This window comes from Channa argus, chromosome 7 (genome assembly GCF_033026475.1).
Source record: "Channa argus isolate prfri chromosome 7, Channa argus male v1.0, whole genome shotgun sequence".
NCBI lineage: Eukaryota > Metazoa > Chordata > Actinopteri > Anabantiformes > Channidae > Channa > Channa argus.
This window is the reverse complement of record NC_090203.1, coordinates 24,379,029-24,491,582: the sequence shown is the minus strand read 5'-3', so window position 1 is coordinate 24,491,582 and position 112,554 is coordinate 24,379,029. Positions and strand designations below refer to the sequence as shown.

General features: G+C 39.5%; 3 protein-coding genes across 11 annotated transcripts; 1 reads left to right on the top strand and 2 right to left on the bottom strand.

The window, feature by feature from the left end:
• Positions 1 to 49,395: 49,395 nt before the first annotated feature.
• cyb5r4 (cytochrome b5 reductase 4) lies at positions 49,396 to 61,979 on the top strand. Its single transcript, XM_067511433.1, has 15 exons — positions 49,396 to 49,866; positions 50,133 to 50,286; positions 51,508 to 51,608; positions 51,914 to 51,998; positions 54,238 to 54,316; positions 54,430 to 54,487; positions 56,921 to 57,014; positions 58,082 to 58,114; positions 58,211 to 58,333; positions 58,518 to 58,658; positions 59,112 to 59,258; positions 59,733 to 59,883; positions 60,173 to 60,259; positions 60,406 to 60,567; positions 61,208 to 61,979. The coding sequence occupies exons 1-15, from the start codon at positions 49,783 to 49,785 to the stop codon at positions 61,260 to 61,262; spliced, it is 1,554 nt and encodes a 517-aa protein (XP_067367534.1). The 5' UTR covers positions 49,396 to 49,782; the 3' UTR covers positions 61,263 to 61,979.
• Positions 61,980 to 68,470: 6,491 nt separating this feature from the next.
• Positions 68,471 to 90,638, bottom strand: cep162 (centrosomal protein 162). 9 transcript variants are annotated; one of them, XM_067511118.1, is made up of 31 exons: positions 90,501 to 90,638; positions 89,420 to 89,521; positions 89,069 to 89,204; positions 88,153 to 88,209; positions 86,887 to 87,171; positions 86,154 to 86,300; positions 85,046 to 85,214; positions 84,778 to 84,851; positions 84,627 to 84,688; positions 84,399 to 84,429; positions 84,191 to 84,265; positions 83,200 to 83,406; positions 82,680 to 82,761; positions 82,155 to 82,407; positions 81,384 to 81,609; positions 81,065 to 81,216; positions 80,475 to 80,609; positions 79,282 to 79,413; positions 77,780 to 77,892; positions 77,582 to 77,681; positions 77,378 to 77,504; positions 77,122 to 77,285; positions 76,917 to 77,021; positions 76,593 to 76,832; positions 75,798 to 76,007; positions 75,341 to 75,632; positions 74,107 to 74,239; positions 73,876 to 74,017; positions 73,683 to 73,781; positions 72,452 to 72,586; positions 68,471 to 68,792 (listed from the first exon to the last, which is right to left on the bottom strand). In XM_067511118.1, the coding sequence occupies exons 2-31, from the start codon at positions 89,477 to 89,479 to the stop codon at positions 68,766 to 68,768; spliced, it is 4,170 nt and encodes a 1,389-aa protein (XP_067367219.1). In that variant the 5' UTR covers positions 89,480 to 89,521; positions 90,501 to 90,638; the 3' UTR covers positions 68,471 to 68,765. The 9 variants fall into 9 exon arrangements, with proteins under 9 accessions (XP_067367219.1, XP_067367220.1, XP_067367215.1 ...); XM_067511119.1 differs by having other exon boundaries at positions 68,471 to 68,789; XM_067511114.1 differs by lacking the exon at positions 68,471 to 68,792 and adding an exon at positions 70,535 to 71,153.
• Positions 90,639 to 107,470: 16,832 nt separating this feature from the next.
• On the bottom strand, positions 107,471 to 108,418 carry si:ch211-198c19.1 (uncharacterized protein LOC100151013 homolog). The gene is made up of 2 exons (XM_067510689.1): positions 108,262 to 108,418; positions 107,471 to 108,166 (listed from the first exon to the last, which is right to left on the bottom strand). The coding sequence occupies exon 2, from the start codon at positions 108,135 to 108,137 to the stop codon at positions 107,589 to 107,591; it is 549 nt and encodes a 182-aa protein (XP_067366790.1). The 5' UTR covers positions 108,138 to 108,166; positions 108,262 to 108,418; the 3' UTR covers positions 107,471 to 107,588.
• Positions 108,419 to 112,554: the final 4,136 nt, after the last annotated feature.

The following is a 112,554-nucleotide window of genomic DNA, read 5'->3' as shown; positions in this document are numbered from 1 at the left end:
CTATGAAGGTCCTTCGATTAGGGCACTAAGAGATACTCCCGTAGTGGGAGACGGTCCTTGTTGGGATTGTTGGGTTGCTGTGCTGTTGACATTCAAACATTCTTTGTGTCTGTAGGTACCTGGAGCTCAGCTGTGGAAAGATCAGCATGTCTGTGCTATTGATCCCTGAAAGGCAGACAACAGACTTCAGTGTTAGTTTTGAGGATTATCTCGAATTCCGGTTCCACACTGTCCCATTTGAGATGTGTGTCCATATGCTCAAATGTCACAAAATGTCACTGCAATCTGCTGAGAAAAAAAGGTTAAACACAAATGTGCTGCAGGGTTGACTAAATGCAATACCTCCGAGGATGCAGAACTCAGCACAGGGAATAGAAGAGAAAATATGAACATTTTATTGTCGTTCCAGTAGAAGCACATGGGTCAGTCGAACAACAACAAAAGCACAAGGCTTCAATAAAAGGATGATTGTGATGAAATGAATGATGCAAATAAAGAAATCTCATTGTCTCTGGCTTTGAGGGCCCCCACAGCCTTTTTTCATCCATTAGCTGTTTGCTTTATCCCGTTAGGGGTCAACGGGTGACTGGAGTCGATTCCAGCTGATTCCAGCTGACACCGGACAGATCAATCTGTCGCACGGCCACATGTAGAGACGGACAACCACTCACACCTCCGGGCAATTGAACCTGAAATCCAAGCCTGACATTAGAAGTATGTTCCAACCCGTGACCTTCAGTAGTAGCGTCGACGCAGGACTTCTTACCACTCTTCCATCGTGCCGCCCTCCTGCTACCTTTAGTTTGCATTTTACCCCCAACTTTGTGTTTTTTGTTGAGCAGCGAATTATTTACAGTACAGATGGATGATAACTGGAGTTTAGCCATGTTGCTCTGTGGCTTCTGTCACAGTTTGGATTTATTCTGGTGCTTTTTGTAAAAAACACGTTCGTTGTATGCTGCATGAAGCACCATGCATTTTATTTGAACCTTTCTGATCATTTTCAAGGGTCCCGTGGGATCTTAATGCTACTGCGGCAGCTGTAGCTCCGTTGGTAAAGCCGTCATCCACGGACCACATGGTCAGTGGAACATGTCAAAGTGTCCTTTGGCAAGGCACTGAACCCCAAGTTGAATGGCAACCACTGCTCTGTGTGTGACGGTGTGTGTGTGTGTGTGTGTGAGAGAGAGAATGAGGACATACACCGTAAAGCGCTTTGGAGCAGGCATTTACTGACTGGATCCGAGTCTCACTGATGTAGAATCGAGGAAACTCGGAGCGAGCTGACCACAGCAGAGGGGTCACCAATGCTCAAAGACTAACACTGGAAAAAAAAACTTATTTCCAGCTGATTCAGATTCTCTCTTCTCAGCTGTGACTTTGTCCAATTTTTCTCTCCTTTTGTCTCTCAGTGTAAAACAGCACACACAATTTCTACTATAGCTGACATTCATAGTCTGCTTTCATGCCTGTTTTGCTCTGAAGTCCCGTGTTTTGTCCCGTGTGCATGTGTGAGATCCCTGGAATCGTCACTCCGACTGTATTTATACTAAACCCAAGGTGTGTGAATTTGGTTCCTAACTTAGTTGTTGGCGAATATTCTACAGATTGAAACGTGTGTTGATTTATTTTAGATTCAGATACTGAGATTTCGCTGCAGAGCAAGAATGATCTAAATCGCTCTAATAAAAAAATAATGCCTTTCTACTTCTGAGCTAAAAAAATCTGGGAATTTCAAAACATCTCTCAGAAGGAGAGTTGCTCTCTGATCAACTATTAAAGCTTTCCGAACCCGTGTCCCTGTTATTTTAATCAATTAGTGGATTATTAGGTCCTCAGACAGTGTCTTCTGCTTTTTTCTGTTTTTCTCATTAAGTCATCATGAAGTAAGAAGAGACGGTCGATCCATCTTACTCACACACACACACCCCCAACACACTAGCAGAGACATTGAGGAGCAGTGCTTTGTCCCACACTTGGACATACCTCAGTGAAGTGGTTTGGGGGTGGGGTGAGGGGCTCTAATGCTCTTTTTTACAGTCCCATTAATCCCTCTGCCCACAATTTCATGCACAGCTTGGGCCTCGGTGTTATTTTCACAACCTTTCACCGCTAATTCCTGTGAATCCTGAAACAGAACACCTTCCCTTCTCCTCCCTGCTGCACGTGGGTCTCGGCTTTCTCCAGGCAAAGACAGCTTTATCTCTGATTCCCCCATCAAAGCTGGACTAACAGGCACAAAGAAGGACTAGCAGACCATCCTCGGCTGTGGGGCTGAGTCTGCCCCCACTGATTCAGCAGCCAGCAGATCCCGAGTGAGTGTTGATACTGGAGGAGACACATGGCCGACTCAAAAACGACACTGGTGATCAAACATACTCTGCATAAAGCAGCATGATTGCTAAGCTACTGGATTTTCCCACAAGTGTACAAATAAATTAAACATTAATGTTTGATACACTTATTAATTATAAATATCTGACACATAGACATGACAGCTGCATCTTACCTATTCTGATAAATAATCATTTAAGAGCAAATACTATTGATATTAATAAAACTAAACTAAAACTTAAAATACTGTCCCTCAAATGCGTTATTTAGCGTATGACCAACATGCAGAGAGAAAGATGTGTTAATGGATTTGGCAGGTCTGCCTTGGATCATGGCCCAATGGTTAACGGCTAGTAGTGATGGGCAAAAAATCGATATTTCGATCTTGACAGCCAATTTTTAAAAATCGATTGTTTTCTGTTTATTTATTCATATTTTCTCTGCAGTCACATCCGAAAGTTTTCTGCTTCTCCTTCTAAATCAATTTGTATATTATTTGTGACACACCGCATAGGAACTACTTTTCCTTCCGCCGATCCGCCCCATGATCCACAATCTTCAACCAAACGTCTTTGACACGCGCTCGGCCGGCCGGCGGCTCCGCCTCCAAACACAGGCAGCATCATTTTTATTCACGGACTATTTCGCTACGAACGTTCTGTTTCAAGAGAATTGTAGAAATAGGCAAAGTGTGTCTAATCCATAATTGGTTTTAAACAAAGGGAAGGAAATACAGATGGGTATCTAAGATATATATTCAGATGAGGGCAAGTCATGGATATCAAGTGACATAACCTGATAAAGAAAGTGTCATGCTGTTGTCATATGTAAATGGGTTTTATTTGAAATAATGGAAATGTTAAAAATGCCAATAGGTTGAACAATGATTTTGCTGTCGTTTTAATGTTTTTAATTATTTCCCTGTAAGGGCTCACGTGATTGTGTTTCCTCGTGATCAGATGACAGAATTAACATCACACTCTGGTATCGGTATCAAAATGATATCGCGATACTAGCCAAGGTATTACTTGGTATCGGATCGAATCTGAAATCACTGCCATCGCCCATCACTAATAGCTAGTAAAGAAGATGTGGGGCGGGTGGTTACTAGTGCAAAAGTACAATGTATTTTAAACTGTGTTAAACTTAATGCTGCTGTTAACACATTGTGTGGTGCAGAGGTGAATATATGGCAAAGGGGAAAAAAGTAGTTGAGTGCTGCTGCCTTAGAGCCAGAAGGTCCTGGTTTGAATGATGGGGCAGCGTTTGCATGTTCTCCCCGTGCTCGTGTGGGGTTCCTGTGGGTTCACTGGTTTCCTCCCACGGTCCGAAGACATGCTGATGAGTTACTCTAATAGCACGTTTCCACCATGTGGCACTGGTATAACTCAGCTCTACCAGGGGCTTTGTTTTTAAACTGCAAAGTGCCACTTGGTTTTCATACAGATGCTGCACAAAGCCACAGTGACCTCAACAGGAATATCACAAGAATGCTGTTCTTGACTTGGTGTCTTATGGTTTGTCACAGCAAGGAGACTTTTTTTTTTTTTTTTTTTATGTATTTTTAGGAAGAGGCTGAAGGCAGCAAGATCAGACTGCTTAAAAAAAATCTGCCAAGTTTTGAAAGCCCTTCATTGGAGTTTGGTTCAGATGATGCGATGAAAATAGACGATTGGAAACTGCAGTGTGTTCACATTACCTTTCGATATCGCCTCAGCTCACTTGGAGCCTTTAAAAAACGGCAAATTACTAAAATGGTTTCGAGCCATTTAATGCTTTTCAATTAGGCGAAGGTTGTTGATGGTACCTGCAGCTTTTTAGGTTTTTTTAAAAAAATGTAAAATCTGTCTGAAAAGTAAAGAGGAAAGAAAACGCTATTACTAATGGTTCCCGTCCGCTCAGCAGATCAATGAGTTCAGACGTCTGAGAAAATAAAAACAAAATAATACGCAGCCCGTTGTATTTCCCAGTTATTTCGAAATCAATCGGAATGTAAAACAAAACACACACGTTGATTCTAAGACAAAATTTGCATTAGTTGAATGTGAAGCTTTATTTTACAGCAAAAAGCATCTGGTGATTATTTTATGCACCGTTTCATTTGAGAGATGAATGGCGTGTGTGTGTGTGTGTGTGCGTGCGTGTGTGTGCGCGCGCCCACTTGTTTGACAGTGAACTACAGTGCAGGCTCTCGACCATCTGTCTGCTGCTGGGACCACCACGTCACAGTGTGTAACAAGCAGTGCAGCTCCAACAAGTTGTGTGTTTAAGGAGATAATGAGGAACAAAGGAGAAGCCTCCTTGCTTCGTGTCACACTCTGACCCCTACTTGCACCCACCCCACGCTCTCAGCTTCTTCCCTGCTCTGTCTGCCCCGTGCACCACTATCAAAAACCTCCAGAAAAGCCTTGTACCCCTTCTATGGCCACATGGCCCACCATCAAAACACCACTATTCACCAAGCGGCAGATTGCCAGTGAAGGAGGCCACATACACCCCGACCTTAATGTCCCAACTACAACTGGCCCTTTCTACCTCCTCTGTCATCCTTCTTTAACATACAAATTGGCTGTTTTGTGCAGCTGAATTGGAGATTAATTGCACATACCATTTGGTGGGTGCTCGTTCAAAAAGAGCGTGGCCTTTTCTTTCCGCGGTGTCTCGGTGATTGAGGTTAGTGATTAGGCGCTGGAGATTACTCCACACGCCTTTCTTTGTGAGGCTGTGGAGAGGCTGGCTGGATTACACTTTAACGTCCTCTGAAGCAGGTGGTTCTCATGGGGACGACCCAAGCAACCACTCACAGTTTCAGAAAGTAGCTCACGCCATCACTTTGGTCCAAGCTGAAATACTGTGGACCTTAATACCACACAGACCACAATTACATTTAATGCAGATATTCATGTTCCCCAGAGGATTTGCACTTCACCCTTAATTTAATTTCTGTACACATAATTACATAGAACATTGTCTGTATAAAATATCCCTACTTTTCCTAAATAAAATTGATTGCGAGCAATTGATTTTTTTTCCTTGATGGATTGAAGAGTCTTCTCGTTAATCGTGTCATACCTCAGACTTTAAGCTCTTTTCCTCTGCCTGGTTCGACTCAACTCCGCTATTTCTTTTTTTTTTGCTTTTCCATCAGGCACAAGTTGTGGATAGTTTGGTATCACCTCTATAGAGTGCGCTGAGACGATGCCAAAAAAATGATGTAAAAACACTGCATCCTCTAAAATATATATTTTTTAAACACTCTTGATTTGGTCTAACAGTGTTTGGTCCTGTTGCTTTCAGCCCTTTTGAAACGTTTATCCCCTTACTGTGACAAACAGCCACATACTGAATCAAGAACAGCTTTCCTCAAATATTCTCCAGTGTTCGTGTGCATCTGCAGGGGAAAAACAAGTACCTGGTGCCACATGCAAACCGAGCCAAGCTGATTCCATGCGACGGAAAAACACAATTTGTGGACTATTACTTATATGGTGGAAACTATAACCGCAGTCAGAAAAGTAGTTTGGTGGTTGAAATAGCCATCAGTGACTTCTGATAAATTAAAATGCAACACAAAAACAATACCATTCTCAGGTTTCTCCTATCATGTCAATGTGTCTGTCCTGTATATTACTTCTGAATCCCTTTTTCACCAGTCACATCATCACATCGGGTAAAAGTCTAGTACTTTGCTTTTGGACCCAATACTGGAAATTGCGATGACATTCTCATAAGCCCAAGTTATACTTTGTGTACAGTGCTATTTAATACACTTTAACACGACGGGATGTTGGTTAACACCCGAGTCTGCGTCTGCAATCACCCCCTACTCACTCATTCCCTGCTCCCTATAGAATGTACATTAAGCAGTTCACTCCATAGTGTGCAGTTAGTGATGACGCAACATGACAAGTTACTAACAGCTGTTTAGGCCGCATGGCTGTAAAAACAGGGAGCACTGCATTGTGGGATTGTTAGGAGAAACTAGTGCACATGCACTGTGGGATACTTTGATGTTTAAATCTATCCAACATATAGAGCACACACACTACTGCATATAGTGAGTAGGGGATGATTTCATACACAGCCTGAGGTGATGACCATGCCTGTTCACAAATATAGGCCATTAAACGTAATGGCTGTTGGAGCTGTTGAAAACCCCCATTTACCATTTGCTACTTTTGTATTAATTTTAGTTGTAATGATAGCAAAACATTTACTGTAGTAGCATTAAAAGTCACATGTTAGTCCCGCTACTCGGTTTTACATTTTATATGCTGTTAAATCCCAGGGTTTCTTGTTCGGGCTGAAATCTTGGAAGGCTAGTTTCTTTAAAAAGGCAAATAGCTTGGTAGTAAGTCAATTAAGGTTTTTAGCAGAGCCTTACCAGATGTTAGGCCAGCTGTTTGTCCTGCACTAACACAATACGGCGCGTAAAGAAACAGAGGCTGGAGGGTGTTAAGAGGGAGTAACAGAAATGAACTGAGATGGAAAGCAGAGGATGCTGAGAAACATCAGAAGCTAAACTGTACAAGAACCATCAACGAACATCTAGTAGATGCTGGAGTGATTGTTCATACCATCCTGTAATCCCCCAAGAATGAGTGTCTGCATGATGTCTGCTGAGCTCTGCAGGCCCCTAGTCACCAGCTCGCTACTTATTTAGTGTCACAAAATAATCACACCCTGAAGCGATCAAACATGTAGTTTAATTTCCGGCTATTCTACATTATTTTGCGTTCAACTTTGATAAAATGTTGAAGATATTACAGGAAGTGACTGAGGCATGGTGGCATTTTTCTCAAGCTTTGCATCACTTTTAGCATCACTGGGAGGAGGCAGAGGTGAGAAGGAAATGGCTAATAAATACCAGGTGTGTCAGCAAATACATCAGTGGCTCATGATGTCACAGGCCGACACGACTTTCTCTGATTGTGCAACTTTATGGTGCACATTGATCCCACAGCAGAGTTGCATTCAAATCTCTGAATGTGATGGCAATGGGGTCTGATTGAGATCAGTGCTGAAAGTCTGCAAAAACAATCAGTGAGCGCTGGATGTGTTATTGGCTAAATTGTATGTTCGTTGTTTATTTTCTACTCTTCAAATAAGGAAAAGATTAAGATTTAAGATTAAGACTTAAGCTGATTAGTGAACTTCAGACATGCTGGTAAATGGATTTAGTTACCTTTCTATTGCACAAGGCTGACTGCTGGCTGTAGCTTTCCATAAAGATGCTGTACAGTGTGTTTCCCAAAATACCACACCAAGCTGGGACCACCACCCCGTCACTGACATGAACATGTGGGCTCAGAGCTAAGACAGGTGACATGTACACACACATTTTGTGTTTGAAGTTTAGTTGAAACACAAAGATTCTAAATGATTTGACCCTAAAGTAGGTCCAGAAACAGACACAGAACTTAGATAAAAGACAAAAAAATAGAAAAAAGTAAACTGTCACGGCCTCCAGTTTTACTTCCGCCTCTTTTGTTTTCAAATGATCACTTCCTGTCCTACCTTTCTGCAGTGACCCAGTTTTACCGTCATTATCCGTTTGTTTTCACCTGGGTCTCCTCTCTCTATTTAAGCAGATTCTCTCCCCCATTGCCAGATTGTCTAGCTGTGTGTCGACTCTCCTTATTGTGTTTTGACCTGACTCTGTGTATCGAACCCTGGTTTGGACCTTGTTTGCCTCTGCCTCTATCTAAGTATTGTACTCCTGCTTCTCTGGTTATCTGCCCTGGCTCAGTTTCCGGGCTCTGCCTTCATCTCTGATACCTCTACTCTGTTTCTCGGTCTCTGGTTGGCTGGATTCGGACTCTGTTTTTGGGTATTGGATTGTGAACTGGATCTCCGCGTGTTGCACTGGGGTGTTAGTTCTCCCTCCGTTCCCTCTCCTCGGGTCGACAGCTTTCTTCCGTCCCCTCTCTACCGGACCATGTGGTGGATGCAAACTACTTCCTTCTCCTTCCACCTCCCTTCAGCTGGAGCCTACTGCAGTACATTCTGAGGAAACCATCTGCCATCTTGTAATCATCTAAACTGCTTCTAACTGACCTCTCCTGTCTTCCCAAATCCCGGTTGAGCGTCTTCCCACCCCCCCACCTGATGATCACCTACACCCCTTGCACTTCTTTTTTCAATAAACTCTTTAAAACCTATCTAGATCTCTGGTCATTTAACTGGGTCGTTCTATTTAGTTTGATGTGGGTATAAGCACACCGTCATAGTAAAGTAAATATTGGCAACACTCACTAAACCTTTCCCTGAATAAAACACAGCAGTGAAATACAGTTTAAAATTTAACCATTAGCCCACTGTGATGGGCTGTTCCCAGAAACCACCACTCAACACAATCATTACTAGATGTGTGAGTGGTCAGTTAAGCATTTTTGTGAACAGGAACTGTTAATGGGTTTTAAAATGCAGTTTGAATGCGGGTCTCGGTAATTACAGTTCACACACTGTGTCAAACATTGTTGTCAACACTTAGTCTGAGCTCATCAGACTAAATTAAATGGCATATGTTTTAAGAAGGCGTTAAAACACTCGATTGGAGAGGGGAAACAAAGCCGGGTGAATTAGATGACTGGATAAAACAGTGCGGTGGTTTGTGCCCACACTCCCTGCAAAAACCCAGCTTCCTGTGGCATTTTTATGAGTTTTTATTTTCAGGTCGTTCATCTGTCTGTTACATTCTTCTGAGGGAATATCTCCGTATCATCTTGAGGGAATATCCTCGAATTTGGCACAAGCATCCACTTGGACTCGAGCATAAATTAATTAGATTTTAGTGGTCAAAGGTCAAGGTCAGCGTGACCCCATGTCTGTCCTAATCTTGTCAAGGCAATATTTCAGGAATGCCTGGAGGGGTTTTCAATACATCTGGTAGAAACGTCCACTTGGATGACATTGCACTGATTAAAATAGACAGACCCGCATGTAACAGGAAGGTCCGCAGGCACATTAAAAGCAGCCTGTAATCTGAAGAAGGCGTAGTTTGCACTTGAGTCTAGGGCTTGTAAGATTTTGTTATCAGCATTACTGCTGCTCGATTTGTTCCTGAGTATATGGTCCAAATGGCCCAGCTTTGGCCATAGTGACATGACCTGCAGGGCTCTGCGGCTGTACTTTGGTTGTGAGGTTTCAGGCTGTGACACTAACTACATGCAGGGATTATGTGCATGCAGTGAACTCGTGTGTTGGCTAAAGCATTGAACTGAAGCTACTGTGTATTGGTAACATTTTATATCCGATAGAAGCAGGTTCAAATGCTATGAAGCTCAATCCATAGTGTCATAAATTCAGTGACAAATGCACCTGCAAGGAGTCCAAGGAGTAACCATATCCCCCAGCTTCCATCAGCCCGGCCAAGCAGAGCTGCTCCATCTCCAGTCAAAGCCAGAGACAGTTTATGGTTTACTATTATAAAGGGTCACATCTTCTATCGTTCCTGTACCAAAATGGAGAAGGGTGAATCCAAAATAATATTGCAGGGGCACACAGACTTGATAGTGGTGCAGAGTAAATCTTCCCACAGCCCTTTTGGCGGTGGCTCTGTGCTTAACTCAGAGTGGACATTGAAGTTGTTGAAACTAGCTCTAGTCAGCTGTTCTGATGCCACATCTCAGGGAAAGTATTGTTATTTATTGCTGGATTATATCGTTGGAGACATCGTTGGCTTGCACTTGGAGTTTAGTAGCAACATACCACAAGGTAGAAGGTGTATTTTACAGTGTTGGCATTTAGAAAATAACGATTCGTGTAGATAAAGCAAAAAGCCTACTACTGATCCAACTATTGAAACTTGAATACCTTCATCAGCCTTCTGGAAACGTGATTCAAAACCGCCAGCAGCAAAAGTTCGGGATTTTAGCGCCTGAAGCAAAAGCTGAATTAGGGTTCAGTGACACCAGGGGCACAAAAGCAAGGGAGCATAGGTCAAAGTTGCTCTCACCTGGGGACTTTGATATTTACCTTTCTGATGCCATGACATAAAAGCTTCAACCATGTAACTTTTATTAAGAAATATAACAAGCAAACTTCCACAGCTACTGGTGGGAAGACTTTTTTCAAAAGTTCATCTCGTTCTTTTGCCGTCTCTTCTGCCAGAAGAAAGATTTAAACTATGTCACAAAAAACAAAATATGGGCCTAATAATCTGTTACAGCAACTAGCTAATTCGTTGGGGAAATAACAGGTTATGTGGTCTGTTTTATGGCAGTTAACATGCCTGTCTTGGCAGATTTATGTGTGTTCTGACATCAGGGAATTTCACCTGCATAAACATTGTCTCTGACTGCTACTAACAAGACCTGCAGCAGCTCCCTGAGAACAGCCTCTCTGTGACCTGCACACACACACACACACACACACACACACACACACACACACACACACACACACAGAGGTTGGAGGAAAACCTCTTACCTTGGAGATTGTTGGGTTTTTTTTTTTTGAGGTGAAAGTCAAAATAGTTCAGTAGAAGGTGAATCAACCTACACTCAGCTCACAGAGGAAATGTTGCATGTTAATAGAGCACAGAATCAGGTAAAACAGATGTTTCTCATTCAGACACTGCCGTTTTGAACGTCTGCCCTGTTTCATCGAGCTAAAACTACAGCTGCTTCATTCTTCGCTTGTAAAGTATCTGTTCTGGTTTTAGGCCGAGTGCATTTTGTAGCTGGTAGTTACTGTCCAGGTTTGTTTGATATGATTTACAATTTAGCAAACAGTTTTTTTTGTTTTGTTTTTTTGTTTTTTTTTGCAATTGCTAATGCGCAGATTGCACCACATTCACAACAGCAATCAATGTGACCTAAACTGGTGCTGGTTGAGTTTGTGTGGGAATTCATGAAACGAATTGTCAATGATATGAAAAGTGATACACAAAGTTGTGTAATTACACCAGATTATTACAATTTAACTATTTCAACTGCTGAACTTGATTTTGAAACATACAACACATACTGTAAGAAGTATTTCTGGACATTTCATACATTAAATCAAACAAACAAAAAACTAGCGCGCATGTTATGCCGACCGATACATACTGATTGTGTGACATGCTTGTAACACATGAGCATCAAACATGGCTGATATGATTTTGGGGTTGACAAAGGGGGCGTAGTTGCAAGCTTGAGCCAGGTGAGACTGTTAAATTGGTGGACAGTGTAATGTTCTGTCATTCTCTTCCATCCACAGAAGAAGAAGCTCTTATATTCAGCTGAGTGTCTTGCTCAAGGACACACAACCCAGCCTGATGTCCTGTCCATTGAGCCACCAGGCCAAATTCTTCGAACGTCACTCTTCTTTACACCCCAACTGGAATCGGGGCTCGTTTAAGTCATCAAAACTTTATACACTACCGCAGAAACAGGACAGAGTTGAGAATCATTATTGTATTTCTATAGCTATGACAAGTATCTATAACAATAGTGCATAACTTTGATATTATTGAACTTTGAATTTTGCACCACAACCTGTGTTGCTTTTCTTTTTCAAATGGATTTATTGGTTAATCAAAACATACTCCAGTTTCCAGATGAATTGTGCAACCACAACCCGAATTAGCTGGTGGCATGGTGATATGACATCATCTCAGTTTACTGGCAACACCCATTTTCCCGAAAAACCCTAAGTGATGTCACTTTGGCTGTTGAGACATCAAAGCACACAAAGCATAGCAGGAGATTGTTTAGCACTGAAGCAGGTCACTAAAACACTTTTCTGTTTGGAACATTCATGTGTCAACCCATTTTCTGTAGATACCGAGGACTGAGAATTCTGTTATGACCATTTTATTATGTTGCCATACAGACACAAAACAATTACAGACAAAATTCTTCTGTGTGAACACAATGAATTTAACGGGGACAGTGAACACCTCTTGGACAAGAAGTCGGAAAAGACAAGTCTTCTCAGAAAGTTTTCACTGGTAAACAGGCAAACATATGCCATAAGACAAGAAAATGCCATCCTGAACCTCGAGGTCCATGAATTCAAGGACAAGCTTGCAAATTTTGAAGATTTTCAGCAAAAATATCAAGACTTAAAAGCAGACAGAGAGGAGGGTAGGAATTTAAAGAAACTGCTCGAGAAGCAAGTGCACGGTCTGTGCAAAAAACTCCAGATGCAAACAGCCTTGGAGGAAAAGTTTATGTCTGTCCAAGAGGAGAAAGAACAACTGATCCAATGCAACCAGGAGCTCCAGCAAGAAATTGAGGACATTCTCTTGAAAGTGAAAGATTCAACTGAATTGGAGGTAAAATACAAGAGAATTAAATCTGAAACAACATCCCTGATCAAGCAAAAGCATGTGTTGGAAAAGAGGGTTAAAGATCTCATACAGAAAGTTTCAAAGGTCTATCAGCTGGAAGAGAAATGCAGAGTGGAGGAGTACAAGAATGCAGCCCTGGATCAAGACTGCTGCAATCTCCAACAGCAGATTAAAGATCTGACAGAGCAACTGAAAGATGAAGAAAAGACAAGGACTCGATACAGTATTCTGAGGAACTACAAAAACTACAAGATAAACCACAGCAAGAAACTCAAAAACCAAGTCCAGGAACTGAAACAACGGTTTGAAAAGTTAAGACCACAGCTTGAGAAAAACTTTGAAATCAAGGTTGAGACAGAGCCGATTCACAAAACCAGGAGCCCCCTCACACAAGCACATAGGGAGCTTCAGGATAAGATCAGTCAACAAAGCTCTTTGCTCAGTGAGCACGAGACAGTGAAATCAGCTAAGCAGAACACTGACAGTGATAATTCTGTTCTCCCCCAAAAAAGTCTGGACCTCTGCAAAAAGCTGCAGGACTCTGACACAGCAGAGGAGTGTGAAGAGGACGAGGAAAGGCTTGTCCTTGAAGAGCAGATTCAGTCCCTGTCCCTGAAATTGAACGGGAAGGTGAGGGCTGATAAGACCAATGCCCAGGAAGACAAGAAAGAGGTTGTGAGCCTAGATGACATCCTGCAACTGCACATCGAGGACTTGAAAAAGGAGCTGGCTGATCCACTGGTACCTCTGCTTGGCCCGGAAGGATTCTGCACTGAGCCAAATGAATTGCTGGTCGTGATCCACAGGTGTCAGAACACCCGTACGTCACAGCCAGGGAGCGCGCCCGTCTACCCCTTTCCAGCACAGCATCAACACTCCCAGGTGGATGTCGTGGCTGATCGTGTATTTAGGGGTTTTTACACTGGGAGCTCCGGTTTTCCCCTTTGTTAATAAATGAAACCCAATAAAAAAAACCATCTGTGCCTTTGAGTGAAATGACTTCATGGCTCACCGTGACATTGTGTATACACATGCAAACTAGTGCCGAAGGTTAATTTGAACAACTTGTCAATTATTAAATGAACTCATCTAGTGACACCATTAGGTTAAAACCAATATGTCCAATAATTATTTGTCAATGCTAACCTGCATGCTAACAGTTGGTATTGTTGAATTTTAGCGTGTTGTTGACTCCAGGGGTGGGACATAACCCTTAGAGTTTATGTGTCAATTTTACTTTGAATATTAGTGAAAAGTGTCTTGTAGTTTAATTATTATACAAAGTACATAACAGAAACATATTGATTTACCTTAATATATTATTAGAGGTTAGTCCCCTGGAAGCTGTTTCTGTTTTGTCTGTCAGGTGACCCCGCATGGGATGAACCGCTGTGACGGTGTGACATGAAAATGAAATGTGAGTACGAGCATAGCCCTCCCTGAGAATACTTCCATCACTTGCTTTATGGGCTCATGCTCCTCCATGCTGCAGAAAGCGACCGTTGGCTGGATGCTTGCAGGGGTCCTTGAGGTGTTAAAAAGGTCACGGTGCGGAGCTGGCCCCTGACACGGGACAGGGGGTCGCCTGTCTGCATGACTGGGACGGTAGAGGGGTTAGGAGCCAGAAGTCATTTGAACTGACACACACACACATGCAAGTGTGCGCTCACCTGTTTTCATTTTAAAATAACAAACGTATCTACGTACGTGTGCGTGAATATGTGCTAACACTGGACAAGCAAGCAGCTGCCGTGGTAAAGAAATATTTGAAGCTCTTACAGCGAATAAAGAAATGAAGGCAAATCTCTCTCACACTCTGTTCGTGTTTAGTCGTTTCCACCAGGCGGAGATGACAGACAGCTGTGTGCGTGGGGACTGAAAGCATGTTCCTTTTTCTGGGTGACCAACTTGACAAATTCTTGGCGGCGGAGAGAGACATTACTGTCATTGACGCCCCACTTATCTACCACTGACAAAATATCTGAACGGGCCTCCGTGGCGTCGTCTGCCCTCCAGCAATCAACAACAGCTCTCACTCTCATTACGGCCTCAGCCCCCTGTCACTGTCACTTCCTGCTGTACAGTATTTGCCCCTGTTACCCCGACTCTCCAGTACAGGTATCCTGCTTTCCTGGCCTCCTTGTTTTATGCTGTATTGTTCACTGACTACATGTATAAGCATCTATCCATCTATCTATAGAGAGCTGGATAAATATATATAGAGATTTATATATATAGAGAGAGAGAGGGAGAGAGGATGCATTATCAGCAGTAATTAATGCAAAAATCCTCAGAATTCAGTGTGACCTGACAATTTAGTCCAACTTTTATGCAAATTGGACTTACTGTCCCTCAACGTCTCAAATGACAAACATGGCATTTACATGCACTTAAGTAACCAGGCTCGAGAAATCGGCTTTCTCAAGTAATCAGAGAACAGTGTTTATGTGCCCTTAAAGGACGTCCCTGCTAATTTTTTTGCTTCTTGATTGAGTAGGACATGTAAACGAATGCCATGAAGGTTCCCTCTGTTTTTCCCATGTTAGAATATCTGTCTACTTATTGCCTCCAGATGGCATCACTTAGAGGAACCTTTAGTTCAGATTTTGTTTTCTCGTTTGCTCACACTTTGGAGTTTGTTATCGGGGTCAACCTGCTTTTCCAGAGCTCCACCAGAAGATATGTGAACTGGGGTGACTGTGGCTCAGGAGGTTGTTCAGTCCACCCACCCCATGGGTCGTGTGTTCAATCCCTGGATCCTCAGGCCACATGTTGAAGTTTATAAAGTGTCCGAAGTGTCGTGGCAAGACACTGAACCCAACTTAGTTGCTCCTGTTGACAAGAAGCTGCGTAGCAGCTCCCTCCGTCAGGACTGAATCTGCTCCGTGATGTCCTGGTGAGCCTCACTACCTCCCCTCCATTAAGCCCTGGTTACCTGTCTCTCCCTGCCAGATTGTCTTCCTGTTTCTATGTGAAAGATACTGTTTTTCTCTTACTCCTGATTCCAGAGTTACCTGCTGCCTTGTTGATTGTCCGGGTGTTGCTGCCTGGCTTCTGTGTCTCCCCGGCGGAGTTTCTGTTCCCCCTGCTTCGCCCGCCTGCAAACCTTTTTAAGTAAGTAATTTTGTTGTTTATTGTTCCCATGGACTGAGTGAACGTGGAACTCGTTATTAGAAGAGGATCACTGGCAGCACTGAGGATTACTGCATTCTTCTCTTTTCGTTCTCTTTTCTCCTGATTACGTCAGCCGCCCTCAGTTCTCCTTTTCTCCGCATCCCCTCACCTGTGCTGGCTCCTCTCCTCCGCGGTGCGTGGACTTGGACAATTGTGGGGCATCACTCAGCACCTGCCCATCGTAGGAACCTCCAATATCCTAATAGAACATACTGAGTTTTTGCCGTAGATCATTCTGTCTGTCTACCTGTTCCACTACTATTTCTCACTCACAATAAACTGTTTGCCTTCCAACTACTTTTGTCCTGCGCACTTTGGGTCCAATAAATCTGTTACTTGATACCCTCATCTGTGTTATTGTGAGTGCGAATGGGTGAATGAGAAGCTGTGTAAAGTGCTTTGGGTATCAGGTAAGTGCAGACCATTTAGTATTCAACTCCATTGGTGCACATTGGTGAATTAACCTGATTTCACCTCTGACTTATTTCGGAAGCCTGGGGAAACGATTTTGACAGTAAACACTACTTTCTGACTATTTTTTAACAGTGTGTGTGTGTGTGTGTGTGTGTGTGTGTGTGTGTGTGTGTTGCAGCATACTTATACCTGGATCTGAGGTGTACTTTCCTGTTCCCATGACAAACTGTACTGTAAGTGTTCATTCTAACGAGAACAAGTTGCCTTTGGTTTTGAATAAATTATAAAATCAAATAAAATTAATTAAAACATGACCGAATGGGTAGAGCATCAGGTTGGGATGCTGGAATTGAAGCCCACCACACCAGGTGTGGCCCCGCCCAGCCATCAAGCTGCCTTGGTGCCAGTCCCCAGCCGGGATAAAATGGGAGGGTTGAAGCAGGAAAGGTAAAAACCAAATCAACACTACCTCCGTCGGTGACCCCAGAAGGAACAAGCCAAAAGTCTACGATCTATTGCATATTAAATACACAACTAGCTATTAAAATGTTCATTTATCAGAAATCCAAATTTCTGCTATTTCTGATTATCAAAGAACATTTACTAGCTGAATGTGCGTTGTTATTGTACTAGGTCAATGTAGAGGCACAAAGACTTCATTCTAAACCTTACAGATTCCTTAAAACAAATAAATCTATTCCGGTGACAGAAACAGTGACTGAATGTAAGAATTCTTTACTGCGGTGCAACAGGCCTAGTGGCTAAACCAATTTTTTAACCACAGACATTTAAGACTGTAGATCTCAGAGGAACACATCTTAGGCCCTCCAAATTCACAAAACACATGTAGACTGGATGGGGATACTCCACAACCCCTCCAGTAGTCAAGGTAAAGTCCAGAGTTCTACAGTTCAACGACCATGGTGGAATCCACATTGGTCCTCCTGGATATGAGGTTTAACAAACAGTTGAAGCCTCCTCTCCAGTAGCCTGGCATAGGCTTTTCCCTAGGGTCCCTTTTTTTAAATATGGGAACGACCACCCCATTTTGCCAGTTGATGGGCAGCGTAACTATCCTCCATATGACGCAGAACAGGCATGTCAGCCAAGATAGCCCAACAAATTCACACCTGGTGCTGTCACCAAGGACCTCTACCTCAAAGACCTCCACTTACGACCTTCAGCTTCTTCTGGGAGACCCGGTCTCCTCTGAGAAACTCCTGTATTTTGTGACCCATTCACCACCCTAATATGCCTCTTAACAAAGGCTGATGACTCCAATGCTATATGAGGGTTCATTACAGTAGCTTCTTGTTTTTCTTTACCTTTCGGCTGTTCACTTTCAGGAGTCGCCACAGCGAATCGTGTGTCTCCATCTAACCCTGTCCTCTGCATCCTCTTCACTCACACCAACTAACTTCATGTCCTCTCTCACTACATCCATAAATCTCCTCTTTGTTTTTCCTCTAGACCTCCTGCCTGGCAGCTCCAACCTCAGCATCCTTCTACCGATATATACACAGTTTCTCCTCTGAACATGTTAAAACCACCTCAATCTGGCCTCTCTGACTTTATCTCCAACACATCTAACATGAGCTGTCCCTCTGATGTCCTCATTCCTGATCCTGTCCATCCTCGTCCCTCCCAAAGAGAACCTCAACATCTTAAGCTCTGCTACCTCCAGCTCTGCCTCCTGTCTTTTCTTCAGTGCCACTGTCTCTAAGCCGACCAACATCAGCATCTGTTGGACTCTTTCTAGGCACGAAACCATATTGCTGCTCACAAATGTTCACCTCTGCCCTTAGCCGAGCTTCCACTACTCTTTCCCACAACTTCATTGTTTGGCTCATCAGCTTTATTCCTCTGTAGTTGCCACAGCTCTGCACATCTCCCTTCTTCTTAAAAATGGGCACCTTTCCTCTTTCCCAATGACACACAGAGTACTCTCCTACCTGCCTCCCTGATCACATTAGCTGTAATTGTCCAATCATCTGGAAGCACCTCCTGAACACCTAGAGCCCGTCTCCACTCCTTCCTGAAACTCAATACAGCGGAAATTCATCTTTTGGTCTTAGGTGGCCAGTACAAATAAATTACTCTGACAGATTTTACACGAGGAAGGTCAAATAAGACTGCATTATTTCAGGTATGTCATGTCCATTTGTAACACTTTTAGTTTTCATTCATAAATTAAAAAGTCTGTGGTCTTTTTTTGGCATTAGTTTTTTGTGTTGGTTTTAAAGTTATTCGTTTTTGTTATTTTGCATATTTTTCGTGTCTTTTAACTGACTTTTTTCAACCAAAAAATATGAACAATTCCTTCAGAGCGTCACTTCGTGGAGCCCAATGCCCTTTCCCAGTAGGCCCGCTCAGTAAATGGCTTAATACTAAAGTGTTCCAACATATCAAATTTCTTTTTCACCAACTTATCTGAACATGCAACAACAACATTGGTAAAGTTTTTTGCCTGGCAACTTAGTAATTGATAATAAATATGAAGTACTTCATTCATTCCAAAAATATATTCACAACTGCAACATAATCCATCCTGAGATTATATTCCCTCCTAAAATCACCAGTTGACTTTAGGAATGTTATTTTTAGGAGACATGATTAGTACATGGGGCGACTGTGGCGCAGGAAGGTAGAGCGGTTGTCCACCAATCTCACAGTTGTTGGTTCAATCCCCGGCTCCTCTGGTCACATGTCAAAGTGTCCTTGAGCAAGACACTGAACCCCAACTTAGTTGCTCCCGGCGAGTGTTGGCCAGCTGCATAGCAGCTCCCCCATCGGTGTATGAGTGTGTGTGTGATTGTGAGTGTGAATGGGTAAATAAGAAGCAGTGTAAAGCGCTTTGAGTGCCAATAGGTAGAAAAGCGCTATATAAGTGCAGACCATTTACCATTACCATTTACATCTGCCATCTACTTAGTAAATTAATAAACTAATATTGCTCATTCAAACAGAATGTAGGAATATGCTTTGAATGACTTCCTTATAGAAGCAACAAGATTAAGTTGCAGAAATACAGACCAAGAGCCGGACTCTCGAGTTGTCACCAGAAACTTGGCCAGTAAAGTGTTGTCCAATAGGGTGTGTACCACTACACCATGTAGTAAACCAAGCTGTGTTGATTCAGGCACCCATGTAGCTGTTTAGATGTGAAGTATAAAGCCTGTGGATATTAAAATCACAGACCTCATTAAACCTAGTTATTTATGTTCGTCTAACCCCCTCTACACACACAGCAATCCGGCCGTTCAGATCAAGTCTCCCTGGCGGTGCTGTGGTCGTGAATTGTCGTCTAAATAACAGCAGCTGTGGGAGCCTGTCCAGTTGCGCTGACTGATATCTTGGCTAAGGATGTTCTCGGATCACAATAAAACTGTCAGAGACATTTTATCATCTGCATTCTGCACTCAGGACATTTCCACACATCTTAAATTTCCCTGAGATGAGAAGCAAGATGGACAAGTTCTTTTTGCCCACTTCCATACCTTGCACCCACTCACGCATTTCGTTTTATCTATTATTGCCAAGAACTCTAGTCTTAAATAAAGTTCTGTCTAAAATGTTTTCTCTTGTTCTGTAGGTTATTCAGGTAAAAAGGTAAAATCATAAGGAACCTCTGTACCAAACTCCTCAAGGATGTGAATTCTTGTGAAGTTCAGCCCATTGGGAACCAGGTGATGATGTTGTTATTAACACCATAAAACCTCAACAAAGCACGTGACTTGAACATGATGAGATGATTCTGCACGTTCCTTCACAGTTTACATCAAACCAAACATCGAGTACCAGTGGATATTGTGCAAAACCCTGGATTGTATTCGATGACCGAATGCTAGACAACTTTTTAAAATCTCTTTAATAAAGTTGATTGATTTAAAAGAAAAGTAAAAACTAAGATAAAAGGACACAAGTTACCTTTAAGTTCGTTTTGCAGCACTCCTACTAAATGTCCTCATAAACTAAATTTTGCTGTAATATAAACTTAAATCAACAAGTCCTCCAATGTTTTTTTTTCTGGACTTTCTTAAAAACAGAGAAGTCATTCCTCTCTCTGGAAAGCGTCATGTAAACAGGAAAGCTGGTTTCTGAAATTGGGGTAGGGGATTAGGCAAAAACTGGTTTCCCCAGGTGGATTTCTGTTGGAGAATGCAGAATTCTTTGCCGCGTATAACACAACTTGCACTGTAGAAGTTAAAATAGGATACTTGTCCCTACAGATATTGAAAATGAAGACAGTTCCTGCTGTGGATCAGCTGCATGTGTCTCCCGTTGTTTTCCTTTCTCTCTCCCTGTGCTTTCCCTCCGCTGTGACGCAAACACAGAAAATGTTACATTTCCAGTAACCAGGTTTCATAAGAACATGTAATTGCAGTCATCTTTTCCTATTCTTGCCTAATCTTGGATTTCATAACCTCAACAGTTCTGCCAAAAACATGGTCTCTCACCTTTTTACCATGGAGGACACAGCGTCCACAATTTTTAAAATGACTTAGAAAATTTGACTCGTCAGACCAACAGCTTTCCACCTCACCACCACTTCAGCAGTGTTTCTGCATCCTGTTTATACAGTATGCCGTTAATTCTTAGTCGTAGTGTGTTAACTTACATTTGTGGATGCAGAGACAGAGGTTTTCCTGAGGCCTTGCTTTTAGACCCTGCTTTTAGTGTTGCCATCAATCAGAAATGTCAGTATTACCTAAATAGCAAACAGATCGTTATGAAATTTAGTCAGCAAACACATTCCAAAGGGTTTTATATTGGCCTGAACCTCGAGGTTTCACATTTTAATTAAATGATTTTAATACTCTATGTAAAGTAGAAATCAACTATCACTATGTAATTTGTGAACCTTTGGTACTACAGTATACAATGAATAGTGCACTACTCAGGCTGGCTAGGCTGCCTTTGGATTGTCTTTCATTCTGTTGCTGTCTCACCCTGTTGCCACGATGGGAAATCACCTCTCGTGACATGATAGCTGGGACATTGATAAAGTGAGGGGGATCCAACTCATGCACAGCAGTGCTGTGTAAATACCCTTAATGTAGATGTTCCCCCGGTCTGCAGGCCAGCATGGTGTGGCTGTTGCTACTTAAATGACAGCTCCATGCAGTCTGTAGCCATCCTGGGTGGGCAAGGCTTAACATGATAATCTCCACGACAGGCTCAGCCCTTTGTTCCTCTTCAAAGGATCAGTGAAAGGGAAATATCCACCTCAGGTTTTACAGCCTGAGTTATCCTCTCAGACAGAACAGACAAGTCCCTTTACGATAGTCGTCTGTGTCTGTAGTTCAGTAAGGACATTCAATAGACAGTGTTTCGGGGTATTTTTCTTCCCGTCTGCCTTTGATGTCCTTGCATGACTCAAATGGTTATGTGGCTCCATTTGCGTGAGAGCAAAACTCACATGCACACACATGCATGTGTGAGGGAAACTTTCACCCTTTGCCCCTGTTTGAGCACAGCACATTGGAGGTCAGATGGACCAAGGCCTTGACAATACAAGTAGACAAACATGGACCTATCCTTTTAACCTTTGACCTGACCCCTAACCCCTATGCCGACCACTGACACCAAGCAAAAAAATAAAAAAATAAATAAAAGGCAGGGGGGCCAGGAGGATTTATGGTTGGAAACTAATGAGAATTAAGGACGTTCAACTTTGCGCAGACAAATTGCAATTACTTGGAAATGAAAATACATTTTTATGTAATATACTTATTTGAAAATAAAAAACAAATATTGAATAATACAGTGCAACAAGAGCTAAATATCTCTGCTTATATTCATGACTCATATGTTGTCTAAAAATATCAGATGGGCTGTAAATACAAAATAATTGTAATTGGACACACTAAACCTTTGGCCCCTGTATTGTCACACATCAGCTAATATTGTCACCTCTCCCTCATTCAGCTGCCGGGTGTATGTTGTACATATGTTATATACATCGACATACATATCGTGTGAACACAATCCCCCTGGCCCTGCTGGCAGAGGCAGGCCTACATGTCAGCCTGACACGCAAATGGATGCTGAAACAACGAGAACATGGATTAAGCAAAAATCCTACATGGGATTCCATTATGTTCCTGTGGTCGTGATAGAGACCAGGCAGGTGTGCTGTTACAATGAGCTCTTTCAAATGTGGCAGGGAGAGCAGGTATGTGTGCAAATATGGTGTGTGTGTGTGTGTGTGTGTGTGTGTACGAGTGACTAAGATATATGAAGTAACACTTCATGACTGAAAGCAGTTTTATGTGGACTTATCCAAAAGTTTTGTGTAGTAATACAATTTATGTTTAAACTGATGCCAGGTGTTTTTTAAAAGTCTTCACCTCTGCTCTCTTTAAAGCTCCCCCTGCTGGCCTTGGCACAGAAGAACTGGCCACGGTATTTAATTTCAGCTACAGCAATAATATCCTTGACTCAGTTGCCCTAGACAAAGCTCAAAAACCATAAATCAAAGTCCAGCTGTGTGTTTTTTTTTCTTTTAACTCAGTACACGAGTACACGAGTGAGTAGAAAAATGACGGGGAAAACGTCTGACTGAAGGATGTCTAGTTCATTATGAGTAATGTGTGAAAGTAGACAGAGGAAAATATCAAAACACCTAATCTAGAGTCACATGTGCTAGTTAATTATTGACCACACTTAAAGATCTAATTCCAGCCCAAGATTCCTGACAAATTTTAGTCAGGATGCACCATAGCATAGAGTCAGCTTTCCTGAGGGCTAACGCTGATTTGTCACTGTGCGATCACCAGTGGAGTACCACAAGGCTCCACATGGGGCCCTGTATAATTTTCTTTGTATATGCCTCCTTTGACATTAGTGTTTAGAAAATAGAGCTTTTATCACAGTTATGCAGATGACACCCAGTTGTACCTCTGACTGAAACCTCGGGATTAATTCTGCATCCTTTTAAAAATTTATACACAACGTAAACTTATTCTTCCTGGCCCTACAGCTCACTCTTTAACCTTATTTAATTTAATTAATATTTAATTAATGTACCTCCCAGGCAAGAAATGTGGTGTAATCAAAACAAAAGAAAAAATGTGATTTACGAAAACAACTGTCGTCCACCCATTAGCTCTTAATAAGCCTTAGGGTGTTGGGAGGTGTGGCGTTGCCAATTATTGCCAAATAAACATTGCTTGGACATAATACAATGGAGTGTATTTTAATAGTATTACGGCATAGGCTTTTAGAAAAAAGTATTGGACAGTTATTTATAATAATTGTACTGCTGGACCCTGTATAAGGACCATAGTAGTAATGTCAGATACAAATACTGGTCTTTTAAACTCTATTATTATTCCTATCTGTCAAAGATTTGAAAATCACTGTTAATTTATTTCCGTTTGAACAATTATTCTGCAACAACATTACCACAGTTGGTAAGTATTTAAAAAATCTAATCAACTAATAAATTATATTACTATTATTATGGATTAAACACTTGTCAAAATGGACAAAATCTGCTCAAATGTCATCAGCTGTGCCATTTTTGTTCCATAGAAAGTCTCTTGGTAACTTTGTCTCTTCGTTTTCACTAATTAACATCATTTTTGTTTGCTATAATATTTACGTTTGATAGTTTATCATATGTAAGTCTGGATGGGCTCTGGCATTTATGTCATCAGAAGTAGATGAGGACATTGTAGAGCATTGCTTTTGCCCTTCAATTTGAATAAAGAATTCAAAGTGGTATTTTAATCACCTCTGAACTTTGCCCATTGGTTGTTACTGGTCTGACTTTGTGGCTCATTTCTAATTGTGCTACTGTCAATGCTTTTCTTTTGCCACCAACAGCTGAGAAATATATTTAGTCTTTTAATAAATTATTCGGTTCAATTTTTTTTCTTCCGCTGCTGTTGTATTGTACATGGAAGGATTACCAAGTACTCCCATAAGGCACAAGACCAGGGGCTCCAGAGGCCAGTGTGCCCATCCAAAACCACAGACATCAGATGACCAAAAACATACAAAATGACAGAAAACAGATACAATACTTCCAAATGTTGAAATGGCATAATAATAATAAAACGTCTGGGCCCATTTTCCCATAATCCATCCATGTCACTTTAGCTGTAATTTAAAAACATTAAGGCCAAAGGACAATAATACTGTGGGAATTTGATCTACTGTTAATATAATATTTTGATTACAGCAGCCCTCAAAAAGTTTGCATAAACATTACTAGGTGGCAAACAAATAAAAAAATAATAAAATGACTTGAGAAAACCGAATAATTTCCCTAGTACAATGAAAAGACCGACAGGAGAAAGAAAACAGGCCTAAGTTGTGATCACAAAATTTAGACTTCATATATTGGGGTCGGGTCCTTATTAGCTCCATCAAAAGATGTGTTATCTAAAGTGTATACAATACATATCTTGTCTGAACGTAATGTACCTATGAAAACTCTGAAACCCATAAAAGCAAACCCAATCATAAATCACAGCCAGACGAGTGGAGGCCACACAAATGAAGTGATGAGTGCAGCTACCTGTGGAGGGAAAGACACAGGAAAGAGAAAGATTTTTAGAAGGTTGCATATTAGTTTGTTGTTGCACCGGGAGGGGAAGGGGGATTCCTTATGCTTTGACCTCCGGCTCTGCTACATCTTTATTTCATGGCTGTCGAAGTGAATGCCAATGTGGTGCAAGGAATTCTGCCTCCGCGTCTGATTAATGGTACTCAGCTGCTGTCAGCCGCCAGCTGGCCTTCAGATGGGCCTCACAGGGAGGCATCTAGACAAACGGATAGAAGGTGGCTCACAAAAGTTGCTAAAAACATGTATTCATTAGCAACTTTTTTCTTTTTTTTTTTTTTTCCACATTTCTTTTCTATAACCAAATTTGTGAGCCACCTTCTCCTAGCAGCAATCTCCTAAATATAATTCCTATGCGACTACGCTGCACCTGCAAATAGGTTATTGTAGAGAACTTAATCAGAATAAAGTGTTATCAGTCCCCGGACCTTCTTGTGATTTTTTATTTAATGCGGCTTAAAATGGCTTTACTAAAAAAAAGTATAATGTGTGTTGTGATATTTTTATGATGTTTTAAATTGAAAGGTTGGGCAGAATTTAGAGGCGAGTTGTTAAATGAAATGTTGCAATCACGTTATGAATTCCCGAAGAGGATATTTTACATTTATTAACAGAAACAGCTTTCCAATGAGGTGGTCAGTGGTTCGATCCCCGGTCGAAAAACTCACCATTATATGTCGAAGTGTCTCTGGTCCCAATAGAAATTGGGGATGGTTGCGTCAGGAAGGGCATCCGGCGTAAATCAACATGTGGTCAATGATCCGCTGTGGCGACCCTGAAATCATGGGATAAGCTGAAAGGACCAAAAAAAAAACAATAGGCTAACTGTCAAATATGGTACTTACAAATAGTTATAAGGAAAAAGTAGGCAGTTAAGTAGATTTAAAAATCCATGTGTGTGACAAAATATAGAAAACCATATTAAACCAATATATGAAATCAGCATGTGGCACTTTGGTTGGTCAATCTGGGGCCAGTTCCACCCCAAGCCACCCCTCTGGCTCCACTCCTGCTGGACGCCAGGGGAAGGCTTTTGTCCACTGGCCACCAACTTGTTTTCTTACTTTCTAAGTAACTTTTGTTCCAGATACAGGCCTCATTAGTGCATGCGACACCACTCAGTGAGTTTACAGTTGTTGGCAAAGTGTATGACGAGGACTTTGATTACACTTCTTCAACCCTGACATAAGTGCAGTACATAGTCCCAGTCCCTCTTCTTCACAGTGACCAGGCTGTCACTTGTGGGGGATGGGTTACATAACATTGATTAAAAAAGCTGAATTGCAAGTGCACAAAACATATTTGTTTTTCCTTTTGTTAATATATGATCTACATATCCATTGCTCAGAACAGATGGGAATTTAACAGGCCTCTTCTGTGTCTCTATGGAGTTTTTAATATGCGTGTGTGTTTATTTGTTTATTCATTTTTTTGCTCGCCGGGACTGCATGCAAGTCACATGACTGAAAACTATCAATTTTCTGTAATATGATACTGACTGATACCTGAAGGGCTGTGCAGAGCATGACAGAGCATAGCAGATGGTAGAAAAGCATTGCCGACTAGAGAGACAGACGGCTGGTTGGAGCAGAGTGGATTGATTAGGAGTCTCACACTGGCACTAAATTAAAGTGCACATTGCGGCTTAAACTTCTTAAATTAGATTAAAGTTCTAAGTGAGCTCAAACCAATGATCATATTCCTTTTCAGGTTTTATTGTTGCCATTATCCACTTACGTTTCTAAAAACCTTTTACACACTCACTTATTCTGTTTTTCACAGCCTTTGACCATTTGTATAATGAGTAAAAAAAAAAAAAGGTAAACACTGGTCAAAGCTATTTATTTGTCAAAACTTTCATAATCGTCTGACAAACAAATATGTGGCAGTCAGCAATTTATGTCCACGTATATTTAATAAGTAAAGACCTCTGATGTACACTCCCCTTCTTCCTATTCACTGGGAAGCAGAAATGCACACAAAAAATCAATCTTTAAGAAATGAATAAGAAAAGACATAAGGGGAGAGGCGAGAGGGGATATAGAGGGGGACAAAAACCTCAGCTGAGCTTGTTAAGAAAGTCATCTGAATTCAAGCCTCATTCCCTCCATTGATCTGACCGTTGAGAGGGAAACCAAAATGTTTGGCTTATTTTAGCCAATTAAGCTGTGAGAGAGCCAATTGTGCATGTGGTATTGAGCGTCTCTTTCCTCAAAGTGCTTATTGTCGGCCTGCTTGCAGAAGGATCAATTGCAGCCTCTGTGATCGGATTAGCCGTGCAATCAATGCTGGTCACTAATATATTAACAAGGTAATTAAAGCGCTGTGGAAAAGAGAGGCCTGCTGCAACAAATGCAACTCACCATCATTCTTAGATATTACAGGCTTGAGAGATAATGACATAGGAAACACCACTCCTCCAAACCCGCCACATAATTGTCTCTTTTCTGTCTTACACACACACACACACACACACACACACACACACACACACACACACACACACACACACACACACACACACACACACAAAACACTGCCCCCTGCTCCCCCTGTGGAGAAGGTGTTAATCACATTACTAATGATAACACTTCACACTCCTGCCGTAAAGACCTGCAGCAGCAGAGCCTGGATTCTTAAATTTCTCTGCAGTTCACAGCAATTATTCTTACACATAATCAGCAATGTCCAATGCACGCCGAGCCTGTGTGTGTGTGTCTGTACTGTACAAATCAGATTTCATATGACTTGTCTTCTGCTAGTATTTAGGCCAAACATCAAGTTTAGTTATTAAAACTGTTGTTTGATTGTTGATGTTGATTATCAATGACTTTGTGGACATGCAAAAACACAGTGACCCAAATATACCATCTGAGTTGAAGATGCAATGGAGTAATGCTTCAGAATTGCATTATGCATTATGTCTTCCACTATATTTAACTTTAATTATGATTTACTTATAATTTGCTTAATTTAGGGTCACATTGCATTCACATGCAAATAGACAAAACACATGGACGCATGGACATGGCTACGACACACTTGGTTGCTGTAGTGACTCAATGAGCGATTTCCCATTTTTATTTTTGTTGTCATTTTTTTTAATTCGCAGAATGATTCAGGTTTTTTTAGGGGGGGTGGGGGGGTGGGGGGGTTGCTGTGTGTAATGGTAATCATGTGTTGAGCTCTCGGGTGAGACTGTCGTCCTGTGAAATACGACAGAGTAGGCTTTTTGTACCAGCTTTCAAATATGGCATAGCAGTAGCTTGGCGACTTGTAGTGAATGTTAAACCCTCATATAGTATGTAGAACGTCCAAACTTTGTTAGGAAGCAGGTTCGGGTTCTGCAGGGGTCACAAAACACAAGACTTTCACACAGGAAACCAGTATTCAAGTCCATCGTAAAACAACCGTAATAGTTGTTGGAACTTGAAATGGTATCTGCCACTTTGTGCCAAACGACCTTTGTGGGCATTAAGTTAGTGGGCTTGTTGCTAACGGCAACCATATGTGTTACTCACAATCACAGCTGAATTTAAAAGGCGTTAATAAGCCAAATGCAATCTCATAATGTAATTATAAGTGGTCTGCACTTAAAAACAGCTTTGCTACCTTATCCATACCCACATCACCTGAAAGTTTCCAGAAAAAGTTACAAACTCTAGTTTAAACCCAGAGTTTTAGAAACCTAAAACAAAAAGAGTTAATTGAGCTTCAGAAAACAAGTTTGGTAAACTCAAGAAAATAGGTTTCATAATTTTGTCACAGGGACCAATCTTATAATTCTGTCCTTTTGTTTAAACAAAAAATGCCAAAAATTCTTTAGTTATTATAACTAATGAGTCACTGTATAAAAACAGTTATTATAGAGAGTTAATAAAATCTACTTTTGGGATCAGCTCATTAAATAATCACACTCTCAGAAATTGTACAAGAAGCAGAATATTGTTGTAATGATATTCGTGCATAATATTCATAATATTCTTGTATCATCATAAAAATGTTCTATGTAGCATAAATACCAAGTATCTAAGACAACATACTGTAGGAGACAATAGACAACTGATTAGATCAACAAAAACAGAGTCGGCATGAGAAGACGGGGAAAGAAACTAAGCTCAGGTGTAGCTGTAAGTTCTTCTTGTCAGTTTTCTCTTTTGATGGTGTTCATGGGTTTAGTGGTGCAAAGTTTTCTCAAACACTGTCACGTTTAAAAATGTTCGCTGCTGTTAACTGTTTAAAGGCCCGGCGTCGCTTTGAAGAGCGGTCTCTTTGTCTAGTGGATGGGGACCGGGGAGGGGGGGGGCTTAGCCGAGCTGCTTAGTATTCCCCCCGAGGTTTTGTGCCTTTGGCTGCCATATGGGGGAGAGAAAACAGCCATATAAGTACTTAAGCAAAGTTTATATTTACCCAGGAATTTTCTCAGCTTTGCTTTACTTTAGTGGAAAAACAATAACCAGGCTGAATCAACGCTACCATTATAAGCACTTATGCAAAGTTCATATTAGCAATTGAAATTTCAACCTTGGCAGGAATGTCCATGAGGCAGTACATAATACTGTGCTGCTTCACAAATCTGCTTTTCTCTCAACTCTGAGCAAGCAGTGTTTTCAAGATGTGAGAAAACTGTGATTACTGTTTTACTACATCCAAAATGTTTTACTTACCCACTAAACCACTCAATCATCAAGTTACTAAGTAGCAGTATCCATTAAAATCTCTCTGATTGTTGCCATTGACTGATACCAAAATGCACCTGAAATGCAGTAACACAAATTTAGGTGCTCAGTCATTACAGATTTTATTTTTTATTTTTTTATTTTTTTACAGATGTAGTAAATTCCAAGCCAAGACTTTTATAAAAGTCTGTGGTTGAAATTATATTTATTGAACCTTTGTTTTGTATTTTTTACTCTTTTCCAGGTGAAACATTCCATATAGGTTTTACAAAACATAGTATTACGGTGGTCTTGCTGTTAGAAATTAACTTTTGTTGTTGTTGGAACTTAGTCTCATATGTGGGAAAATAATTCAAACAACAATAGCTTTGTCACTGTGTTCTGTTTACTCTACTTTTAATTCTACTGGAGGAATGAGGCCAACAAACACATGTTTTTCTCTTAAAAGAACTTTAGACAAAGTTAAGGTTATTAGAGTGGTTTATGCTTGCGGACAATTATGACCGAATATTAATTAGTGGAAACATGTCATGCACCTTTGTGCTACATTGTGCACAGAAGCACAGCAACTCTATCAGCTGAAGGTTAAGTTCTTTTGCTGCTGTTTGGATTATGTTCTGGTGCAAGGCATTTTTTGACTGAATGAATGATATTTGTTTAAAGGGGATGCAAGTATGTGGTAAGTTTAAGTTAACAGAAACACTGTAGAAACGGTTGGGAAAGATTGTTTAACCATTTCACATGCACCAAATGTTTGATGATGATGGCTTTCTGGAAGCTTTCTGCGTTGCTTTCCTTCTCGTGAGATGCAGAGCTTTGAGACAGTCTATAACATGTCATTCTTGCGTACATGGCATCCAGTATGACACTGTAACAGACGTGAACTACGATTAAGAGATTAGGACCATAGGAGGGAGAGCGGGAGTTAAAAACTGAGACAACACACTGTATCGGAAGTCAGTTTTTCTCTCTTAAAACAGACCACAAACTTTCCCCAACTTTAACAGTGTGTCTAAAATAAACATAAAAACTGTAGTAACAGCAGAATATAATAATAATAAGAATTATGATTATTATTTATATATGCTCTTTATAGAAAGCCCCGACATTATGTAATAAACAAAATAATAATGAACATAAAAATAAACAAGAAACTGTGCTTTACACTATTACATTACATTACTAATGTAAATATAGAACATAACGACATGCAGGCTATTGTCATCATCTCAGCGGTTTTTCCTTCATGTTTAAACGTTTTGTTCTGTAGTATTGATAAACTGAAGCAATATACTTTTCCTACAACTTGAGTGGGACAAAAGCTGCTGGCTCCACTCGTTGTCTGGGTTTTTCATGTATTTCTCCGGATTGCAACATAGCAGAACATATGAGAGCTGTTTACCAAATAACTCCCAGCAAAGCTGTCCATCTGGATAACTGAGCATTGGCCCAGTGCATGCTGGGAGATTAGACTGAGGGTGCTTGTCTAAATTCAATATTTACCAAAGAGGCAGCTGTCAGTACTTCTTTTTTACTGTTAGCCCCCGTTTGTGTGTGTGTGTGTGTGTGTGTGTTTACACCCTTTTACATCCTTTAAGGTTTTTGGATGAAAATTGTGTTTAAGTGAGATGTTTTTGAAAACATTTAAAAAATGCCGATTGCATTCAAGTATTGAGGTATTTCATCATATGCATACATTTTTAGATGTATTTCTTAATCACTAAAAGCAACTTCATAACTTAAATATTTAAAAGTAGAGGTGTGTGTGTGTGTGTCTGTGAGAGAGAGAGAGAGAGAGAGGTGGGGCTGTAATTGATCACACATGATAAGTGGTTACTGGCCTTTAATACGTGACTGTGTTTCTGTGTCCCATAAGAGCACAAAATTTGTGAGTAAACGTCATTAGTCTCAGAGAGTTTGGGAGTTTAGCTCACACACACATCTGAAAGTCATCTATCACAGATTACACTCAGAAGAAGGGGGGGGGGGGGGGGGGGGTTCTTTAAAGGTGCCCAGTGTTAGAAGAATAGCATGATATTGTAACGCATAATAAAACAACCTTTGGAAGTCACAATAATGACACAATTGACATTGTGTGTGTTCAAACAATCATGTAAATCACAACTATCTCAACAATTAATTGATAGATTTTCTCAAAATTCAGTGGCCTCATTTTATACTAAAGTGTTTGGGTGGTTTCCCATAACATTTTATACTAATTTAAATTCACCTGAAATCACCTGATGTTATTGTTTTGCGTATATACTGGTATATACATTTATTTCACCATCAAATTAAAATTTTATATGCCCAAATTTTACAAAACCAATTATATTTCCAGTGTGTTCAGTAATAATTAGCAAATGTTACCATGCAAATATGCTACGTTATTATGGCAAATATTTTAGCTTCTAAGCGTTAAAATGTTATTGTTGCCGTTATGAACATGTTGAGCATTTGGCTCAGTGCCTTGTCACCTTTGGGTTGTGACACACCAGTTAAATGGACCACTTTGATTGGCTCACGAGTTCAGCCAATCAGTGCATGAAGAGACTAACATAAGTGGCAGAAGCAAGCCTGTGATTAAGAGGAGACACGTGAAAGACTCTTTGACTCATGAATTATTCATTGGTTTGTATATCCTGAGTCTTGTCTTCTGCTTTCCCCGTTTAAATGATGCTGTGAGCTGATTGACAGTTAATTCCTCTCACTCAGGTGCAGAACATATGCACTTGTTGGCTGTTGGCTCTAGACTCTCCAGTTTATTCAAGTGCCATTTTTAGGCCCAGATGAAAAGGATTTGATGCAACTGAGCAGGCAGCCTTCCTCACCCTCTAGTTCTTAGCTTATACCAGCACCAAAATGGGTTCTCTTGCTGCTCCAACATTTGCAAAATGCCCCTAAATCATATGTATCGTTTTGTTAAGTGTGAGGAAACTAGTGTCATCATATACATACATGTACTGTACATGTTCACAACTTCAATAATCCTCTCTCATTTTCCAAACCGACCACTTTCTTCCGTTTATTTCTTAGTGTGGTCAGGGATGCTCTCTGAACTTCAGACAAATGTTTGTTGTTTGAACCATCTGTCTGGCACTAGAGCAAAGAAAGGAAGGAGAGAGGGAGAGAGAACAGAGAGGAAGGAAAAAAGGAGCAGAAGAGAGAGATAAGAGAAAGTGAGAGATCCGGGAGGGGGGAGGGGGGAGCGAGACGTTCACGGCCAACTCACTCTCTATTCATGGAGCTTAACCAGCCGTGAGATTAGCACAGAATACCAAACACAGACAACCCCCCCCCACCCACCACCCATTGACCATCACCTCCTCTTCCTCCTCCTGGGCTCCCCTCCATCCTCTCCAGCGCCGCCCTCCTCATCTCCAAGGAGCAGGTTTCCAAGGCAACACACTAAGAGGTCAGAGGTTAGGTGTGGCGTAGGGTGGAGCGGGTGGGTGTCTGAACATGGGTCCATCTGGATGAGTGACCTGACATAATCAGATATCAATCCTACACTACAAGTGGGGTGAGAGACAGAGCTAGAGAATGCTAAGCTGATTAGTAAAGCATAGGTCTGCTGTTGATGCGTATCTGTGTGCGGGAGTGTTTGTGTGCCTGAATTTCATGTCAACCCTTCCTGATATTGACATTTAGAGCATAGAAGATATCAGAGGGGAAAAGAGGGAAGATGATGGCGCTGAGGGGGATGTTGGATGATGAAGAACCCTGCTCTGAAAAATACCAGATGGTTTGTTTGGCATGTTGCCACTCTGCCACATCAGAACCCCACAGATACAGGTGCTCATCAACTAGAGAGCAAGCAGTATGGCTCCATTAGTACCACCACTGATTAGTTAGATGTGGAGTTTAAGCTGTCAGGACTCTATTGACTTGTACATTTATGAACAAGAAGCTCTTGTGGAAAAAGCATCAGCTCCATCAGAAGTTAAAATATATTAAAATGTAATGGATTGATAAGCACAATGTTTGCAGGTATGTTTCCCAGAAGGTAAATCTGAATTTGTCAGCCCCTGACTTTTCCTTTTATACCATCCGCAACTTGACATTTTCAACCAGAGTAAAATTCCTGGACGACTACACTGAATTTTTATATATATTATGGCCATATTTCAGTTTACAATTTATATGACCAAATACACCAATCAGCCTCAGCTGTGCTCTCTGTTTAGTTTTAATTAGGGAATGTTGCCATCCTAACACACCAAAAGAAGATGGCAAATATAGTAAACAGTATAACTGCTTAACATCAGCACAATAGCATGATTGCATTTATATTATGACCAACTTTCTGTTAGTAATAGCATCAGAAAGTCTGAGAGGGATCATGGAAACTAATACACGCTAATACCTTCTGCCTCTCTATAAAGATGGCCCCAGAATACAGCAGTGATGGTGTTTTAATGTTTTGAGTACACACATTTTTAAAGGATGATAGTCTGAACTCTCCCAGTCTGAGCATTTTCACGAGGACAGGCTGGTCTCGTTTTTCTGGCTCCGAAGAGCTGATTAAAACCACGTCATCCAATTTGCTGACCTCAAGGGCAATGTTTGAATTGTCATTGTGAGACTCAGCCGGGAGTTTTTTTTTTTCTCTTATTCTCTGGTATGTTAGGATTTGACCATTTGAGACTTCTCCCCAGGTAAACACATTGTATCTGTGCTTGACCAATGAAATCATACCACTCGCATATTTATCATATTTTGTCAGTTTCATACCTCTGCATTCATTCTAAGTCGAACTGTTGGACATATATAAAAACACAGGAGACAGCGATACATCCTAAGTTGGACCCCTCCCCGGAAAAGAAAAGGAAAAATTACATCATATCTGAAAGACTCCTCTTCGTTATCCAAGTATATCTAAAAATACTTTGCTCCTCTTACAATCAGTGCATTTTCGATGTACATTCTTAAGGAAGTAGTCAAACCAACAGAAGCCAAAAGAAAGCCAATTGCTCCATAGCCTACACTGAGCCTATGCTAGTGTAATGCTTGAGAGGGGACTGGAGGTTGTCGCAGGAGGTAGAGCGGTCGTCCACCAATCCCCCAGTTGTTGGTTCGATATCCGGCTCCTTCGGTTAATTGTCGCAGTGTCTGTGAGCAACGTCGCATTTCCTTCTGTGCATTTTATTCAGACAATCCAGTACAACACCTTCTGTCTTTTTTCCACCTCGGAGTAATTTCATTAAAAGTAGCTGCCACTGTGTCAAGTTTCTTCGCCACTGAGCTGAGCTTTATGTTTAAGTTCAAACAGGTGGGAATGAAACCTCACTGCACAGAAACCTCACTGCCAACTAGTGGTTTAAAGGTGTAACTGCTTAATGATCTGGGTCCGTGCGGATTTATTGCATACAGCTCTTCATCAACAAAGTGTAAACCTCTCAACCAGTAAAATAATAACAAATTTTAAATATTAAATTAGATCCATTATTGCAAATTTTAAATTAGGTTGAAGTTTATTTATGTGACACTAAAATGCCATCGTAGGTTTCCACACATACTATACGCTTGAATGTATGGATTAGTGTTGCTTTTTTTGCAGAACGACCCCCTGGATGTTCTGAAGAACTGTGCAATGCTTTGATGAAATAGCTGTAGGTTGAAACATCACTGTTACTCTGTTACAATCAAACATTTCTTTACAGACCAGGAACCTGCACAATAGGACTACTAACTTAGCTCCTTGTAGACATGTAACCACATGAAAACCAACCACATCTTTTCTATAATGTGGATGAAGGAGGAAGTGAGAGACACACAGATGGGAATGTATATAGCACGTGGGTGTGTTCAAGTAAAATAAGCTCTAATTATGCTGTAAAACATAGCCAGAGGCAGCCGAGAACAATGTAGGACCCAGGGAGGGAGACAGTGTGACTTAAACACTATCAGCTGTGCTCACACTGTCAGCTTATTCAACCACTGTTTACACCCCAAATCTGGCCTCCCTCTCTCTCTTGAAAGCGCTATCAGTGTCTCTTTACCCCGCTTTATCTTTTCCCAAGATAGCGAAGTGTGGGAGAGTACATATTTACCTTCGGAAGGTTGGAGATTTCACCATCACTTGTTGGTAAACGTGAGCCTTGCTGCCATCAGAGCCAAGCAGGATTTATTGGTCCTAAAAGGTGCAGAATGAGAGACAAAGGAAAGAAAAAACAGAGTTTGCTGCATCAACAAAAGGCAACACAGGGTCAAGGTGAATAACATCACTTCCCAACCCCTGACCCTCAGCACTGCAGCCTCCACGGAGCTGTGTATTTTCCTTAGTACATCTCACCTGTCATAGAGAAATTATATTATTCACCTGTCTAAAAGTGCTATAATACTCAATACAATACTCCATTATAAGGACAGTGATTGCAAAATGTTACATGTGTACATTTAGAAACTATAATAAGAAAAATGTATTAGAGGTACAGTACAGTAGTTAAAGTACTAGAACATTGTTTATTATTGTAAAAATGACAATGATTGAAAGTAAATTAAAACCTCTGCAATACTTAAAAGCAAGAGCAGCAAGTATTGACATCTAAGAACCAAGAATTATTTAATATTTGCGTGATCAACGGCTTTTAGCTTGTCCCTTCAGGGGATCCCGCAGCAGAATGTGTTCCACATGTCGATTTGGCATGAGTTGTTCGCGCTGGATGCCCTTCCCGCTGCAGCCCTCCCATTTTATTCGGGCTCGGCACCCGGGTGGCCCTTGATGGATGTGTGGGGCCACGCCTGGTGGGACCTTCTGTATCCCAACCCAATGCTCAACCAGTTCAGCCACAAGGCACCTCCAATTATTTAATATTTAAATTAATCTACAGAAAATTCTACATGTTCAGCTTCTCTTATATTTACTATTTACTGCTTCATATGTGTACATCACATGTGTAAACCATCTTCTTCTACATAAAGTCTCCGATACACGTTTGTGGTGGAGTGAAAAAATACAGTATTTCCCTATGAAATGCAATGCAGAAGAATTAAAAATGTATTATATTTTAAAATTCACATCAATTGTATTTTTCATTTCATATTTAAAGAATGTATATCAACTTTCATTGAATTAAATTCAATCTGGAGCTGGACATTATTCAGTGCACCGGCATTTAGGGACATCGAGCAGCCAAAAGGAATCTCAGAGTCAGAGATGTCACAGAATTCTTTCTATGGGAGACTGGAGCTCAAGTTCAGTGTGACTCAACTGCTTTTGTTGTTCTTGCAACTGGTAAATGTGATTTAACCTTAAGGAAATTGTGAATTTTATGCTAAACTTTCTTTATTTAGTGCCTCCTCTCAAGCTAATCCAAACGCTGATGTTTGCCTAATCATAACCAAACTGCTGTTTTCACAGTCTTTCACAGTCAGTGCGTAGTGTCTGCCATTTTGGGTCCAGGGCACCATTTATTTGCTTGGTGCCTAAGAGGGTACAGTTTCAACAGATGGCTGGCTCACTACACTATATAGCAGTGCTATTTGAACAATCAGTTCATTGAGCCGTATGAGAAACAAGCCACCTATAATGCTGCTAATTAGACACACTTTGCATCAATGTGAAAAAGAATTCCATCAGATTCAGCACAGGGGGCGTGGTGGCTCAGTGGTAGAGCATTGGGTTAGGATGCAGAAGGCAGCATGTTCACATCCCACCCCACCACCATGGTGAGGCTGCTGAGGCTGGATAAAAAGGGGTTGCGGTAGGAAGGACATCTAGCATAAAAACTCATCAAAACTAAAACAACATGCGGTACACATTTTTCTTTGGCAACCTCCGAAGGTACAAGCCAAAAGCCGTTGACATCCGATTAAGCATTTCAGTTTAAAAAGTCTATGCGCCAGATGTGGATGCGTTTCAAATCTTATTCTTTTCCTTTCAGCTGCTCCCTTTTAGGAGTCGCCACAGCGAATCATGTGCCTCCGTCTAACCCTGTCCTCTGCATCCTCTTCTCTCACACCAACTAACTTCATGTCCTCTCTCACTACATCCATAAATCTCCTCTTTGGTCTTCCTCTAGACCTCCTGCCTGGCAGCTCCAACCACAGCATCCTTCTACCAATATATTCACAGTTTCTCCTCTAAACATGTCCAAACCACCTCAATCTGTCCTCTCTGACTTTATCTCCAACACATCTAACATGAGCTGTCCCTCTGATGTCCTCATTCCTCGTCCTGTCCATCCTCGTCCCTCCCAAAGAGAACCTCAACATCTTAAGCTCTGCTACCTCCAGCTCTGCCTCCTGTCTTTTCTTCAGTGCCACTGTCTCTAAGCCGAACGACATCGCTGCTCTCACCACCGTCTTGAACACCGTCGTGTCATTCTTGCTGATACACTTTTCTCCACCCGTTCCGACCTGCTTGCACTCGCCTCTTCACCTCTTTTCCACACTCTCAGGGTCAACGGTTCAGAGCAACAAAGTACTTAATGTCCTGCACCTTCTTCACCTCTGCTCCCTGTAACCTCACGGTTCCACTTGGGTCCCTCTTTTTCACACTCATGTATTCTGTCTTGCTGCGGTTAACTTCATTCCTCTGTTTTCCAGAGCAGACCTCCACCTCTCTAGATTTTCCTCCACCTGCTCCCTGCTCTCACTACAGATCACAATGTCATCTGCAAACACCATGGTCCAATGTGGATGGGTTTAAAATGAATATATAAGTTTCTGCCTGTATTTTCATTTATCACAGTTATTTCCAAATGATTAACGCTACATTGACACTCAAAAATAAAATAATGTCTCCAAAACAGATTTGTGAGCTGTTAAAGGCATGTGGGTTTGATTAACACCTGTTTATAGGTGCAGGAAGGTAACATGGCCTGTAATTCTTTTGGTAATTCTTGGCTTGTACCAGTGTGAACAACTTATAGTAGAGGTCATAATGCTCCTGAAGTTCTCAGTTCATGCAAAGTGGTTTGGTTTAGCAAAGTAATGATGTTGTTCTTGGTAATATCTTCTGCTAATTATTAGTAATATGGTAGTCTGGCTAAAAGCATTAGCCAGTAGCGGGGCCCTTATGGGGACGTTAGCTGTCCTTGATTTTGTCAGAATTTAAAGGTATATTTCCAGTCATGAATTTTGATCTCATGGTCCTCTTCTGCATTTTCTGACCATTTGTTGGACTTTTTATTTGTGCGGACTAAAAAACGTTTGCACAACAAATGGACAACCTTTCTCCGTCTGCTTAGAAAGGCAAAAACATTCTAAAAGTAACTAATTACAGCCGGAGACCTTAAATAAAGACTTTGAATTCACGTTTGATGGGGTTCTGAATTATCCAGAAAAGTCATCAAAACCAACAGCTGTTGGGGGTTTGTGATCGCAGTTGATCGTGGTTTATAACATTTACAGTATTTCTAACCACAGTTGCACACTTCAATAGTTAATTTAAAAACACTGTTTACTTTATTAAAATTTGCTGTACGTTGTAATTTTGAGCACTTTGGAGTACTTTAGGAAAGGAGTCTTAATCAGTTTAGGAAAGCGAGAAACCAAATCTCTCACGTCTTATAAAGACCACACATATTGCTGTTTTTTTTTCTTTTAAACCGTTACCAAATTTCTCTAAGCAGAGTTGTTCCATGTAAAAGTTGCCGGCTAAAATTAGATCTTTACCTGTCCCACAGTGTTTAGACTGTGTGACCTTCCCTCCTGGGGCTGCATGTGATATCATTAACACCTTATAAAAATAATTAATAAGCCCTGCTGTACTTGATTAGGATTGTCAGCAACAAGGCACGAAGTAATTAGTATGAGCATGATACTTCCATTAATTGCCACAAGTGCAGAACATTTAGGAAGATATCAAAGGTCAGACTCATTATGGAGGACACTTTTCAGTGTCGGCTTCATTGTCTCGTGCTTGTTGTCGCTTAAGTTAAACAAACCCACTCAGGTCATTCAATTCAACCTAAACAATAAAAGAAACAAAACAAAAGTACTGAAGTTATTACTTATCGCATCTTGGACAACTTTTCTACATCTTTAAACATGTTTCCAAAAAAAAAAAAAAAGCTGGATTGCTATGTTAAATATGAATAAAAAGTGATTGCAATGATTTACAAATAATTTAAAACCTATTTTTTATGTAGATAGAAAAAAAGTCAACATATCAAACTGACAAATATGAATGGGTTTCTTAATATATTTGGATTTTGAATATAAAGAGTACTTTTTTACTTTTGTTTTTGCTTTGTAATACTTGCATATGTATAATGGGGGAGAGGTCTGGTCTGGAGGCTGCTCCATTTAGCAGAATCCTCGATAGCCTGCAGAATGTGTCCTGACATTGTGTTACTAAAATCAAAGACCTTCCCTTGTAAAGATGTTGGCTTTTGAACCGTGAGCTGATAACAAGTCAGATACTTCCTCTCCTCTTTCAATTGATGCACAGAGGAGGCAGACAAATCCAAAATTTTCAAAAAGAATTTCACATTTTGACTCATCACAGCACAGGACGGTTTACCATGCAAACAAACATGCATAAATAAGATCCAGAAACACTGCAGCCTTTTCTGAACTTGAACTCATTTAAAATGGACTGAGATGAAATTATAGCATTTTAAATCACATTTGTGGATGCAGAGACAAAATGTGTTCACTGACGGTGGGTTTCACAGGTAATTTTATTGATATTATTTAATGACAATGTGTAACTAATGTTAATCTGTGACAACCTCGCCCCATTCCTACTTCTCTGGGATACTGCTTTTATACTCAGCATTTCTTTTAGCATTACACAAGTTCTGCAAGCATTTGTTGAATATTACAAACCATTTTGAAATATATCAAATTCAAAGTGACTAAAAACCCAATTTCTCATTTTAAACATTTGATATCTAGGTTTTCTACTGTTTAAATTGCAAACATGGCTAAAGTATTGCAGCATCTCATCCTGGCAAGCAACACTGGGAAAATGGGGGAAATAGAGCATATGTTGGGGACTATTTTCAGCGGTGGACAGTTGGTGTACTAATGAGTATCTTTGACAGCAGAGCAGTGTGGGGGATAAAAGAAAAATAAGCTACAGTGATTTTATGTTAAGTCACATTTTAAATACATTTTTGTACAACACTAAAGCTCTATGGCACAGATGAAAAAGATGTTTAGGCTAATTTTTTTCAGAATCAAAAATAATTGGTTTGGCTCTGCACATTGGATTTGTTGATAAAAAGAAGAATATTGAATATTGCCTAATACCCTTCATTATGACAAATACTGTATATAAACACTTTGTTTTTAAATGACATTAATAATTTATTAAAGAGCAAAGGTTTTAATTAGTCATGTTACATTATATTGAAAAACTTGAAACAACCATGTGAGCTGGTCAAACCACTGAATATTTTCTGTAGTTTAGGTTAAATTTGGGTTCGAAGTCTGTGGTGACAAGCACCTTTCAGTAATGAGACAATGACTAACAATCTTATCTGCCTTGTTTACACTATGAGATCACAATATATTGCTGCCTTTTACTTTAGTTAACAACTTCTCTCTTTTGCTGTAAGCTGCCTGCTGTGCGTATTCTTTATGTTTCATCTCTGTGTAGCAGAATATGTCACCCGACACCGAACCCCAAGTTGCTCCCAGTTGGTCAGGTGGGCACCTTGCATGGCAGCCACCCCCATTGTAAAGCTCTTTGGATAAAAGCGTTATATAATTGGCCATTTACCATTTACCAAACTCAAAGCATTGGACATCATTATTAGGTTTGAATCTAGCTCTTCTTTTCTCAGCAGAGCCTACTGAACAACCACTTCAACCACTGGATCGTTTATAACATTACCGGCACCAAACTTCTCATCCTGAGGATAGGTCCAAAACAGAACCCTGCTCAGACAGGGGGCCTCTACCCTCCCACAAGTCTAATGGGCTTGAGTTGGATTAGTCCTGCTGAGTGTTTCTCTGTGCTGCTGCTCATATAGCCTTCACATTGACAAAGCCATTCCTGCTCGTCCTCCCAGCTCCCCTTCCCACTAACCCACCATGGTGAATAGAGGAATGCCACAGTGGGTAGGTTGTACTGAAATCTCTAAAATTAGTTATGTAGTGGCTTTAACATGGCTATTGAATCCATTCAGTGTCAATTTCGTTGGTCCCCTTTTCTTCTTTTCACTTTCATTAGCTTTTCAACATTTCATTTCAGAAAGAATTGCATAAGAACCTTCATATTTCCCAAGAACTGGCTGACTGATGAATTGGTTGCTGACCTGCTATGAACATGGATCTGAGTTAGACACGACCAATCAGGTTGAGCAGATCCACTTCAAAAGTTTGAGGCAGAATCGATTGACCTCAGCTCAGGGGCTCACTTATAACTGAACCAGAGGTGAAGGGTTAGCAAGAGAGCCACTAATAAGCTGTGAAGCAGTGCTTGTTCAGAGATCTCACATCTAACAGAAATGTGTTTCCTGGAAAATATCCACTGATGTACTAATACTAAAAATGTATTAAGGTATTGCTTCTAAAATAACTTTTGACTCACTTTCCACTTCACCTCAGTCCATCCTAAATGAGGCAACACATTTCTGGATCTTGTTTATGTATTGTTGTTTCTTTGTTATTGAATCTAAAAATGCAGATTAGCATTAAAACTCAGTTCACCGTGTTTACTTTCAACCCAGAAATATGAACATTATCTCGAGCCCCTGGTCTGTAGCCCAATGGGTCTGTTCAATAATCTGTTTGTGTGGTTGTGTGTTGTTTTTAGCATGGCACAACTTTGTTTTTTTTTTGTTGTTGCTTGTTTTTGGTTGGGGAGGGGGTGGCTGAGAGTATCTGCATACCTAATAAACACTGAGGTGTAGCCACTGGCATCAGAATGAACTAAGAACATCCCTCAATCCAGATGAGTGAAATTATTTACTCACTAACGATGATAGAGCACCCCGATTTGCCAAACTGAACACGTCGTCAGTAAAATATTTTTGCCTAAATGCTCCAGCACCCAATGCATTGTGTAATCTAAGATTTGTTCTAAGAGAAGTGCTAATCTGTTGTTGTTGTTTTTTTTATTTCCTGTGTTGCTACATTCAATTCCAGATGTGTTGGCGATCCTGTTCTCTGGTGGTGTGCAGCTGTCCCTTAAAGATCCTCTTGTCCAAATTAAGGACATCAGCACAATTTATCCTGAAGCTTGTCTTGCAGAGTTGAATATACACAGGAAAGTGAAATTAGTGTTTTATACAGTAGCTTATACAGTAGTTTTTACACTTTTTGAAAATAAAGGCCATTTGAAGGACCACTTTGATCAGTTTGTGTAGACTGCATAAGATAAAACAGTTTTGTGCAAATGCATAGCCTTAGTTTCATCAAAGAGAGAAGTTCTGCCTCCAGCCTTTTCATTCGTCCAGATAGAGAATAAACAATTGGTTGAACCTATTCTAAAAGCAAATGATTTTGTAGTCAGTTTACAGTAAGCCATGATGGCTTCTTGGTGAGTGTTAATAGAAAGCAATAATGGAGGACAATTTCAGATTTGTTATTTTTAAATAAGTAAAAGTAGCAGTAGCACACCATGCAAATACTTAATTGCAAATAAAACTCCTGAATATAAAATGTTACCATGGTAAAGGTACTTTTTATTAGTTAAATACTGGTGTACTGATAGTTACGTTCAATTGTATGTAGAACATATTTTTTGAAATCATCCTGTTTTCTATCATATATCATGAACTAAAGAGTTTGCCATTAGTTTGTTTATCTTAATGGGTAAAACCCACCTGAGAATATTTAAATTTGAAAGCTGCCATGGTTATGATAGCACCAGTTTCATGGTGGTATATTGTAAATATAATATAGTCAATAATAAAAGCTGTTAATTAGCAATGGCATTGGTCAGTACACATTCAAGGAACATAAATAAACTCAGGTTTCCTAAAGTGTTATTCTCCTTTTTACAATTCAACATTGCATAGATAGTACTTTTAAAACTCCTAATGGTCATTACTGGCGAAGATGTTTTTAACTCAACAGCCTTAAAGTTTTAACATCAAATTCAAAGGTTAAAATCTTAATAGACTTATAGATTAGGGCAACACCACCACCACCGATATTTTTTACCATAAGAAAGGTTTGCATCCCCTTATTTTAAAATGGAAGATTATCTTCAACATAATCTTTAATGACATATTCAGCCATTACAAATGTTCCTTAATCTGATATTAATGAAAGTTAATTTTTAAGAAATGTATCGAAGGGGATGCAATTTTTGTTACTTTACTTAAAACCTTTTCTTGTTACTTGCCTTATAAAAGAACATTTAAATTAGCTAAATATGCATTATTATTATTGGCTTTGGTTTGGTTTATTATTAGGTTTTAAATTAGGTTTAGGTTTGAGTTTGCCTCCCTTTCAATTCCAAATTGGAAAGAAACCATCAGTAGTATAAATGATCCAAAATTAAGATTTTAAAATTTCAATCCATCCATTAATTAATTCAATAATGAGTATGATGTTACAGTGGCACACGTAAAAAAAAATTGTTGCTAAAGCCATTTTTGATGCTCTCCACCTTAACCTCATGTGTTGCCATGGAAATTCTTTGCAGTGTGGCATCATGAGCTGTCTGGTCAAATGACCTATATAAGACAAGGGCTAGTACACCATACATACAACCATATGGCAGAGCGTGTGCACCTACAACCATTGTGCCGCTGGGAAATAACTGTCAGCAACAACAGCAAACAGTCCACTGGGTGTGAATGTTTACAAGAAGACACTGGCAGTAAGACTTGGACTGGCATATGAAGAAACAGATGGACATTAAGGTCTAATAGTTTGCTTTTGGTAAGAACCAAGCATTTCTCATTCTGCTTGTCTTCACAGCGTCAGTGGAAAGTACTGCCACAGATGGAGAGTTCTGCAGGAAGTCAGAGCCATTGTTAATCAAACGGTTACAGTCTGAGGAGAAATTAACAATTTGAGGCTAAAAGATGAAGAGAAAACATGGAGACATGATGTTTTCAATTTCCAAAACCACATGCCTTTAATTCTTATAGTTATTGTAGCTGCTATAATCAACATTTCTATTTCACAAGGAATCAAATTGCTACATGTAATGCAAATCTTGCCAGTAAGTTTTCAAAATGACAAACCCCACTCATCTTCCCATTGATAATGACAAATAATGACATGGCATTATAATGCTTAAATCAACTGATTAGTCCCTGTTGTGAGACTACATCTATCACCTTTTACTCGTGGACTAGCACTACTAGAGCTCTGGCCATGGGTTGATGCTCTGTGCTGCATGTCAGGAATATACTCATCTTGATCCACATCTTCATTAATAGGCTATGGCTTATCATTAAAGGTGTATTAATGCTATACAGTAGCTCATTGGGTTGGTTCAAACACGAAAATGCAGTAGGTGGTTCCTTGACTGTTTACGTTTTTTTCTTATACCTGGTAAAATTGTTGGGTTATAGTCTTCTTACTCCTGTGACTCAAAGTCTACTGCTACTGCTACTGTCATTTCAATACAACAGTCTTTGAAAGTTTCACCATTCTCCTAACCTTATGTGATGACATGGTGATTTTTGCTTCAGGTTGTCATAGGCTAACAAATAAAGTACACAAAGTATTTTATCGATTCTAAATTACACACAGAAAGCTGCTTTAGCTGTATGTCAGTATTTTTCCAGCTTTTACTAATTAAATTGAGCAAACCTACATTTTAAATGTAGGTAGTAGTTTGCTACCAATAAAGTGTTTTTATGCTTCAGACAATATAATGGGGGTTAAAATAATAAATCATTGTGGATAGAATCATTTCAAGCAAACACAATAGTAAATAATAATTAAAACTCTTGTCTAGATTTACAACAAACACTCTAATTTCCACTTTGCTGGATCTGTCATCTCTGCTTGTCTCAGAGGAACACCCCAAAGCCCTGCCCCCCCCTCCCAGTCCCAGAGGTCTGGTGGCCCCACAGGGCAGGCCGGGGGTCCTTGGCTAGTGTTTGTGAAAGGGCCCCTGCACCATGGCAAATGAGGCGCGTGACTCATCAGACCAAACATGGGATTAGCTGGTAATGATCTGGCAAATGGTTTTGAAATTGTAATTACTGTCCCTGTGCTGGATCTACAGGTAGAGAGAACCAGAATGGTGAGGTAACAAAAGAGAAAAAGAGGTGAAAAAGGCATCAGGAGGATAGAGGAGGAAACCAGCACTAAACCAAGCAACACACATCAAACAGTAACAACAACAAACAGTGTTTAGTTGCCATGTGTAAAATTCCCTGTCAGATATATCCCTCTGTGTGTGTGTGTGTGTGTGTGTGTGTGTGTGTAGTGTATAACAGTGGAGTAGAGGATATAAGTCAGCGTTAGCTCATCTGTGTTCATGTTGCCATGTTATCAAAGACAACAAAAAAACACTCACAACCAACAAACATGTTGCAGGAGGTTGAATGGGGATTCTTAATATTTGCTGCCACCTGCAGGGGGATGTGTGTAGAAGAACAACAAATAATGCACGCCGCTGTTCGACGTTATTTTGATCTTCATGTGTTCATTTTCTGATTGTGGTAGCAATTCCAATCAAGTAAAAACAGTGGAAATGATGAATGAAGCAAAAATAATAGAAAGTGAGGGACTCCTCCAACATGACCCACTAGATCCTCCACAACGAGCCTACAAAATATATAAAAACAATACATTTATATAAATTTAAAGTCCTAATGTTCTTAGTTCCTCAGAACTTATTACTTACTTACCACAGAGATAACTGCTGGTAATGAACAATTTACAGTGTGTTTAAATGAAAATATTTGAAGTTACTACCCCATACTCAAACTATCAGATGATACAAGATGCTTGCTTGCTTTTTCAACAGACGGCAAACTGTAGCTGTAAAAAGCTGTAAAAATGTACTCTTGAAATCTGATGAAATGAAATCTGATATTGGGATTTAGAAGTGTGCTTCTATGTGACCTTGTGGAGAAACCAGTGTCCTGGTTTATTTCTACATTTGTATGTTGTTGTCTTAGACACTTTTTGTCCATGAGTATTTAGTCACTTCTTAGATGGCATAAGCAAAATGTTGTTGCTGTGCTTTTATTTTTTTTTTACATATTCAATGTAAAAGTGAGTTAATGTGGAGCTCGAAAAACTGCAGTAATTAAAAATGCTGTAGTGACTACATATGAAGCGCATTATGAGGTGTCAGGCTAATCACAGAAGTCAGGAAGATGTGTAAAACCTAAATAAAAACAGAATGCAATGATTTGCAAATTTCATCAGCCCATATTTTATTCAGTTTACCATTGTGTAGCATCCCCTATTCTTTAGTGGAGGAATGTTGTCCCATTCTTGTCTGATGCAGAATTCTAGCTGCTAAACAGTCCTGGGACTGTTGCCAGTTTTCATTTTTAAGATGCACCAAATGTTTTCTATTGGTGAAAGATCTGGACTGCAGGCAGGCTGGTTCAGCACCTGGACTCTTCTCCTGCGATGCCATGCTGTTGTGATGGATGCATTATGTGGTTTAGCATTATCTTGCTAAAGTATGTAAGTCCTTCCCTGAAAGAGACATTGTCTGGATGGGAGCATATGTTGCTCTAATACCTCTATGTACTTTCAGCATAGAATGTGCCTTTCCAGATGTGTAGGCTGCCCACGTCATAAGCACTAATGTACCCCTATACCATCAGAGATGTAGGGTTTCGAACTTTCTGCTGATAACAAGCTGGATGGTCCATGGTATCCAAAAAGAATTTCAAATTACGATTCATCTGACCACAGAACAGTTTTCCACAGCAGCGTCTCTGGATCGTGTTCACATACAGCTTTTTTTTTTGCACGATACAGCTTTAACTTACATTTGTGGATTTCACAGCAAACTGTGTTTACAGACAGTTATTTGTGGAAGTGTTCCTGACCCCATGTGTTCCTGCGACTGTGGCGCAGGAAGGTAGAGCGGTTGTCCACCAATCTCACAGTTGTTGGTTCAATCCCAGGCTCCTCCGTTCACATGTCAAAGTGCCCTTGAGCAAGACACTGAACCCCAACTTAGTTGCTCCCGGTGAGTGTTGGCCAGCTGCATAGCAGCTCCCCCATCGGTGTATGAATGTGTGTGTGATTGTGAGTGTGAATGGGTGAATAGGAAGCACTGTAAAGCGCTTTGAGTGCCAATAGGTAGAAAAGCGCTATATAAGTGTAGACCATTTACCCATAACGTGATGTACAGTAGAAAATTTCACCTGATTTTAATGCAGTGCTGGCTGAGGGCCCAAAGATTCCATGCATCTTTTGATTATATTATAGACTGGAGATGGTGGGATCTTCAAAGTCTTCACAATTTTATGTTGAGGAACATTTTTCTGAAATTGTTCCACAAGTGGTGTGGTGAACCTCTGCCTATCTTTACATTCATACATTTACTAATTTGTGGACAGAAATCTGATTACACAAACACAGACTGAGATACAGTTTGACTACTCTCCACATGTAATATCTACTGCTACAATAATAGCCCACAAATTTGAAACCAATTGATAAGCTGTGCTTACATAGACCAAAGGTCACTCTTTCTTAGTTTGACATTTTCTCCAGGTGTTCACCATAATGATTTAACCTTCTGTTCCTAACACCAAGCATCTAGAGAACAGTATAACATGGTGCAATCCAAGTCAATGCCTCTAGTCTTTATGAGAAGTCAGACATTGTGTGGAACCCTCTCCAAGACATCACCAAGTTTAGATTAAAATCAATCAATTATAGAGACTTACAGGGTGTCAAGTTAATTGTTCGATCTGGAGCAGCACGGTGCTGGAGTGGTTAGCGATGCCGCCTCACAGATAGAAGGTTGCGAGTTTGCGCCCCGCTGGAGTTTGCATGTTCTCCCCATATTTGCTTGGGTTTCTTCTGGGTAGTCTGGTTTCCTCCCACAGTCCAAACACATCCATATTAGGTTAAAATTGGTGACTCGAAAATTGCCTGTGGGTGTGAATGGTTGTCTTTGTGTGCGTGTGTGTGTCTCTGTGTTTGTCCTGAGATAGACTGGAGACCTGTCTAGGGTTTACCCTGCTTCTTGCAGCTGGGATAGGCTCCAGCCCCCTTGCAACCCTAAACAGGTGAAGCAATTACAGATAATGGATGGATGAATGTTCTGTCTAAATAATAGAGTTTAGGTGAGCTTGCTTCAGGGTCCTGCAATTACAGAAACTAATGCTTATAGGAGTTACTCTAATAATAGTTTTCCCCACCTGTGTTATTCCTGTAATAAAATTCCTGTTAACAGATATATTACCTGCCTCAGAACCTTTGTATTTTCTTGCAGTCCGGACTAGCCAACATAAAAGCCCTTCCACAATGTTAGATCCCCACGTATAGTACCTTTATTTTGAAGTCAGACACCTCTTGGCATAAAATCCTCTTAGCCGATTATCCCATGAACAACAAACCTTTCTGTTGCCATGATGGAAAGGAGACATTTGTTCTGTTATGCAGTAAGTGAATAAAATGTCAAAACAGGGACAGGATGCCTCCAAAGTTTTCACAATGTCAGATTATAGTCAGAGCGATTCGGAAGAGGATGACGATGACAATGAAATTGGATCGAGCGCAGGGCAAAATGGGTCATGTGTGACCACTTTTTTCAGCAGCCTAATTTCAGGTGGGTAGCTAAACCTTGATCCTGTCAGTTTGGACACAGTGATTTATAAACGTATATAATGTAATTTTTAATTAGCTGTGTCTCCAAAATGTTATTGGAACAGTATAACTGTTTCAATAACAGCAGCCAACTGTTACTTGTTCTGCTGTGATATATCAACAATATATAGTGACAAAAGCATTAAACTGTACCAAAGGAGGTCACATGACTTAATGTTTATTTTGTAAAATACAGGCGACGTATTACAGGAACAACAGTTGATAATAGGCAAGTAACGAATGACGGTCGCAGCTTGATTGCGTTTTGTTTGTTGAAGCTGACGTCACAATATGAGACAGTCATTGTAGTCCTCGGAGTGTAGGAAACCTAGAGGCACGATTTAGGTAGTTAAGCACTAGATATCTAACAACAACCACTGACTTTACTTGTAATTTCGCCAATGAACACGGGGACGTTAACTTTAATGGAAAAGTAATGTGGCTATTTATAATTTGCTGTTACAAGAGTACGCAATGTCTTTCTAGCGTAGCTTAGATTAGCCTTTTAGCTAACCAAGCAACAAGCAGTTTTAAAAGAGATGTGCTACAACAAGGAAGGAACTTGTCCCGGTAACAGCTAGCAGCTACTGTGGTTACAGAATACAGAACTGTGGTTTGACTTATCAGGTGTTCTTCGTAACGTGAGCTGTCTGAGAACCGTTCACAACATGTTGAACATTCCCAGCCAGTCCTTTCCTGCGCCGGGCTCCCAGCAGCAGGTCGCTTCGTCCGTACAGTCCGGGAGGAACAAGGTAAGGCTGCATTACTAACTCTTTTCTTAAAACCGGAAAACACACACAGCCACCAGCTTAACTGCCGTTTCTGTCTAAGTCGTTCATAGCCTGAATGCAATACAATCCGCGAACATAAATTTTTGGTAATCTAAAATAACGACATTTTAATAACTAGTAGTCATTAGTTGTGGGCTCCGAAGCGTTTTCCTGTTGTTTGGTTTGATAAACATGAAACACATCTGCAGGAAAAAAAATGTCCTCTGTTTATGACACAACCTATTTAGGTGTCCCTGAAGCCTGGCCACAGTTTAATGGACTGGATAAGATTTTCTAAGAGTGGAAAAGATCTGACTGGACTCAGAGGACGTCTGATTGATGTTACCCAGGAAGAGCTGCAGAAACACAACACAAGAAAGGACTGTTGGACCTGCATAAGAGGTGAGCCTGCATGGTTGTCTGACAAGGGACAGACTAAGGACTTAATCATACTGACCCACAATGAAAGATTTACTACTTTGGCTCACTAGTTCAAAACATTCAACCCTCACAGATTTAAGTGAACATCCTCCACGTGCTTCACAAACGTGTGTGAGTGCAGGAAGGGATCACAAGAGATCAAGATATTTTATTAGGTTCTAGTAAGTTCTACACTTCATGAGATTTATTATGGAGGCAAACACAACTGACCTTTAAAGTGGAAAATGCTACGTAAATATTACCAGGGCAAACCTAAACTTAAGGGACTCAAGTGATATAAAAATAAATTAATACAATGGTCAAATACGATCAATACGACAACGACATCCTTGGGGTTAAGCTTTACAGCACATAAAACACTTGCATCCTCACAACTTATAATTCAGCCCAATAGCTACTTTTGTTACCTTGTTTCGAAATAAGAATCGACTTTGTGTAAAATGTAAATAAAAACAGAATGGCTGGCATCTCAGTCGAGATCATTCTTATTTCTGTGCTTCAGGAGTACGGATGGACAAGGTACACGTAGAAGACTGTGTGGACACATAGTTCAAGAATTTATGAGTATTGCAAAATTTTAATTATTTGAGGAGGGATTGTCGTGTATTAATACAAGACTCCGGGAATCCAAAGAAGTCTATGTACATTACACACTCTATATAAAAAGAAAAAAGTTGAAAAACAATGCTGAATATCTGTGGTCTTTTGGCCCCATTGCATTAAAAAAGACATGATTCTATAGTGGACATCACTACATGGGCCCAGGAACACCTCTGGAAACAACTGTCAACTGAACACTTCAAAATTCCGAAGCTGTTGTTGATGTGTTGGACAGTTGTGATTTGATCTGCTATACTAGTCTTCTGTGTTTGAGTAGTTCAGCAGCAGTTTGTGACCTCAACAGTATGAGTGTGCCTGCTTTACCAGCATTGGCACTGTTTTGTCTACATATTGATAGACAACAGAGGACATGAAATGCTTCAGTGTGTAAGTTCCTCACACACACTGAATTGACAGTGCTGTTGTAAATAGTCATTGGATTGGCAAAGAATCCAACCCATCTGTGACAGCTATGTAATTATTATGAAATACATTTAATTCTGTCAGCATCCGGGTAAAATCTTCTTCCGTCAGCAGAGGGCACTGGACTGTCAAACCCAAAAATGTTTTTTATCTTTTCAGGTATGGTTTATAATATAACTCCCTACATGGAATTCCACCCAGGTGGAGAAGAGGAGCTCATGAAGGCAGCAGGCATAGATGGCACTGAGCTGTTTGATCAGGTATGGAGGGTAATGAAGAAAGTAAAGCACCACTGGCCATGTTACTAATTAAAATGGAACTAACAGCACTAATAGTAAAGGTACATTTCTAGGTATTAAAGCCATAATAAAACAACTTTGACTATTAAAAGTTGATCCTTTTTAAATGCACTAATGAGTTTGTTATTGGCATTCACTGTTAAGGATTCACATTGAAAGGTTTGTAGAGCTCAAACAATATCTAGCTGTAAAAGGTTTTTTGCTTTACTACTAAGTATCTTTTTTAAATAATTATTTTTTTCTACTATGGATGTGTTTGTGTACAGGTACATCGTTGGGTGAACTATGAGTCCATGTTGAAAGACTGCCTCGTGGGCAGGATGGCTACTAAAGTCACCACAATGAATAAAGGTACACTCACACGAAAGGGCACATACACTACTTTTGCGTCAGTGTGCTCACATGCACTTTTAATCCGGCAGTCTCTGAGCATCGGTAGCACACAATGAAGAGCATTAAAGATTGTACTTGCAAGTTCTCTTCTGCACTTTAAAGTGGATATTGCAGGTTCATTTTCTTTTCAAAATGTTTACTTATAATTACCTGGAATTGTACTATTTGAAAAGTAAGTGGACAATTTACAATTTACAAGGCATAAGGACAGCAATTGAGTATAAAAGTGGACATTTCAAGCGCTGCTTTAAAAAAAAATAATGTTATAATGTTAATAATGTAATGTTGTTAGCTGAGTGCAGCAGTTGGACTGTCTGTAATGATACAAATGATCCTGTGCGCTGCTCATTTTATGTAAGAGGACTGCTTTACAGACTAGTGTCAGACTGTAAAATTATTTTAAATGCAGAAAATTTCAGCACTTGCACTACTTAAAATATGTAAGTACAGTGATTAAAATGCCGCATAACTATGTTTGCAAAACTATGACTGTATACTTGAGGCTGTTTAATACATTTTGAGTTTGATCACATGTAACTTTTATATTTAAATACAGAAGTTTATGATCTGATATGGCTGTCAGATACTTGTATTGGTGTCCAGAAAATTAAACGTTAGGAGTAGACTATATTGAATATGTATATAGTATCTTAAAACACATGTCAGTAAAGATGAACATTAGTTTTGTGTCATAGGCTGTAATTAAGCACTGGAAAGCTTTTGTGGTAGATGTGATTTGTCACTGTCCCAAAGCTGCATTTCCTCAGAAATGTAAGGCTGTGTTAACAGAAATTAATTTATTTCAAATGAGTGTTTTTTTAATAAGCCAATTCAGGCTTATTGTCATCAGGTGGCAACAGATAACTGCATCTTCTTTTATTATCAGCAGAGTTGAGTAATGTCATAGAGGAAAAAAAATATGAAATACAAGTATTTTTTTAATTTTAGTCCTGAAAGTAGAACCCAGTATGTGTCAATTTGGTTTCAGATTTTTTGATGCTTCAAAATCATGGGCGATAAAAACTAGATTTTCAATCACAGTTTCTAACAATTAAATTTCAGTGTGTGCATTATATTAGACTGTAAGATTATTTTCAATTAGTGTTAAAATGCATAAAAACCAAACTAATCTAAACAATTATAGTGTGTGGAACTTTGACTAAGTAGCTGCCTGGAATAGTCACTGTGCACACTTACAGAGATCAACATCTGTGGCAAATTTCTGTTTTACTTTAGACTCAGACAGCTGGTGAGTTCAAACTTGATATGACTTACAGAGCCACAAATAGCCAGGAGATTCACCAGGTTGGCATAAACTGGAATTATCCTTTTTTGTAGAGCCTTTATAGTTAGGAAGTTAGTAAGGAAGAAGAGGAGGAAGGTGTGTCTGTAGGCAGCGAGAGAAGAGGAAAGCCAAGAGTCAAGGACTGACAGTAGGTACTTTGAATGTTGGGACTATGGCAGTGAAGGCTAGAGAGTTGTTTGACATGATGCAGCGAATGAAGGTGGACAGTAGGGTTCAAGTTGTTTTACCAGGAGTCGCATAGGAAGACAAGTGGAGTAGGAGTTATGGTTAAGGAGTTATGGAGGAGCAGTATGGTTTCATGTTTAGAAAGAGACAACAGATGCAGTATTTGCTTTGAGGATGCTGATAGAGAAGTACAGAGAGGGTCAGAGGGAGTTGCATTGTGTCTTCCTAGATTTAGAGAAAGCGTATGACAGGGTGCAGAGAGAGGAGCTGTGGTATTGTATGAGGACGTCTGCAGTAGCAGAGAAGTATGTTCGAGTGGTGCAGGACATGTATGAGAGCTGTAAGGCCGTGGTGAGGTGTGCTGTAGGTGTGACAGAGGAGTTCAAGGTGGAGGTGGGTCTGCATCAAGGATCGGCTCTGAACCCCTTCTTGTTTGCTCTGGTGATGGACAGACTGACAGATGAGGTTAGAAAGGAATCTCCGTGCACTATGATGTTTGCAGATGACATTGTGATTAGTTGTGAGAGCTGGGAGCAGGTGGAGGAAAATCTAGAGAGGTGGAGGTCTGCTCTGGAAAACAGAGAAATGAAGCTTAGCCACAGTAAGACAGAATACAGGTGTGAATGAGAGGCTCCCAGGTGGAACAGTGAGGTTACAGGGAGCAGAAGGACTTTAAATAGCAAAGTGTTGTTTTCATTGCAGTGATGTTTGCTGTTTTCTTCACAGCTATCATCCCTCCAACACTAACTGACCTTGCTCCACCTACCTCAGTGGCCCTCCCCCCAGGAAAAGATTCCCGCCCTTGGTACAGAAGATAATACATCTAAAAAAACCACAATGCACACATGCCAGAGTTAAACACATTTACATAAATAGTTCTATTAATAATGATGTGTGTTGTTGTTTTTGTTGTTGTAGGTATGACTGGTTCCAAACCAATGCGACTGTTTGTCTCGTCGTTTATACCAAAAGAAAGGTAAACACTCATGCGCACATCATGAGACCATGAGACACGAAGGATGTCATTAATACTGCACATCCTTAGTTTTGAAGGGTGAATTCTGTGTTCTGTGAAGTCTTTAGCCTTGAGCAAAAACCTTTCCAAACACACCGTATCCCATCGACCACCTACTGGCATTTTCCACTGCAGCTTCCATCACTTTATTCCATCACATCCAACGTAATTCATCAAAATTTGTGATGTAAACCCCAATACCTGCAAGAGCTTCACATTTAGTGTTCTTCTAATATAGGTTTAAATGAAACCATAACACAGTGAAGTTACACCAAATCACCAGAAGCAGGCAGAAATGACAGTAAAACAAACAACAGCTAATAAACACCAGGGGCAATATCTTTCAGGTGTTTAATGAAGAAGATTAAAATATTAAGGTATAGAGGACTATTGGTTTAATCAGTGGTCATGTTGCCACAGATGGCCACAGCCAAGTGTAACTGCCATTTGTGATTAAATCTTGCTGATGCATAAATAAATAAATCCTCTTACTCAATCTTCTTCCTTATTTCAGTGGAGCAGGCACAAGTATTGATGTGCAAATTGCCATGGATGTAAAACACGTACTTTAAAACATCAAATTGTGTAAAAGTGTAAATCTTTATAAAAATGAAATCAAGCAAAGTGGGCATGCGTGTCTTTATAATTCTGGCAAAAAGAATGTATTTGTATTTGTGTGTCTCTGTGTACACGCAGTTTTACTCATGCATATACACAGTTTTAGCTGATTTCCTAGCTGTGTCAATTAAGGGAAAGAGTGCGTGTGTTCCAAAACCCTCCTGTCTATTTTCTACTTCATCTAAATTTGGCTCTCTAAACCTAAATCATTAGCTCATATGGACAACAAAAGTGGAGTCAAAGATACAAATAGTGTGCAGTTGGATTCACAACATACATGCTGTTCATACAGTGCATCCTGAAAGTATTCGAAACACGTAACTTTTTCCACATTTTGTTATGTTACAGCCTTATTGCAAAATGGTTTAAATACATTATTTTCTCAGAATTCTACAAACAATACCCCATAATGACAACGTGAAAGAAGTTTGTTTGAAATCTTTGCAATTCTATTAAAAATAAAAATGAGAAAAATTAAATGTACATAAGTATTCATGGCCTTTGCTTAGTACTTGCTAATACCACCTTTGGCACCAATTACAGCCTCAAGTCTCATTGAGTATGATGCTATAAGCTTGACCCACCTTTTTTTTGGGCAGTTTCTCCCATTTCTTCTTTGCACTACCTCTCAAGCTCCATCAGTTTGGATGGGGAGCGATGTACAGCCATTTTCAGATCTCTGCAGAGATGTTCAATCAGGCTCAAGTCTGGGCTCTGGCAGGGCCGCTCAAGGACATTCACAGAGTTGTCCCGTAGAAACTCCTTCGTTGTCTTGGCTGTGTGCTTAGGGTCGTTCTCCTGTTGAAAGATGAACCGTCGGCCCAGTCTGAGGTCCAGAGCATTCAGGAACAGGTTTTAATCAAGGATGTTCATCTTTCCCTCGATGCTGACTAATCTCCCAGTTCCTCTGAAAAACATCCCCACAGCATGATGCTGCCACCACCATGCTTTACTGTAGGGATGGTATTGTCCAGGGGGTGAGCGGTGCCTGGTTTCCTCCAGATATGACACTTGGCATTCAGGCCAGAAAGGCCAATCTTTGTTTCATCAGACCAGAGAATTTTGTTTCTCATAGTCTGAGAGTCCTACAGGTGGGCTGTCATCTGCCTTTAACTGAGGAGTGGTCTCTGTCTGGGCACTCTACCATACAAACCTGATTGGTGGAGTGCTGCAGAGATAGTTGTTCTTGTGGAGGTTTTTCCTCTGTCCACAGAGAAACACTGGAATTCTTTCAGAGTGACAATCAGGTTCTTGGTCACCTGCCTGCCTAAGGCCCTTCGGAGGTCTACAGACAATTCCTTGGACTTCATGGCTTAGTTTGTGCTCTGACATGCACACGTGTATTCTTTTCCAAATCATGTCCCATCTACTGCATTTCTCACAGGTGGACTCCAATCAAGTAGTAGAAACATCTCAAGGATGATCAGTGGAAGCAGGATGTACCAAAGCTAATTTTGAGTGTCATGGCACAGGCCATGAATACTTATGTACATGTGGTATTTTTAATATTTAATTTTCACATTGTCATTATGGGGAATAGATTGTAAAGGAAAATAATAAATGTGATCCATTTTGGAGTAAGGCTGTAACATAACAAAATGTGGAAAGGTTAAGTGATTCAGATACTTTCTGGATGCACTGTATTTACAGTACAGCTACTCAAATCGTTGTGTTTTTACTCTTCTATGTATTGAATACCTCAAATTTTGCAAGATGTGCCTTCATCAGTGGTGGCAGATGATGTACTGTATTTCTGAATATTCTGTTTTCTGTCAGATTCCCAGCTCAGGTTGTACCGTTGTAGACCTTGAGGCTGGTGTTCTACGATTGGAAGTGCATCTGGGTAAAATGTCCTACATGCTGCATTTACGTGAGTAAACATGACTTCACTGTACATTTTCTGTAGCTGGTGTCTGCACAGAGGTGAGAGAGTGCTGAGCATGTGACCGAAAATGTGTATGTTATAACATGTTATAATTATAGATTCTGCCTGTTTCACTGTATAATACAGGATACAAATTTTGACAGCCCTGAAACCATCTCGCCCATGTCCAAGGTTATTTCATTTAACGGAAACTAAAATTAATATTGAAAAATGAAATTGAAATTATATCTAAATTTACTATAAAGACTATAAAATGAAAATGACAGGGAAGTAGATGAATCAGTTCTGTAACACAAAGAAGGCTGTTTATATTAAAATAGTCCCTATGATATTTTCACTTTCACTTGAATAAAAGAAACGGAACCTAAACTGAACCTAACAAACCCAGTGTCCAACAAAACTGAAACTAAACATTAATATGGAATGCAAGAAGAGTTAAAAACTAAACCTTAATTCGAACTAGGGCTGTCTAGATAATATCTAGATGCTACTGTAAATATTATCTTCATACAGTATAGTTTAATTTGAAGGTCAAATGAGGTCAAGAACATATCGCCTTATCCCTTAGCATCAGCCAAATCCCAATTGTCATGGCATTTTATTCCGATGTCCCGTAACACTGAATGGCCCTGTACACCGACCAGCACTAAAGTGAGACACACTGAGGTGCAGCCCACACTTTACTCTCTCTGTTGTGATTAACAAGCCACCATTAAATTCTTGTAGCCAGTGGAAAACAGCTGAACAAGTACTGTATGTGCATTACATGATAATCAGTATAGGATATGTAGGGGGTTTGATGTTACATAAGTAAATATTTGACTTCCTGCATATATTTGATCAAGCCTGTTATTGTTTGTTTTAATCAAATATTGCTGCTGAACCCCATAATCCCAGACTTTGAATGGCGAATTTGCCTTTTGAGAATATCGTGTTAGACCTGTTGACGCAATAACACCAGTCATGATTTCTGTTATAGTGTTTGACCAGAAACTCACTGTACTTAATATTATGCTTATTGATGTTTCAGTGTCATTTTCATGCTCTTTCAGGTCTAGCTGATGAAGTTGAGGGAAACATTTCTGGTAAGATGACAGCATGACTTAAGAAAAAATACAACCTTGCAAATTCATTGATGTTCATTGGTTGCCCATATTCTTACGTAACCATTTGTTCAACAGTCCAAACTGTTTGCTCTGTGGGAAAGATCCAGGTCAACTTACAGAAGCAGGCCAAAAGAAAATGGCCAAGTCTTGGTCAACCACTGGAATTTCACAATACATTTCGACGCAAAAAAGACAGAGGTGAAACTAAGATTAAAGGAATCAGTCAATGCTAATGACCTATCTTGTATAACATAATTTAAAAATTTTCATCTGCAAGAAATACAACACCAGAATTCCACTTTTTAAAATATTTGATCAGAGAGAATTGGACTTCTGCAAAAAGGCCAATAATGCACCTTCGTGTCTAATTTCCCTTTTACAGCTGTCTACTATCGGGATTGTGTGTTGCTGTCTAAGACTAAGGTGAATCATAACACATATTTGTTCCGATTGCAACTCCCAGATGGGACTAGCATGAACGTGCCTGCTGGAAAACATGTCTACCTCAAAGCCCTTATTCAAGGTAAGGACCCAAGCTGACAGATAATTGCCATTGTTCAATCGGGCTGGGGTCCCAGTGTGAGGCTTTCCAGACTCTGTCGGTCTGATTGGAACTGGCTAACGGGCCAAATTATCTCGTAGTGTGAGGGTTAGAGACAAAATCCTAATGTTCCCTACAGGCTCAGATTCTTCCCAATTTCAAATTATCAAACACGTTTGATATTTGAGATCATGTAGTGTGAAAAGAACAACAGAATATTGAACAGAAACCAATAACGAACCCACCAACAATCGTGTAAGCAGTAGTTTCCTCCAGCTTTGTATTAGACTAAAACATTTATTTACCAATCAAAACATTTATGCCAAGCTACTTTAGTTTTCTCAGCCATGACTTCACCAATATTGATTTACTCTGAATTCACGTTTATACGTAAATAAATGCTTTTTGTAAATGTCATTTTTCTTTCGTATTCAGACACCGAGGTAGTGAGGCCCTATACCCCAGTAGATGAGAAACTAATAGTGGCCTCCCACCATTCCTTGAAAGAATCAGACATCTACCTCATGATCAAGGTCTACCCTGATGGAGTGTTAACCCAACATCTCAATAACCTGCACATCGGTAAGACACAGAAAGTCTTTGTGTTGTCTCAGGAAGAAAGGAAAATTCTTTTAGATCCAGCGATTCCAAATCTGCAGTGGTGGAAAGTAGCTAAGTACTTGTACTAGTTTTTGTACTTAAGTTATTTTTTTATTTACATAAGTATATTTAATTACGGCTAATTAGACTTTTACTACTACATCTAAGACCTTATACAGCCCCAACACACAAAATTCCGTATCAGATGTTTAAAAGCATATATGCAAAACTAAATGTCTCACAACCTTTCTAGTGTTGTCTTCATACTTTTTTAAAATTCAGTATTGTTTTTTAATCATTTCCAAATTATTTTTTACATCGAACAGCAACTTCACAGAACAAAGTAGTGAATACTGAATATTATCAACAAAATGTTGACTATCCAGAAATCTCAGCGTTGGTCTTTTGTCCTTGACATTTACACCAATGTGTCCCTTTTCTTTTGTTTACTTCTAGGAGACCATATATCTGTTAGTGGTCCAGAGGGCACCTTCAGTGTCCGTCCTCTTCGTGATGTCACATACCTCTACCTGTTAGCAGCAGGCACGGGATTCACACCCATGGCCCGTCTAATCCGACTGGCCATACAGGAAATTGACACCATTAGGTGGGAACTACCAGAAGTCCCATATCATGTCCATCATTTAATATAATGAACCTGCATTTTAGACATAGTCACAAACTGTCTTAGGGCTTTAAGGAGAACATTGAATAAATTGTGTTATGAAATATTCAAATATAGTTTTGTATCTTTAGTTAGTGGCAGCATTAATAAGTGTTTCCCTCTCTGTAGAACATTAGTGCTTTTTGTAGTAAATACACTCATAGCTAGTTTAGACAAATCAAGCCTATTGTGCATCTTTAAGTCATATTCAACAAAATATTTGTGTCTTTAGAAAAACAAAGCTTCTCTTTTTTAACCAACGGGAGGAGGATATTCTGTGGCACGGTGAACTGGATAAACTGGCTGCTAGTAATGAAAGGTAAAGCATCTCTACGTTTGAATTTAAAGCCTGTATTTATTTTTTATTTTTTTTAATATTTATTTTAAATAAATGCTCCGCCCATGTTGTGAAACTGTTTTGGTTTTCATTTTTGCAAAATTCTGTGTGTGTGTGTGTGTGTTCAGGTTTCAGGTGGAGTACGTTCTCTCGAGGCCCTGTCAAAGCTGGACTGGCAGGACGGGTTGGGTGGATGAGCCCATGCTCCAGGATTTTCTGAACAGGCCAGATGCCTCCAAATGCTATGTGTGTGTTTGTGGCCCCACCCCCTTCACAGAACTAACAATAGGGTATGTAATGTGACCTTTATGGCACTGTCTCTGCCTGTCTTATGGCAGAGTACTTCACCAGAGTAACTGCTGAGATTATGGATCAGTGTAATTACAAAAATATGAGACTGATTAGACTGGTTGTATGTAAAACGGGAAATATGTGGAATAAGTGCTACATGGAGGTAAATCCAAAAGTGAGCAGATTATAAATATCCTTAATATATCCTTAATAATGCCAAAGCACAGCAAGCTACAGCTAGCATGGTAGGTTAAGCTAAATCAGAAATAAAACTGCATGTAAAAGTCGACAAAGTCACATAATATTTGGTCATGGAAATTGTAGTAAAGGTACAAAATGTATTTTTATAAAACATTTTAGGCAAACCTCTTTACAGTTTCTTATCGTAGTGAGGTGTATTAGACTCCCACACCCGAAGGACTGTGCAGAGCGGGATGGAGGGTAGTAAATAGTACAAGAGCATAGTTGAGCAGTGCGATGGAGGGCTGTCTTACCTTTTTTCTACTAAACAATCACACTGAAATCTCAATGTTTGTAGAATATATACATTCAGACGGCGATGCATCTTATCATTCACAGTTCTGTTGGTCGTGTGAACGCAGCTGTTTGCCACCTTGATCTCCTGTCTTTCTTTTTCAGGTTGTTGAAGCAGCAGGGCTTCACTGATGAGGAGCTCCACGTCTTCCAGGACTGATGGGGTTGAGCCTCCCTCCCGGTCCATGCTGCAAAGCCTGTGTGTGCCATGTGACTGAGTGAATGTGTGAATGGGTGAAATTGTTGATTTTAATTTATTAACCGGTGCTCGAAATTGAGAGAAATGCTGTATGTCTATGCACCAAGGACCCTGACGCTGGAGGCAGACGGACATTGTGTGGCAGGCTTTGATGGGCTGTAAAATGACAATATTATAGTGCAATATCACTCTGATAGTTCTCAGAATTTTGGTTAGTATCTGGAGCTGTGTTCATAGTTTGTTAGAACTGAGTTAAATATAAAGGTGTGTAAAATAAAACATGTACCCCGAACGTTTATGAGAATTTTACGAGATGACAGTCATGGCCAAAAATATCGGCACCCGTGCAATTCTGTCAGAAATGCAACTCATGAAAATAGTTTTTTAATTGCGAATATTTTGGTATTCACGTGCTTATCGTTTGTGTTTGCACTGGTTTTCTGAGAGAAGGGTTGCAGTTAATAACAGAATTGCAGGGGTGCCAATATTTTTAGCCATGAGTGTCATGTAAATTAATAAAGTATATGCAATGTAAAATCATTAGCCTTGAACTGTGTTGCAGAAGATCAACATATATTTATAGCCCTCATAGCTCTCAATGTTGTTGTTACTTGGAGGCAGTTTCAAGACATTTCTAACCACTGCACTGAAATAAATTGGTTAAAATTCTACAATAATACCATCTCCAGCAGTCGACTGTTTATTAATACTTTCTAAATGGAGTCTTGACTCACCTTGGTTTAATTTTGAGTCCCCAGACCTTTAAAAAAAAATGTGATTTGCTTCACTGTTTAAGTGGGAGGACACACAAAGACTACTAACACTATGGCGTCAGCATTTTACCATTAGAAAGAAAGACTGAGTGGCCTGTTAAAAAACTTTGTCACGATTATTGTCAGAAATAAATGAATTCTGATGGAAGCCCTTTTCGAATCAAATGAACGTGGCAGTAATTGGATAACGTGTGGCACAAACAAGCCTGCTAATGCAGCTAAGAAGTTTACAGGAATATTTCAGCACCCAGCTGATCTTTTATGCAGAAAAACAATCCCCTTTTCTTCAAAAACAATGAGCAACCAAGTTGTTTTTGGCGTGTTTCCCAAAAGAGATCCTGAAACACATCACGCAATTTACAACCAGTGAAGGAACCCAGAGGCAGCGGGTGCAGTATTTTCACTATAGGACCTTTCAATAATAACACTTGGATGGTTGTTGTATGATGTGTCTGAAGTGTAGAGGTGTGTGTCGTTATGTTGGGGGGTGGGGGGGGGGCATGTTGTCATATGCACATGACTTAATCGACATAAACCGGTGGATGGTGTAAAGATATGGTGCAATCACGTGTCCTGCTGCTGTAAGATGCTGCAGAGATTCAGTGCACTGAAGGAGAAACTCACACATAATCAACTTAAAGGTTACAGGCTGCTTTAGACTTTCTTCTTTAACTACATTGAATTGTTTGTGTCAGTTGTCTGTTGGTTATGGAGACTTTGATAAGAAGATGCTTTTGGATAAACCATTGTCAGCGAGCCAACACTGAGAGACTTGTTCAAGGGCACACGTGGTGCATGGGCTGGGATTCGAACCAGGACGATGCAGGGGCATCACAGACTGATATCCTACCCATAGAACCACCAGGCTGCTGACCCAAAATGGGAGTCAGGGGACTAGCTGATATCAGAATCACAATATTTTACCAAGAAAGTCACAGGCAAATTCTGATAATGGAGAAAGTAAAAGACCAAAAGGCTTCAACAAATGTGAGGTGGAATTATTCTGCTGAATGCAGCCAGTTCCACCAAAATGGTAGGATTTGATTCCTCTTCTTGAACTTCTTGAACTCAATAATGGACATTTAGTATAAACAGCAAAGCTTGAGTGGTATAACGTGGAACTGGGGAGGATTTTATTGTATTAAGTATTGATTAAATGTCCAGTGTCTCTGCTTTTGGTTGAGCTCAAAAGTGCTACAACCCAAAGAATTTAGTTAATGTGTGCAATTATTGCTTAAAGTGGCAGTTTCTGGGAACTGAACCACAGCTTTGATAATAAGTTCTGTGATGTGTCAACTCTTCACTTGTAAGTTTGGCAGTGCGACATCCTGTTTCTTACCTCACTGTTTTCTCGATAAGGCCTGAAGTCCACATTCACTAGAGATGAGTCGAAGGCCTTATTAGCAAAACATCACGTTGAAGGTCGAGCCTTTCAAATAGACCATCTGCAACACATTTAAAGGCCTTTTTGAAAGCAGAAGAACAAAGACCATCATCCCAGCAAATGTGCTGTTATCTTCAGGAGCCCTTTGTTTAACGCCAGTGCCTGCAGTTAATGACAGACCGATCCTCCTCCCCATTATGCTTTGTTTGAAGCTTGTTTGTGCTTTAATTCAATTTTCTTTAGGAACAAAATGACAACCGGGCTCCTGGGAAAAGCCAAAAGTCACCATTTGAATTTTAAACCGACACATGCTTCCTGCTGATTTTACCTGATACACAGAACAGAAAAGATACTTGTTGGACTGAGCCCATTGTGTAGTGCATTGTTTCAAGCCTAAGCCAGTTCCTGTTCCTATGAAAGTAGAAAAAGCGGAATATAAAGCTAATAGTCTTCTTGATTCGCTGAAAGTTTGAATGGTGTCTCCAGGCTGAAGTCTGCACAGTGGAGCTGAAGAGTCTCTCCATTCATTTGAATGAGAGAAAGTTGCTGAAAAAAAGCTGAGTATTTAAAAAAAAAATATAAAAGCTCATTACCCGAATAATAATAAAGAAGCAGTCTCATGGTGACCATGAACGTGTCTGTACAATCCAGCAGTTGTTGAGATATTTCAGTCTGGACCATAAGTGGTGGATAATTTGCTGCTCAAATCTCCCAGCTCGTGTTAGAAACTGAAATAAACAAGTGAATGAATCGGTTTGTACAATATGCCAACCTGGTGAAAGTGATTCATTTAAAGTAAGACATTCTCTTATGTGTCAATTGTGTTATGATACCACCCATTAACACACACACACACACACGTAGGCCTATCATTGAAAAAATCAATATCCATCAGAGTGCAGCTAGTGAACATGTTGAGCCCAGCATTGCACAACACTTTATAAAAGCACAGTTCGGTTTGTCATTGTCCTGATTTCAGTGGCTTACTCGGTTAAGAACAGCACCTCCATATTCTAATCTGAGCAGTCATCTGGTTTCCACTGACTACACCTGAGATCAAACCTGCTCCTGAGCGGGATTTGAGATTGTGGATCTGTTGCCAGGACAAGATCAACATGATTTGGAAGAACAAACAGATCCAACTGCCATGAATATTATCCGACTGTCCCTTTAATCTACGTTAAGGATTCTGCTCCACTGTGTTCTTTGTTCAGTGTCCCCCCCCTCTGCCTGGCAAACCTGTTTCATATTGATTACTGACCCCTGTTGTATTTAGGCTCCCAGCAGAGATGTCGGTTTGGTTCACACCGTGTTTTGCAACCATCACCACACTGATTCTCTTGGCAGCTTCTTTGCCTCATGCTAACTCAGCACCTTTGTAAAGTGTTCTACAAAGTTCTACTTGCACACTTGTTTTACTAACTTCCCTTCTAGTCCTGTAAAGTAGATTAAAAATACTATTAAAATAGTATCATAGATACTTTCTGTGGTAAAAATAATTGCAGTGTTGAGCAACAGATCTCAGTGTTTTTGTCTTTGAACTCATGGTGACCAAGCTGTTCGAGACCATACAATGCATGAGATTGGGGTCTGATTAGTGGGTGTATGTGGAAAGGACTCACTCACTCACTCACACACTCACACACACACACACTCACTCACTCACTACTTCCCTGGTCCCCGTTTTGCTTTGTTGAATGAGTTTTTGCGGTTTAATGTTTCAGTGACTTTGAGAACTTCCTGATAGTCAGGTTGGGTAAAATGCTAAATGGGCTACAGGTGAGTAATTCTGATTGGTCGATGAGTGTGAATGACTGCAGGTTTCGTTTTCTATGAGCTGCAGCTTCAGGCCACAGGTTGAAGGAGACTCTCTTCTTCCTTTCTGCCTACGTACCAGTCACTTTAACATCTTCTTTGTCTCAGAACATGTCAGTAGCATTATCTTCTATCTTGGCAGCATACAGCGCTGAGATTTTGGGATCTTTTGTGGGGGAGGTGTTAGGGTTTCTTCAGTTTTCATTTAGGACGTTAGTAACCCACTCTCAGTCCTTCCCTGTTAGTCTGAAGCGCACACCATACTGTGGGACTCCTACAGAAACTTTTAACATTCAGGCTTCAGTCACCCAGCTCATTCTGACCAGCGATGAATTAAAGTATCCCAGAGAAATGTAAAAATAGCGCAGACACTAAAGACTCAGTCTCTCAAAAAGCATTTGAAGGCAGACAATTAGGAAAAATAGTTGGAATCGACACACACTGGCGTCGCACACACAACTGTATTTCAAAAAAAAAAAAAAATCATTTACTTGAAATGAAAAAAATGTTTCCTGAATTGAAGTAGAAAAAAACCAGAGGGGAGGTAGATGGAGAGCAGATGAGAATGGAGAGGTGTGGAGGAGGCTGACGGAGAGAGAGGGAGTAGTTCAGTGTGTGCACTAAAGGAATTACACACTGAAATGATGCGTGGACGTGTGAGTCAGAATTGCCACTGGGAAATCTCTCACTGGGATGTCGGGCTCTGATGGACTAAACGGCACTGATGCCTTTCCGATACAATCAATAAATCTAAGCTGACAACATAATCTTACATCAGGGTCCAATATTGTACATAGAGAATTTTACTGTGTTTGCATTCAGGTCTGTATTTATTAGAGTGTGACACCTTTTCGTCGATTAGACTCTGATAACTTAGAGGATGTTTTAGGCTCATTTAGAAAACAGTCTCTGTCTTGACCCACTTTTTTTTTTTTTTCAATGTTCAGAGAATCTGTATGTTTGTTTTGTGTCTGCGAAAGAAGCCTGCGTTTTACTTGCTATTGGACATGAATGTGTGGTAACTGCACGTCACTGACTGCCGCTGGCTTCACTTCCTGCTTGTTATTGGTGTTTTTTTTCCCCTTCATAAAGTCAAACGCAGCTCGTCTCGATTCAGGTCAGGTTACTGGCTCGGCCACTGCAGACATGGGAGCAGCACCGGAACAACATTCCTCGTTTAAGTCCGGCTGTTTGTTGCATAGCCTTCAATGTAAACTATCAAAGGCTAAAAGCCTGCTGACCACCAAAAATATAGCCTTGGGTTGCTGTCACAGTCTGTCGCGGCCGTCACTGAGCATCTGTGCCATGACACCGGATATGAGCATTAAATCACATTATCAATAAACCTGTTTTGGAAGCCATACGGTGCAGTTTCCTCCCAAACTCATTTTTCTGGCACAAGTTGAGCCTTTTTCTTTTCTTTTTTCCCATATTTATTTAATGTGGCCTTCTTGTTACTGAGATTTACCAATGATTCACATCACTGCAAACCCTCTGCATTTACACGAACGACGTCTTCTCTTGAATGTGGACATTGACACAGATGTGCCAGGTGTTCTTGAGCTTGACCACTATAGAAAAAAGGGGTTTGTGTCTACTAGGGAGATAATTCTGTCATCCACCACAGTTGTTTTTCACGGTCTTACAGACCCTTTGATGTTCTGGGAGACATGCTGAGTAGTAGCATATGTTGTACAGGCCAGCTGTAAAACGGGAACGGATCAGAAAGTAGGACGCATTTGACCAGGTTACTACTTACTACATGTAAGCTGTGCTTGGCCTGTTTAGGCAGAACATCCATGAGATTTCTCCTCATGATCACGGTGGTTTAATGACACCATTTTATTTCAAGGACAGGCCTTCACTTCAAATTTCTGACTCTTAAATGTACTGACAAGCTAAATCTAACGGCTGAATTGACTTTGGATATTACACTATTCCTTTTCCTCCCAAACCACAGTAGCATGACCACAATGACTTGTTGTGTTATGAGACTACTGCGGGGACTTATTACATTATTATCAGTTATTACATCTTGTATCTTTGTCATTTTGTAGACTCTATCGTGATTGGCTTCTGGGTTGGCCTGGCTGTCTTTGTCATTTTTATGTTTTTCCTGCTCACACTTCTGACAAAGACTGGAGCTCCACATACAGAGTGAGTCATTGCGTGTACATGAACATAGTCAGGTTTAAATGGTGACCACTGAAAAAGGGATACTTTTACTTTCAAACACATAAAAGCTCTGGGTGCACAATACAATTGAGGATCATTAAGGTTCAGTATGTGACCTGCCTCCTCCTCGTATGTTTAAAATGTTACCATGCAGTACAGTTCACATGCTTACAACTATACCCACACAGCTCAGTGTTTCTTAGGTTTGGGCACCGAAATATTGAGCTGAGTTTAGAAAAAGATTTGATGTGGGTTAAAATATTGAAATCCCAGAGAGAAAGTAAAGACTTGTCCATGGTGCCTGTCTCTCGCCTGATGACAGCTGGGACCGGCTCCAGCTCACCCATAACCCTAAAACAGTATAAGCAGTGATTTGTCACTGATCCATCCACCTGGTCGTCCTCAATAAGCAGAGCGTCCGTGTTTAATCTACAAAATCACAAACAGTGACTCCTTGTTAGGTCATTTTTGCTACATCCTGCTGCCAGAGGTCATTTATTGAGCCCCAGTTGTGGATTCAGTTTCAGCACTGTGTGTTAAAACGTATATACTATATCTTTAATTGTAGAAAAAAAAAAGTAGAGAACAGTATTTGTACTTGAAATATATGTTGTGAGTGGATCTATGTATTTTGTATAGCTGTCACCACTATAAGGCTCCTTTATAACCAGTTAGAGAATTTTAACAGTTTCTGCTTGATTAGTAATTTTGTAGCTTCTTATTTGTTGTAATTGATAAGTGCTGTGCTGGCACATGTGCAGCAGGATTCACAAATGCTTGAGTGCCCTTTGTAACAGTATGAACACCTGCTGGCTATATAAGTATATTGCAACATGTATAAAACACTGAATGGCAGAACTCTTTGCTTGGACACTAGCTGAAATGACAAATGCACTATGAACCATTGCTGCTCACAGTTAAAGGGATCTTTGGTTTACACTGTTCGATGTAGGAGTTAAGACTTTCCTTTTACTGCACGAAGAAATCCCAAGAAAATACATTCTGTTGTCTGTTTCTTTCTCTTTTAATTTTCATGTTTGTAACAGTCGACAGGCATGTGAGAAGCAACAACGATTGGGCCACGTGGACACAAGGATGGAGCGCGTCCTAATAGCCTGGACTCAGCCTGCACTCTCTTCCAGTGCTATGTTTCCAAAGAGGGTCAGGTGAGTTCCAGAGCCGTGTGGACCCCATCTGGTACTGTGGGTGGAGCAGCATCGGGCGAATGTATGCTCCTGCATGAGTTGGACGAGACCACCAACAGCCATCCCGTTGGCCCACTTCAGCATCCCGAACTGTGTCAGCTCTGAGCAGAGCTCAACTGTAGGAGATGATGTGCTGCTGCTGGCAGAGTCAGAGGTGCCAATCATTGTGGAGGGAAGGAATCAGAACAATGGGAGCCACAAAAAATGCAATGATTTCACATACTTTCAATCAAATGTTTAACTCGTGGGGAAATCATGGACAAAAAAATGATAAAACGGGCCCCTTGGGACAGACAGAGGAAGGCCCCCTACCCTTTTCCTTTGGTCCGTTTGTAGTAATTTTACATTTGTTTTTGGAAGTCTTGTCTGTTTTTTGTTGTTTTGCATATTTGTAGTCACTTGATGTCTATTTCTGACATTTGTCTGCGGTAATTTTGTGCCTCTAAGTTATTTTTTGGTCACTGATTATCATTTTCTGTTGTGATCATTTCGTAGCTCTCTTCAATCATATCCCCTGGCACCAAGTGCACTGATCTCTCTAACCAGGTGTATCAGTGTTCACCAGTGGCTCTAACCCGGTTCACTTTGGCTTTAGTGACAATATATGTTGTTTGGATCTAAAAAGCAGCAGACATGCAGCCATTCAGGACAGTTTTTTGAAAACCATATATTTAAAGACGAGATATAAAAACAAAATGTCAATGTGAAGTTAAGGCTTGGAAAATGCCTGGTTTACCTCATAATGCAAAAGGCAACAATACTGCATTTAATTAAGAAAAGTGAAAGTAAACCCCAAAAATGTGCAGTAAAGACAATGGGTCTCAAATTTTAATAAATGCGTAATATTCTGTGCACATAAAATAAGTGCGCATGCAAAACAGCGGTCAGATTCACGAACTTTGCACCGGCAAATTTTTATCTCACTAACACATGTATTAGTAAATCCAAATCCCCCTAAATCAGCCCACTTTCATTTCTCCATAAAAGGAAATGTATTTTCCAAGGTATTATTATGCAGGAAAAAACTTGCAAAACAGAAGTACAGCTCCTGAAACCAAAAAGAAGAATTTCACTCCTGGAGAAAAGGAATGAGAGAGATTGACAGCTGACCATCAGCTTGGTCATCAGAGAGGAGATTTGCTGAAATGAGGGTAACATGATAACATCCAGCAACGAGCTGAGTGAATGACGGCTCAGCAATTACATAGGTATTTAATACAACTGGTCAATGCAAGAGTAAATTAACAGTTTTAAATACCGTCAAAGTTTTTTGTTTAATACATTTAATAAACTATACTTTAGTTAAAAATTGTGTAGATTCTGTAATATGACTAAGTCTTCATCGATACTGTGGACAAACGGTCAGAGGTAGTTCTAAATTTGTTTGCAGCGTACAAAAACCGCGACTGTGGCGCAGGAAGGCAGAGCGGTTGTCCACCAATCTCGCAGCTGTTGGTTCAATCCCCGGCTCCTCCAGTCACATGTTGAAGTGTCCTTGAGCAAGACACTGAACCCCAACTTAGTTGCTCCCGGTGAGTGTTGGCCAGCTGCATAGCAGCTCCCCCATCGGTGTATGAGTGTGTGTGTTTGTGAGTGTGAATGGGTGAATAAGAAGCAGTGTAAAGCGCTTTGAGTGCCAATAGGTAGAAAAGTGCAATGAAAGTGCAGACATTTCCTATTTAAAAGCATTGTTTTTCTTTCTAGGATCAGTAATTGAGTTTCTGAATATAGATACAAACACTCACATCCCATCAGAACTATCCTAAAGTGCAGTACTTAAATGCTTTTAACTGTCAGTGAATCCTTTACTCCTGTCGCATCGTAAGTAGATTTACCATCAGCACTGGGATTCTGGTGTAGTTTATGAAATGAATAATTGAATACAGTTACAAAAACATTTATTTTAATTATCTCTTTAAATAAATTTAAATAAAAATGACAAAAAAGCTATTCATGTAATTTTCAAATATATAACATATTCCCAGAAACACAAACAGATAAAAGTAGTGTATGCATATTTAGACCATCACTGCTTTTTCTTTACACCTGTTAACTTGCTGATAAGGTAGCTCTTGATCTGAAACAGGTAAAATGGTCCATCTTTGATAACTTTTATAAGTGGGACATGATAAATAATAATAATAGAACAAACCAAATATACAAAACTCTTTATCTGAATTGATTCTAAAGCTGAGACACAAACTTACTTCTGTTATTTTTCTTACTAAATGGCTTTAGTGCACCATTCTTAACATTAGCAGACATCCATGAGCACATTAACTCCTCTAAGGGAGGGGAGTTACATGTGTGTGTGAAGTGGCTGTTCAGGGGTAGGGAAGACCACTCCCTGTCTTTGGAGCTGTCTCAGGATGTCCAGAATGCAGTCTAGCTCCAGGCGGAAAGCTTCCAGCTCTCTGCTCTTTTCCTGGGCCACACATCTCCATTGCTCCACCTCTGACTGCTGATTAGCCTCCACAGTCTGCCAAGAGCCACAAATCACCTGCAGGCCGAAGGATGAACAGTCAGTGTCTCTATTTGTTTTTTGAATGTGTTGGCAGGTACTGGGGTGGGGGTGGGGGGGTTTAATGGTTGGTTTATTTGATGGTTGCAATATCGCAAACAAAACCCATGGTTTGCTGCATTAGTCTGTGTAAACTGAAACCGGTTCACCCACGGTGTAACCTGGTTACCTAAGTCCAAGTAAACTGTCATGTGAAGGAGAAAGCTGGTTTCTGAAATCGGGGTAGGGAGTTGGGGATTTCCCCCGGTAGAACGCTGATTCTCTTCAACGTATACGTGTCACCAGGTTTCTAATTGGCTTTCTCCAACTGCGCGTGTGCATAACGACAACAAAAGGCTGCAGACAGGAACATGCAGCCGAGTAAAAGCCTACATGAACAAAGTCTGACAGAAAATGTAACAAAGTGCCTGGTATAAGTCTACACAAGTCACTTTGCCCTGTGGATTTTTAAATAATTCGGATAGTTCCCCTTGTGAATCAGCTGTGTTCTTTTTTTCTCCTCCTGTGAAAACAGCATTTTCTGTCAATTCCCTGTTAAAATCTGTAAGCCAGAGGTGGAGGAGGGATCAGGTTACCCTTCTGCTGCATGTATACACAAATTACGAGTAATCAGATTTCTTAAGTTATCGCAGTTCTCGTAGCTTAATGTATAACTGATTAAGAAATCAGTTCCTGGAGAAGGACATCAAGTAACTGGGTGACTGAAGTGCATGTAAATGGTAAATGGTCTGCACTTATATAGCGCTTTTCTACCTATTGGCACTCAAAGCGCTTTACACTGCTTCTTATTCACCCATTCACACTCACAATCACACACACATTCATACACCGATGGGGGAGCTGCTATGCAGCTGGCCGGGAGCAGCTAAGTTGGGGTTCAGTGTCTTGCTCAAGGACACTTCGACATATGACCGGAGGAGCCGGGGATTGAACCAACAACTGTGAGATTGGTGGACAACCGCTCTACCTTCCTGCGCCACAGTCGCCCACATGTGTATACACTATCTTAGGTAGTGTAGCTCTTTAGCTCTCTACAACCAGGACATTACAGGCTCAGGTTATTTGAAGCTTTATGTTGGAAAACTTCCTGCAGTGGGTTAATGAGTCTAAAGAACAACTGCTCCAAAATGGAACAAAAAAAAAAAAAAAAAAAAAAAAAAAAAAACTTTAAATAAATTATTCAAGAGCATCAAGTACCAGGGTTAAACAGAAAAGGTCTGGATCCACTGAAACCTTCTCTTGGGCTTTTGCCAAGCAGATAATTCCACTACTGTTACCTGCTGCAGCTCTTTCTCTCTGTGCTGGTGTCTGAGCTCCATGTTTAGGATCTTTCTCTCCAGGCTACACAGGAGTTTCACCTCTGAGCTCTGAGCTTCTTTAGCTTCCTTCAGCTCCTTCAGTAGTCTGGTCAGCTATGAACAAGGTGGAAAAAAGAAAATCAGTGTTTAGAAAATACTTACCAGACACAATGGTGATAAAAGTTGAGGTAGAATGATTAAAAGGATCCTTATAATGATGGAAACATATTCCAGCAATACTGATGATGATAAACCGATGAGTAATTTTTATGGATTAATGTATCTTGGCAGCAGAGCAATTATCCTGTTAGATCACAGACAAAGTGATATATGTTGACAGGAGACTAGCTGGAAGTGAAAAAAAAAAAAAACAGTTTTAAAAGCTAATGAAAGTGGTTGATACCAGGGATAAAATTTCAGCAACCAAAAGTAGTAAAACCTCCTGATGCGCAGCAATGTAAGCTGCAGAGAGAATCAATTTACTGTCAAAAATAAATAATAGTTAATAATTAATTCTACAAATTGTATGTGTAACTATGAATATATGTCCTGATTACATATGGTAGTACCCATCAAACCACACAGTATTTATCCTTAAGGAATCTGAATAGTCAAAAGATCTTGCTCTGTCATTTAGAAACAGTTCAGCAGAAAATCAGATGTGAATCAAACATCTGTAAATGGTAGGATGTACCTTAACCGACATGTTCTCTAAAGCTGGGGACACACCTGAAGACTAGCAAAGACTGTCAAAGAATGGGCAGTTCAAACAGTAAAAATGACTATAAAACAATGCTGTGTTCAAGTCAAACTCGTAAATATTAACCCCGTATAGAAAAATAGAGACTAGGGCAAAGGACTCAAGTGTGTGCTGTGTAAAGATGATAGTTTTAATAGACTTTCAGCACCGTCACACTGAGCCAGACCAGCACTGACCAGCGTTAACTTGGTCTGATGAGTTGTCAAGACCAAATCACAATCATAATCAGCTGTACAGGGGCTGAGTGCCCACCTTAAGATGGTGCACACAAGGAAGGTTATAGTCTCCACTGGGCTGAGAGACGCTGCTTAATTGCTTGTAATACGAGCAACAGAAACTGATTACAAACAAAAAAATCCAGGCAATTACCAAAAAACAGCTTATACTTGTTATTCCTACTGAATAACTAAAACTAGAACACAATCAGAATTCAAACAGCCCCTCTCTCACCTGCATCTGCAGAGCATCCTCTCGAGTCCTGGATATTGCCAGTGCATCTTTAACTCCCTGTAGCTCTTTCAGCTGCTCTTGCAAATGTTTCACCATTATCTGCAGGTGAAATAGTTCAATTCATTTAAAGAAACAGGAAAACTTTTCAGAAGTTCCATGATAAAAGGCGACTGGATGGTTAGTGAGCCTGTACCTTTTGAGTGCTGAGCTCATTGGTCAGTTCGGCAACCTTTGAGGACGAGTGCTCCAGCGCATAGGTGGTGCGTAGCTGGTCCAGTAGCCTGAGGTGTTCTGCTTTCACAACAGACAGCTGCTCTGCAGACTGCTCCTTCAGCCTAAACCATTGCATTATATTCTGCTCATCCAAATGAATGCTATACATAAGGAGTCTGTTAATGTGGTCACGCAGATGCATGTACTCTACCTGTGCAGCTCCTCCCTGGCTTGTGCAGCATCTGCCATTAAAGCCTCTTTATCCTGCTCACAGTGCTGCTGCAGCAGCTCCAGACGCTGCTTCAGTGCCTCGTTCTCCTGCAGAACCTCAGAGATATGACTCCCTGTGAAAAGCAGCCAATACTAGAATTGATGAATCAAAGCTTTGATAATGTCTTCAAGTATAGCTATAGTATAACAGCAGAACGATACACAGTGCACGAGCATTAAAGACATCACATTTGTATTTATGTTCTGTGTCTGAAAATAAAGGACTTTTGTAATAATAATAATCATAATAGAGTTTCTGCAATTTATAGGGTTTAATGCTGATACACTGAAAGAGATACATGCACACATTCCTTCATCAAAATCTGATCATAGCTACATTTGGCTGAATTTAATAAAAACAGTTGCACTAAAAAATGCTATTTGGGAGCCACTGCAAAGAACCAGAATTCCCATTACTTCCCTGTAGATGCACATCATCTATGTGCAGCTGCCCAACAACAATTTCTCCATCAATCAAGTAGTTAGAAAGAAAAAAAAAAGACTCAACTCTCAATTGACTCATCAGACAGAATAGATGAGCTTCTATAGTGATCTATACAGAGCACGTACAGGCTGGCATCTAATTCATGCTATAAACCTGGTTCTTCTTACGTGCTCGTGCTGTTTGTGTAGACCCAGCAAGAGTCAGAGTTTTTTTTTTCCTCTAAGCAGAACCCCACAAATGCAAAAGCCTTATTCAAGACTATCCAAATTATATACACATGTCCTCATCTGATTATATTTTTCTAAGAGATTTATCTTGTATAAAAGTTGAAACCTTTTTAATTGGATTTCTTCCCTGCTTGGTTGAAACATTTCACCACTCATCCAAATAGCTCCTTCAGTCGGAAGAAGCTAACCTCCAGATATGCTTACTTGGATGACTTGGAGGCTATTTTAATAATAGAATTTTGAAGAGAGAACTAGAAAATGGCCCAATAGTATAAAGCTAAAACCACAGTATCCACATGGTAGTGTGTATGTGAAGTGAAGTCATTCACTCATGTTATGCTTTATGATGTTATACCAATTGGATTAAGTGTTGCCCTTCGGCTAACCAGTGACTACCCTGACATATGGTTCAGGTTGGTTTTTGGAAGGTCCAATTTACCACATTTAAAAATAATATGTTTCACTGAGGAGCGTCAACCATGAGAAACTGTCTACATTCTCACCTGTAAAGACAGTGGGTTGGTACGTCTTCTCATACTGAGCAGCTGGAAATGTCTCTTCCCCTCCACTCGCCTTGGCTGGGCCTGGCTGTCGTTTGGTCTCTGTTGAACGGGTTTCTGGGCGAGGGTTGGAGACGGGCAGTATACTGGTCCTCTCCTTCTGCAGTCTCTCCACAGAGCGGCTCAGCTCCTGAATGGTTCGTGTCTTGGCAGCAAGCTCTTGGTTTAGCCGCTCTATCCGAATTCCGAATGCTGCTTCTGCCTGCCGTTGGTGTCTGCCTGGACTTGGTTGAGTCTGCAGCAGACGAGGTTTACATAGTCTAGTGTCAACCAAGTCAGATAAATTAACAAACACATTTTGGTCTAAAAAGTGTGGAGAATACGTCTTTCACTTTCAGTTCTAGCATGACACCACTAACAGTGAGGTGAAGAAATAAGATTTAGTAACTTCTGCAACGACCTTAAGTTTGAGCTGCTGCTGGAGAGACTCAATCTGGCGATGGAGGTGTTTCTCTTTCTCCTGATAGGTTTCCTTCACCTGCTGCAACTCTTTCTCAAGACTTTGGGGCAAAGCCACGGATGTCACAGGGTCAGCTACTGTGTTTGCTACAGCCTGCTGCTTCTGTTGCAGCTGCAGCTCCAGCTCTGAGATCCTCTGCTCATATCGGAGCTAAACAGCAACAAACCCAGTCAGTTAACAGAAATTTCTTTAGAGCAGTCAAACAAGAAGGTGTCCTGTTTTCCATAAAATCGAGAAGAATCATCTGAATGCAAGCTTAATCAGAAAGGATCAACTAAAGGACATGTGAGCTTTTCTACGAAAGACATAACATAAACTTTAATTTAGTTTCTGTCTGAGAAAATATTCAGAACCTTTTAATGTCTCTATTTTATAAGTAAGCAGATTAGACTGGGGCAGCTGAAAACAACTTATGAAAACTGTACAGCACAATCAGCTTTTAAGATGAAACGATAAACCTGTTAACCAACAATTTATTGTTTTACATTTAGCAGTTACAGAAGAAAACAAGTAGTTGTCATGTTTGTGTCCACCCGCTAAATCAGATTCCAGTAGTCTGTCTCATTTAGTTTTAGGGATTGCTACTGTGAAGCCAATCTCACTGGTCTATTACATATTTTTCCTGATTTATAAATCAACATTGTGTGTGGAATTGTTTTTCTAATAAAAGACAAATATTAATAAGCTCTCCACATGTTATGTGGTAAAAGAATCAAATCATCTAAGTTAATCTACCTTAATCCTGTGGAACTGTTGTTCCATGGCCCTCAGGGTTCGTTTAGCCTCCTCATCATGGCTCTCCAAGTCTGCCTCCAGACGTTGAATCCTGCGCTCGAGCAGAGCAGTGACCCGGCTCGGTGGAGATATTGTAGCCGCGGCCATGTCCTCCTGACCATCGGCGCCGGCTGCAGCGTATATCAGAGCAGGCAGAGAGTTTGGGTTTCTGTGTCTCAGTATCTGTTCAAGCTCCTTCACCTGGTAATGAGGTTGAGACTCTTAAAGCAATGAAGAGACGGAAACTTTTGAGGGTAATTAATTTGGTAGTGTGTCTGAAAAAACCTGTCGCTCTAGGTCCTTTATTTTTTTTGTGTCCACAGATTTTGCGTTGGCCTTTCTCTGCTGTTCACAGCTTCTTTGGCACATCTCCAGTTTTAGCTGTTCTACCTGAAATATAACAACTTGTTCTATCTGACACAGTAAGACAGTACTGATATACATAAAATAAGAGCCAGTCTACAACCACAACGTGACAGCAAAGCCTCACCTGCTCTTTCAGTTGATGTATCTCTGTTGTAGCAGCCTTCAGTCTGACAGCATCTCTGTCAAGCAGCTCCTGGTTCTCAGTAAACCACTGCAGCTTCTTCTTCAGCGCTGACACTTCCTCTCTGTGCTTGTCCTCCAACACACAAATCTCAAAAGTCTTATCACCTGACACATTTACAATGGAAACACTATCAGTTATACAGTATGATCATCATCTTGTACAGAAACAATAAATGAACTTCTGTGTCCTGTCTAACCTGAGGTGGAGATGACCTCTGCCTTAGTCAGGTCTCTCTCTTTCTTCATCAGCTGCAGGTCTACCTCTAGAGCCTGCTTTTCTTGCTTCAGTCTGCGAATGTCCTCACACAGCTTTGCCTCATTCCTCTGGACACAGACACACATTTTAAGTAAAGGAGGTCAAGCAGCTCTTCGATGAATATTTCAATTATAGTGGCACCTACCTGAAATATATTTATTTGAGCTAACAAGTTTGTGATGCGCTGAGTGTGATCTGTTAAACAGACATTTCCCACAGGCCTTGAGGCTTTATTCAGCTGCTCCCTGGAAAAGAAGGAAGAATGTTTTAGAGGCAAAAGCACAAATAAGATTGTTTGTTGGAAAAAAAGTTGCTCTACTGCGAAGAGCATCACTCAGCCCACCTTGTGAAAGCTAGTTCATTCAGCAGCCTCTGGTTTTCGTTGAACATGGCCTCCTCGTTGGCTTTACTTATGGCCTGCTGAGCTTTCATCTGCAAGTAAAGCTTCTCATTCTCCTAAAAAAGAACAACAAAAAAAAAACCTTGGTTTTACTGCCCTTTAACAGTGCGTATATTAAAAAAACCAAAAACATTTTAAGGAAAACGAATAAGTCATAAGTAGTTTTGGTTGCATCCTTCTAGTTCCGTACTGTGTGTAGTGTATCACAGCTATTTGGTTGTTCTTTTTAGGTTCCAATGTGTCGGGTTGCTTTTGATTACCTTTATAGATGAACACCATTTTGAGAATTGTTTTGAACTTAAATACAATCACCAGAAGTAGAACCTTATTCCAAGCATTTAACCAAAAAACCTATTCAAAAGCCAATGAACTTTGGAACGAGGGAACAGCAAGTGCAAAAATGCTAACTGATTTCTGGGTTTTCGAACCCTTTACTCATAAGGTGCTTCTAATATTTCAGGAGTAAAGCTGTGTTGTACAGCACTTCTGCATGATTTCATGCCTTATTTATGAATTCACTATTACCCAACGCAACTTACTTACATTTCTCTACATAATCTCTACAAACAGTTGCTGCGGGACACACAGAGAAATCTAGGCTGTTTCAGAAGCATAAACTGTGCATGAGCAGCTACAGTTCTCTGATTAGCTGAAGATGGGGGCTTCATATTCACCCAGAGCCAGTGGGAAGAACTAATGAATAGTTATGCCGCATCTTTAGTATTCTTGCAGCATTGTGTAAATTGGATTCTGAAGAGAAGCAACCAGCACAATGTTGTTCATGACTGTGCTTGTTTTAAACGTTTGTCAGGAAGGGAGTGTTTAAAGTGCACTTCCAGCATCCTGCCATGCTCTGCATCTAACTGCAATGCAAACTCCATGTACAGTAGTTGTGTATGCTCCGTAATGTTCTGTTCTGTACTCCCTAAAATCTGTTTTTGGTCCAAAGCTGTCTATCTGGTTAATTGATAGCAGTTGGAGCCAGTTTTAGCCTTCAAGGCTTGTGTCTAAAAGCTGTTTAGAAACAGTTTAGAAATGCACACACCTCTGAAGTAAATGCAGGTCTTACTCCAGGCTTATTTCACACCAATTTCCCAGGTGTGTTTAATAGGTTTTGTTCACAGTCGTAACAGCTTGCGGTGGTTTGGATGGGGACACAGACTCACAACTGTGTTCATTTTATTTATTTTAATATCACAGCCCCCTAAAAATCATTTCTCTAACGGCTGAATTTCTGACTCAAAAAAGGGAACAGATCAGCGTCGTAGAGCCTGAAGACACAATAAATATTCAAACACATTTGGTGAAATGGAAGTCAAGAGATAACCACATACATCCGAAGATTGAATCATGTAGACTGGACTTCAATCTTCGGATAACCCACCCTGGATGGCTGAGAATCTTCACCGACGTAACATTAAGATTAAGATTAGACGGAAACAAACCTGCTGGTAACCTTTTATGAGTGTCTCCTGTTCTTTAATTTCTTTATTAATCTTTTGAAGCGTTTCCTCTGTTGCAGGGTTTGTAGCCTTAGCCCATCGATTTTTCTGACTTTCTTCTTCTGTACTCCGCAGCTGAAAAATAGAAAGAAAGGACACAGTGGTTCCTCAAACTTTAGCGAATAAGCTGTTACTATAGGGACATCCACTCCTTTTTGCCTTCAACACTAATGATTTGCAAAGCCTTCTTTCCTGCATTATTGCTAATGAGTAGCAAAAACCGACCAATTCTAAACCCAGAGGATCCAAAAACTGGGCTCTTTTTTTTCTTGTTGATACAATGCTAGTGCAAGTTTTTATACTATGCTCCTCAGGCACAAGTCTATTTCTTTTCCTCTGTTCAACAGTATAAAACCAAAACAAACTTGTTTGTGCGGTTTTGGTTGTGTTTACAGTATGTTAATTAAGTGGCACAATGCTTGGCCCTAAGCTTTACCTTAACTCAGTCCTTACTCCAACCCTAGCTGCAGCAGAAGTTCCGTGTTTTATCTACAGTCTCTGATCTGACAAACGGGCTGTTCCTAGTTCTATACATAGATGGTGGAGCGGCATCTAAACGTTAGAACATTTTTACTCAGATCCCTCTAATTCCATTAAGTATTTGACTTGACCCATTATTACAAGACCTGATCTGAGCCATAATTAAATCAGAGTTGCTCAGTGTTGCAACTGAAAATCGTCAGGGTGCAAAGTGATGAAAAACATACATTTTAATGGCATAATGGCATAAGGACACACATACACACACACACACAAAACTGCTTTACCTGCTTTCGTGGCAGAAAACCTTCATTATTGATTTTATCATTTGATAAACTCAGCAAGTGGATGTTACTGACGTGTGTGTTTCCTTCATTAAAAACTAGATTTTTTGTTTAAGTGAATTTGCCTGTAACCTAATTACATGCAAGAAGACTTGTTGTGTATTGTTTCAGCAGCAGCTGGAATTACATCAGCTACCTGTTCATTTTACCAATGACCGAATTTTTGGAAGGTTTATTAATATGTGGGTGGTTTTTGATTTGTGAAACTTAAAGTGGCTCATGGAGATGAACCTTTTCACTCAACACCTCAGCCCCACTCTAATGGTGGTGATAGGCACAGACTTGATTGGCCAGTATTGGAGGTTTGTGCACCTTGCTTTGCAGTAAGTAATTCTGCTGTCTGAGGCTGTGGAGCTCCTCTGCTCCTTCCTTCATCACCTGCAGCTCCCTCTCCTTCTGAGCCAGCTGGACTCTCAGCTCTTCTAACAGAAAAGGATCCTCATCTTTCTGAAAGTCAGACATAATAAGTTTAGTGATGTGCAACAGTTTATGGTATCGTTGAACCACAACCACATGGGTACAGTAGATAACACTAGCTTGCTGTCTTCAGATACCAGGTTGATTTCCAATCCAGTTAATTGTGTGGACTGTTCTACTCTTTTGTGCTAAAACTGGCAACAGATGGTGCTTTTATTAGTTGAAGAAATCCCCTGTTGTTTTTAAGAAATTCCACTTTTCAAGCTTTGCAAATTCGATTATGATTATTACTACTGCTTGGAAGTGATGGAAGCTAAATTCTTAAGTATAAGTTAATACAAATGTTTTTTTCCTAATCTAAATCTAATTTACTAAAATCTTTCTCAAAACAGTGATGGTGCAAAATTTAGAATCTTCTCAGCAAGACCATGGCATGTGATTTCCATCTTAAAGTCAATGTAAATGGAGGTCAAATATTTTCTTACAGTGTTTTTTGTAAGCTGGTGCGTCCATGCACTTAGTTCCTGTGTGTTTGTGGGATCATGTTGGCTGCTAGTGTGGATCTGCTCTTGGAGGACAGCTACTAAGGACTGAACAGAAGCCACCAGCTCACTGCTCACATTCAGACCAGGCTCTGCTAATCAAACAATCAAACATTTAGAACTAAATTAAATGTACATTATTCAAAGGTGGTAATAACTGTGTATTAAGTAAAACTTATTTATTTCCTTACACATTCTGAGCAATTTGATAAGTTAAAATACTTATGTATTTAACTTATAATATTTATGTGTGATAAATCACCTGTGTCATCTTTTTTTTGTGTCTGTGTGGAACTGGCTTTTCGTGAATGCTGGGGACAATGGGAAACAGAAATCTGGGCTTTGGTTGGAGCAGCAGTCCTACTGGTCCCTGTAAACCGGGAGGGCACTGCTCTTCTCCCCTGGACATTCCTGCCTCTCACAGGAGGCACAGTGGGTTTCCTTACTGAAGATGTAGAAGGATGAGGAATGGTGGAGCTACAAGCAGCCTAGAAAAAAAGGATAATTTATCATGGTTACACAGTGTATTAAAAGACATGGGGCACAATTATACTCTTGACAGGAATGTGGAGCTGTTTTTTTAAAAGTTGATCCATTTTTTAAATGTTGATAACTGCAGACAGTTTTTTTTTTAAGATAGTCACTTTACAGAACAACATGCACATGAATCTAAGGGACAGAAACTGTCCTAAAATTACTTTTTTTTTTAAGTTTATGAGGAGATTGAAATAAATTCTTTTGTCTTTGAAATTGCAAATGACTGGAACATCTTCAGCATTTTAAAACAATAAACTTTGGATGCATGGATGCATGTTGCAGACAAATACTGAGCTATTATGACACTGTGGGCATATGTTTCCTACCACTCCAATGTGCTTGCATCCTCTACTTTTTGTAAACATGAAACTATTAGCCATTTCTAATAAACAAAGTAACTTTTGTATCTAGTTTTATATGTAAACCTTTTATTCTGTACTACAAACACCTAATATTTCACACACTGCTGAAATAAGAAAAATAAACTTCGCCTCACTGGCTGTTTCTTAGCTTTGCCAGCCTGTGAGGATGTACAGGAAGGCAACTTCTGGTGGTCCTGCATCAGCCTCTCCACTTCCTCTCTGATGCTCCATGTCAGGTCATAGCTGGGAGGTTCTGAGCAGCTTGATGGGTGGTTAGTTGATCCCTTGACTCCCTTTATCCCTGCATCAGGGTCAGCCCTTCCTGGTAGTTTCAGCTGTGACTCTGCATATGCCACATCTGGGAATTCTTTTTCAGGCTCAACATAACTGTAACATATATAGAAACTGTTGTACTGTTTTCAGTACAAACATTTTCTTTTGCATACATACATACATTTTCCTATGAGGCACTCAACAGTTAAAGTCTAAAACTGAGCTAAAACTGAAGAATAGGTGATGGGGTGGGGTATTTAGATGGTTGCAATTTGCAACATCCCCACTATTTGCAACTAAATCTTATACAGTACTAGTTTAAGTTTGTCTTGCTCTGACAACATTTTCAGATGAATTGATGAATTGCATTATTTTCCAGTTCTAACCTGATAGGCTGGAGGGTGAACCCTCTGGTATGGGCCTCCTCTGGTCGGATGGGCTTCATCAGCTCTTCTGCAGTGGGTAGCTCTAAATACACACAGCAAAACAATTACTTCACACCCTTAAGTCCTGGCATGATCATGACATTGCTGCACCTGAACAGAGTGGATGTGTCCAGTTTCAGAGACACACTATATTTAGGATGGAATGTATAATTTCTCATATGTTTCTAGAGGACACTTTGCCATTAAAGTGCCTTTTTGAATCCTAATGACTCATTCAGTTTATAAATCCAGCCTTCAAAGTAACTAACCAACTAATTGGGATGTGGGTTTAGAATACAAAATAAATCACTTTCCTCCTGCATATATTTTAAATTCAAACATTTCTTTTTGTGGATCAGCCGTGTGTCAGCTTTTTCTGTCACTGCACAGTGCAAAGCTTCAAAAATTAATCAGAGGTAGAGGAGAAATCAGATTACTCTTCTGCTGCATGTATATTTCTCTGTGTTCAATAATATCTGACCTGACTCATTAGTAGAAGCAGGTGGAAAAGACTGTCTGACAAGTTGAGGGGGGGAAGATGGAGAAGCAGGTCTGTTAGTTCTCGCTCTCCCTTGTAGAGACGAAAAATGGAGATTATGGTCTTTTGAATCCTCCTCAACTTGGATCTGTCTGTATGCCTCATGAAGAGCCTCCATCTCTGAGCCTCCACTCTGCACATTTGACAGCCCTGCACAGAAAAAAAAATAGCGTACACTTAAAATACTTGAATTCTTAAATGTTTTTATGATCCAATGGTAAAACTGCAATAAATCACTAAGTCTCACTAAGTAATGCTTTGTATGGGGAACACTAATACATTTTAATGTCATTGTACAGCGCTTTGAGTCGCCTTGTGCCTGCAGTAATAAAATCATAAGTTGGGCCTTTTTGAAAGTTTTAAAGGTGTTGCGCAACACAGCATGGGTCTAAATAATTTCATAGCACATTAATCTGTCACCGACAGTAGTCTGATGAATTACCACAAAAGATATTACTATAAATCAGCAATAGCCCTATGTGTGTGCACACACTCTTTTTTTCCACGTGTGCATTAGTGAGTTATATGATAACATCATTAAGGAAACAGGGAATTGTCTAATTTTAAATTATTTTACCTGCAACAGTCTATACCTTTTACTGTTGGGGTTAAAAGGAATAAACAGTCACCAGTTTGCAGAATATTCTTGTAACTTTACTCTCCTCTGTTCACAGGTCATCGTTGCGCTTACTTGCTCTGAAAATAATGCACAGACTACACAAATGACTCACTGTCAGCCTGGACAGGTCGGCAGTCCAGCTCAAGGCTGCTGCAGTATATTGTGGTGTTATATGGTGCACGTTCAGATAAGCAAGAGAACCCACTGCCACATTTTGATGTTTGATAAATCATGTTTTTGCTTTTCTTTGATTGTAAGACCTGTGACTACTGACATTGACTGACTGACAGCTTCTACATAACACATTTGTATTACCTCTGTCCAGTGATCCTACTGTGTCCTTCCTTGTGTCTTCTCTGCCAGTGTCTTCCAATGAATCATACAGAGAAACTGAGACAAAAACTGAATTTGTGACTATTTTTAAGATTTACTCCTCCTTATTTACTAGCGGATAATATATTACATTACAGATACAGTATAAGGTCAGCTACAGGGCCATGTAAACTTAGCGGTTTCATCTTACCTCTGGCAATAATTGGAGATGTCTTTGACTTCTGGAAAATGCATTACATGAATTAATGAAACATGAAGCATTCAGCAGTCAGCTCAAATTTCAAAATGAACAAAGATAAAGCTTAAAACACAAATAACAAAGTGATGGATTGCTCCAATAGCTTTCACTAAGGCCCTTCATTTTCTGACTTTACTACATAACCTTGGAATTATTACACTGCTTATTCCATCTACAAACCTCCTCTAAAGGTTCTTTGCCATTCTCTTCATCCTCAAAATCCTCACTGTAGTGAGGAGAGCCTGTAGAAGCAGAGAGCAAAAGACAATCTGGAATTAATATGTATAGAGTGCCGAAAAAAAAATGGCTTGTGAATGGTTGACACACTTACCTGGAGAGTTTCTGATGCCCTCTGTGTCTCTAGCCTTGGTTTGATTGCTCTGCTCCACTTCTTCCTCAGCTTTCCTGCAGGGAATACCCATACTCATTTTATCACGGTGCCAACTCCAAACTTCAAAGCAGCAAGAACAGTACATTAGAAGTCGCAGAATATAAATCCGTTTATAAAGATTAAGCTACTTAACCCAAAGCATTCAGAGAACTTGAAACTACTTTGTGAGAAACAATAGCTGCATTGTACTATTAGACAACCTCCATACCTTAGGTTAATACCAAGAGTAGAACTAGTGGAGTCCAGCTCTCTGTTCAGCTTGGAATAATCTATAGTGGATGATGCCTCAGCTTCAAGTTGGGCAAAGAACCTGACCTTCTCTTCTTCTTCCTCCATAGTGTCCAGGCCCATATTCACAGGTGGTACCATCACTGAGTCTGCATGCATTTAAAAAGATAGCACACACACAATCCAAACCTGTAATACAGAACTTGGGAAAATAATACAAGCATAAATAAATCGGAAATGTACCATGTGGTAGAATGTCCCGTATGCAGAAGGAGTGAAACCAAAAAGGCAAAACATATTTAAGCAACTTTTTGGAGTCATTAGGAATTTAAGTGTTGCTGGAGAGATAACAACATTTTTCTGACAGAAACAGTCTATATAAATAAATTTAATGTATCTAATTTTGACTGGACACAGATAGACACTATGCATGTTAGGTTTATTGGTGACTCTAAATTGCCAACTGTGAATGTGACTGTGAATGGTTGTCTGTCTGTGTATGTCTCTCTGTGTTGGTCCTAAGATAGACTGGTGACCTGTCCAGTGTGTACCCTGCCTCTTGCCCAATGACCCCAGCACCCCTGCGACTCTAAACATATTTATAAGCCTAAAGATAATGTATGGATAAATCTATGTGATAAATGGCAGCAGAAAAATTGCCCTGAATGATTCTAGGAGCTTCTAAGCTACTGGTGTTTGCAGTAGTGACGTGTCTGATGACGCCAACTACACTTTCTTAAAGGTTAACGACAGCAATACATCCAATGTCACATCAATCCCCTTGTTCATTTATAGTTGTGAAATGTCTGCAGACAGCCTGTACCAGATACAATAACTTTTTAAAATCTAACATTGCAGCCTACGGCAGGCAATAGATAACTGACATTTCAGAGCTTTTTAAGTTATCTGGTTTAACTATTAATTAAAAAAAAAAAAAAAAAAAACACGCACAGTTTTTGCAACAACTTATAACCTGACTGAAGTCCACGAGAGGCAAGCTGACCTGTTTGAACATAGTTTATACAAATTAGGGGTCTGAATAAATTCCTAAGTAACTGTATGGAAATGGTGGTTAACTTGAATCTTACCCTCTGTCTCTGTACTGTCTCTGCTGGGAACAATTGCTTTCAATTCTTCCTTCTTCAAATCAGTGTCTCCTGGATCCTCATCCTCCTCTTCAATGGCCTGAGACATTCTCAAAGACTTGCTAAAAGACCTGCCAGATGCCAGCAGACCTTGATATTATGTTATCGGAAAACAGAAATAAAAGCATAGTAAAACGTGTGTTAATGCAACAGGCTGTAAATAAACTTTAAAAAATGCAAACATTGTCATCCACTTCTTACCGAGTGAATTCATATAGTTTTTGTTATGCTGCTTGCTAAAGTTTAAGAGCTGTTGCAAGTATCCCGTCATATGTGTAGACATTTTTTCTTTTTTACATTTTTAGGATGTGTAATTGATCCAAAAAAAATTAAATATGGCATAAGAAAAGAAAAAAGTACAGTGTGGTACATTTTTGAATCCTTTTAGTATCTGCATGATTCAAAAGAACATACTGTATATCATCCAGAAAATGACACAACCTATTATGTTGTACAGTATATACAGTAATAAAAGGCCAACACTGGCTTAATATGTATCACAATAAGCAAACAATAATCTTCAGGTTTCTGTGGAAGCTGGAAAACAATAACTCTAAAAAAACAGCGAGACAAAGACAAACAACTAAGAGAACTACTGACACTAGGGATGACTAAAACTGTTGCTGAGAAGCTAGCGTGTTACTAACACGAGACTGGGTATTTGAGCTGAAGTTACCCTTTTCAGTGTCCCACTGGGAGTGACTATTAGTACTGGCTGGTGAAGTACGACCGGAATGTGTCCTGTCAGGGCTACTCTCTCCTGAGATACACTGAGGTTTTTCAGGAGTGGAGCTCATCAGAGCGTCAGAGCTCAAGTCCTCAACTGGAGTTCTTGCTCTTTTCACAGTTTGGGACGGCTCCAAAACAGTGTCTTTGTGAGTCTTGTCCAATTGAACAGGTTTATCCAGATCTCTGCAGCGAGGTTTGGAGACTGGCTTATAAAAATGCTCCACACATACAACTTCAGACAGCACAGGAGGTAGAAAAAGATGGAAAAATAATATTTTAAGTGTCCATTGCAATTTGAAAGTGACAACTGAACTTTATATATTTTTTTGCCACTCACTGTCGATTTTATTTCAAACAACAACCGGTTGCTGCTGACACCTCTATGGCAACAGAAGGAGACCAAGAACAAAAGGTAGCAGACTGGCAGTGTACAAGTATAGTGCACACACAGGATATAGTGGCTGCAATTGCCAGCTTGACACTGTGTGTTGTCTTGGCAACCACAGGAGGCACAAAACCAAAAAAACAAAAAACTAAATCTGCTTTAAGTCTGGTGTTAATCCAGCTGTGTTTCCACGCTTGTAATTGTCTGTATTTGTTAAAAGATCACATTTTAGGGGGAACGTTAGTCCTGGTGTAAGGGTACTGCAGATATAGTGTTAATTTGGTATTAAATATCTAATTTGGTGCAGAACAGTTTTGCTGGTTTAACAGAATCTTTAAGTTTCATATTAATGCTTTCTGAATACAATGTCATAAACCAGACTAGTGAAGGATTGGCAGAAAGAAAAAAACTTTTTATGATAATTTTTGAGGTGTAAATGTAGCCAATCTCCTATCTCAGCCATAACTGTGTTTTTTAAATTATTCTATTTTTTCATAACATAATAATGATTTAGTCAGATTGGTATGTCAATTCATGCAGAACATGTTTGAATATGCTCTGATGCATGACAATAGAGAAAACATACGGAAACGGAAATAATTATTATTAATTTAACTAAATAAAACACACCTAAACGTATAATTGCTATGAGCAGGAGGGAACTTAATAGAGGTTTAACCATCTGTAACTCTTAGTAAACATGGTCTTTGCATGTAAGAACTTACATCTGTTCGGTATGAGGTTGTTTTTAACATTGTGTTTTAAATAAGCCACCTGAATGTTGACCAAAAAAAGGACTTTTAGGACTTTTTGTGATCTTGCTCTCACCCTCATTCTCAGGTTGGGACTTTTTGGCTTTAAGAAATCTGCTTCTGGCCGTCTCAGCTGTGGAAAGGGGAAACCCAGAAAGGGACAATGTTGAAAAAACAGGACAAATGCAGAAATGTAAAAAAGGACAACCAATTTCTCCAGTTTTGCAATGTAAAGGCCAGTTATCTTATTCAGGGTCAGAGCACGCTCATAATTTGAGCTAAGTGGTTAAGAAAATGGATTAATGGATGTTTTCAGCACGGTTCTAATAATGCCAAGGTCATAGTTTAATCTCCATACTGGCCTTTTAAAAGCAGCATACTGAACTGCTGTTCCACTGTCTTTACGACTGTTCAAGCAGCTGCAGGGTTGGTGGGTAAGTTCCCTGCCACTTGCTGTAGTGTCCTTAGATACAACACTGAAACGCCCAAAATATCTGCACATCATTTATATACAACAAGAGTTTCCCTGTGGGGATCAATAAAGTATCTATTATTATAACAAAAGCCCAAATCCATCCTTCACTGCAAATGTTAAACAGTGACAGTGAAGCCAAAGACTTTGAACATTCTTATTCTGATAATAGGTTAACAATAAGCAATAGGTTAACATCTCTCTGCACTGACTTCAGAAGCCGGAAGCCAGCATCTAGTTCAACTCTCGGACTCTCCACTACAAAGTGGTTAACTTATCGGCACTTTCCTACCTGAATACCATCCTCCAGGTCTACAATCTCTATGCCTACTGTGACTCTCTATGACTACTACCCACACAGATCTTCTGTGGACAGATCTTGTTTGCACTTCATAGATCTTTTGTGCACTTGAAAAGACTTATAAGTCACTACAAATAAAAGCACCCACCAAATGACTACATGTAATGTAAATTTAAAATGTTTAGTGTGATGGATGGAGAGTTCTGACTTCAGCATTACCTTTCTCTGTTTCTCCACCACTGTGTGAATCATCTTGCCACCATGATGTTGTTGGTTTCTGGGCTGATTTCTGACTGCTTTTAATATGGGGCTCCTTCTCAAAGCTGCCCAAGTCAACAGAATCATCTGAAACAGACTGACAAAACATCATGTCCAAGTCAGGAAGATGCCTTTATAATTTATTCAAATGTAGTTTGTTTGCGTCTCAGAATTTGTTGTCATAGCTTAATAATGTATATAGATTAATTATTAGTTTAGGATTAGTTATTTCACGCTGTGCAATTTATGCATCCTTTAATGGATCGTACCCGCAAATAGCACCACAGTAGCCTGTATAGAAAGTTACATTACCTCCTTTAAGAACAGCTCAAACTGTTCATCCAGCTCCTTTTTGGTCAGCTTGTGAGACATGGTGATGCTATCACTGCCATCAGCCAATGGGATTCAAGACACCTGAGAACAGAAAAACAATTTTGGGAAAAAAATTGAGCCTGCAACATATCTTTAGAGACAGTCATCTCTCAGACCATTACACAATATCCTCCTTTTAAGAGTACATATTCATAATTACAGTTTTACTTTTTCTCTAAGAACAAGCTTCTTTAACTCTCAGGTGTGAAAGTCCTTTTTTGCTCAGAAAAAACATTTGACTTCTGACACTTTAAAGTGTGATGCCATGTTTCCCACTATCATAATACTACTTCACAAGCATCCAGTTGGAAATCTGAGGCACAGCCATATTGATAACAGGTGAAATGTGGCTGCTGGTTGATTTACTTGGACAAGTCCAAGTTAAAGTGTAAATCGAGTAAATCGAACTTGAGATGACCTGGTTTTACAAGAAACGATCACATTTTCTATGTGGTGTCCGGTCTACAATTCTGTCTACAATAAGGTGCTGCTTGCAAAAACACGTAATGTCGTATCTTTAATTATAACCTTTTGATTAGTAAATCATCATCATTGACATTTTGAAGCGCTGTAAAATGAAAATGAGACGTTGTCGTCAGTAGGTGGTCTAAGAATAAAAAATTACTTCTTCCGGTCAGGGCTGTCACAATAAAACCGTAGATCGATAGATTAATGTAAAGCTTTGATATAATAATTCGCGAAATTTTAAAACTCCCTTCGGACGTCACTATTAAGAATAAAACGCTATGCAGCGGCGTATTTTTTTTTATAAACGACTGAATATCCCTTGTGTAACGCAAGTAACAGTGTAATAACGTGAGCTATACTTATATTTTAAAGAAACAACTGCTTTACTTCCGGGATCATGCATCGTTAACAATGGCTACTAAGTAGTAAGTCTCCTTAGCCACGAACGTTAGCTGGCTACAAGAGTGACATAAGATGTCCTAAGTGTCTTGCGAAATTATGCACTACTCTTTAATTAGCGTACACGAAGCGGTGATGTATCAAGAGAACTCACAAGACTTAAGTTGCTTTTTCCAATATAAACTTGTTGAGACGTCCTCCGCTTGTGTTTACTGTTTTGAGAATCTAGCAGTTCCCGCGACAGCAGCCGGTGGACAAGATCATGCTGATTGGCTAGAAGCAACCACGTCACAACAAATGTTCTCCAATCAATGAACAGATAAGTAAGGCTGACCCAGTGGTAATGTTCTCACAGGCGGGTTCTGGGAGATAAATAAAACTACATTTAATGTCACTCTAAGGCATAAACGTTCCCCAAGTATTGCAAGCAGCCACTAACGGTGTCAGTGCATAAGTTTCAGTTAGCTAGCTCGGTTTTGTATCTATAATTACCTGGTTATTAGCTATGCATTAACAATTTACTTTTGCTGATGATAAAGTAGAGCTGGAATTATTAGTTAGTGCACTAGTAATTTATCAATAGTCAGGAAATTAAGTGAGCTATATTTTGCAAGTCAATTAACTGGTGGAAAGCAGTGTGAAGGTCTTTGATAAATCTTGATTTCTTCCTCTTGAAGTGAGACAGGGACACAGTTTTGAAATAAATACGTGACTCAGTGGCTCTGTGACATAAAAACCAGAGGTGAAGTAGAAGTAAAAATACCTTATCATATTTACTCCACTTGATGGCAGAATTGAGCTGAGGATCAGTCTGTCTCTTTCTTGTGTCTGTGTACCTGGAAGGGCAGTCCATCACCATGAGATCAGTTGTAATCTAATAAACTCTGCACTGCTTGCTTTTCTCTCTCTTTCAGAGGTCAGGACAGATCCATATAAACTTTGTTTTCACCTGCCTCTCTATATGACTCTCTCTAATAATTGTGCACACACTCCTCTAACATTCAAACCATTTGTCAAGGATACAAGAAGGAAAAGACACACAATATACACTGATCAGTCACAACATTAAATTCACCCAGAGGTGTTAACGTTGTGTTGGACAGGGTTAAACAGTCTGTGGCTACGTCAGGCCCATACTGATACCATTCAATCATGTCATTTTTTCTCATGCTGACCCCTGTTGGGTGTAGGTTTTTCTGTTTTTGCTGATCTAACTCATTCCACTTTATGCGCATTAAACACATTACATTGCAAACATAATGCACCTACTCGCACAAATGTCTCTTATACCTTTTTGTCGCTGATAACGCATCAGAAGGATACTTTTTTCATCCTGACATAACGAGATAGAAAGCTGAATATTTCAAATATTATTCGTTAAAATAATCAAAATGGATTAATGTGGCATATTATGGGCATATCATTCTCTATTGATTATTTCCAATGCATGTCCATTGAAGCCCACATAACATAACTTTTCTGTGGTTTTCAGGTAGCTCTGACAGATTTTGAGTCACAGTTCATATTTAAATAACGTTAACTTAGCAGATGTGCTTAAACACTGCGACACTGTTTTTTGGAAACTGTATACTAGTAATATAATAATGTAGCAAATGTATTGAAGACTATCTGCAACTACTATAAACTGAATCCGGCTTTCTATGCAAAATAATGTGTAAGACAAAGGTATAAAACACGATGGATGCCTACAGTAGTCAGATGCAGATGCACATATACCACGTAATTTTGCTGACAAGGCAAAGTTCTTTATTGCATTAAAATATATTTCAATTCTTACACTTATTTTCTTTAACTTAAAGAAACTTTATTTTATGTTTATATTTTATCACGGTGCTTATGTAATGATTTGGACAGATTTTAAAAAATTTAAGCAGTAGAGGCATTTTGACAAAAGTTGGGACTTATTTAAAATGCAATAAAATCAAAACTCTGTGATTTGTCAGTTTGCTTGTACAAAGAAAATATTTTTTGGTGTTTTTAATGATTAACGTAAATGTATTAAGTGTATTTTGTTATTATGAGAAAATTTAAACTTGGATGTAAGATGTAATCGGTGAGGGGATCATGACTGGGTTTAAAGGAAGCGTCCACCAAATTCACAAAGATGAGTCGTGGCTCACCACTTCACGCCAAACCTTGTGAGAGAATTGTCAGTCACTTCGAGGAATGTTTATTGCAAAAAATTGAGGTCCTTACCCATTTACGGTCTATTATATTGGGACAAGATTCAGGGACTCCAGGGAATTCTCATTGCATAAAGGCCAGGAACAGAAACCACTGTTGAATGTGCTTGACCTTGCATATGTGTGAGGGTATTTGCTACCACAGCAGGATTTCATATAGACACAGAGCGAGCGTGTGCTTGATTGGTCTGCCTGCAGTTCACATCTGTCTGCTATTTCAAATGTGGAGCATCATTAAGAAGAGAATCAAACAACTGTTGGGCAGCTGAAGTCTTGTATCTAGTATTCCACTTATTAAAGTATCCACAGTTCCCAAACCATCAAAAAGTGTCATTCACAGGAAAAGTGACACAGTGGTAAAAATTACTCTGTCCCAATGTTGATTGTGTTGCATCAAACTCTAAATTAGCCTCTTTTTACAAAATACATTAAAGTTTGGTTAATACACCAAAGAACTTGACTTTGAACTTTTTTTTAATTAACTTGAACCTTTATTTATCTTATCAGAGATGATTTGTTATCTAAATATTGACTGTATTATATTATTATTTATTCAAAAGTTGCAACTTTTCTAAAAAATGAGTGTACAGCCAACAATATATATTGATTTATTGCCACCAGCAGCCTTTCAGTGCAGTATTTCACTAAAATTCAATAGACATTGATGCTCAAGATGAAGATCTTATGTATTTACTGGACTTTCCATCCACCAGCGTCATTACTCATGTAAGTATTTGTCTAACAATGATACAATAGTAGATAAAATTACAAAAAAAATACCTGCAAAACTAATAAGTGATGAACATCACTTATTTACACCATGTGTTCAGTGTTGAGTAGTAAATTCTAACAGGCTGATGTGCTTAAAGAAAATGGTGGAATTTGCACACATAAGGACTAAGTACTGTACAGTATGTTTACATAGATTTCTTTATATGTCAGTGCAGCACATGTAGTAACATACTTGCATAAACCATATTAGACACAAGACATAATAATATTCAAATACATTTTTCATTAGCATGTAAGCAGTTCAGAGCAACACATTGTACCATGTACTTTATATCTTAATCCTTTTTCTTAGCTTTATTTGCAGAATTACAATAATTAGATTGCTACCCTGAAAATTATATAAACTTTCAGTGTGCTTTTCCCTCAGGTTTTGAAACTGTGCTTTGTGTCAAGTTCTTTGTAGTTCATAGGAAAAACCTTAATTAAGAGCTCTGTAATTTGATCTGAAGAGCTATGATTCAACTCAGAAGAGTTGTGATTTTATATAGCTACAGGCTCTGACCGTAAATTTAAATTTCAATAAAGCCAAGGAAGCCTAGTAATAGGGTTATTTGACTGGTTCTGAAATGCTACAGTGTATGTTAGAAATACATATGACCTTTCATTTCATAGAAACAGTCAGGCATAAGTATCGCCTTTGCTTCAATTATTGTATCATCTCAACTGTTGTAAACCCAAATGGATGAAAAAGGGGGAGGAATAATGGCCAAACATTTGCACAATAACAAAAGAAACTGACCTAAAAATAACGAATACTTCCCCCACTCATCTAATTTAGTTTCTAATGTAAATTACATGTTGGATTGTACACTGTAAAACTGAGAATGGAAAGCTGGTCAGTACACGTCAGTGTTTCAAGTGCATAAATACATCAGTTCTTTCTAATGAAAACCGTGACTTTTCCTGCCACGCTGACATTGGGAACACCTGGACAGCCACCTTCATCCTCCCCCTGCTTTAATATACTAATTCATATTCATGGCTACCATACATGCTTCTTATAGAAAAGTGGCTTATGAGAATGCACTTCCATCAGGGATAATTGGAGTGACCTCCAGTGGGATGTAAGCAAACCTTCAGCATTATGCACTTGCTGTTTTTGATTTTAGGAATTAAACTCCACAGTGGATTACATTTACATTTCGTTATTTTGGCAGAGGGTTGAATGCAAAGCAACTCAGAGGTGAGGAACACACACACGAGAAGCAACTTATGTGTCATGCCCAAGGACACTTTGGACCGGAGAGACTGTTTTGTTATAAAATACAACTATATATGTCATTTGCAGTAGCAGCCAAAAGTGACTCAAAAATATATATTACCATTTGGCAATGTCCACCTGTGAAATCTCAGTCCAGTGTGCAACTAATGCAACTGTTGATATTGTAACCAGCCACGTGACAATGTAGCATTCACCAGTGACATTAAGGAAGTAGTGATGTTGGCCGTGGCTGTAGCTCAGTTGGTAAAGGCAGTTGTCCACGGACCACAGGGTGAGTGGTTCGAACCCTGGCCCTGGCTATATGTCAGCCCATTCCCCTCCCCAGCTGTGCAGTGCTGGTCCAAGCCTGGTAGAAACTGATGAGGGTTGCGTCAGGAAGGGCATCTGGTGTAAAAACTGTTCCAAATCAACATGCGGACAATGATCTGCTGTGGCGACCCTGAACTCACGGGATAAGCTGAAAGGACAAAAAAAAAAAAAAAAAAAGGAAGCAGTGATCTTAGGCAAATGATGTATTTCTTTCTCACCTTAACCATGTTAATTTACCTCCTAAACCAAAACCTGGTGTGTTTGTGCCTATCTAAACCACTATGTTTGGACAAGTGTTTTTGACATTTTAGGGTTAAAAAGAAATGTGATGCTATAATTTTAACGCCCCCTTGCCTCCCTACAAGTGGGCACGCTTTCGACAAATGGTCATATTAGTCATATGGAAGGGTAGGGACAAACCACCTATTTAAGGGTTAAGGTTGGACCAGGACCAGAAGAGATGGAAATCAAACTGCCAACCCCATGTAGCTTATGCTTTACCATAGACACCCTCAAAAGAGTGGAATCATTTGAGAAATCGGGGTGTCATCATCTTGCCATTTGCAAGATGCAGGATAACCTTTCTGCTTAGTCTATACTTTCAACTTTTACATTTTCTGCAGCAGGAAAAACAGAAAAATGAGTCCGTACACGATAAATCCTGGTCTAATGAAATTGTGAAGTAACAGAGTCTTAAAATATAAATAATATATCTGTAGGGAATGTAACATTGAACGGAAACAACAGAGTGAGCAGACTGAAGAGCTACTTTAGTCAAGTTGACCTCTGAAAGAAAGTCTAACAGGGTGGACTGTTTATGTCACATTATTCAAAATTATACAACACTATTCAATCTGAATACTACTGTACATTTGCAAAGAAAAGATACAGTATAGCAGATCATAAGGCACATAATACATTGACTTGAACGTTTCCTCAAGTTGCTGTACCTGTCATATAATGAATGTAGCTTAGCAGTTACCTAGTGCCAGAGCTGGACTCAGAATTATGAGTCCAGCTCTGGCTTGACCCTTATTCTGACTAGAATGTGACTTGACCCTTATTTCCTATCCCACCCCACAGAGCATCAGTGTTGCAGACTTCAGATAGACTCCCAACATCTTGGGACATTTTCAAACCTGGAGCTCATTTGCTCTTATTCATGTCAGTGAACCCGTTTAAAAATGTGCTGATAATCACCAGTGTTAATTATCTGGGCAATAAACCAAGCAAAACTTTGGTGGAGATGCTGAATGTGCTTTGTCAAAGCATACAAGCAAATACAACATCACTCACAGCTAGTAAAGAGCACGAGCTGTTCACTATATGTGAAATAAAATCTATCTAGAAACACTTTTACAAATAATAATAATATTAGCTCAAACAAATATTTGACTACCCTATATTCCTCGTTTTAGATTAATGAATATGATATGCATTAATGTGTTCATCACTTTAATGTTGCAGCTGGTACTGATGGAACTGGTTTTAATAACCACATACTCTGTTGGTGATTAAACAAAAATAATTTTAGTCACTTTATAATTTCGTGATGTCAGATTCGTAAGCTGTATTTAAAATGCAATAAATGTAATGGAGAAAAAGATTAACAATCGCCTTTTAAAATGTAGTGAAGTAGGTGAATATTAAATGAAGAAATGAATTGAAGAAGAAATGCCTCCAAATTGTCTTTGAATGTATTTTAGCCAAATAAAGCACTGTCTCTAAACAGATGTAAGATTATTTTTTATTACAGATGAACACAACAGTGATGGTATTTATGTTAAAAAGTTTTTGCTTTACAAATCATTGGTCTGGGGTTTTATGTGCTAGCGAATATTTTCAATATATTTCATAATATTTCCAGCACTCATCTAGCGTTAGCATTACAATTAAAATCAATCCGGACTGCTCCACCCAGCCCTCTCTCTCCCTGCTTTTTTGTACTCTGCTTCACTCTAATGGTTCACGCTATCGGCCCTAGTCAGACAATAGTCGGTGGCTTCTCATCCAAATCATCCTGTTGAGTTGTTGTCAGTCCCGTCAGTAAGAGAGACCACTGTGATTAGCTGTTCAGCTTTGCGATTTAGTACACAAAAAGATATCACCAGCAGCAGCACCAGTACCAGTACAATTTATCCGATTAATCAGATGCAGAGGTGGCTCAAACATCCGGACTCTGTACATGTGGAGGCCAGTTGCTTTTTACTTTTCATGCACTCACATTTTGTGTGGCTGCTGCCGAACAAAGCATTATGCATTATAATAACTCCAGAAGGTGGAGAGGCGTGCTCTTGTACTTCAGGTACGATCGTAGCTCTTTAATCCCTGCTGCTGCTGATACTGAAAACGCTAATCTTTGAGGCAAAGGATAAAATTAAGATGAATTGGAACAATCAAGAGATAAATGGGTGAAAAAAATACTGTCACACTGGAGAACTCACAATGTCTAGGCCTCATCAACTTGAAGCCCATTTCAGTGATTAGCTCTGTCTGCACTATTTGCTTTGATGGAAAAAGCTCACGTCTTGTGAATCCTCTCCATCACTTTCCTCACAACTACATAATGTCTGCTGAGAGCAAAAAAAAAAAAAAAAAAAAAAAGATAAAAGAAAAGATGATTGTAGGGAAGCTTTCCTCACTTTCCTCCCTCAAGACAGATCCCCTCTGTGCTGTGCCTGTTCCTCGTGTTTGCTGAACGATCAAAATAACAGCTTACTCGATGGCCACTGACGACAATGGCACCTCCCTGAGATATGTTTGTGTGGCATCTCAGCTCATGGTGTTGTGTTGACGCATTTTCCTGATGCTGTCACTTAGAGATTTTTGTACGGAGCCTATAAAGTTATGCAAAATGGTTTAAATGTTTATTCACTTATTTCTCAATTGTGACCAAACACTTAATTTTATGTAAAGTGTATCTCTTACTATCTCTTGTCATTTTTAGTTTGTAAATTAATGCTTGCTAATACCATATGGCCATTGCGCTGGCGAAGGAGGGGTCTCATTTGCCGCCTGACGAATCTAATGTTCACTGCGTTTTTAGCCCTGTTTTTGTCTCCACCACCTCCTGAGAGAAATAATCGGGCTCTTTAGCTCATGAATGCTCCACTATGTTCACCAGCTCCGACTTTATCTCTGTGTTGTGGGTTTATCAGCTATGAAAAGCCTGCTGTGGCTTAAAATTGGCTTGATTGTAGCCTGGGAAATGGAATCAGAAGCACCGTATAGATGCAGGGAAATTACAGAGGTGGTGACTATTCTCTGTGTGTTTTTCACCTTCCACACTAGACATTTTCAATGTTGCAATAAAAAAGTTTCAATTTCCACTGAACATATGTGGAATTATTTTAAAAAAGTCTATGTGGAAGAAATTTAGCAGTATAATCTTAAAACAGTTTCAAAAAGTTTTACATTTCTAAATGTTGTACATTTTACTGTGTTAAATAATTTGAAATCGAAACAAATCCAGTTTCCAATCCATAATGAACAGTGATAATCAGCTCCACCAGTCTCTTGGCCAAAGTAAAACAGATATTTGTCTTTAAATTTTATTGAAAGCCATTAGGAACAGCATGGTGGTGGCGCAGCTAGTGCTGCTGCCTAACAGCTAAGAAGGTCCCCGGTTCAAATCCATCTTCTGGCTGCTGCCTTTCTGCGTTGAATTTGCAGGTTCTTCCTCTGCTTGTGTAGGTGTGAACGGTTGTCTGTCTGTGTACTGTGTGTCTCTCTGTGTTGGCCCTGAGATAGACGGGTGACCTTTCCAGGGTGCACCGAGCCTCTTGCTGGAATAGGCTCCAGCGCCCAAAACCCTGAACAAAATAAAAGGTTTAGATAATGCAACTATAATATTTCTTCTCCATATTTTTCACTTTGAAGTCGGTTGAGCAAATCTGGACTAAACTTACACATTTCTGATACTGATATCGACACTATTAGATATTTAATAGTATTTAAAACACATTATTTAAATAGTGTTTGCACCTTTTTGCATTTTGTACATAGTGCTACCACTTGAGATAAAGATCTGAAGTGGCACGTTTGCTCATAATAGAGTAATTTTTACAAGCATTTTTACTTGTTGAGTTTATGTAATTCTACCACTTCTGGTTATGTTATGATTTTCCTGACAGTATGTTCTTAACTTTGTCTGGAATCTTTGCATGGAATTTCAAGGTTCGGACTCTTGTTTCCATTAGTTCAGTTTTGAAAGCTGTCACATTTCATTTCATTGATAAAAACAATGCTTTCTAAAAAAAAATCCTCAGCACCTGGTGCTGAAAATATAAATAAAAAGCAGTGCTTTGAGCAAAATGATGATGTCGGCAAGCTGACTAAATATTTTGTAACCAATAGTGAACACAAAGCACAGTGAAGATGAGAATGGCATTGTTTTATTTGGTATTAATCCAAAATTTTAATCATTAAAGAAAAATGTTGGACATACAGAGGGGATCACAAATCTATCTACTCTTGTCCCAATAGTGATCACGGTCACAGCAGTTCCACTCAGATTCTGAGGACTCCCATCGTATAGGGCTACTTGATTACTACACAGTTGAGGTGATGGATTTAATGGGTTGTAGCTACAAGAGCCATGGCTGAGGCAGAGCTTTATGTCAAGTTTTGTTATGTAGAAACAAGAACATAACTAATCTGATTTAAAGAAAATTGATCTTGTTTTAAGCGCTGGTGGCTGGACATTCCTTCATTTAGGAAAAACTCACTTGTTTCAGGCAAAAGAAAGCTCATATCTAATGTTTTTACTTTAATTTGATCAGTGATTTTTGCCGTGTAATTGAATTTGTGATCTGGCCAACAGAGATCCCCATGGTAATGGGAAATCAAAGTCCTTTAAATCAGCTAGATTTTGTTCAGCAGAGAAACACCTGAAATGACAAGTTTCAAATGGATACTGTCTATGGTGCTAAATCATTCTAGTGTTCTGTGTTGTTCCACTAAAATCTAAAGTACCAGCTGGAAGTTGTCAGAGCTTCAGATCGTCTTATCCCCACTAAACCGCGAGGCCACATTCAGACTTCAAGTGAAAAATGCTGATCTGACCTCCCTTTGTCCTACGGCACATTTCAACCTAGAGAATACAAGTTCAGTGGTAAACTCCTTGCTGGAGACACAGTGGCGTGCTGCCCGTCTGTCTGCCTGTCTGTCTGTCTGTCTGTCTTGTGTATGTGTGTGTTCTACCTCTGAGGATCTACATATGTATGCAGTCCATGTCATATTTACTCCCCCAAGCCATTTGGAAGGTGTCTGAATTGGTGTTTGAGAATAGTATACCCCACTTAGCTCTGTATTTATATTAAATATTAAATCCAATTTAAATACAAAATTACCACATGAAATATTAAGCGATAATGTAAATATTTAATGCGAGCCCTTTACCATAGGCCTGGTATTCATTACCATTCAGTGCTGGATTTTAATGGGCAATTTCCCCAGAGACTGTGCCGGTTTCTCCTTTCTCCCTGCAGCTGCAGCAGGGGACGCTGTTGCTCTGTGCACCTGCATTGCAGTCATCTGAAAAGAAATACATTACAAATGAAGGAGGATGTAAATTCATCGGTCGACACGGTTTGAGAGAACTTTTCGCACATGTTTGTTTTTCATTCCTTGTTTCAAGTAACAGGTCACATTTCAAATGTTACTAGGCAATTCGATGTATGTTGCATGCTTCGAAAATGAGAGAAATTGTTGCAGGGTTGCATCACATATAGTGCATACAGTGCTAAAGGAAAAGCAGTGAATGAAAAGACAAATCCAACAGCTTTTAAAAATGTCTAGACACATGTGAAAACAAACACAAATAATTTTAGCCAGTAGGGGTCACACTTATAATAAGCTTTTACAGGTTTTCCCAAATTACAGTGAGAAAACAAAAGAGCCTGTTTCTCTCGATGGCTGATCCCTTCGATTTACAGCCTCATAGTCTATAGTCTTGCCCCATTACATTACAAGGAAATTCCATATTAACTCTTACATATGGTAAAAATGAGTTTAGCACCACACATTGACTACAACAATAACTTTAGCCCTCAGACAGGACAGGTATGCCGTCTTTCCAGTTTTATCCAAATGTGCAAGTAAACATGCATGTGGAGGGAGGAATATAAGACACACAAGATGAACCTGAGCTGAGAAAAGATTGAGAGGGCTGTGAGTTAAAGAAATTAGCTTTATAGAGTGCTGGGGAGGAGGTACAGGGTTAGAGATGCATGGGCACGCAGCTCCTCTGAGGCAAGTCAGGGAGGAACATTAATCATTGGGAGACATCTGTTCATTCTGCCGCTTTACAATTCTGTCAAAGAGCTCGGGCACCCTGCCCCTCCCGCCTCCAAGATCCACTCAGAGAAAACCTGTCCTTCGTTAAGCATGGACAGGCAGAGTGAAACATCAGAGCCACTCTCCGCTAAGAGCCACCTTCAATTTGATTTCCATTCAAGCCCATTTAAGATGAACAAACCATAGCATCAGGGGAAATAGTGCAGTGTGGAAATCAGTGCTATTATCTGCATATGGTTGATTTAATGGGGCAAAGCACTTGCATGTCATGTAGCAAACCGCTGTGCCTGTGCACGTCATAAGAGGACACACGAGGACATGTGTTTGTCATTTTTTGGGAACTTTAATTAATTCACAAATCAGTTCTTCAGTCGTTGCTGAGGAAAACAAACAGGAAAACACAATATAGAACACAACATTTGGTGAAATGTGCCTCAAAACAGAAACTCTTGTACAGCATGTCCTGTATAAATCAGTAGTGTTGACATTCTGTTCTTTGACCACAAAAATAATTAGGAATCAAAGTGACTCACAAATGGAGCAACATTTATGACCAAATAATTTCTTCAACTGACTTGAAATTGTCCGTCCATATATCCACATAGTGAAACTCAGAAATGTAAGCAAATGTTTATATTTTATTACTTTCACCAATACAACTTTATTTGCATTCAAATAAGTGCATCTCATTTTCATTGTTACTCGTACTTCGAAAATGAGAGAAATTGTTGCAGGGTTGCATCACATATAGTGCATACAGTGCTAAAGGAAAAGCAGTGAATGAAAAGACAAATCCAACAGCTTTTAAAAATGTCTAGACACATGTGAAAACAAACACAACGTACGTTACTCGTACTTATTTTTGGTTTTAGAAATGACAATTCCCCTGGTGCCTTGGACTTGCAGCATAACAGAACATACAAATATGTGTTATAGTTCTTATAATGTAAAACTAAGTTAAGTTAACGGAACTTGAGAAAACAAGTTTATTAAACTTAAGATATTGAGTTAACTCAACTGTTCATCTCATGGATAGTCAGTACAGGTATATTTTCTTACCCTTAACTTTTATCCCTCTAGAGAATTAGTTCCAGGTGCAGCTGTTTGTGCAGCTGTTTGTGACATTTTCTACCACAGGCAGTACAAGAGTAAGGACCGTATTCTACAATATACTACTCCTTTCATTATTATGAAAATTATTAACCAGGATTTAAAATATATTAAAACAAAAAAAAACATTTAAATCATCTCTAAATTCTTCAAACTACAATTTGAAGAGTCTGTCCAGTTTTTACTCTGAAACAGTCAGAACAGTCTGTTCAGCACTTCATTCGTACAAATCCTCTGTAGAGGCAGGCTTACTCGTGTCTGGTGGTCCGAAAATGATCCACTCCGTAGATCGTTGTAGGGCAAACACTCAACATTTATTGAGTCCCATGTTGCAATTGAGCGAAGAACAAAATAATATCAACAGAAAATGTTTCTGAAAGAATTCCACAGAACAAGTTTCAAAAATCAATTCCACAAAACAAGGTAAGATAAAACATCGCTTCCTTAACCACTGGTTGGGCAAAGTCAAAGCCAAACTTCAAATGCAAACACTTCAAAGGCAGCCACGTAACGTAAAGGATGACATCACCAGTACACCTATACATGCACTTCTTAATTTAACAAAACTTACAACACACAACGTGACCCTGGTTGGCTCATACCTCATCATTTCAAGTTGAAAGAACCTAAGTCAGAACAGTTTATGTTTACAGTTCTAAAGTAGTTTAAAAATTAAAACTATTGAATTGAAATAACTTATACATTATTTACATTAAGGTAACGAGAAACGCTTGGAGGAGCCTATTTGGTTTATCGTGCAGGTCTCTTTTAGGCTATTGAGCTGTGATTATTCCTAAAACCCATGACTTGTTGGAGTACGTTTTAAACAGACCACTGTGAAATGCCAAATCAGAATAGCCAAGCTGAAGGTATTGATGACGTATAAGCTGCTGGGGTGTTTGTACTTTAAATCACGTCCCTTCAATCCTGTCCAAAAAAGTTTCTTTACATATGTTGCAAACACAATGAGGATAAATCGGTAATTTATATAAATGTCAAGCAAACACTTTGATAGTTACACAAGGCCACGAGAATATGAACAGATCTGCTCTTAAGTGCCACATAATATTGATTTAAGGGGATTTGTGACATCGACTAATTTTTTTTCTATGGTGTGAATGAAATTCACGAGTGTTCTGTAAAACAGTTGTTTTAACATGTTGTAAACGGACTTAAACTGCATCAATTTGGAAATTAATTGCACATTTTTCACAGCTATTTATTTTCAACACTGGCTATATAGAACAAACGTGATGCTAAATATGTATTTAATCACAACAGCGTACTTTAAACTCTCTCCCTCCTTTTCTCTGCCTCAGGAGCTTTAATGCAGGTCACTGTCCAGAATCTGTACTATTACCTACTGTGGGTGGAATATTCGCTAATCTGCCAGTGACTGTCATCCTCTGGACAGCACTATGCTTTGGAAAAGGTGTTTTTAGTGTGTAACTTCATGCAGCCGGAACTATTTGCTGTTTCTTTCTGTCCCAGCGCAGCTACTTCGATCACACCTCACTGTACTAGTAACATTTTCTTTAGAAGGGTTTTGGATCTTCTACTGTGTTCTACTTTCAAGACTGACAGCAGACTTGATGCTCTGCTGTGTGAAATAGTTTTTCACTCTCTTATGACCTTTTTGTGAATAAAACCTTTCTATACATAAAGTAGAACATGTTGCCCAATGATCACATTTCATGGAAGTGCAGCTTCTCGTGAACAGGTGACAGTAATTCGTCTAAAACAGGTCACTTAAGACAAGTGAAATGTTTATGAGTCTGGTTCAACAATTCTGACCGAGTAGCTGCTTAAAGCGTATTTGCTGCCCTAGTGTGTAGCGCATCATTTCAGATTGAACTCACTGGCACCGACATTGGAAATGTTATAAACATGTTTGCAGTAGTTTACAGTTAAATTGACGGAGAGGCCACATTGGGATTTTCATTTCGAGGCAAACAGTGCATCTTTAATGTTCGTCTATACAAAGCGAGGGCCCTATCAATCTCTCTTATCAGCTAAGATTGGTCCAGCTTGTTCACGGGCCCTTTCTGCAGCTCGGTAATATTTTCAGTACGAGTATCAAATCAAATCTGAATTCAACCTGTGAGCAAACAGTGGTCCAAAATGCCGTCCTCCCATTGGCAACAGAGGAGAGCAGAAGATGAATGAGGCCTTTCTATGGCTTTTGATGACTGCAGGCATCAGGGTGCTTTGTCATCATATTATCGAAAGTGAGTTTTGCAAAAGTTTGTGCCTCTTGGCCATGAAGGTGTGCGCTGCCTTGTTTCACAACTCATTAGAGTCAACATTTTGATTGACTGCGTGCTATTTAAGCTGATATTGAAGTTCATGCACATTTCTGAAGCTCTGTGGGGTTTGTGTGCACACTATGGATTCAGACTTTTTATGTAGTTGGAGGGACTTTTTTGACCTTGACAGTAAGGTAATTACATTTAGGAAGAAATTAGCAATGAACAACACACTCCTTCAGTCACAGTGCATGTTCCCTGTGCTTTTCTCATCTCTTTCAATAAAGCAGCGTGCTGTTTACTTCCTCTGTGCACTGTAATGGAAAAAAGGTCGTCTTCTTCTTTCTCGCTCTCTCCTCTGGTCTGATCTGTGATTAAATCTGTAACTGTACTTATTTTTGCTATTGTCGCTTGCTTCTGATTGTCCAGATGATAAGTAAAAATAGTAAGTAAATGGCAATGATCTACCAGATTTCCCAGCAGGCTTACTTAACATACTGTAGATCGATCCAATAAGTATTTTAGTGGCTCTAGCACTTTTTAAATATGCTCATTGCAAATAAACAAATGAACAATATTTCCGAATAACAGCACATATTCTTCTTCTACCTGAAAATACCTGAAAAAATGATTCCAGAGAGTAACTTAAGCAAAGAACTTCATATTAGTACATGATATTTATTCACTTAATGCCACAATATGTTTACAATAGCTTTATTATGAACATTGTGGAAATCAGGCTGATGTGTGTTGCAAGACACTCACAATCAATCAACACAGGCCATCAAATACTGACACTGAGTTTATGAGAAGTCTATTGTGTCTTATCACGTGTCTGCACATCAGCATGTGACGCAGAGTGTTTGATGTTCTCTGATTGGCTAGAAGGGTGAGCCTCATTAAAAAAAACCTTTAAAAGTGAATTCAGTATCTCTGCATTGCTGCCAGTGCTGTTCTGTCAGGGTAGGTGGAGACAGGAGGACAATTGGTTCTGCCTATTGTGTGCAGTTCTAACAAAGGGAGCCCTCACTAAGCTAAAATGATTCTATGATTTAAAGTTAAGTTGCATTGAAGACAAATTCCTCCTTTGTCCTTCCCTAATAGGATTCCTTCCCTGCTAGTTGTTATAGAAATACTGAACTCGAGTTTCGGGTGAAATTTTGATAAAGTACATTTGATGAAAAATGGATGTTTTAGCAACCAGGATCGATATTCACACATAAACATTCCTTTAATGTAGATGTTGTATGAAATGACTGAATGAATACAATGCACCAAAGCTTTGCATTCAAGCAGAAACCAGTGCTATGTAATGAGTATGTCCACAAATTCCATATGTTGGCAGGTGCATATTTCTAGAATAATAACAATAATACAATTTCATTAATGCTGATGTTCAGATTTTACTTACCCTCTCTGGCAGTTTTTCGTACTTCAGAAAACTGTGTGGCCCGTAAACATCGTCCCAGTGGTTAATTCATATACCACATCATCCTCTGTTTGCCAAACCTAGCCCACTTCTTCCTGTATTTCATGTCTCTATGCAATAGCGGTGATACACACCAGACAGCCAAAACATTAATACTACTGGCCCAATTAATGCCATGAAGGACAAGGGTCCGCACGATCCCTCTCAGCAGTCTGCAGCTACACAGCCCCATACACAGTGTGATACATTGTGTGCAGTGGTGTTAGAAGTACACAAACTCTGTGCTCAAGTAAAACTGCAAGTTTGGCCTGAAAACATTCTCCACTAAAAGTACCACTTCAAATGTTTTTTCTATCTATGCAGATTATGTAATTTCCATTTAAAGTACAAAAGTAAAAGTACTTCTCCAAGAAATTGATGTATTTTAAACACAACTGATTATGGAATTTTTTTTACAGTAATTACCAACAGGGACATTTGACCCTTGTTTTTAAAAGTGGAGCTGATTTTAACCATTTTATATGCTGACAGGTGTTACCCATAATGATATGTCAATATTTATTAGTTCATTATATATATATATATATATATATATATATATATATATATATATATAATTATTATTTTATTTTTATTATTTTTTAACCATATAACTTTAATAATAAAACCACAGGGGGGTGTCAATGTTATACCTGGTCTATGTATATAGGTTATACATGATTTTTATTTAAAGTTAATTCACAGTATATTTACAGTACAGTATAAGTGTTTGGGTCACAGTCACTGTATGTGTGACTAAATAATGTGAAGGCTGCTTGCTCAAGCTAAATTACTTTTAACGGTGTCCGTAAATTTGGGATACTGACATTGGTTACTGGTAAAGGATAGATTTGCAATTTTTTGAGACAATTTTTTGAAAACTGCCTTTGAAGGGAAAACACAAAAAATTTTTTTTACTTAAGATATGACTAAGATGATTCAGATGTGACTTTTGCTGATATACAAGTGTGAAGCGACAGCACTTCACAGAGAAGTGTGAAGCCATTTCAGGAAGTTATTTTGTTATTCTGTATTCCACAAAGTTGCATGCTAACCTTTTAATTTTTTACTATAGATAAATGTTTGAATGCATCAAGGATTTTCCAGACATATTTGGAAAAAAAGGCCCTATCTTTTAGAAGAGGGTCTACATCTTGTGTTTACTTTTATGTTCCCACCCCACATTAATCAGCACACAAGGAAAATCTTGTTTGACTTCTCGAGGTTCATTTAAGTTGACTTTTTTCCAGGTTTCTCAACCCATGATAAATTGTTATGATAATGTCAAAGACGACATATGGCCAGATGTATGAAAATAACACAAGAATAAATAAAGTCCCAAAACATAATTCAAGGCTTGAAATTGTAACACCTTTTAATAGTTTAATGAATCTCTCTTAAGCATAGTGCACAAGCAGGTTTTTCTAGGCTTAATCAAACATTCCTCACTCAAATACAAACCTCACAATAACCAAGTCAGGCAACTTTTTTATTTGATTAAAAAAAGTGTCAATTTGACTCCAGATATGTCAGTCAAGATTGTTTTAAGGAAGAAGAGTCACAGCAATTAAAGTTGTTGCAGAGGGCTTTTGAATCAGAAATACATCACTTTTCTATACATCACTTTTCTTATGTGAAGTTCTGACGGGTGTCGAAGAAAAGCCAGCAGATTGGGACCAATTCTGTAGGTCTCTTTTGCATAGTAATGTGCAGATGCATAGATCTCTTCAATGCGTTTATTGTTTTTGTTATATCTCACCAACACTCTGTCCTTGTTACTGTCAGGATCACTATGGTTGTAGTACTTTCTGACTTCATACGGCAGGTCCTTGGCATGGGGAGCATTGAGGTTTCCAATGGTGAAGTACTTGTATTGCTTCTTGTCCTTAATTACTGGAAGCAGATGCCTGGGGCCACGGTTCAGAAACTCATGAAATCCAAACTCTCCTTTTGTGGGATCACATAGAGCCAACATGTTGTTGTCTACACAGCTCTGAACATACCACTGCAGCAACTTGAGGCCGTGGCGAGGCGGAGGTTGTCCGAAACCACTGTCCTGCAGCTCTTGGTCTGAGTCAAGGGTTTTCAAAGATGAGGTCAGTGCTATTGATAACAACAGGGTGAAACGAAACAAGAACTCCATTTCTTTGCTGCGTGTCACGTCAAGGTTTTCTGTTAAAAAGAAATAAAAGTTACTGACTTAAACAAAAAATCCCTCGGTTGAACCATTGTAACTGCAATAACAGATTAACGGGTTCATAACTCACCTCTGTAATAAAAGAAGCAAATAAGTCTGTAACACCAGTCTCCAAATGTGCTTACAACTACAGTTTAGGCCTAAACTTTCTGCTGCAAATGAATGAGTGGCTGCCTGGCTCCTGTGGTTGACTTCTCTCTGTCTTATATGGGTAGGATGAAAGCAGTAGGGTTTTTTTATCTGGACTGAAAGTAAAGGGGTTTCACTTTCTATTTGCAGTGAAAGAGGAAGTCATAGCAATTTTGCACAGCTGGGGTCTGCAGAAAGTTTGATTAACCCAACTAAGACCTCTAGAAAAGCAACTAAGCCTCAACTTGAAGATACAATTTACAGCACTACTGCAAAGTATCAAGTTTAAAACTGCAAACCATATGTGCAGGGAGGGATCATTGCAGTGAATTGTATAGACTGTTTCCAGCTGCAGCAAACAGTTTGGCATTGTGACAGGTGAGTGCATTTCAGGATCCAATAACTTTATGATCATGAGCATTTATGGTAACATTTATAACTTCTGCTTTCACATAAACATGTGAATAACACCTGGTGTTTGAAGAAGCGTCAGATTTGTTACCAGATAACAGGAAAAGAAACTCAGCCCTGTCTAAATGTTTGCTGCCAGTTTTTTTTTACTCAAAGTTTCTCCAAATAAATCGCTAAAAACAGCCCAGATTCTCATCTGCCTTCTATTAGCCACTTTGGAAGTTATCAACATCTGTCATAGTAACAGTGATCTGTGTAGTCTGATCCTGAATGTAAAGAGGAAGAACCTGCTGTTGTCTTCAGAAGGATGTTTCAGAATGTTGGGTTAAAGTTTAGGATTCCTAACTAAGTCAGTCATTTTTCAAACGTAGCTGGAGGCAGTCAGCTAACAGCAAAGAGAATTTGGCATTGTATATCTCCCGCTGAGTAGTCTTGACTGTGCTTGGTTTACGAGGTTCATTGGTAGTTAGTGTTTCAAGTACACCTCCAATGTCCTGCCTTGGGCTTCTGTCTACAGAAGTTATCCTTGCACATCCCCTGTGTGATGTCACAGTGGGAGCAGCTTCAACACTGCTTACTCTCCAACTGGAAGATTCAAAACGTACTGTAAATGTTGAGTTGAATAAATGAGTTCAATACACAGGGACCTTGTCATCACTTTCACAAACCTTTGTGACAATATAATATATCAATACTATATTAATATATCAAAACTTTTATGTCAACCTTATGTTAATATATCATCAGTTCATTGTATTGTGATAGTTATTTTGTCATGTCCCTGGTAAAGTTCCCAGATCTTTGGTCACTGAGGACAGTATCATTATGCTACTGTGTAGGCGACATGTATGGCCAGATGCACGAGTCCCAAAAGTATGATGTACAGATGGTCAAGCCCAAAACATAATCCACTACCTTTGTGATATCCCCTGTAATGACTCTGATTGTAACTGACTGAAGTGGTCAATTATCAGGTTCACTGTGAACTCAAGTCCACCACAATTGTGTGTACACAAGATCCCAGGATAACTTTTAGTTTTTTTTTTTAATTTTGTACACCAACCTTTTACACCAATGGGATTCGGTTTGCATATTGCAAATGAGAACAAATGTTTCAAAACAAGCCCATGTTTGAGGGCCTGGGTAATCTATTACCTGAACTACAACAACCCTAGAAATTACTGTTACTCTCTACCGTGGGTATTTCAGTCAGTAAAGCTGAAACTGATAAATCAGTGAACTGAGTTGCCATTGCAGCCAACATCTGCAATCAGAGAATAATCATGCTTTATTGTTGATGCTGAAGTTATATTATGAGGTAGCTGTTACCTCTGTATGCTCATCTCATCCATTATACTTTCACTTGTTAAGACTGATTAACAAAGTTTACTGTATGAAACTAAGATCATTGTTGCATTTTTCTGCTAATGAGCTTACATACATTCTTACATGGCAAGCAGTAATTTTCAAACTGAAGGTATTTAGGGTGGACAACGTTTTGTGAACAGGAATACCTAATACATTTCCCCATAAACATAACAACATCTTCATCCACATACCATTCAAAAGAAAGAAGAAAGTCTCTAAGTGACAGCTGATGCGTGATACGCAGTTTTTAGCTTGACGATGAAGACACGGACTATGAAGCAACAAGACATGCAGTACTGCAGTGTTCCTGATTTGACTCTCACTTTTATCTGGGATAGAGAATATGGTTTTTACTGTTCCATAACCTGCACCCACTTTTTGTGCTATTGATTTTTGGTAATTTCTCTGAAAGTCTTTTAACAGTATATCCATCTGTGTGTGTTACGGTTTGTATAAGTAATTTACAAGGACCCAAGTTAGGAGACGGCAAGAGGAGGTGTACTGGTTATTCTGTAACCAAGAAAAGGGTATTTATTAATAAAGAAACAGGAGGACTTTATTCTGTAAAGTGCCCTGAGATGACTTTGTTGTGAATTGGCGCTATATAAATAAAGTTGAATTGAATTGAATTGAATTGAATTGAGGGTTAACACAACTGCAAATCCCTCCAACAGGAGGGTAATAAACTTTACAGAACTAAAGACAACAAAATGACAGCCTATACATGAATAGGGAGAACGACAGACAGTACAGCTAAATCAACAATGAGCTGCACACATACAAGACTAATACAACGTAAGGATCATCCAGGGACCAGACAAGACCGTAACTAGTTCAAACACACAAGAGGGTAAACTAATAGGGACAAATGAACTAAACAGGAATAGACAGATGGCAATAAAAACTAAAACTAAACTTGAGGGAAATGGAAGTTAACAGGGGTCACTAATACAGGGAACAGGGTAAAGTAAATAAATAGACCAATAAACTAATGCAAACTAAACAAAGGAGAACCAAACCACTAACACGAGAAATAACCAAACCACATAACTAGGAAAGACCAAAACACATAACGAGGAATACAAAACCACATAAGGAAAAACCCAAACATAGACCAAAACCTTGACAGAGTCCGGACAGGGATCAGGCAGGATACAAACTTGTGACTTAGGCAGATTGAGTACTAACACACATAACACTTAACACGAACCAGCAGAGAACACTGGGGAGAGCAGGGTATAAAAGTACTGGGGAACAGGTGAAACAAATCAGGACATTTAGACATTTACATTTACATTTCTGAGGACAAAATGAGGAAGGTAAAGACAGCAAACAGACTCACAGGAAGAGACACAGGAAGATCAATAAAATAAAAGCCAAAACAGGAAATAAAGCTGGATAATATAAACTCAGGGACAGGACTGTGACAGTGTGTAGTACTTCATGTGCTGTATGTGGTGAAGTCAGCCTTTTCCATGTCGTATTAAAAATGTACTCCACTCTCGTGCAGCCTGGCAGATAATGTAATGTCTATACAGAAAGAATTTTTCATATTGGTGTTTTGATAATAATATATATATTTTTTAGCCATCTGTTACATATGGATCTGACAGTAAAGATACAGATCATTGTACGTTTTTGTGACAAGGACACTTACACTGGCAACTGCAGTGATTCTTTAATTCCAAAACACAGTCCCAACATAAGACTGTGTCTGAACATGGACCAACTTGACGTTTTTGTATTCTTGTCCAATTTGCTCGTGCTGTTGTGCTAATGTGCTGCACAATTTATTTCACGATAAAAACCTGACAACCAACCTTGAACACCTAACACTGGTCTGTGTATTTGTCTCGGTCTTGTTTTATGCAGAGAACTAGAGAAGGCCTTCAAAGAATAGCAGTCAGGTCACACTGGGTGCCTTCGGTTCAGACTGTGACTTTGCTAATAGTCTTAAAAGTCTTTATAAGTACTGTGATAAACAATCTGTTTATGATTCATTTGTTTTTCATCAACACAGAGAAACTACACAGACAGAAAGCCATTCACACTCACATTTACACTACAGGACTTTAGAGTGTGGGATGAAAACAAGAGTACCCAGTACCCACAGTAAAATGTAATGAGATAATATAAAAATAAATTGGAGAGAGACCACCACTACCCCCAAACAGTGCATTCTGATGCAGGCAGACAGCCACTATGAAACTCTTTATAGCATACAGTAATGTCAGATATACAATTTAAATTAAAGGCAAATCCAGGGTAAACTCAGGGTTTATGCTGTCAAAATCTGTGAATGATGGTGACACTAAAGTTTCAGCAACTATGATCAGAAAACAAAGTTATAACAATAAGCTGCTATTCGAACCTGGACTCTTTTCCTGCTGTAAAACTAGACTGGAGATGTACAGTGAGAGCTGTAGTCCTGAATGTTGTGTTATCTGCTTGAGCT

Bases quoted from the DNA above. Each gene is read 5' to 3' on its own strand.
- cyb5r4 (XM_067511433.1), top strand. From the start codon at position 49,783: ATGTTGAACATTCCCAGCCAGTCCTTTCCTGCGCCGGGCTCCCAGCAG. The intron at 54,317-54,429 runs GTACAGAAGATA...TTGTTGTTGTAG, and splicing joins GGAAAAGATTCCCGCCCTTG to GTATGACTGGTTCCAAACCA. The intron at 60,260-60,405 runs GTAAAGCATCTC...GTGTGTGTTCAG, and splicing joins CTGGCTGCTAGTAATGAAAG to GTTTCAGGTGGAGTACGTTC.
- cep162 (XM_067511114.1), bottom strand. From the start codon at position 89,479: ATGTCTCACAAGCTGACCAAAAAGGAGCTGGATGAACAGTTTGAGCTG. The intron at 84,266-84,398 runs GTAAGATGAAAC...TTTTTGTCTCAG, and splicing joins ATCTCCAATTATTGCCAGAG to TTTCTCTGTATGATTCATTG. The intron at 81,610-82,154 runs GTGAGGCGAAGT...CTTTTTTTCTAG, and splicing joins GCAAAGCTAAGAAACAGCCA to GCTGCTTGTAGCTCCACCAT.
- si:ch211-198c19.1 (XM_067510689.1), bottom strand. From the start codon at position 108,137: ATGGAGTTCTTGTTTCGTTTCACCCTGTTGTTATCAATAGCACTGACC.